Here is a 144,179-nt window from a genome sequence, read left to right as displayed (position 1 = left end):
ACAAGGGCTTGTCTTGGGTTTGGAAAAAGAGTTTAATTCCCTGCTGCCTGAGTGGAACCGTCCTGTACGATGCAGTGCAAATAATTTTTAGGGAGAGACTATAATATATTTTGACGTGCTGACCAGGAACTCTCCTAAATGATTATACATTTTATGTTAAGAAAACATTGGGCAAACATGGAATTTACCAGGTAATAATTCAGAAACAGGTCTTCTTATGGAGTTTGAAAAGCCAATTTTGTATAAACCTGATCAGAAGTTGTAGTTTTGTCTTTGTCAAATCTAAGCCCAACTGAAATTTCATGCAAATTTCCTTAAAGGAAACATTTTGTTATAGGCTATAATTCCTGGGAGTAGAGACACCTTTTCTGTATGTTGGTTTTATGCTAATGTAACTCCATTGCAACACCACTGAATCAAACCCCTAATGTTTACCCATGAACAGAATATCTCTGTTACAAAAAGTTATGAAAAAAGTCACATCTTTAAACCAAGAAAAAATTTAATCATTCAAGATGGTCAGATCACATGCAATTTTTATCATATAATCTGCAAGACTGTGTTTCCTCTGATAAAGGACACTCGAACCCTTTCTTAATGAAGGACATTCTTCACGTCAAAAGTTTGGAGAAGCCATTTAATAAACCTAATGATACTCCTAATAGAAGATGGGATGCCCTCAAAAAGATAGTTAGAGAGCATTTGGTTTCCTTGACTGCTAATAATTTTTTGAAAGTATCATACTCTAGTTAGTCATGCCATACTGATTGATGTATCTTCTTTAGATAAGATTCTTAAAAGCACTAGATCCTCAAGGATTTATAAGAAATTAAACTGTGCTACGGGCAAATTAAACACTTACTCTCTGGAAAATAAAATCTCTCAGATGGCATAGCTAAAATAATCCAATTATGAAAGTCAGGCAGAATTATTTTCTTTTTAAAATTAAAAACAGGAAAAAAGTTATAATTTTAGACCAAATTCCATGAAAGATAAACATGAAAATAAGAAATTGAAGAGATTCTGATGCTCAGATGAAGACTGCCTGTAATATCTTTCATGCTTTGCAAAGGTCTAAAGAAGTTTTAAGCTAATACATAAATAAGGCCCTGATTCCTGTTAGGTAATGTTGTATTTATGGAACAGCTTCTAAATGTACTGTACTACTGCCTGTGGACAAACTTATCTATTACCTTCGATAAGTATGGAAAATTCTTGCTTTAATGCTGCTCTGGATTTCAAGTTTGATCATATGTCCTAAGGTGACTGAAGACTTGGTTGAATGGAGAGCAAAAAGAGCTGAGATGTGTAGCTAGTGTGGTTTTCCTCTACTCTGTTCTTAGAGAAAAAAAGACAGATTTTTACTTTTAGTTGTCATATTAAATTTTGACCATTTCTGGGAGCTTCAGCAAAGAAATAATACTCAGCCATTACTAAAGGCTCATGGCGACTCCAAGAGTTTTTCATTTGGGTTGCAATAATGCCTTTGTATGTTCTATTAAAGGCTAGATAAATAGAAGGATATTAGATAGCAAAGCTTGTTGTTTCAGCCTGTCACCTTAAATCTCCTGTACAAATATTATCTAAGATTCCTGCTTTCAGGCTAAATGGTTTCTTTTTTGTACTGTAAGCATCATTTAAATAAACTAAACCAATCCAGTCAAAAAGCCACGCAGGTAACACTAGGAAAGCTCTTAATCTTCTCCACTGTATTAAACAATGAATGTCATAGCAAAAGTAAAATTGGGAAGGAGTATTAGGGTAGATTTATTTAGAGCTACTGAACAGCAGCAGCTGAAATATGTCCTTCCAGATGTGCTGGGTGTTATTCCTAGACCTGCTCCTGTTATACTGAAAGATGAGAGCAAAGTCACTGTGTCTTCTTTAACACAGTTCGCCTTGTTCGTTTAAAATCTAAGGTACCTGTGGCATGGTCAATCTCTCACTAGAAGCTTGTGCAATGTCCTGCAGAACGGGACTCCTCTGACAAAATTATGTGTGAATTCGAACCTTTATATTTACTTACAGATACTTATCCTAAAATAAAGTATCACAGCATTCTCCTGGAGAAGCTGGTGAATCATGGCATAGACAAGTGTACTCTTGGCTGGGTTAAAAACTGGCTGGATGGCCGTGCCCAGAGAGTTGTGATTAATGGGGTGAAATCCTCTTGGTGGCCGGTCACCAGTGGTGTCCCTCAGGGGTCAGTTTTGGGGCCAGTTTTGTTTAATATCTTTATCGATGATCTGGATGAGGGGATTGAGTGCACCCTCAGTAAGTTTGCAGACGACACCAAACTAGGTGGGAGTGTTGATCTGCTCGAGGGTAGGAAGGCTCTACAGAGGGACCTGGACAGGCTGGATTGATGGGCCAAGGCCAACTGTATGAGGTTTAATAAGGCCAAGTGCCAGGTCCTGCATTTTGGTCACAACAACCCCAAGCAACGCTACAGGCTTGGGGAAGAGTGTCTGGAAAGCTGCCCAGTAGAAAAGGCCCTGGGGGTGCTGGTGGACGGCCAGTTTAACATGAGCCAGCAGTGTGCCCAGGTGGCCAAGAAGGCCAACAGCATTCTGGCTTGTATCAGCAATAGCGTGGCCAGCAGGAGCAGGGAAGTGATGGTGCCTCTGTACTCGGCACTGGTGAGGCCTCACCTCGAGTACTGTGTTCAGTTCTTGGCCCCTCTGTACAAGAGGGACATTGAGGTGCTGGAGCGTGCCCAGAGGAGAGCCACCAGGCGTGTGAGGGGTCTGGAGAGCAGGTCATATGAGGAGAGGCTGAGGGAGCTGGGCATGTTTAGCTTGGAGAAGAGGAGGCTGAGGGGAGACTTCATTTCCCTCTACAACTCCCTGAAAGGAGGTTGGAGAGAGGTGGGTGTTGGCCTCTTCTCCCAAGTGAATAATGACAGGACCAGAGGAAATGATCTGAAGTTGCATCGGGGAGGTTTAGATTAGATATTCGGAAGAATTACTTTACTGAAAGAGTGGTCAGGCACTGGAACAGCCTGCCCAGGGAGGTGGTTGTGTCAGCAGCCATAGAGGGATTTAAGAAACGTCTAGATGTGGCACTTCAGGGCATGCTCTAGTGGCAGAGATTATAGCTTGTTTGGTTGGACTCTATGATCTCAAAGGTCCTTTCCAACCATGAAGATTCTATGATTCTATGATAAAATATTTTAATATGCATAAAATTCATACATTATATATATATATGGATAAAATAAAGTGCATTTTATTAGACCCGGTAAAGTAAAAAAGCTACGAGTTATAGTTACTTGCTTGCTGCTTAATATGGCCTCTTAAAATTACAATTTGCCTTGACTGGACAGCCTTCCTGTTCATTCCTTCTTTAGGGTTAGGGAAGATGACTAATCTCCATCAACTTTCATTGTGTATGGATTTCTTCCTAATCACATGCATGAGACTTAAAGCCTGTTGTTGACTGCTTTCCTCCTGCTCTGCCACGCTGGAAGCCCAGGTAAGGACATTATTTCCTTGACTTTACAGCTCACTTCATAAGAGCAGCTACAAATGTTCCCCAGAACTGGTTGTGAGCAAAAATGCATGTCCAATATGCTTGGGGAAAAAAACCAAAAAGATAGAAAATGTCACAATACTTTTTCCTCAAAGATGCTTTAAAAAGAGTGGGGTGGTGATGGGGTGATGTAGGGAGTGTTGTGGTTTGGGATAGGTTGGCCAATGACAAGATAACAGATGCTGTCCCCCACTTCTCGCTCCAAGGAGAGGAAGAAGAGAGATAAAGAGAAGTATAAGTTTAGAAAAAAAATACACTACTTTAATGAAATATTAATAATAAAATAAAAAGGAAATAATTAAATAAATATAATATATACAAAACTGTACCAAGCTCCCAGGGAGATGTCACCGGCAGGCACTGGGGAAGTTCCCGACTGCACTCAGTGACGAATGGGAACAAGATGCTGGATCTTGATTCAAGAACCCGTGGATTGGGATCAAAGGCAGATGAACTGACAGGATCCTCCTCAGACATCAGCCACTGAAGCAAGAGAGCCATTGAAGAAGACACGCCATTGAAGAAAAGCTGACCCTTTGATCCCTCGACTTTGATACTGAGTATGGCAGATGGGATGGAACACCCTATTGGTCAGTTTGGGTCACCTGACCTGTCTGCTCCTCCCCACAGGTGCAACCCCTCCATGGGGTAAACACCTGACTCAGCTCACCCTCGTTGCCATGGGAACAAGAGCAAGAGTCTCTCTCTCACTGAACAGAAAGTTGGCTCTGCTTTACCCCATACCAGGACACGGGAGACAAATAGATAAATAAGAAAATGTCTATATAGTAAGAAAGAACTGTCTACCAGATGTCTACCTGGACTAATCCTGGTGACTTGCAGCACGTGGTTTGCATTCTGGCTGTGACAAGTAGATTTAACAATCTGTGTTGCTGAACTAAAAAGCTGTAATAAATTTCCACCCATTTTATATGAAACAATGTTTATTTCCTGTTTGACTGAGTTTACTAAATCATACTAAGTCACATACCTGGAAGAGGGAGCAGCACTGAATTTGTAGTTGATATGTCAGCTATTGTGAGGAGATAACTGTTTTAAATAAAGGAATAAAATTTACTTTTAATTTCAATTTGCTTTAAGAGAAGTTCATATAAGACATCTAACAGTGTCCATTCTCTATACAGCAGTCAGAATAGAGGACCTTTCAATAAAGTTTTGAATGTCTTACTTTCCTGGTGCTAATAAAGGAATGAGGCTATAATGTGATAAATTAATCAAAAGTATGAACTGCCAAGTCATGAATGCATGGAAATATTTCCTTTAATATTGCATTCATTATTGCTGTGAATTGTCCCAGATTCCACTTCAACGGCATTCAGGCCCCACTTGAACTCTAAAAGTTGCTGAGATTTATTGTACGCTAAATTAGGTGTCTTCTATTGTACCTGTCTGGGAAGAAGGCTCCAGTGACTATAACGACTGTAAACTATTTTTCTGGTGGATTGCAAGCTATATAAGCAGTGACTGAAATAATAAAAGTTTGTATCTTGGTTTTCATTAAGCTTAGTCATTTTACACTCCTGGATAGACTTTTTTTCTCCAATTTAGAATTATATTTTATTTCAATATTTTCTTGCATTTTAAGCATAGCTTTGAGTGCCTATAGTGTTGGGGTTTTTTTTCCAAATTCCAAGATTTCATATGAAAAATGATACTTTGTATTAGCAGGAAGCTAGGGAAAGCAAGTTGCTTAATGAGTTCTTGCAGTTATTAGGTAATTCTGAATAAATATGAAGAATAAAACACACACTGCATTTTCTAGTTTATGTATACTGTCAAAGGAGTCTTTTCCAGTTCCCTCTTTATGCAGATCACTCTTAAAAAAGATCACTCTAGCCAGTTGTTCCACACTTTCTTGTAAATCGGTTATTCCTGGTTTTTTTAGATGATTGTTTTCGATCGTCCATTATTAACACTTGAGTATCAACACTCACTTCCCACTTTAGCTGAAAAATAATCATTACAAGCTTTTGAAACTACCTTAGATCCATTAAACGGATAAAATAAGTCTGCACATTTGAATTCAGGTTCTTAAAAGAATCTTAGAAGATTTTTGTCCTGGTTTGAGGTTATTCTCTTGGAAAGAGAGAGGAGCCACATTGGGAAGAAAATGTCATTCCCTTTTGCTTACTAAGAAATACTTAACTTCACAAGAACTCATGAACTTCATAAAACTTGGGCATGTTCTTCTGTGACTGTAGAATTAGCACAATTCAGTTGACCGAAAGCACCTCTAAAAATTGATGTTTCATGTTAGTTCTTTGAAATACATGAAGAGATTTTACTGTGAATGGATGTTGTTTTTTGGACATGAACCCTTCAGTGTGTACTCCCACCCAGAAGAACCTTTTAGCTCTCCCTCCTTCCTCAATCATCTCACATTATCATGTAGAAAAATACTGTGATGGGTTGCATCAAGTTCCTGAAGAAAGACTTGAAAAGCTCAGTGTGGAAAGAACAAGCTCTTGCAGATGAATTCAGCCTGATGAGTAAGGACAGCCAACATGGGAGACAGATGTGTTAGCTTGGAGCAGAATGCTCCCTGGTGTATAATGCAGTGATAAATATGGAACACTCATTATGATATTTGTTATAAAATATGAGCCTTTTTTTTTTTTTCCTAGGCAATGAAGGAGCTCCCTTGGCTGCCTAAGTGATAAGTTTTTTCCAACATCACTAGACAATAAAACACTGACAAGTGCACCATAAATATTCTCTCCAAGCACGTGTTCTACTGGAATTAACCCTTGCAATTTTTCAACAACCTTGTTGCTGCTGAAGAATAGCACACAAATTGCAAACTCTGCTTAGTAAGTTACTTCAGTAACTAACCTAAATGAAAGAAAATCTGTATGCTATGGAGCGATATATGTGTACAAATACATCTGTAATATTCTTGGAGAGCACCTATAGTTGTGACCATTTGTCAGAACTGAAAGAGGGACACTTTTCAAATTGTCTATAATTTTAAATCATGTCTCAATGACATTTTTTCTGTTTCAGTATTCTTCACTGTTTCAAAAGCAACATATTTTTCCTGGCTAAGATGCAGCAAATACATCTGTGCTTGACCAGCCCTCAAAAATGGTGCAAACATCATTCTTGGCCAGCAATGTATAGAGATTTCAATGTTTTCATCTTTCTCCTTTCTGATATTCCACCTAAAATTTTATTATAGCTGCCATGTTTCTCAGTATACTTATGCTTCATATTTTCATAGCTCGATGATGCTAGTATTTCTGGATAGATTAAGCATTTAGCTTTAACTAGCGTTAGTTGCCGAACTCAGGAGCAGGTTGGATGGGGCTTTGAGCAGCCTGGTCTAGTGGGAGGTGTCCCTGCCCATGGCAGAGGGGTTGGAACGAGGTGATCTTTAAGGTCCCTTTCAACTACAACCGTTCTATGATTCTATGATTCTATGTTTCTATGAACTTTAGAGCACTGTTGAAGACTCACGAATGAACTGGTGGGTTTTGTGTGTCAGCTCTATCCTTCTTATTATCACCCCAATTCACAAGCAAGTCTTGATGAGACATCTCTAAGAGAAGCCAGGTGCACTCATGTCCGTACACAGTGCCAATTTATTGTGCCCGTCAAGCTATGAAACCTTCAGGCTTACCCTTGGATTCCATGCATTGTCAGTGATGTATTGACAGTTGTGGTTTGTATTATATGGCCACAGAGGGCCCTCAGGAATAACCAGATTCTGTACTGGAGAGGTAACTGCAAAACTCCTTTGCAGTCCTGAGACAGATTCATCTGCCAATTGCATATCTAGGAATGAAAAACAAAAATAATCCCTTCAGTCACAGAAATCCCTTTAAAATAATCCTTTGAAGCTGATAAAAGTAGTGTTCATAAACATGGCCCAGCCACTTGCAATATATGTTGATTAAAATGCATGTGCCTTTCACAATATATCATCTAATATTTTCATAGATGTTTACAAATCTAATTTCACTACCAGAGCACCCTTTTTGAGGTGTGCATCATCAGAACCATCTTACATTTTATTATTATGACTTATGTTGCAATAGTATATGTTGTCAGAAGGTAGATCAGAGACTGATTGTATAATAAACTTTAGAAATATAATAACTGAGATAATGTCTTGACAGACAGATGGTTCAGTTATTCACTGTATAAATCCACTGTTCCTTTCTATCTTGTTTATAGTTTTGTTTCCCGTCTCAAAACAGATATGAGAGAGCTGGCGAAAGTTCAGAGAAGGACAATGTGGAGGACAATTGGATGGAGGTATGGAGTGGCTTCCACTGATGGAAGAGCTAAGCATATCAGGCCAGGAGAAGAGATGCCTTAACAAGTCTTTGACCTCCATAACATGGAGATTTTAATCCTTTACATGGGAGGTGGTTACGCACAGGAACTCTGCCCCATGTGACACTTGGCACGCTAAAAGTTGATTTGGGGTCAAGGACATACTGGACATATTCCTGGAAGAAAACCCCATTCAGGATACAAGTACAAAGACATCAGCCACCGAGCCAGAAAGGGTTGTAAAGTGAGAGAATATTCTAGGGAAATGTTGCTACAAGTTCCCTCTATTCATACTACTCTGCTGTAAGCACTGGTAAAGCTAAGATAAAAGGTAGATGGACTTTTGTTATGACCTGTTATGGGATCTCAGCTGTCTACTGATGACACAAGGATACTTGGTGACTGGTTTAAACAGGATGCCTAAGTTGTAAATAAATAAAATTAAGTGACATGTTTCTTACTTTTAGCAGCCTGTTCAGCACAACACTTAGCAAGACCTTAAACATATGGCTGGTGTTAAGTCTATGACAAGTCAGTTAAAAAGAGAGATATATTCACCAAAATAGCTTTATCAAAGTGTGTGATGAATGCGTTCGACCCCTTAACCAAACTAGCCGTAGTTTGGTACAGGGTCCAAGGAGTTAAAAGCCTGAGCTGTAGCGGGGCCAAGAACTCCCCTAGGCTCAACCTGTTTTCTGAAAACCCTCAAAGGACACAGTAAACACCAATACATATGTGTTTGCAGCACTGATCATGTGATTAGCCCATAAATAACGTGTGGCTTTTCAAAACTTATTTATCAAAGAACAAAGAAAGTTGTGAGTACAAGGAGTCCCATGCATAGGTTTTCCATCAAATGTAATTTGACTACAAAACAAATGACAGCCTCAGTGAGCCTTCTTTGAGGTCTCCCTGCTAAGGCACTGTGGCTGCATGGCAATGATCTCCCTGTGAGCTGGGACGCCTCTCAAGGTATAGAGACCTTGCCTCAAGGCAGAGAGACCATTTACCAACAGCAGATCTTTAGCAAGCAACCAATAGCGCACATAACTCAGTAGTATGGTAACATTGGTTGCATGTTGAATTGATGCTAACGAAACATATACAAACCTTTAGACATAAACCATTGACCAAGTCTGGGACTAAGTCTGGATCCAGCCATACCGAGACTCCTCTCTGAGATGCAGTTTTCAAAGCAGGGGGGTCCATTCTGAACCTCATGACTCAACGGGAAGGTCTCCCTTACCCTTTGTGTCCTTGGTCCCTCTGTGAATCATTTTAACTGAACTGTAACTCAATTTTCCGTTGTATGTGTTCCCATGCAGTAATTAATAGAGTGAACCTTGCCTTCAAACTTTGTGAAGTCACACTTTTGCAGCATACTAAAATCTCTTTGCTAACACTTTGTACAGTCTTTCTTTCAGCGATCTAAATCACTCATTTACGACAAATTGACATAGTCGGCAGGATCCTAAATCAGGATTCATGGTAAATTGGCATAGTTGGCAGGATGGCAAGGATATGGCCTGAAATAAAATTAGTAGAAAGAAGTAAAATAAAATCTATCCCTATTGTTTCTACAGGCATGTAGCAACCCCAAAAAATTGCCATGAAGAAAATGAAGGGATTTGCTTCATGAAATGACCCTGAGCAACTTTTCATTTTCTCCGAGGGACAAGCCCTGCTGACTTGTTGCAGGATAAAAGTGTGCTTCCAGGGAACTGCTGCTCGCAAAGCAGATGATGTACTTATAAATCCGCACCCTACTTCATCTCATGATAACATGTATAAAGTCCTAGCTGAGGGAGAGCTTCCCCATTAGTAATGAGGAAAATAATGCATTTGTGTGTTCATGTTATCCTGAAAACTTCTGAGGAAACTTTATGAATTTGCTACCTGACCTGCAGTCTGACATATTACTTATTCACTGCTCTACTGGAATCTTTTACATATATTTCCCAATTTGAAATGGAGAGGAAGCAATCTGAATTTATCTCCCAATCAAATGCACAGGTCGCGGGAAGCACCTTGAATAAATCATGAGAGTTTTCCAGATTACGTTTTATGCTGGCCCAGCTACTGTGTTTGCAATGTCTGATTGCTGTAATCACAATTCAGTTAGTATTCCTAATAATCTAAAAAAAAAGAGCCATAAAAGTCCTTGGACCAGTACAATCCTTTTACCACTCTGAGATAAAACTGTTAAAGCAATAACTGAACCAGTGAATAAACAAGCCTCTTGTAATGGGACAATCAGTGAAACTAACCTACAAATTGGAATTTCTTCTTTTAAAGTAAAACACGCTACATCTACTGCATGTCCTGTAAAGGATCTTAGCTGACAAATCTGAATTTGACTGTGGGCAAACTAATTGTCTATTATTTTAGCTTGGGGCTGTTTTGCTTTAAGAATCAAATAATGATTTGGAAGAAATACAGCAAGTCATTTTCTCTGAGAACACAGAGTTCCCACTGACAGTGGCTATTAAAAAGATTTAATGAAATCACCAGGACTTGTTTGAAGCTGGTCTAGGTACATTTTTATACTCAATCTGCACATCAATATTAATTTTTTAACACAGATGGAGGTTTTATTGGTACCCAAGGATGGAAGTAGAAAAACAGATTACTGGAATTTCAAATTACAAGCAGAGCACAAAGCTGATGGAGGCAAGTGTGAAATTAGACCTATGAAACACCAGGAAAATTAAAATGCAGTAAATAAATATGTAAATTGAAGGGGCTGCTGGAAACCAATTGTAACCAGCTTACCTTCCACCTAGGCAAAAATATGTTTCAGTGACATCCATCTTCTTTGCCATGTTAAAGGTCTACCATACAATCATTATAGACCTTCCTTTTGAAGGTTCTATAATGTCTTGATTAAAACTGATTTCATACGAAAATAAGCACTGTATAATTTCTGATATTTGTGAAAAAAAAAATAAAAATAAAATTAAACATAGAATCTGAGGTCTGATCCCTCTCCAGCTCAGGTCTTGTCTGTTTTTTTTTCCTTCCCCCACCAGTGAGTTTTCACTGTCTAGCTTTCTGTCATGATAAATTCTCCAAGAATCTCAAGTGTGAAAAAAAGGTCCTTTGAAAATTGTTCGTACTTGTTCTGTGTTCCAGGCAAAGGCCTTTTTATGTGTAAAAGTAGTAGCCTGAAAAGTGCAAGCATTGTGTACAAATGAGGTGGTAGATAACATGCACCTCTTGATAGCAAATTGTGGGTTAGTGCAGTAAACAAGTTCAGGGCTTTTGTAGGGTGACAAATCCAATTCATAGGAGACAAAAACTGATCACAGATTTAATCCCTACTAAAGTCAACTGAGGCTTACCTAAAGACTAAATGAGTTTCATTGCTATTTATTGAATCCCAATACATGTTACACTTGGCCACCTCATAAACTTTTTGCAAGTTAGCATACTATAATAATGTAATATTATGCCTATTTTATAGATGGATAAGTGAGAAACAGAGTTTAAACTCCAAGTTCTCAGAAGATTCTTAGGTACTTGCATCCTGTTTAGGCATCTCCATTTCTCTGAAAGAAACATTGAAGGTTTTAAAAGTTGGTGAAGCTAAAAATTCAAATTATCCTTAGTAGGAATAAGTCTAAATATCTTGGAAGATCTAGAACTAAATATCTAGCTATGTGTTTTCAGGAGGAGCAGGAGTATACAATTTTCTTTACATTATGGTATTGCTAATTCAAAAAGTATTTAAATGAATACCTTTCCAGAGATGTAAAGGAGGATCAAGAGTGTTTTCTTCCCGGTTAACTATGTTGAATTGTTACCATGTGTTGAATCAATGATGTGAAAAAAAAACTGACCTAAATCTAAATAAAGGGAAGTATGCCTGGGCACCAGAAGACTTTGTCCTGAGTTGAATCTGGGTGACCTCGTTTTAACAAATTTTCATTGGAGGCACCAAGCTAAAGGTGGACAGTGCTTTCTGCAATGGACTAACTCTCAATTTTACAGGAATTAAAAAGGATGATAATAAGTGTATTCACCACAAGAACAAGGAGTATATTGAGGGTGACACGAAAGCCTCCACTGATGGTAAGCATCAATAGTACTATGGTGCACTGTTTCCTGGAAAATTTAAGGAGAAAGAGGAGAAAGAGTACCAAATCATCTCCAAAACCAGTCTTAACCTTGCAGTATTAAAAACAAAAAACAACAACAAAAAAAAGGAAGTTATATGGAAGTGAACAACATCTGGACAAATAGGATTTCTTGATCCAAAATCTATTTCCAAAAACTTTTCTAGTAAGCACGTCCTCTCAGTAGTAGACAAACCAAAATACCCAGGAGGTTTGTAAACTACTCGTGAAGGACAGACATTGCACAATCTCGCACCTACATCACCTATGCAGCTCAAGACGTCTGATATAAAGGCTGCGTATAAGCAAATACGTAAAGCTCATGCTCACATGATTGTGTCTACTAATACAAGAAGACTAAGATATCACCACTGGGAGCCAAAAATGCCTGTGTAGGGAAAAAATATGAGGCAGCAGGTATTATTGCCCTTCGGTGGGAACGATCTTCTGTTTGAAAAAGGTACAGGTTACAACTGCTTACACAAGGTTGGATAAAACAGCAAAAGTGAAAAAGGAAAAGAGGAGAAGGAGCTGTAAATACAGGTCACCTAGACAGGAGCCTACGTCAGCTGAATAACGCTGCCGTAGTAGAGTCTTGGAAAGCTGGCTTGACGGGCATGGTGAAGTTATGTGGCACTTCCTTTCTCCACCTTTCCCATCTTCCCACTCCTCCAATCCTGTATATGTGATTTGAGAAGCTGTGTCCCTGTTTTTAATAAGACCTGTGGAGTAAGGCTCTTTTTAAGAATGTTTTGCCTTGGATTCATTGTGTCACTGAGATCTGAGAATCAGCCATACAATGAAAACCTCTATCATTTGAGGTACAACTCTCAGTGTCTTCTCTCACGAGGGTTCTCTAATAATATTGTCTTTAAAAACAAATTACTTTTAAGGATTTAATTAACACAGAGTACTGACACTTTTAGGTTTAAGCTGAACCTGTTTCATCAGTACATACTTTCATCATTCTTTGTTCTTTCTCTCTTCGCTCTTTCTACTTGACAGTAGAAATGGTTTGCTTTTTCAATTTAACAGATAGAAAATGTAGCTGGTGACACTTCAGATGCCCCTCTAAATATTTTTTTTTATGTAAGGAGAGTATATCAAATGCTGGGATCAGATATTTTATTTACTTTTAACTAACTTTTCAGTCTTCTGTACTAAAACAGAAGTACCTCCTCCTAGATTCTCCTGTTTTTTCAAACTTACTCTTCTATTTCTTTCCTAGTTTTTGAGAAAATTTTTTGGTCTAGCATTGTTAGTCTAAATTCAGCAACCCTTAATAGTCATTGAGATTTCAAAGTAGACCAGATGAGCCTCTTTGTGTCAAAAAAAAAAAGCTGAATAGTCATAATTCAATTGATGCCCTGCAGACACTGTGAACCAGCTTTCATTAGTTCATTATTCTTTAAAAGAAAAAGGAAAAAAAACAGCTAGCTTTACTAGCTTTTCTGTTCTTAAATTTACATGTTTTCTCAGAAAGCCTTTCAGTAGGTCATTAACAACTAGTCAGATTTCTCCTAACAAATATTGCTGCATTTCCGTTGGTGATGCTGCTCTCATTTCTAATGTCTTCTGTGAGTAAAACTCACCACCCATCTCATCACACAGCAGCAAGCACTCCATCGTACACTGACATTGTCCTTCTCTTCCCCAGGAAGCTTTTCATTATGAACTGCGACATATTCTGCTTCCTTTGTCCAGGCTGCCATGGAGCGTTCCCTCCCATGGTTGCCCTCTGTCTGGACACTTTCTTTCTGCCTTTGTATTACTTTCCATTAGACATGAACTGAATATCCGTCCTCCTGGTCATTCTACTTCTGCTTATTACTTTGTCTCTGACCTTTTATTTGACCGTATTTGTTCTAAACCGATGATTGGCATTGTTTGGAGCTTTTCCCCAGACAGTTTTGCTGTCCTTACTACTAAGATGCATTTCTCCAGCGTGAAATCTTCCTCTCAGCAGTCTCTCCAGTCATGTAGGGTCAGACATCCCACAGCCCATCCTGTCAATTAACGGAGAATCTCTAACGTTTCCAAATTTACATGTAGATGTTGGCGTTTCAATTTCCTTCATTTGCTTTTAGTTCTGGAATAAAAAAGACCCACAGTATATCTGTGAAATTTCATACTCACATCCGTAAGAGCCATCGGACACCACACACCATTGTTCCAGGAATTTTGCCATTTTTGCAGACCGTACCACCCCATTCACTCCCTTTGCCTTATGTCCATGATTATTGAAGATCCATTTTTAAAAATACAGGTTGGTTGCAATTTCTGGGTTCTGTCTATGCAATTAGACAGAACTGTGTCCAGTTCTGGGCCCCCCAGTTCAAGACGGACAGGGAACTGCTAGAGAGAATCCAGCGGAGGGCTACAAAGATGATCAAGGGACTGGAGCATCTCTCTTATGAGGAAAGGCTGAGAGACCTGGGTCTGTTTAGCCTGCAGAAGAGAAGACTGAGAGGGGATCTCACCAATGCTGATCAATATCTAAGGGGCGGGTGTCAAGAGGATGGGGACAGACTCTTTTCAGTGGTGCCCGGTGACAGGACAAGGGGCAACAGGCACAAACTGGAAATTTCGTCTCAACATAAGAAAAAACTTCTTTTGCTTTGAGGGTACCAGAGCACTGGAACAAGCTGCCCAGAGAGCTGGTGGAGTCTCCTTCTCCGGACATATTCAAAACCCACCTGGATGCATTTCTGTCCAGCCTGGCCTAGGTGACCCTGCTCTGGCAGGGAGTTGGACTAGACGATCTCTGAAGGTCTGTTCCAACCCCTACAATTCTGTGGTTCTGTGTAATTTCTGTTTGACGCTGCTTTTGTTTGTTTGTTCCCACTTACCTCCTGTGAGTCTCCCTAGACTGGCTCTTGCCACTGCATTTTATGAATTATATGTCTGGGTAATAAGAAGGCACCACATTTTTAAACACATGTTGGCTATTTATTAAAGCAATTATTTAAGACATTCTGTTGCTCTGCTGTGCATACCAGCCATGTGCACACCAGTAAACTCTCCTTTTGCAATCTCTGGTCCTGCCCCAACTTTCATTCAGGTGATTGCAATGAGATAGATGACTGAAAAAGTAAAGCATTTTGTATGGAGGGTTAGTTCTGCATTCCAATAGACTTGCTGTTATTAGGAAATCATTCAATTCAGAATTTCATTTTGGTCAGTGTCATCTCATTACAGTTAATCACATCCTACATTGCTACTAAATTATTCTGTCACTCTTAATTTCAAGCACATCTCAGTGTTGTTATTTGGGATATGTGTGCAGCACAGCAGCAGTGCTGGGCGGTTTGCTCAAGGTAGCTCAGGTTCCAGGGAGCAGACCAAATGTCTTATTAGCACACCCTGACCCAAGTATCATCCCTAATATATTCACGATGCTCCCATGCAGGATGAGTGTTGTGGAAATGGAACAATCAATATTTAGTCTGTAAGGCCTGCTTGTTTCACAGGCTTGAAACTCTGGGATTTATCTCCTTTCTGTGTGATTTTGGCAACATGATGATACTGATGTGTGCTGCGATATTTGGGATAATTCATAATGGGAGACTTATCTGGGGTGTTTAAGACCTTGATTTCAATCTGACTTTGGGATGAGGGGAAGCTGGGAAGTTGCTGTGGTATGTTGTTCTGAACAGTCCTAACGGCAGCAGGGAGAAGAGGGGGGTTACAGGCTCTGTCCTCCCATGGCCTTCTCCAAGTAGGTCTGCACCTGAGTTCTATTTCTGGCTAACCTTATGCATCACTCTGAACAACACATTTCACCTCTCTGTGATAGCTGTTCTCCTATCCTTGGTCTGTCCTGTCCATTCAGATTGTTACCTATCCAGGATATTATGAATTTATACCACAACTAATGAAATTCAGTCTTCAGTCTGACTCTCAGATGCAGTCTTTTCATTTAAAGCTTGCAGGAGTGAAGCGTGCTGTCCCCTTGCCATGTATTAATGCAATAACATTAAAACCAACAATCACAGGTGCACATAACACTAATTGTGAAAGCTGTAATTAGAAATTCTGTGGTCTGTCTATACTAAAAGTGAGGAATGTTGTGATAAGGTAAGTTACCTTATTGCAAATATTTTTGAACACAGATATATTATTTTCTAAATATCTGTCAAATCTATGCACACTTGTGAAGTGGATGTTGATAATTTTTAAGCCTAGCTCACCATGTCACATCTAAGTAGAGGGAGACACTGTCTCATGGGAGTAGGAGGTAGCAATCCACAAAACCATATGCGAACTAGTAAATAGTAGTGTAGGTGGAGTCACGGGATGTCTGTTCTGCACCAGGGAATGCACATACTTTCTGTCACCCTATGACAAACTTTAAGCTGATAATATGGCACTAAAAAACACAACCTAGAATGTGTCACAAGATAAGGGCAGGGATCGAGAACACCACCACTGTTTTCAATCCCTGCAATAGCAGATGTTGCTATGAAGGGACTCCTGTCTCTCAACTTTGCCCTGAAAATATCACTTTTCTACCTTTGCTGTTATGGAATTTGCGTCCTGAGAAAAACAAGGCACCAGAAACGGTGTATGATTAAAGAAGTGTGGTGCCTTTCAAATTATTTTTGTAATAACATCAGAGAGTACAGTCCATCACAGGGAAGATCACTACATAATGAAAAGATGTGATTGTTGACCAAACCATCTTCCATCTTCCATACTAGTGGAATAATTTCACCACATGTGCAGTGGTAAAGCTGAAAGAGGAGATAGGCTGAAGGAATCTGAGTTAATTGTGTTTCTGCATCTGGAAATGCTGCTGTCTCTGTCATAGTCACCTTGTCCCTATAACACTGCCCTTTTGCTTGCCCACAGTTTCATAAGTGATTCTGGTCTCTGACCATACACGGACTTCAAATGAATGATTATAGTGACTGTAAGTAATCGTCCTTCTGTTGATAATTTTGAATTTGGCATTGGATTGTGGTAGTGGACTGCACAACTAGCACTCTCAGCAGTTTTGCCCCTTGGCTGGTAAGTGGTGCATTCAGACCCTTTCTTGAGCAATCCTGAGGACCCAAAATTTGCTTTTGCCCCCATGTCTAAAAGCCTCAAATTGGCTTTAGAGGTGACTGGGACAAAGTTTAGTGGTAACTTGGCAGTTCTCGGTTAACGGTTGAACTTGATGATCCTAAATGTCTCTACCAACTGAAATGAACCTATGATTCTATAACCCTGTTTGCAAGGGCATGTAGCAATAGGATGAGGGGCAATGGCTTTAAACTAGAGCAGGGCAGGTTTAGATAAGACATTAGGAAGAAGTTCTTTACACTGAGGGTGGTGAGACACTGGCCCAGGTTGCCCAGAGAGGTGGTGGAGGCCCCATCCCTGGAGACATTCAAGGCCAGGCTTGGTGAGGCTCTGAGCAACCTGATCTAGTTAAAGATGTCCCTGCTTACTGCAGGGGGGTTGGACTAGATGACCTTTAGAGGTCCCTTCCAACCCAACACATTCTATGATTCTATGATTCTATGGGAGAAGAGAGACCAGCAACATGAAAGCCCTGTGTATGGCTGTGTCATTGTCCCACTGTTGAATGTTATGTGATTGAGGCCTCTTGGTTCCTGTTACTGGGTGGTGGATCTTTGCAGGCAGCCTGCTGCAGTGCCTCCTGCAATGGTGTGGAGGTGAAACACCTGTGGCTGTCTTAACTCCTGGGTGTACAAAAGAGCAAGCATTTCTGAGGTAAGTTGTTGACATCCATTTCATGGATACCAATTCCATTAAAAATTCCGTCCTAGCAAAATGCTCAAGAAGACATTTCATGATCTTTCTAGAGGGGATGGTACTGTCCTTCAGAGCATGATTCAGAGCATGTAGATAAGGAGCATAACCTTCCCCCATGACTCTAGGAACCTAAAGTTAGACAGCGGGAATACTCCCTGTTGTGTCTGTTTTCTGCTTAGCATTAAAGTTTTGAGTGAAATCTGCAGACTCAGGGGCATTTGTCTGAACTATTATTGGATTATGGCATAAATATGGTTTTCCTTACTGTCATGAAGTTTCTTACTATGTCCTGCCCACGGGATCCTCTGAGTTTGTGTCCTTTGTGACTGGTGACCTCTGTGGACAGAAGCTATTCCAGCTATTCCATCAGCTATTCTTTTGCTGGGCTGTCTAGTTTTCAATTTTGTGGCTTTGTTTCAATCTAGCCAGAAAATTCAGGTTATTACAAACATTGCAAGTCGGTCAGAGCGTGCAGCATGAAAAATACATGTGCGTGCCCCAGCACAGTAAAACCGTAAATGTATGATGTGCTCAGCAGTGTTGGAGCAAAATATTTGTTGCTTAAAACCAAATAGTGCTGAGCACTCCACTTCTCCTCCCAGATAAACCTTGCAATTTCTCTGATGCTAAATCTTTTGCTCTTACTCTGTCATTGACACTGGCTGGCCTAATCAGCTCAGGGCACATTTTAACTCTCTTCCAGACAATTCAATCAGCCCAATGGCAGCTCTTTTCAAGCCCACATTTCTTGCATAACAAAGACACTAAAAAATGCACTGCAGAGCTACCTTGTCTAGGAGGAAAAGCCTGGACTTGATTTCCATCAGAAAGACTCTGCCCAAGCGAATAAACAAACAAATGAAACATTGCAAAGTCATGAGATGTAGCTGGTGAGGGAAGATTTCTTCTTGTGCTCGTAGTTTCATTCTGATGAGGAAAACAGAAAACAATGGCAGAAGCAGTGAAGGGGAAGGGAGCTAGAAATGAAAACAGCTCTGCTAACAGTAATTTGCATGTTTCTGGCACTTTTTATCTAATGCTTTCTATCTGCGTTCAAGTTTTACCGTGCTCATCAGAAGAAAATGATTTAATGTCGTTTTTATGGATGAAACCTGAGGTGAAATTGAGGAGAAACTGGGGGAGGCTGAAATTGCTGAAGGTCACACAAGAAACTGGAAGCACAGTAGGAAATGCAGTGAAGAGTCTTTTCTTCTAGTTCTTTCTAGTAATGGATTTTTTTTTATTTTTTTAAATATTTTTCCTGTTAGAAATGTGCTAGATTGTACCTGAAGTCATATGTGGAAAGAAGCAGAACAATTTTTTTCATCTCCCTTATCACTGTTCTACCAAGAGGTGTTGGACATAATCCAGTCTTTTGCGTTCCGTGGAATAAGCGCTAAATCTCGCAGAAATCCATATGTGACAGCAGTATGGATATCTGATTAACATTATGCATCTTGTATCATACCAAATTAGTTTAAATAAGTCTCCTGGGTCTCCTGGGTTAAGTCAAATATTAAGACCTTGCTTTTGCTGTGGTTGAAGTGTTTATATAGGACATATGTAGCACAGCGTAGCTCACAGGAAAGGTTGAGCCAATTTCCTCGGAGCTGCAAGTCCATGCAAAGTTGGTGGAGATGGATTAGGAGTGAACAGGGTTATTGCTACCCTACATACTATGGGTCTGGGTAGAGCAGGCCTAAAAACAGAAATAGGAAGATAAGCTGGATTACATTCAGCTGGGAGAGAAGAGGTACATAGGTTAAGTGATATTAATCACTGAGCAATTGATTTAGGTTTGGATCCTTCCCAATCCTATGTCTCCACTGTATCTGAGCTGGTTGATTTGACACGTGGTCTAAAAATAATGTACTCTGAAGATCTGGTTTACGCTATCGAAGTCACTTGTGAGCAACTGGTGCTGTAGGTGTCTCCTTGATGGCTCGTTGGGGCTATCATATTTTATGATGGAGACAGGTTTCATACTTGGTGGGATGACATTATTTTTTCCACTGTGAATTCTTCTTAATGTTGAAGAATTTTACATTTTATGCAAACTCCATGTGACAAATACAAATCACAGACACTGTAACCTAAAACTAGAAACCAGACTTGACACGTCCCCTGTATTCCTGTATCTCTGAAGAGAATTTTCTTGCCAGTTCATTAGGGGGTTAATGTCTTCTCTCCCCCCCCACTTTTTTTTTATACGTACTATCATCTTGTCTTGTAGAAGATTTTGCTAAATAAATAAATAAATAGTAAAGGTTTTGGACCTAAACTTTATTACAAATGCTGTTCTCAAATTATCATAAATATTATTCTTCTTATGAAGTCTCATCAGGGTATGAAATCTTGGTGCTCAAGAGGCTAGGAGGCATATGAAGGAAATCTGGTTATTTTTATGATCTGCTAAATTGCTAAATCTCTCAAATTAGATTACCTTTCATAAGTGTGCACTAGTTAGAAGACATTTTTATTAGCAAGTTCCTGATAGTGTCACCGTTTCAGTTCAACTGGACAGGAAAATAAGCATTAATAACATATATGTATTGCATTAAAGAAAACTGGACCACAAAAGAAGTATGGAAAAGCAGTCATGCTCGTACTTGCTTTCATTGTTTGTTTTAGCACAGTAGATAATTTCTTATTCAGATTAATCCATGTGTCATGTCTCTTATCCCCTTCCTGGTAAGAAATCATCCTACAGTATGTCCCCAAGGAGCATTTGGCATCTCTTTTGCAGAAATTCTCAACTTCACAGAAAAAGGTTTTGCCTCTATTTTATGCCCATTGACATGTAATTATTTTTTTCCTTGCCTACAAAGCCAGTACACTGGAAGACTTATTTCCAGCCTATGTGACTGTGTCCCTCTTTGGAAGGAGGAGGGTTAGAAACAAGATTAATGAAATCCAACTTTGACTAACTTATTTTTTTTTACTTTTTATGGCAACTTCCAGAGCTTGCATACGGGACCTGAGTAACCCATAGAGCTGGTGAGATTGCCCCTCAGGGTTTCAGCTCAGCATTTACGAAATTGTTGCTCTGCTATGGTTTGCTGCAGAGTGTTAACCAGACTCCATACTTTTAGCACTCTTGCAGCCTCTGAGAATCCAAAATTAAATAAGGGACTGATGCTTTTTAAGTCATGCCAGCATATTCTGACAGAATCGTAGAATAACAGAATTATTTAAGTTGGAAAAGACCCTTGGGATCATCTAGTCCAACCATCAACCCCACTCTACCAAGTTCTCCCTTACACCATATCCCTTAACACCACATCTAAAAGACTCTTAAACACATTCGGGGATGGCGACTCCACCACCTCCCTGGGCAGCCTATTCCAGTGTCTCACCACTCTTTCTGTGAAGAAGTTTTTCCTCATGTCCAGCCTAAACCTACCCTGCTGCAGCTTGAACCCATTCCCTCTTGTTCTATCACTAATTACCTGTGAGAAGAGACCAGCACCAACCTCTCTACCATGGCCTTTCAAGTAGTTGTAGAGCGTGATGAGGTCTCCCCTCAGCCTCCTCTTCCTCAAACTAAACAGTCCCAGCTCATTCAATCGCTCCCCATAAGATTTATTCTCCAGGCCCTTCACCAGCTTCGTTGCCCTCCTCTGCACTCGCTCCAGCACCTTGATGTCTCTCTCATATTGAGGTGCCCAGAACTGGACACAACTGATGTAGGGGAATACTGGAATTATCAGTAGTAATCATCCCCTTCTGGAAAACATACTAAGCTATATAAAGCTGCTTCAGAGGACTCCTTAGAATACAGATTTGGGTGACCAGGAGTTCAGTTGACCCTCACACAAAAAGGGTTGATCCACATTATAATTTTGTCAGTGTTGAATTCCCACTGACATCCTGGTAAAGATTCTTGCCCTAGAACAGATTTTCTGCATTGCATTATCTGAGTTTACCCCTTTGTTTTCAGTTCTACATCAGTTTTCCCTGGTTTGATACACACTTTGGCAGTGCAGGCTCGACACTCTCATGTTAGAAGAGGGCTCCATGTCATTATTTAAAAGCTTGCCCTAGAATGCAGAAATAAACTTAAATCTAGATCTTAGTAATTGCCTTATGCAAAGATTATGCACAAAGGTCCCCATAGGTGATAAGAGTGCCACTCTGAAGCTTGAGGTCCTGTACGCAAGATGCGTGTCTCAGTAAATGAAGATCCCGTTGAATCCCATTGATGGATTGAGAGATTTCTTTTGTATAGAAGATAGAATTTCATCTAGCACGTTTTTCAGTAGTGGGAGGTATTCTTTTACTTGGAAATATAAACCTAAACAATCTCGGTGTCTTTCTGACTAGCTGAGTTTAAGTTGCAGTGTTCTTCTTGTGTTCAATATTAACTGCAGCCAGAAATGGGGAATATGACAGATAATATTACTGTGCAAAGCTTCTAAGTAAAGTGCATACAGAGGATAATATGAACACACAAATGGAGTTTATCACAACCAATGTTATTACTCTGAATGCCAAAGCAACAAATAGTGGCTGGCATCTTCTGTAGCTGTGCCAATATCTTTGACACAAGCTGAATGGAAATATGTACTGGCTTTCTAGTTCCTTGATGAATGACAAAGGTAAAAATAATGCCTTGCCTAGATGACTTGGGCATGTTATTTATTATATGTTTCTAGGGTGAAATAAAACCTCCATTTGTCCTGGAAAAGAAAGATTTCTAAACTATTTCCTTGCCAACAAATTAGAGCTTTTGCAAAGCAATGAAACTGTGAAGAAATGCTCATACCATGTGTGAAATATTCCCAAAACAGGAAAAGAAACTGACTCAGATAAAGCAAACAGCTCTGTCATATGATACTCAAAGCTACTAACCATGGTGTAAGCAGAATTTAGTCCTTTCATTTCGAAAATAAAGCACAGCTCTCTAATAGCTCCAGATGTTATTACTAGAAGGCATTACAATTAGTATGCTAGCGTGCCAGGGTCTTAGTCATTTATCAGGACCTCACTACACTAAGTCCAGTTAAGTCCTCTTCGTCACAACTGGCTCACAGGGTAGGGCAGGAGAAAACACTGGGGTGTACAGAGATGGGGCAGCATATGCAAAGCAGTGCGACTGTTTATTATACCACATGCAATTAAAGATTAATTATCTGGAAAGAGATTGAAGGGATCAGGATTAAGTTGTCAGAAAGATATGGATGAGTGTAAGAGGGGAAAAGGACAAAGACATGCAAAGCAAACGACAGAGGCTGGCATCATTGGCCAGTCTGTGAAGCGAGCTGCCACTGCAATACCACCTGAGGAATTTCTTTCAAGACTGGGTGGACTAAAAGATGAGAAACTTGGAATGGGATGAAAATAGCTCCTGTTTCCTGTGGTGGAAAATGGAAATCGATAGAGTTGTGTAAAGGGGCCACTTCTGGAAAGAAACAGGCTAAGGAAAAGAATCCTTTTTTCAGCTTTCTTAAAGGCTGAGAGCCTTCAAGGGCCAGAGAAAAGGAGCTTGCAATGATCAAAATGTGAGTTGGTGATAACTTGCTGGATTTTTGTGTGTGTGATTAGGAAGAGAAAGGTCAAGGCCTAAAGATGTTGCAGGAAAACACAATTACAGCTGGATAGAGAAGTTGCAGACATCTGACCTCCACCCAGCCATTCTACCTGATGTGTATCTGCTGAACTGGATATTGCTGGCTGATGGGGTGGGAGACAAAAGATGCTTTGCATACACTTTTGCAGTCCCAGGCCCCACACAATGCAGAAAGAATCTGCAAAACTTACATGTTATGTGGATATAAGGAATAAGATGTAAAAACTAGAATAAAATGCCCCAATTTGTAAGCCAGAGGGACATATGAGGCAGGAATAAATCCATTGTGGCATTATTTGTTGTTCATGATTGAGGTAATAGGCTTTTATCTTGAATAATATTTATTCAAATACTTACTCAAATGTATTTGAAGCCTGTTGCAAATTAATATTTTTTGCTGTAAATTCATTGTTTTTTTCTTTAAAACATTTGAGACCTGACTGAAGAATAGAAACAATAAGGTTTTGCTGCATGGTTATATGCAGTATGAACATAGGTGCTAAACATCTTAAGTGAAGGATTGATGGAGAAGCAAAGAGGATTATTTCTTGAAACTATTTACTCAGTACTGAAGACTGGTTAACATATATACAGAACATAGGACTTGTTCTTGAATTTCTTATAAACTTGAAAGAGGAATTTAGTCTCTGATCTTGCATTTACACATTGTACAATATTAGTCATAAGAGTAATCTCCATTTATTCCTATGAAAATGCTCTTTAGCATAGTAATGTGTATCCATAAAACTGTTTAAGGTCATACCCTAAAATAATACATTCTAGATGGGGTTCTGCCAGCATTATAATAGAAAGTTGTTTCCTCTGATGTGGGTATTCTTTACGCCAGTGGATTTGTTTACTGGAGTACTTTTTATGATACAGGTCAGAGAATTAAGTCCATTGCCTGTAGTGGAGCTTATGACTAGCTCTGCTAAGAATCTAGCTTGTGTTTTCCTACTTGTAGGCCAGGATTTACTCTTGTTGCTACCTCTAATCTACAGAGTTGCTGCCTTTGACTACTTAAACGTGACTTTTTTCTCTTTTTTTTTTTTATTGACACTCAAAAATGATTTTAATTGTAACTCAGGTTTGTTCTTTGTGATCAAATTCAAAAGGTTAAATCACATCTTTGATGTCAGGGCTAAGCCATGTCTTTGATCTGTAAATAGGGGCAGTAAAACTGAAAGAGCTTCACCTGTGTTTGTGAGTAATTACTGTACATTAATCTGAATTCACGTCTGAAATTTACATTGCTGTATTAGCATATCAAAGGCTTTCAGAGCAGGATATTATTTGACTAGGAGTTAACTATTTGAGATGAGCTTGCAGGATGCTGGCAAAGTCATATTGCAAATGTAAGCAAAAAGGAATCCTAACCAGCAAATCTCCCCAAAAAGTGCAATAAAACCAGAATGATTTGTGTTGGAAAGACAAATGCCAGAATTTTTCTGGATCTGTTATCTATGGCACTGGTATTCATAAAAGTAAATAGTTGGGATCTTGAAATACAGTCAATATAAAATCACATTTACAGGGCATATGATCAAATTCAGAATATATATATTTTCAAACTCTAAGTGTATGTATACAAGCTTTATGAATATAGAGATCCTTATTAGGCTATGTTGGTGTTTTTTGCAGCATAGGTCAAATGAAAATAAGAAATGATGGAGCTACATCTCAGTATCAGATGTTTTACTGGAAGTTAAGATGGTCAATGTTTTGCTACCTATTTCTAATTTGCATCCATCTTGTCAAATGTCTTACTTGCTTCAGATGACTATTACGGCTTTAGAATATCAAGAAGGACAGAAATTTCACTATCCCAATATGCTTTAACTGAGTGTGATTAAAAAACTTGTAGGAAGCGAGGATATGAGGTTCAAACCACCTCAGGCTGCAGAGGGAACTAGATCTATGTTGCCAGCTCCAGGTGTGGAATTCAAGAGGACTGAGGTGATGATGATGACATGAGTTAGCCATCTGTGCAAAAGGAAATGTCATGTGTTGTTGTGGATTAATGGAATGATGATTCTTGCCTGAGCCATCAAGTTGTGAGTGGTGGTGACTGCCAAAGCTTTCCTTTCGACGTCTGCTGTTGGGTGTTATGAGTTCAGCGTACAGGGGACTGTGAAACTAAGCACTGAACTCCACCCGACTCCTTGTCCTAGTTTGAAATAGAACAAAACCCATTTTCTTTTTCAGTAATTTTACTTTCCAGGTAAGTCTCTTCTAACTGACTGCAATCTCTGAAATTAACAGTAACAGTGTCTGCTTCTAGCAAAGATAAGGCCTGATGTTTATAGTTAATACCAAGGAGTGGTATGGCATCTTTCTTATACTTATTGCTATAACAACCGAGGTCAGACAACTTTGTTATGTGCCCCTTCGGGGGGTTGGAAGTGGAAGATCATAGAGGGGAGAAGTGGATAGGACAGGTGACCCAAAACTGACCAATGGCTATTCTATCCCATTTGCATCATCCTCAGTATAAAAGCTGAGGGATAAAAGGGGTCAAGGTTTAGATTGGATATTAGTGAAAAATTTTACACTGAAAGGGTTATTAAGCATTGGAACAGGCTGCCCAGGGAAGTGGTTGAGGCACCATCCCTGGACGTATTTAAAAGTCGGGTAGACATAGTGCTTAGAGATATGGTTTAGTGACGGTTTTTGTCAGTTAGGTTGATGGGTGGACTCGATGACGTGAAAGGTCCCTTCCAACCAAGGCAATTCTATGATTCTATGATTCTAAGTTGCTGCTTCTTCAATGACTGGCATCTGACGAGGACTCTGTCTGTTCTTCTGCCTTTGATCCTGATTTGTGTGTTCCTGAACCCAGTTCCCAAATCCAGTTCCCGTCTGCTGCTGAGTCTAGTCCCAGTGCAGGCTGGTGACGTGATTGTCACCCTGGGAGGTCGATATTGGTTTTGTACATATTTGTGTATATTTCATTATTTTCTTATTAATATTTTTATATTTTCTTTTTATTGTTAATATTTCATTAAAGTTGTTTGTTTTTTTTTTTTTTCCCAAACCTATAAGTGTCTCTCCCTTATTCTCTCTCCCTTCCCCTTCTGGAAAGGGAGAGGGGTTAATAAAGAGCATCTGTTACTTGTTTAGTGGCCAGCCCAACCTAAACCTTGACACTCCTGTGTATAAGGAACAGAGTTCTCCACTTGAGAGTATGAATTCCATTTCCAGAGCTCAGTGTCTGAGATCTAGCATGGCAATGCTTGTACATGGTGCCTGAGTGAGTCTCTTGGAAAATCTGGACCTAAGCTGACACTCTGAGCTATGAAAGTGCCTTGAACAGAAGAGAAGAAACCTAAAGATATCTTGAATAAGATCAGCGTGGTATGGAAGAAACTCTATTATTTTCTGCAACATGGCTTGTCATCTTTTGAAAATAAGTGACCCCCCCACTATTGAATGTTATGGAGAAGCAGTAAGGGATGTATATCATTCTGCTGGGGATCATGACAATATATTAGACTAAATCACAATTTCTAAAAAATAAAATAAAATGAAATAAAAAGACAAAATCAATTGTACAATGTTTCAAAACTCTGTAAACCTGCCGAACTTAAATAAAACTTCAAATAAAAAAAGAGAAGAGCCTGATTCATTACTTGAAATGTAGACTATTTTCTTTGTCCTCTGTGAGTTATGACTTCTTGTGCAGGTTATTTGCAGTTCTTTATAAGTCTATAGATTAGACACTTCAAGTTCTTTTTATCAGCTGTCCTGAGAGATTTTACTATGAAGACTCAGAGAAAAAAAAAAAAAAAAAGTGAAACCTTCTCTTGAAAGAATAATCAATTTTTCACTTTGACAAACTTTAACTCCTATATACATTTTCCACATGCCTGTTGAATACAATTATTTGCCTCAGTTAGATAAAGCTTTGAGTAGTAGTATATGGAAAATGTACGTGCAAATCCTATCCAAACATAATAGTCAGAACCTGCTTATCTACTGTGTATAATAAAGTGTCTTCCAGCGAAATGGACTGATTTTGCATTTTTGGCTCACACAAATTTCAGCCTACTAAAACATGTATAATTGGTCTTCGGTTGATCTTCAGTGGGTTTTAATTCTCTACGCTGCTACCCTAGTTTTATGCTCACATTTCTTTACTAATGTCAACATACGAAGGCAGCATTAAGAGGAAGGGAGGAATTAACTAGAAGAATTTAAAATTAGGGAAGCTGACTTTGCAAAAGGGACACCCAAATTACGTATGGAGCCAACAAAAGTTCAAGAATGGTCAACTGCACATTAAAGTAAATGGTTGTCACTTCAGATGTTCATTAGTTGAGGCGCTAGGGGTTATTATACAAGACCTCACACTGTAGTTCCTTCCCTAGAACTAGAAAAACAGGGATGTACGACAAATGGAATAACATGACTTTTATGTGTTTATTTTTGTTTTTATTGCAGGAATGCTCATTAAATAATATAGAAGTCTAAACTGAAACAGCTAAATTATCCTCCATTGGATGAATCATTTTAATTATCTTTATACTTAATGAAACTCAGTTGCAAGGTAAAATAGATAAGCTTAAGCCTTTTTACCTCAGCAGTGGAGCAGTCCATGAGAGCACATGCAGCGAGTAACAGAAGCTCAGATGTCACATGTGAACTTAAGAAACCACCATTTCTCAATGATTTTCTCCATATCTTTATGTCTTCAATTTAAAATATGCAAGAGATATTTCATTCTTTCCTTAGACAACACTTCCTATCTCACACCAGAAAAATAACCTAACCTCATTAAATACAGAGAAGCCAATGTTTCAGCGTTGGTTCATGGGACTGTCTCATAAAATATTTCCAAAGTCTTATAATTAAGACAATTTTCCTGCATTTTATATCTCTTAGTCACTGCCAATATTAATATTTAAAGTGGATAATGTAATTGGAACACGTATGAAAGATGTGAAGGAGTACCTTGAATCTTTTAAGGCATTTCACATCTATTCTCTTCTATAAGGGTTTACCAGAATGGATAACCGGCCTGGAAAGGGCGACTGATTGCATCCCTCTTGCTCGACCAGTCTATGCGAATGAATAATTCGGGTCAGGATTTTGACTGACTGAGCTCGGATACTCTGTTTCTTAGTTGCAAGGATGCTATTAGCTCACATGCAGCTTCACTTTGATCATATGTAAAAGTATTCTGGTTTTGAGACTGTTCTTTTGCGCTTTGAAGTACATTTCAGAGCCGTGTTTCTGAAACTTTGTGTTAGATTTCTTCATAGAGTCATCGGGTTTTGAAAATGGAATAAAATCTCTTTCTTTATGCCTGCTTTTCACCTTTTTCATTTAAACCTTTCTTATCCGACTGCTGTTGCTGGATGATCTACTTTTGTATGAATGTATCACCTACCTTAATTTGTCCCTTTCAACATTTCCTCCCTCAAGTTGTCAGTACAGGGTATGTTCTTGTTATCATCACCATACTCTACTTACTCTACTATGTCTTTTGTCTTTGCCTTTAAAGACTTTAATCATCTACATCAGTCCCACCTTTTACTTTTTTATGCCAGACCCAAATTTTGTATCTACACCCTTTTCCTCTTGTATAATCTAGTAGACTGTGTGTCATGGCAGTTAGTAGTTCTGCTTTTCTTTCTATTTAAAGGCTGTGGGAAGATCTCTTAGTTAAAAACAATGAAAAACATCTTGCTTTTCATCTAATCCTGTCTTCCTATTTATTTCTCTGTGGCCTCTATCAAATGCTACAGTTCCAAAAGCTATAGTAAGATTTCCAAAGTTTCTTCAGCTGAACACTATTGTGTAATTCTTTTTCTTCTGAAATGAGAATGGGATGAGGATCTAGATTTCTAGTTTGCCAAAAATCTATATTTGGTTTTGGTTCAGTTTCAGTCTAGATTAGAATATCTTTTAAATTTCTACTGAATGAGAAACTTCCTGGATCCTGCAGCTCTTCAGGAAAATTGTTTTTTTTTCATCACAAATTTCACAGCTTCAGCAATTGACAAGAATATCAATATTAAAGAGTTTCAAGGTTTTCAAGTGCTGGAACAGAGACACCAGGAAGGCAGAAAGAAGTTCCTCCATACCCTGTTTTGAACTCAGTGAAAGTCTGACAAAACCTAGACATGTCAAATGAAATCACATGTTTCAGGTTGAGGTTCAGCACGTGGACTTTTTTTTTTTTTTAAGATTGTTTAATTGAAAAATGACTGGAAAGCTTTACTACTTCATCTCAGTGACACTTTCTAGTATTTTTATTTCTTAGTATGCTTTGTCATCATTTGACATGTGTCTTGATCTGATATTCCAGAGTAAGTTAGGTAATGAGTATCTACTGTGAATACTGAGGAAATAAAAGATTTATTTACATTGTTAGTATTATAAGAGATCAATAAGGACATGGAACCGTTGTCAACTTATTAAAATGGCAGCTCATATGTGATTAACTAAATACTTTGAAACATTTATATACAAATTCAATAATAATTCAGGGTGGGAAAAAAACATTCTTCATGATTAACACAATTGCAGTGAGAGAAAATAGAAATGGATAACACTTATCAGATAAGAGATCTTGCTGGGGCTTGGCACTAAAGCTTGGAAAATAAATTATCTGTAAAATGCAGTTCTAGTGGAAACATCTTATTTGTCTAATTTTACTCGCAGCAAAATATTACATTAGGAAAACGGCACGAGGTGGGGTATTTTTAACTTATTTAAGGAAAGATTATTGTGTATTTTTTCATTTATAAGAGTTCTGATTCGCAGATGTACATATTACTTATCACATTACCTCCAAATTGGTTATGAAAAATGAGATGGTGCTGTTAGATTTAGCACCGTGTATCATCCAGCTTTATATACAGAGCACTTTTGAAATATGTATGCAGCCAGCGAAATGATGTAAACTCCTTCAGTTATATTTGTGACCGGTACATTTTCATTTCTACCAACATAATTAATATTGAAGCTCTAGCATCAATTTTAGTGCTTGTGCAGACTTTATACTAAAATTCTATTTAGTTACTTTTATTTACACTCATTTTGTCCTAACCTAGGGGAGGGATTTCAGTAGGTATTTGGGGATTAAGACTTGCAATTGTGTTAAACCTGGGAGTGAAATCTGTTAAATTTATAAAGATGTTTGTAATCTCAAACTTTTAATCATGCCTAAAAATATCAACAACTGATCTAAATTTTCTTATAAATCCTACAACATTATCTTTATAAAAAGATTACTGAACATCAGCTATCTCTTATAGCTGTGTATTTAAAAGGGCCATATATTTAAAAGGGATCTTAATTAGCACACAATCCCAGCAGACTGATACATTTACTGATCCACTGAAATATAGCTATTTTCCTGGAATTAGCTTTTGGACAGCATTCTGCTTTCTATCTACACAATTTTTTAATGTGTGGTGTCCATCCATGCTAATTTAATGTTAAAAGTTGTGGAGGAATCAGGAGAGACAGGACTCCAGAGAGTCCGAGAACACATTCTCCATGCCCAGAAACCTTCCAGAAGGCATCCACTTTCTCCAACTTTTGAGAAGATTCAGTATCAGAGGCTAGTTAGAAGATGTCTAAACACTTTAAACAAGGACATTTGCCTAAATCTCCTCACACCTGTTGTGTCCCTCACCTTTCCCTCCACCATCCTCTTCATCACCCTGGCAGTGACGACGTGCTCTAAGCAAGACTCGTTTGGGATGGCTTTTCCCCTGTCTTCCTACCCCAACTTTGCCCTTTCTTACTTCTGCTGACAAAGGTAGCTTTACCTCAGCCCTTTATTCTTAGGGCAGCAAAAGTGCCTTTACCCGCCTCTCTAAAAAGCCTTGAGCTAACGGTGGCCTTCGGAAACGGTTGTGCAAATGGCAATTATCCACATCGAAGCAGTTGGATTCATGACAGTGGTGAAGTTTTTTGCTTGTAAAAAGAATTTAACCTCTTCGAAGTGCCTTCAGTTTTTGCGGACTGCTGAAGCAGTTGACTGATGATTCACAACTCGGTGTCATTTGGGCTGATTTCCTCATAATAAGAATTCTTTTGTTTGCAGTTCTTTTAATAAGGCTACTGTGGTACTGACATAATACTGTTTCTAAACAGGAGAGGCAATATTTGAAGGAATTAACTAGAAAAGCCAGTTGATACTGTTTTGTGAAGGCAAAGACGTACTTATCAAAATACCTGCAGGCCCCTAACCCTGTATCTTTTGGTTTATCAGGCTTATCATGTACAAAAATATCTGCAGCACCTTTAATTTCAGCCTGTAATCTATTTACTTGGAAAAAATAATGCTAAAGCACAGTCAGCTTTGAAAATGTTACTCTGTAAAAATGGCAATGAGAAAGTCCATTGTCAATAATTTACATATCAAACACATTCAAGTTTCAAGTAAAAGACGCTTGTTCATTTTCCAAATGCCGGCTCTGCAGACACCAGCAGAGATCCTGAGAATCATCCCCAGCAGTAGAGGTCTGTGGGTAGGATTTTTAAACCATTTGAAGGGTAGGATTGTTAGACCCGACTTCAGCCATAGGTTTACTACCTAGATAGGTCCATAGGCTAGTCCTTAGTCAATGAAAGTACTTCCAGAGCTGCATACCTATTTTAGCAGGGGGCCTTGCTACTGAATTTTGGAAGAGCTTGGCTCATTGTCTTAGACTTAGTGCTGAACTCTTAAGTAGTTGAAGTTAGGTGAAATTTCAGTCTTGGATGATTTATGTGCTCTGAGCCCTTCATGTGAGTATAAAGAACGTCTCCCTGATGAATCAGAAGGTACCGTGTTTGGACAGGCAGCTTGCAGAGAAGAATCTCCTGACGGGAAAAAGGTTGATTCATTATCCAGGTTTATTCAAACTGAGGCCTCCTTGCAGAGATGACTTCTTGCTGTTGTCTCTTATGCAGTGTTTCACCCACGAAAGTAAGGCTATTTACTAATAAAAAAAAAACAACAAGCTTTCTCTAGATTGACAAATGTCGTTACATAAAAACTTGGTCAATATTGGACAAAATATTGGAAAAAATACTTTAGATTTGTGAGTGCCAGAGAGGAGGTTCTATAAAACATAGAGTGATTATATCAGTGGAACCCGGCCTTGAACACTTCCAGGGATGGGGCACTCACAACTTCTCTGGGCAACCTGTTCCAGTGTCTCACCACCCTCAGAGTAAAGAATTTCTTCCTGATATCCAATCTAAATCTACCCTCTTTCAGTTTGAAGCCATTACCCCTTATCCTATCACTACATATCCTTGTAAAGAGTCTCTCTCCAGCTTTCTTGGAATCACTGGACAAGTATTCTTGTACCAATTTAGTCCTATTTCTGCCAGTTGTGTTTTTGGGTTTAGGGTATTTTAAGGTTTTATTCTTAGGGTTATTTTCTTAGCGTTGAGGATTTCAGTTGGTTTTGTTTGTTTGTTTGTTTAAATAATTCCCGTCTAATTATGCTTTATCTAACAATAGTTACAACTGTAACATAACAATGTTCTGAAAGTCAAACTGATGGCCTCTGGCATCGGCCTAATTATTGGAGTGGTGCCAGCTCAGTAGGCCAAGACACCTTTCAAAACTTAATTAGCTCTTTTCACATAGACTAACCAATGGTACAGAAGTTTAGCCAGACATGAGAGAAACAGAGACGGACTTTAAGATTAAAGCATTTCCCAAGCTCAGGATCTAGATACAGGTCTCAGATTGAGGATTTGGCTCCCAGCTGTACCCTAGATTCCCTGTGTAAACTTGACCAAATCATGTTACCCTCCTCATGGCTTCGTCCCTGACTCTTAAATATGCTACTTTCTTTCTCCAAGGCTTTCTGTTATCTACCTGTCTTCAGATGAGTCCTTCATGACATTGTACACTGCCTGGCACCATCACTTTTTGGGAGCAGAATGACCCCACTGTAATTCATACAGCAAGAATACTGGTAGCACTTATTCTTTATAAATTCTACATGCATAGATACACATAGTTTAGGAGGAGTATGATAAGATTTTACTCTTTTCATAATCTATAGAATTGCAGAATCTCTTAAATAAAAAGTATAAGGGGAAAAAGAAAAACAGAAACAACAAAGGGCACAATATTATCCTACAGCTGTACGTATAAGCAAGTGTAGCTCCCTCTTAGAAAGATTTCTTTGCTTTGTTAATGAGGACAGTGAGACTATTTGGAATCCTCTATGGCAATGCACCCAGGAAGGCTGAATGGCAGAACAGCTTACTGGAAATGACCCCATCTCCATGTACTGCAAAGTTCATAAAACTCGCACTGCTTGAAAGGAAATACAAAACATAACATCTGATATCAGATTCTTGCTTCTTTTTCTCGTGACTTTTACTAATCACATCCTTTTTACACTGAAATATAGTTTTTGGGTTTTTTTTTTCTTTTTATTTCTGGAGACAGGCAGTGGATTAGTAGAGAAAAGGGAAAGGAGGACTAGATTTCTTAAACCTGTGTGTATAGCTGTGCTTATACCAGGATGAAGAAAAAGGGATAACCTAGCTGATATGCCCATAAGAATTAAGATATTCCCTAGCTTTGCTTGTTGTAATTATTTGGAAAGTTGTCTTTATGAGGACGGTTTTGCATTGCTCTAGATGTGAGCCATACACATCAGGTTATACTGTAGCGAGCACTGAAAGCAAATGCATGAGTTAAGCAAGTTATATTTAGAAGTCTGGGGCTTAATTTAGTTACCTAACCTGGTAATTTACACATAAAGGGTATTACTTCTACTCCTCTCTACTAGCCAGACAACTTTAGCCAGGTCCTTGGTACTTAAGGCCTTCTTCAATTCACTCCTGCCCAGTTTCCAAGCTTCTGAAAAAAATTTTCTTAGATTCATAACAATCTCGTCCAGCAACAATTTTTTAAATCTCTTCAAATATTTTCATGCACAACTCAGAAGATCCTATTAGCAATCAGGGAATTATAAAATAGCCTCATGACTACTCTTTCCAAGCCTTGTCAAACTTCACCTAGTTATGTTTTGCTAAACATAGGCTACAGCAATTCACCTTTTCTCCGATCCTTAAGTCTCCAGGATGTCAGCTAGGATTGCAGCTATTGTATTTATACTGGGTCAGACTATGTACATTCGCTGGATTGGCAGATCTGTGTCTCCTTATCAACTTTAAAATATCAGGTTGGGCACTGGTGACTCTTCCCAAGTCAAATGAAATAAGATCTCACCTGCAGAGGGAGAAACAGGTTTGCTTCTTCAGAATAGGATCTTTATCCTCACTAACAATAGCATTTTAGATGTGGAGCCTTGGTTCAAGATGAGCAAAAATAATGAGCTGAGTTCGTACTCTCCTGCATCAAGTTCTATAAAAAGTCATATCATAAAGCTTGCTATAAATAATGTACCCCTGTTATCAATCAGCTTTCAGCAGGACAGGTACGCTGCCAGTCTTTGCTCCACTGGTTCACTCAATGGCACGTTGTGAATACACTTCTTGTTTGTGGGATCCCAGCCTGCATTCCATCATTTCAGCACTTTGCATTGTCCTTGCTATGATGGGCTGATGATTTAATGATGTAGGGTGATAAGGAGAAAAGATGACTTTTACTTGATAAAAACCTACAGAGACCTATTTTCACCTGGGAAACCATGAAAACTGTTTGTAGATTTGCTTTCGTGATGAATCAAGGAGGATAAAATTTTGTAAGTAAAACCTTTATTGTTTTCCTTATTCTAAACTTGCTGTTAAGAAGGACAGGGAGCTGCTGGTTGAGAACAGTAATATTCATTGCTGCCAATGACAGTCAAGGCCCCAATTTCTTAAAAAACATTTACATGCCTGAGGTCCCTCCCTGCCTTATTCTTCACTTCCTCTCTCTCTCCCATCCTGATCTCAATTTTCTTCAGGTCCATATTTTTCCCATAAATCCCCACTTCACTTCCTTTGGCAAACCAACTTTGTAACTGCAAGGAAGACCTTAGACATTTTTGGAGGCTCAGTGGGGTCAATTGGAAAGGTGGTGACTGACAGTTTGCCCATCTGACACTGGACGATGCTTCCTGCTTCCATTCTCACAGTGGACATTTCACACGTACTCTGTCATGCCTGGGCCATTCTCTTATTTGCTTACTTTTAAGAATGTCCCTGAATTGAGAGAAATTATAATCTGATGAAGTAAAGGTGGTAGTTGCTACAGTGAATGATATATTCTTTTATATTGTTAGAATGCAGAGGTTTTCTTTACGTGGTATCTTCTACCATTACTGATGGGCCTTCTACACATCACAATTAATAAGAAATTGCAGATCTGCAACAATGAAGTGAAAAACAACCAGAAAGGCGTTACTTATCTCCTGATATGACTTCAGAATTTGTTGCATTGTTGCCTGTAATACAGTTTCCAGTAAAAGCGAGAAAGATGGACAGCTGTTTCCAACAGTTATCAGAAAGGAGCTGTAGGTATGAGATCTGCCTATCTGGGTTTTATCATGGTAAAAATAGATTTTATCTGGGTTATAAACTTTGTAATGGAAGATCTAACGTGATCTTGGCAATAGCCTTGCGATCTCCACCAACATGTGTTTTCTCTTTTATCAGGTCCCTGTAAAAGAAGACACATAGCTGCTTACCACCAACCCCTCACAACCACAGCCATTCTTAAGCCAAAAATCACCTTTTGTGTCCACACACACACACACACAAATGGCAAATAAGCTTCAGCATGAAAGATGACTGAATCCCCTCTGAGTGTGTATCTAAGGCAAAGCTTTATTAGTCTTTACCAGTCTCAAAACCGGTATCATCGCTGATGTATATAAGTAAAAAGCCTGTCTTTTCAAATTATGGAATTTTCTTTCTAAAGCCAAAGCCCACAGGGAAATTTTACATTTTCCTTTCTGTTCAATATATCTTAAACGTTTCCTTTTAGACCTTCTGCACAAACTTACTGAGACTTTCTAGAGCTGATAGCTGGGCTGCATCAGGCATCATACATGTCCAGCTGCGCATACTGCCATGTTCAAGCCAGAAAAATACCCCAGGTAAGATACCACTGGAGGTGACAGTGCAGATGTCCAGTATGAGTGGGCAGGGTCAAGTTACACCACTCCAATCACACCCATCTGGTCATATGATGGTGGAGTCTCCGTCTCTGGAGACATTCCAAATCCGCCTGGACGCGTTCCTGTGCAACCTGCTCTGGGTGACCCTGCTCTGGCAGGGGTTCGGACTAGATGATCTCCAGAGGTCCCTTCCAACCCCAGCCATTCTGTGATTGTGATATGCTGATTTACAGCCTCATCTGACTGTGTCTTTTTTTCTTCCCTCTCACTTGCCACAGGTTAGTCTGCAGATGTTGGAGAATACAGAAAAACTTTGGGTTGATAAGATTAATGGAAAGCAGGTAAACAAAGGGGAAAAAACCCCTTCTTTTTCTGAATTATTTTCAAAGTCATTATTCAACACCTTAAGCTAGTTTCACATTTGTTGTTATTATCCAAGTGGATTTTCAGAGGTTTATGATGACAGATTTGCATTTTAATATCCAGGTCAATTTATTGTGAAGATAGAGGCACCTTTCTTGAGTCTGTTTCTGTGATGAGGTGACTGATTGCCCTTGTCGACTAATGGGAGTGTAGGTGAAGGGAGTGGGTGGCAGTGCTGCGAACTCGTGATCGTACTTACAAAGCAGCTATTGATATGGAAACCTTTACAGCCAGCTTCTGTCTTTGCCTATCTCTACCTTATAAATTGTTGTAGCCAACAAAGCTGTGATTACATTCAATAGAAATATTAAACTTCAGACCTGAGAGAGGCTAAGGGAGAAGAAAATGAATGGGAAACAATTTTGTGAACAACAGGAGGGGTAGGATTTTCTGTCTCTTTCCACTCTTACCATATTTTTTTTTTTGTCTGCCTCCCACCCCTCCTCGCACTCCCTGTTGGTGATACGGTACTGAGTTACCTTTGTTTAATCAACAGTCTGATGTGGTAACTCTCACCAAGCTGATTCTTCACATCTCAGACTGTCTGGAGCCTACTTCCATCAAGCAGTGTCTTTGTACTTAACACCTTAATGGTCCTGAGGCGAGAGAGAAATAGCAGTTCTTTGAAAGGAGAATAATTACACCCAGACACACAAATGCATTTGGTGCCAGATTTTGTTACCTCAAATAAGCAAAATTAAAACAAATGTCTTCTCTTCTACAGTTACAGCGCTTGTCTCTCTCTAGGAGGTTTAGGACAAATGGATTAGGAGACACTAATGACCTAATCCTGTGCCCTTTAAATCCAAGATAATTTTGCCATTGATTTAAATGGGCAAAAAATCAGGCACGATGGAAAAAACGCTTGAAAGAAGTTATTTTATTTGTTTGGCATTGCTGACTTTTTACCAGTCAGCAGTTGCAGAATAAGGTATTCAGAAGGTGGTGGGTCACCAAATAGTTAAGTACAAGTATTTACTGTTAGTTAGCTCTACTTATTGTCTGACATTTTCCAAAGCGATTGGTGATTTCAGTGACCCAGCTCAGCCACTTCCCATGGGCACGATTCACTTTTCAGAAAGTGCTTAAGTGTTCATGTGTTTGTGGTGAGCAGCCTGAAACTAACCCAAATCACTAGTCATTACATTTTGCCATTTTGCGTGAGCTAAAATAGTATTTTGTAAGCGGTGGCAGAGACCAGAGATCGATCCACTGTAACTCTAGTTATACTTGTTTCCAAGCAGAGTTTTCTCAGACGTGCCTTTGGAGATGAAAAAATATAGAACATGTGTATACTTCACTTCTCAGAAAACAAAATTTGCACTAACTGAACTGTTCTGTTCAAGAATATATGTAATTACCTCCCTCTGGAGACACAGGGTTTAAACTTCCTCAGAGGAGAGCAGATGCACTCCTGCCTTTTCTCACTCCTGAAAGCAAAGAAGGATCTGGGAAACCAACTGCATTCACATTCAGCCTTTTGCTCTTTGGGGCAGGAATTGCTGTTGTTGCTACCCTAGCATGTCAGTCAGGTTCCTAACCCAAAATCTTTGATTAAATTCTGTACTAATTAATAAAACATGAGTGGGGTGTGAGCACTGGCGTGTGATTGTCCATACTGTTTAATTATTAGCATGCTCTCTGGCATGGTTTTTGCTGATGATGGCTAATAGTCTCTCACCACTTCTTCAAGCACAGTCCAGGGGCAACAACTTTTCCCAAAAGCAAGGAAAGAGGTCTCCCTGTTTTTAGATAAATCTGCATAAATTATACCACAACAAGTGGCCTCAGGTCAAAGGGCTGTCTGCACCTTGCTCTAATTACTAGTCTATGTATTTCCCCTGTTCTTCAGGCATGTACAATTCCAGGGGACATTTTCATATCAGGAATTGTAAATGAAAAAAGGAGCTGAAAATAAAATATTCATCAGTGTCTTCAGCCTTCATGACCTGTAAACAAACAAGTTTCATGCTTGCTGGATCTATGTCAATGAGCAGCAGCTACAATACAGCAAAAACTCTCTAGAGTTCCAGGGTCATTCTGGTTATTGTCTGTGTTGCAGGATGCTGGTGTGGAAGAAATAAAGCACGGAATTTAACAAGAGGTGGGATCTTCTCCCAATTTGAATGAGAATTGCTGCAGGGTATGTTCTTTGTAAACCTCCAGCAGATTTAAGCAGCAATAAACAACTTTATGTGCAATTTATCCAAACATATTTTTATATGCAATAAAAGAGAACACAACCAACAAAAGAAAAATGGAACCATCACACATGAAAACAAGTATATAAAAATAATATTAAAAAGATAAAGAAATGATGGTGCTTATGAAATATTTTTACATTTTACATACCGGTAATTTAAACGGAATAAATACCTCCAAATAACCCATGCATTGGTGTGAGATGAAACACACTCTTAAGAACATTCTTTCTTAAGAAAAGTCTCGTTACTTGGAATGACTAATTTGTGTCTCAGACACAGCTATTAATTATGGAGCCATATAAATTATGCATAAGAATGGAGGTTATGCCCAGGCCATTTTGTTAATTTATTTCCACAAAATAGCATGGTGGTATTGGGAAGGAAGATATGCAATACTACTTAAACACCATGATAATACAGAAGAGCAATGTATATACACCGTAAGCCTTAAAGTGTTGGTGAACTAAAAGTAATCTCAGCATTACATCATGTTTATTTTCATAATGTAATCAAGATAACGGATGAACAGCAAGTCGTAAATGACGTGAAGTCCTTTGGAAAACTTTTCTTTTCTTATTCTACAGTATAATGGCCTGGATAATGGCCTCACCAGGCAAGTGATGATGTCAGATTACTTACACTTCCTTGATTTTATACAAAAGAATACTCTTTTAACAGGTGCATTTCCTGGATTTACAGCATTAGCAAAAGAACGTTTCTTAACACAACAGCTTTAGAGTTTTCTCATTAAAGGATATATGAAGGCAGCAGGCGGGTTAATAACAACTTCAAGTTTTCACTCTCCTTTTTCCTCATTTTTCTATTTAAAAATGTTCCTTTCAATAAGGACTGTCTTAATCCAAAATTGCTGCCTCCACCTTCGAGAGTGATGCCAATCATCTTTTGCCCTAGTTGCCCATTTACAATTGTACACAAATGAGAGCTGTGCCTCAAGTGTCTCCCTTTCATTAAAATGCATTTGTTTTGAAGTTTATACCATTGAGTTTGTAGAGAAGACTGAGGTATTGTGCAGGTGTCTTTTAATTGGAATGGGGAATCTACAGACTGCTGGTAAATAATAAAGGAGTTCTAGGAAGAGATCTCTGCTGCTTCTACATCTTTTAAGTACTGACTTCTTGAAGAAACCTAATAGATAAGGGAAGCTATAGTATTGAGCTTCCAGAATTTGTTATCAATAGTAGCTGGCAAGTTCATAAAATAATATTTATGCAGCAGGTAGATAGGCTGTGAAATTCATGTCTGTGGGTATTAAGTTTATATGAATTCAAAAAGTCACTGGAAAAACTCATGGAAGAAAAATCTGTCACGTGGTATTGAGTAGAGAGATAATACCTCTGGCTCAGGACTTCCCTGAGCCACAGTTTGTTGGAGTTGCAAGAGTGTTCTTATACCTTTTTTTATTGCATCCGCTCCATAACAACAGTTGCTGCTTTTGGCCATTGTTGCAAAGATGGCTTTGGGCTAGAGGGGTCTTTGGTTCCTACCTGCTATGGCAGGCTTTCTAGTGTTAGACACTGTAACTCTGTGGGAGAGGTCGATATGGGGTTTATATCAAGATTGACTCTGGCATTACTCTCACTTTCTTTGTGATTACATTAACTTAATTCCAAAGAAGCGTGAATCTAGTATGATATGGAAATGACTCCTGAGAGCATTGCAACACATCTTTTGAGTCCCAGCTTTTGCATTGGTAAAATGTCAGTAAAACTAGGCTTTGTTTTCACAAACTAAAGTTTTTACAAACCTGGTAGTGTAGATCCTCAGCTGGTACAAAGTAACTCCGGATTATTTAGATACTGCTGTGGTTTGAAATGAAATGGAATGGCACAAAGTGTATAACACTAAACTCAAACTCCTATTTTTTGCAAAAGGTAAAACTCTGCTTAAGAGGTGAATTGACACAACTGTGTATGAATGAAAGCACGTGAATGAAAGCATGTTCTTTGTGATCTGTGCTTGACAATATTTTGCTTGCTAGAGGAATGAGGTTTGGAGTAGAGGATGCAATCTGGAATTCCTCAATTCTTTCTATAAAACTTTCAACTATGGCTTAAAATATTGTTTGTCATGTACTATCTGATTCATCTGTAGCTCCATACTTCAAAATGTTGGATGAAATCCCAGGTCAGCAAAACTTACACAGGACCAAGCTTTCCCATCTAGAAATGCTCACCTACTAACATCCATGAATTACAGCATACGCCTACACAACTAAAAGTCGGGTTGTTTAGCCTCAATGAGGTCTGTATTCAGAAAAGCAATTAAACACATGCCTATGTTATCTCCAGAATGTGTTTAAAACCCTTTTCTTAACCAAAATCTGAAGATTTTGAAAACTAGTAGAAACAATCAGCTTGTTACTTTTCTAAAAAAGCCAGGCACTACTTTTCATGACCATTCTGAATAATTTTTGGATTAAAATAGCCAATAATAGCCATTGGGTCCAGTAGCTTGCTTTCTTTAGGAGAAAATTGATGAAAAACTAATAAATATGCTAACTAATTAATCATGCCATATTTATAATGTAAAAATGGCAATATGGGAGCTAGGGCAATTAATACCAGTTGAGCACAGAGCCTGGTTTTTTTCGTGGGGCTAAAATGGGATTACTGCTTAACAGGATTGCGGATATAACTCTGCTCCTCTTCTGACCTCAGCTCTATTGAGTTCATATTCAGCCATGCAACCAATGAGTGCAATGCAAGTGGGCTGAAAAAATACTCAGAAAGTGACTCATGACCCAGTCCTCCATGGGTAAACAGAGATTTTGCTTGTCTTCAAAGAACCTTGAAGCAAGATTACACTGCATGTCATGGTGGCTGTGTTTGAATCTATACAGTCATTAAAAAGATCGGTTTGGCCAGTATTTGGACAGATGGTGCTCGCATACCCAATCCATGGTGTATTTGCAGGAGAGCTAAAGTTAAACTGCTTTTTTGCATTTGCAATCACATTCTGCACTTTACTGACAGCAGCTTTAATTGGAAAAGCTTCAGCTTTTATTCTAGCTGATATTACTTTCCCTGTAAGATGGATACATTTTGCAATTAATTTTTCTCTGTGGACTGTATTATAGTGTAAGTAATAATTAAACAAACCTTAACAGCTCCTGCCCAGATGCAAAGACAGAAATCACTAGTGGTAGACTCTGAACTGAGCAGTTTCGTCTGTACAGTTCTGTACAGGATATTTGCAATTCTTCTTTGAGCCCTTTAGCGAGGAAAATATTTGTTATTTATTTTGGCACTATAAATGGAATAGCTGTGAATGTGATTTTTTGCAACAGTTCTGCATAAGAAGAATTTTTCTGCACAGATTTTAGGAAAACAGAATGTGGCGTATATGGAAAAATAGATTTGAGTTTCTGTGTTTTAAATTCATCCTAAAATGAATTCTATTGAACACAATAGGTGAATATCATTCTTCCACTTTTATGCACCAGAGGGGAAAGAAGATTTCTCAATTCACAATATGTTTGAATTCTAAACTCATACGCAAAGAGACCTTAAATTATCTAAGGGCAGTAGTGAGATGGAGGAAATGGAATGAAACAATTGCCTATGGAACTTTAATTATAACCACCCCGCATTAAGAAATGGGCCCCTGCACAGTGAGGATATCTTTCTCTCCTATTATTCCAAATTTAACCCATTGAAGTGGTTTTTCTGTAAGGACTCACTCACGGGGTGAGATTTGTTTGAAGTGCATGAATATACCCAGGTGAAATGAAAGTTAGTTTGGACCACTACACACCTCAGGTTATTCTGTCCTCTGAGTGTGTATTAGATTCCTAGTGGAGAACTGAAGAATGTGGCACATATTCAGCAAAATATTTGTGCGTATATCCAACTTGAGTCAGCAAATAGTGGCATTGGTCCTGCATTTGAATTAAATTTGCTCTAAAAAGTGTTACTGGTAGGGATCCCAACAAGCAGCATTTTCACAAGAAGTCATTACATTTGAAGACCTGTACTTGGGCCATTTGAAGGTGAGCACGTAAAAATGGAAGCATGGGATGTCACCTTTTGTTTCAAAAAATATCACATATTACATATGTTACAAATATATATGTTATGCTTTGAGGAACACACAACAATTTATTGTTGTTTAGACAATTATTCTGTCACCCGATGACCTCTGCCCACACGGGAAGGGGAAGTGGGAAAAAACAAGGAAACCCAAGGGTTGAAATATAAACAGATTTAATAGAATAAGACTAAATAATTAACATTAATAATACTAAAGAACCAGTATTGATCCTGATACCAATATAAAATATATGAGGATTATACCCAGCCCATGCCATCAGCAGGAAGCCGTGCACTCCCAGCAGGGGACAGCAAATGTGGGACACTGTGAGCGCTGCGGCTTCGGGAGGAAGGGAAGGGCTCATGGGTCCAGCACCGGGGCAAGAAGTTCTCAGGACCGCAGCCATCAAGGAAGAGAGAGAACTCCTCTGCAAACTTTCTAATTTATATTGAACGTGATGTTCATGGTATGAAACAGTCCTGTTGGCCAGCTTGGGTCAAGTGCCTGGGTCTCGCTCCTCGTCCCTGCACCGGGAGATCTCAAAAACACTGAGACCTTGAAACCTGCATAGCATAGCTGGCTATAAAGTTAATATTTTCACCAATTCAGAGACTGGAGTCTTTTAAAATTGCAGTTTTCCCTAGCATTAGAAAAGACCATACTGAAAATTACTGAAAGAGAAATTAATCCTGTGTCGCTCAAATCAGGGCAATATATAAAACTTATATTGCATATGTAAAAATTACACATATTAAAAAAAATAATACTTATACTGTCACGTGCTTGTGGGGGCTTTTTAACATTTACTTATCAGTTGCAGAGACCTAGAATAAAATTTTTGCAAAATTAGCTTCATGGAACTCTAAATCACTTTTCTTAAAGACCCACATTGTGCAATTAATAAAGGCTAATCATGAAAAGCTTTTGAATAGTTCCTCTGCACTTTGCAATGTTAATGCTCTGTGCTGCAACAATGAACTGTGGTGTCACAGACACAACTACTATTTAATTGGGGAGGAAACAGAGACCTGTTTTGGCTCCGCTGTTTCTCTAGGCTCGTAAATACATCATCAGAATGAGACCTCTAATTTTAAGACTGACTTGAGACTCAAATTGGTGTAGAACTGCCTCATATTTTGTTTCTCTTTTTAATCACGTAGGCCAGAAGAATGAATCCCATTGTCTTTAAAGAGATTTCAGCCTGGGCTTTGCTGTAGGCAATTCTCCAATACCAAAGTACATCACCTGGATGTTGATGCTAGACCCTAAAATATCTTAGCTGTTCGTCTTCTGTTCTTTGGTTTATTTTCATTTTGGCATGCAGAGGCAACCACTATGAACTCCCTGCTTTTATGACGCATCCAGACAGTTGTGTGTATTTATTGATTTTGATCACTCTTAAGTGTACTACAATCCCCATCTTACTATTATTAAGTTGACACTTGCAATTTCATACTCCATAAAACATTTGACAGTGTAGCACTTTTGCACACTCTTATGATAAATCCTTCCTGTTATACTCGTTAATATACACAGAAACAGCAGTATACAAGAATTCTCAGGGTGGAAATACCCTTGGCATGGCTCCCCATTCTCAAACATCAAATGTGAAAAGAGTATTTGTAGAAAGGTTTTTTAAGCAAACTGGAGCTACCAATTGCATATGAAGAAATACATCTGCTTTTTCAGTTTGTGGTGGCTTTCACACACTTTGAAACAAATCTGAGTGAAAAATCAAATTGCCAACGTGGTACAAATAGAGTGAGGGACTGAAGAATTGCTTAAGATCTTACAAGGGCTCCCTGATGGCTAGGAGAGAAAGTCATGGGCAACATCCTCAGATGCAATTATCACTCAGCTTCTCAACCCTAAGTACCACATGCCTTGCTGACATTGCTTTGTTCACTTGTCCTGGTTTGATGAGAAAAACAAACTGAGACCAAACACCTTACTGGTAACCTTAATTTCCTCACTTTTTCATTAATCCTACACTTAAATTTTGACAAACCAGTTTGCAAAGGCATTTACTGTCTAGCACAACTATGATCACAACATCACAGAGAGCTAGAGAAGACATACTATCTAGGCAGACCATCATCTAAGATCATTAAACTACATTACTTGATGGGGATTTTTTTTTCCTCTTCCATAATTGAAGACTCAAATCTTTTCAGTTCTCTGCTGAATAAAAAAAACAAAACAAAACCCTTTTCCAATAACACAGCTCTGCAAATTTTGAGCAAACCAAATAATATGGTTTAAGCAAATACTTCCAAAGACAACAGCATTTTATTTTTCAGTGGAACCTTCAGAGCAATAATTGTCTATTTTACTATCCACGAGACTCAACAGCCAGCAGATTTATATTTTATTAACACCCCATTACCTTCGATTGTAAATTTCTTTTTTTTTTAGAAATTATGTGCTCTGACTACTAAGTGAATTCAAATAACTACCATAGAAAGAAATATAATTATGGAGCAGGATTTGCAGTAGTCAACAAATTGCACAGCTCATTCCCACTCCTTTCCAACTTGTCTTGCATTCACCCTTGATTAAAGTGGAGACAACCCAATTCCATTTTCAATAACTCCATCAGAATAGCAAGGTATAAAGGGTTGCCAGAGTCAGCACATCATTTAGTTAGACTTGCTCATATGTAGGCTGAGGATGCTGATGTCAACTCTAAAGTGGGCTGTGAGGTCCAACAGAGAATTTAAAATTTGGCATTAGGGTTCTGGTCCATCCTGTGACCTAAGTTAAAATTGAAGTTCAGGAAAACATTTCCGGTCTTCAGGGCATGTGTTTGGCTGAGATGAGTTTCTGAACTGAATTAAAGTGCACCCTGACATGCATAACTGAACAAAAATAAGATTATTATCATATATAAAGTTAATGATTGACCATTGTGTGAGCTTTATGATGAACTGAGGTTTTACACGCTTAGACAGATATTTTCAAAAAGAATCAGAGATTTTTTGATATATTCATACTATCTCCAAAACCCACTAAACGTTTTTATTCTTGCTTGTGTGGTTTCAGGCAAGGTACAAAGTGATTAGGAAAAAAAAGTCTCTTTTACTAAGTCTTTTTCTCAGGGCAAAATTGATTACTGGCCAAAGAGCGTGCAAACAGAATTAAAATCACTTCGTTTATACCAGCCATTATTCAAAGTTACGGATTACAAAACTCAGTACAGCAGCAGGAGCTCTGTGAATCTCACCCAGGCTACCCAGAGCACTTCTCCATGCAGAGAGGGAGATTGCTCAGAGAGCAGACACCTGGAAGTCTCCCAAAGAGTAAGAGGAGGGCAATAAAGGACAGGTCGAGGGAAAGACTGAATCTCCATCTTTCCTGGGTACCTACTATTCCTTTTCCATTTTTTTTATTAAACTTCATGACACTGAGTGGAGGTGAAAAAAAAAAAAAGAAAAAAGAAAAAAAAGAAAAAAAAGAAAAAAAGAAAAGACACTTGACACTCCCCTGCCCTTTTGGGTTTCCTATTATGACAGCTTCGTGTGGTGACTCTGAGCAACTTATTTGGACGATCCGTGAAAATCGAACAAGAAGCAAACACAGAAACCTGCATTTGCACATTATAATTTGTCATTAAAGCAACTTCAGGTCATTGTAGTTTGTTCCTTGTGCCGGCAGGTTACAAAGGCATAAGGTCACGTTAGTGCTGAATGACCTCCTTACGGGTCTAATTTCTTTTTCTTTCACATTTTGAACTAGTATTTTCTGATTTTGTGTAATGCCTGCAAGTTCTCAATGTCTTTCTTCCTCAGTTTCCCTTATTACAAAATGGCAACCAGAGTGATGCATGGTAGATATGGCATATGGATATTTTTTGCACAGGTTATGGTGCTCTAGAAGAACTTATAAATCTTTCAGTCAGGCAAGCTACCTTTAGCAAAAAGCTGTAGGAATTTGAAAATATGGATTAGTTTATTGGTTAAAAAAAAAAAAAAAAAGTAAGAGCTCCTAGAGATCTTAGGGAGTCCTGAAAGTAAGTAATTTCCATCTGACTTGTTGTCTTCTCCATAATGAGGTCCTTCACAGTCCCTTCCTGAGTCTGGCCTTTGAAAGCGCCTATAGCATGAGGCATTGTTTCCACTGTGGTTGTTCAGTATTGCATCCCCACCTCAGCAGGGAGCATAAATATGTTGACAAAATGTTTTATATTTAGGGTTCAGCTCCTAAATAGGCTTTTTATTGTGATGTGAACACGGTGGCTGAAATCTCTTGAAATTAGTTACCCAGGTGGGGTATCTGGTAATCTGAATGCAGGTGTATCTAGGTCCAACCTGGAGGTGAATGAGCTTTGCTTGCTTAGCGTGAATTTGCTTATCCAACAGAGAGCCACAAGAGTGACTCTTTGTGCCAGTTGATCCACTTTATTCCAAAGAGTTTTTCTTTACTCTTAACTTGGTGATATATGGGGAAGAGCATGAATGCGCGCATTTTACAAAAAGATTAAACTTTTCTTTACCAATAACCCCACATACTTTGCATGAAATATAGCTACTTTATCTAAGGAAAGGCTGTGTTTATGTAATATTGCCATCTCCAGATATTTCACCTATTATTCCAAAGCTTCATAACACACTTAATATACCAAATAGCTATACTGGTACACTCTCAGTATGCACTTAAGAATAATACACAATGCACACTTGAGTGCTTCCATTGGATTTTTATGTATTTTTTTTATATGGATTGCCAGCATAGCAAATTCAAGCCTGAAGCACATTTCTATTTTTTTATTGCAAGCATATTCTGTAAGTAGAAAAAATAATTCAAAATAAAATGTTGTAGCTTTCTCATTACTGATAACCAAAACTTCCTTGGGTCAAAGACAATCTTGGACATGTTTTCACCACTAACAATTGCTCTTTAGCACCAGAAGCAGTTGAATATATTGAATTTATAGCGCAACATTCACACTGTCTGTCTTCTCAACCCAGGCTCTTGTAATTTAAAGGAAAGTCATTTATTCTCCAGTGAGTCCTCTGTCAGAGCACTGTGAAAGCTTTCAAAGGCATCATTTAAACAGGGCATCCATCACATGCCATCAGACTCCTTAGCCTGGTGAGGATTTTCACACTGTTGTGCCTAGGATGTAAACAAAGATAATGCATTTGATTTTTTTCTATTGATCCTCTTTGCTGTGAGAGCATGGCTAGACAAAGAGGGCTTTCCAAATCTGAACAGCCTGCCAGAGCACTTACTTCTCCTTCTGTCAGGGAATGGAGCCACTTTCCTTCCAGACTTTTCTATCCGATTGCTAATATTTTTTTCTGCGGCTGGCTCTGCGGTGATTAATGATAGGTCAGGATTAGGCGGTAACCTGATATTGCTCAACTCAAATACAGGAGAAATGTTCTCTGGCTGGTGTGACTGTCACGGAGTCACAGGAGTCTCCTTGAAAGGTCATTTATACCATTCATCCAAGAGCGGATGGAGTGATCTGAAAACTGTTAGCTTCATGAGTTCTATTCTTTGACTTTGGTGCAGAATTCTAGCAACAAAGGTTGCTTATTATGATCAGTTATAAGCTTCACTGTCATACCAGACAGTTCATATAAGCACAGTTTAGTAAGCAGTAAAGATATTTCTGTTTCCTTCGGAAATAAGCTCTGTTGAATTTTCTCTCATTCCTTTTGCAGTGGTAGTAGAAGTAGAAAACCCGAGCTGAATCATCAGCAACTTGTGACTCAAACATACTGCATACAGTTTCAAATTCACGCTAGGCATCAAACTTTGGAGAAAAACAGAGCAGATATCTTAGGCAAACACATTAGGGGATTGTTTCTTCCTTCCACTTCAGGTAGTCTCATTCTAAAAATTAGATGGGTGTAAAAACAGGGAAACTTTGGGCAAATGGAAGAATTCAGTGGGGACAATGCAAAGCTCCTTAGAGTACCTCAGGTGTCACTCAGGACAGGGTTACCAGCCACAGGGAGAGGTTTTGTTTTCTAGCAGATTAGTCTATCTGAGAGGGTTATAAGTTTCTTCTTTCAGATATATAGAACATGGTGGCTTTTGAAACCTTTAACAAACAGAGCGTGGGATGCTGTAGGAAATGACTAGGAAAACCAATTCGGTGTTTCCTCACTCCAAGTTCCTTGGTTTTATGATTCTGTATCTAGTAAGAAAACAAAATGAGATGCAGATTTTGCTGTCTTTATTTCGCACTAGTGAACATTTAATGATATTAATTTTGATAGGTATTCTTGAATGTGTTATTGGTTCCAAGTAGCACAGCTGGGGCTTAAATAAGTAGCCTATTCACATGTTCTTACCCTGATAGATTTGGTCCTGAATTTCCTACAATTAACTTACATGCAACATCAAAACGTCACAAATACCAGAATTCTAGGTATGATTAAGGAAAAGAGCTAAGAATGAACTGCAGGAAACATACAGTTTCTCTCCCTCTGCCTCCCTTCCCTCGAATTTTCAGTCTTTCAATATATAGCATCCCACAATTTTCTTAGATTTTTAGCAGTATTGGAATGGGATTTTAATGTAAAAAGGGACATAGCAGAGGCCTTACATCTTTGCACATCACATTACTCTGCTCCCAGTGGAGGGTGAAACATAACAACATCAGTGTAGGACACAGCTTGTTGTTGAGAATTGATGAAAAATGCTAAGGATGTATTAGGATATCAATATAAAAGCAGTTTGTATCTGTTACCAAGCTAGAAGCACTGTACTGTATATGCATTTTTATAGGAAGAATGGCATTGCACGTACATAAGAATCCATTATCCTGATCTTGTTAATACTCTGAGTGGGAGTAAGGAACAACAGAAATGCTTCTTTTGCTACAGAAATCCTTTTGAGGAAATCGACAGCAAGGATTCTCTCAGCATAGACACACAGCTCATGGCAAGAATGAAAATAAAATGAAAAAGTGGCAGAGTATCTCACATTGAAGACAAATAGCACAATACAAGATATAAAAAATGAAAAAAAATAATCAATGTTAAATTGTCCTACTGAGCTTCCTATAAGTTGCAGCTGGCATGTCTTGCCCTACTCTTCTCTGCAGGCCTTATTCTCAGATCATACGTATGCTATGACTCTCTACCTTTTCTTCCACTATTGACAGTTCAGGATTCTGTGTGGCAGCCCCTGGTTGTGGATCTCCCTGGTGGGTTGTTTTGAGGATAGAAGATATTTAGCCTGAAACTTTTTTCTAGCATTCTGAAGGAATATCTCAAATGTTACTTGATTTTGTAGGGTTTTTTCAGTCCAACCCCTTGTTGCTGCTCCCTCAGAACAGAAGCAGCTTGAATCCTGACCAACGTCTGCTGATAACAAGTCTAAAATGCCAGCCAGGACTGTCCCACAAAAATTTGACCATCAGCTTGAAGAGCTGACATAAGAAGTGTCATCATTCTACTAACCTCACATAGTTAACGTAGACAGATTAATGTACACAGACCTTCAGTAGGCAACTAGTATCTTAACAGGTCTTCATTGCCCTCTACACAGACTTGGCTCTATCAGTTGGTTATATGTGGAACCAATTACAATTAGGCTCCTTAGATACATGCCTAAAGTTAAGTGGGTTGAATCTGAGCCAGCAAAAACTTTAAGAACTTTCAAGTATCAACTTTGCACCAAACGACATTAAGATACATCTGTCCCTCTTGGACTTGGGGCAAGCACGGCAGCCCTCAAAGTTAACTTTTACCTTCCCAACTGAAAGAGGTCAGTCAAAATCATTTAGATGTGTTTCTAAGCAGGAACTAAACAGAATTTGAACTGGTAGAGTGAATCATGCTCTTGTCTATGTCTGTATTTTCACAGAGTTAAATTCAGGATCCAAGGGAACTCAGGATAAGTAAAAGCAGTGAAATAGAGCTTTGATTAAGATGCCATCAAAACCAAGGAAGGCTGAATTTGTACTTCAAAGAGCTTTGGGTCAGGATCTTTTGGCTACACTGGCATCTTGTAATTGCCCTGAGATGGCATTTGCTTTGCTCCACCGCCTGATGACCAGGCCAGAAAATGAATTCTGATCACAGATGGCTACTCAGGCAGGTGCAAACAGATAAGAGCTCCTTTGCTCATGCTCTAATCCATCTACACTGCGAGAATTATATATTAGTACATTTCTGTGCCTGCATTAATAAGCTCTACTTCCCCAGACAACTCTCAGCAACTTTAAGGCCACATGCTTTTTGCAATATAAGAGCTAGGACTGGGTGTGAAGTCTATGGAACTGGCAGTTGTTCTTGGATCTTCATCCTGGGGCACTGAAACGAACCTGTAGCGAGGGTATGTTTAACCAGGGTAAGAGAGGAACTTGATTTATTTTAAATTTTACAGCTAGCACTCATATAAAATATTTTGTTTACAGTTCCACCCCGTGAGGAGCAGGGGGATGAGACATATGTTATCTCCAAACATTCATAAAAAAGTTATTACTATCCAGCAATAAAATGCTCAAACATGACTAGCATCAAAATGCAGCTATTTAACAGTCATATATTGTTCTTACTGCTTTGCTCCTCCTTTACCATAGGCATCAGCAAATAAATCTCAGAAATTAGAGGTGGAAAAGATCTATTATGTGGTCAGGGAAGGCTTAAGTTGATGTGGTGTGAAAGAGGCTGAAGAAATAGATTCTGTTCCTATAAAATGGTTTGATAGGGAAGGAGATATAAGAATAACTCTTTCCTCACCATAACAGTTAATCACATATACAACACAAGCAGATGCACAATCTACGTTGTTGCCATCTCTAACTTATAGGCCATATCACTGATTCAGCCTTAATGATCAACGAAGAAGACTTTTACCGTAAAACTTCAGCTAAAGATGAGTATGGGTAGAAAGCCAGAGGGACCAAGAATTTAGTTGCTTTTGCTGGAAGGAAGCAAGCAAACCTTAATGGTGCAGGGGTGATCCATGCCTTTTTGTGACACAGTATAGGGTACTTAGCATGCTGCAACCACCCAGAGCTAAGAAATAAGAATACTTCAGGAGGTACATGCTCCCATATGTGGCTTTGTACTGTACACAGCTAATCTTTAATGAGGCATTCTTCATATATATTCACATTCTTGTGCTTTGGAGGGATTGCTGGAACTCCTCTGACAAAGGCTTGGGAAAGCAAAACCAAGTGCAATGCAGGGCAACCGAGGCAGAGGTAGCTGAGGAGTTGGGTGGCACAGTATCTTTCCAGCAGCAGAAGAGCTGAGATGATGTGAACACTCTGGAAAAGGGACCAAAAAGACAAATGCACTGACCATGAGAGGTTATATATTTTGCAATAGCTTGTAGATAATTTAGGGGCAGAGCTCAGCTGTACAATTCCAGGAGGGAAATAGAGCTAAGATGGACAACCCCAATATGATAGTCCTGAGGAAAAGCAGCATAACTCTCTGATCATAGTAAAGTTAGAGGAAAGCCTAAAATCTAGCAGTAGCTGTATCCAAGTGACACAACTGGAAAAACTGTGGAATGTCCCTTGAAGAAAGAAATAACACTTCCACTGAATCTCTCTGTAGCCGTTTTAAAGCACGGAGTATATGAATATTGCCTCTGCAATGTTCAGCAAGACAAAGTTTCTTTTCAGCTAAGTATATTCTTGTCTTGAACAGTTGAACAAAAAAAAGGTGTAGCGGTCTACCCTGAGTAGGGTTTACACATGCAGGTATGAATGTCTGCACCTAAGCTGCTTGTCTAGAAAGTCTTTATGGTCATTAGAAGTAATTAGATACTTTGGAGATATGACTCAGCTCTTTCTAAGATAAAGGTAAAAAATAGGTCAAATGACCAATGTTACACAAACTCCCCCATCTTTCCACTGCCTATAAAAAGAATCTAGGCAAGTAGACCCATGATGACACACACAGACATCTGTAGCCATTTAAGTCTGTTACAGACTGATTCTTGCTAAAGGCTTTAGCAATCAAAGACACAGATGAGGTCAGCGTCCAGCTTTCCATCCACTGACTGATCCTTCCAACTGGCATAATCCTCTTTTTGCTTCTGTTATTCTAGGTTATCCCAGGTAAAACGTAGGGAGGCAAAACATAGTTTCTCTAATTAATTTTAGACTGATGGATATGTAAGGGAGGTTTCATTGAGAAATTTTCATTTATATTTTCATCAATCTGTGTAATTATTGGAATATTTTGCTCTCTTAAACTTGGAAAGTGGATTTTCTTTCTGACAAAAATGTAATCTTTCCTAGGTTTTGCTGCAGAATGCATTGACCTCTGAATAATGATGCTTGTTTTCATGTAACTCTCATCAATCTGGAAAGAGAAATGTAGAATAAAATTAATTTTTCTCCAAACACCAACAGAAAGCCTGTCCACCACTTCAACCCATTTCACTATCAATTTTATTTATACTAAATAAGGAGCTTGCTTACTGCTTACAGAAATTAGCAAAGGTTTTCTGGGCACTTCATTGTAATTTGGATCAACCCTGTGGGTCTAATCCATCTTCTGTTAAACTAATTGGAAAGACTCCTTTTGAGTGAGAATTGGATCAGGCACAGAAGAGTAAAAATTACCAGCTGTGCCGTTCTGTGCATTAGTCTTCTGCCATATCTTCTGCTGGTTCAATTAAATTCATATTAATCTTGTGAAACATACTGAACTGTGTTTCATAGTCAAGATGTTCAACTTCCCTGAAAGATTCTGATACATTTAACCCTCTGAATTTGGGAGCTTGCACTACAGTTCTTCAACCCCCCCAAAAAGAGAAGTATATGAACCTGAACAGATGAATCATAGAATCATAGAATCATTTAGGTTGGAAAAGACCCTTGGGATCATCGAGTCCAACCATCAACCCCACTCTACAAAGTTCTCCCCTACACCATATCCCTTAACACCACATCTAAACGAGTCTTAAATACATTCGGGGATGGTGACTCCACCACCTCCCTGGGCAGCCTATTCCAGTGTCTCACCACTCTTTCTGTGAAGAAATTTTTCCTAATGTCCAGCCTAAATCTACCCTGCTGCAGCTTGAACCCATTCCCTCTTGTTCTATCGCTAATTACCTGTGAGAAGAGACCAGCACCAACCTCTCTACCATGTCCTTTCAAGTAGTTGTAGAGAGCGATGAGGTGAAGTAACATTTTGATGACAATGGAGAGCAGAATGAGGTAAATTCCAAAAACATTTTGTATGCTCATTTCTCCTTTCTCCTAAATTTGTCACTGAATAACAAATTCATTGCCAGGAATCCAGCACAAGTTCCTGGAGGAACTTCAAGTTCCTGAATAGAAGCAGTAGCTCTACTCATACCAGTAGCTATCAATTATTTGCTGCCAATTCAGCTCTGAAATATCCACAAGGGAGGGAGCAAAAATGTGTTCTTTATGTTTGGTAACGCCTGTTGCAACAAGGAGGACGTGACTAATTAAGGGGTTTTTTGGTTTTTTTTTCCCCTCCTTTAAGTTGATACTGGCCGAATTGAAAAATAGAGAGAAAATTATCTAGTAGATCAGGCTCGGAAGGCTCTTGTGAGTGACAAGCACTTCTTTGCACTCCAAGGTGGAGATCTGAGGGATAATCTTTGGTAATATTTAACCAAAATAAATGAATTCTTTAACAGCACTGTTGCATTGCCTCAAAGAGGAGTACCTCAGATATTCCAATGCAGATGCATATGGCTGTGCCATGTGTATTTTTCAAACTCTCTGTGCTTTTTAGGGACAGATCTTGTCTCTACCCTTTGTCTCTCTACATGGGAAGTCTTCATTCAGTGATGGAAAGAGAGGTCCAAGGTCCTCTCGGTGCCTGGATTTATCTCCAGGTGAATACCAGCTATGAAGGTCTTATAGCTCTGGTGACTCTAGCCACAGTTGAAAAGCAAATGTGAGCCTTATTTGTCTGTGACATATTTACGTCTTAGAAAACATTTCCAATATCACTTATTCTTTAATGATGAATATATTCTTTGCTTGGAGTTCAGTCCCCTCAGTCCTAAACAAAGTGTCATAAATCCTCTGGCCTGAAGTGCACATCTAGCACATTGAGAAAGCCTTTATATTGTCCTGTGCTCAATCTCTGCTTATCTCTTCCCAGGGAATACTGAAATTATCCAGATACCTAGCCGGCTGTTTGCCCCTCACATATGACGATACCCCTGGGCTTTGGCCCAGGAAGAAGGTGGAGTAGGCCCTTCACAGTGAGGGGAATTAGAATCAAGGGCTCCATATCCCAAGAGCATTTCCTAATCATGGGGTTTTATTTGAGACACACTTTATAATATTTTATGTTAAAGAATTGCAGCTAGCAATGAGAGACTCTGGGATGCAGAAGCACAGGAGATAAAAGACTCTAGCTGATGTTCTGCTCCTGGCTTTGTTTTCTTCTAGTTTAATCTTATGAATAATAAAAATGTGTAAAGCTTTGCTAATGAAAAGTGTGCAAAGAGCTTTGAAAGTCTGTATTGCCCCACGTGCTCCCCTCTTAGGCCCTGTCATGGGATGTTGGAAGGATCAGGCCCAGAGCCCACGTCCTGTCTCAGGGACAGAGTGGCTGTGCTGCCACACAAACACCTAAGCGATGTGCTTAGGTGACCTACAGCGTCACTGGAGAGAGGAGCTCCTGATTTTGGCCTTTAGGCTGTTTCCTGGATACCTTCTTGTGTGCCATTAAATCTGCCAGGAGAGGGGCTAAGCTTAAAACATGCTCAGAAACAATTTGAGGGCAAAACTTGGGTGGTGTGAATTACCAAGCATTAACACAGAGCACCAGATCCCACTCTGTAAGCCAGGTTTCAAACTAATCTTTCTAATTCTTTAGGTCCTCTGTAGAAAAGTGGAGGACTGGACCTCGCAAGTGAGTTCTGCAAGCGCAATTAAAGCATCACAGCAGGAGAGATACTCAGCTGCGGTTACATGAGGGGCCAGCTAAGATCAAGGGAATGTTGGTGCTCCATCAGTAATAACAAGATGCAGCTGTTGAAGGGGCATTTTCAGGTTTGTAATTCAGACCCCAGCTGGAACTGCCTAACCTAGATTTATTGGCACTCTGAGCGTACTGCAAAGACAATCTTTTCTCCCCTCATCTTTTGTTGAGGAAGGAGGGAAGCAGAGATGAGTATATTTATGGCAAGCCCTTTGCTTATGTTATGATTTTGGTTTATGCAATAAGTATTTGAAGCCCAGTTGTCAGTAGCTGTATTTTGAGATTCAGAATATTCAAAGATACCAGAATATACTGAGGATATCAGGAAGTAGTAGGTCAGCTGAAAGTGAGCCATTTTGGTGACAGGTGTTATTCAGAAACATATTGGGAGATAATCTATGCTCTCAGGAGCGTGCTCTGAATAGGGAAAGGGGAAACTGAGGCAGAAAGGAATAATGTGCTGGTTCTGGTGTGGGTAGACTGATGAGTGGATCCCAGCGTGCCTACAACCAGCCTAAAGACACTATCTAATATAACACAACGCCTCCATGCCTTGACAAATATAATACTGTGCATAAAATGTGGGCAAGTGTGAATGTGATTTGTCAATAGAGTGCAGAGGGAACCTGATTTGTCAATTGGTTATCTAAAATTAGCTCAATTTAGGAATGAAGTGTTGCTTCAACACAAAAAATCAAAATGTTTCATTTAGGAAGTGGAAAAATGGCATCTTTCCAGCAGCTAACCGTTTCTGCCTATCATCAGTAGATATGAGTACACGAAGACAACAATTTACATGCAAATGTAAGCATATAACTGATGAGAGACATGATCCTCATTTATCTATATGTGTATATACATGTCTATATGTCTTCTTAAGCATTTTGCAATGGTCTAGGTTTGGGCTTCTTGATATTTGTCCTGTTAGGTTTCTTTCGCGGCCACGTAGGGAATCCTGCTTTGATGCTGGAGGACTAGCAAGGGATTAACTGGCTTTCTTGTCCCTTGCTTTTTCCCAGAATCTTCTGGTACTCCAGAAAAGCAGGTGAAAATGGAAAGAAAAAGCTTTAATACAAATGCTAAGTGAGTTTTTTGAGGGTAAGCAGTTAATTAGATTAAGTGTTTCAACTCTGAAATATATAATATATATAAAAAAAAGTCACAGAACTTTATCATCTCTAAAATGCAAAGGGCCGGAAGCTGAGCTTTACAGTATTATTACCACTGTCATCCTCGCTAGCTTTCATGTTTTCTCTTAATGGGAAGACCTGTCTCTTTCTGTCAATCAGGATCTGTCAGCACAATGTTATTATGTCTGCGGTATTATTCAGAAACATCTTTTCCAGTATTAACTGCTTTTCACCATCCTCAGTCACATAATGTAATTGTACTGCGGCATTAATGCCGTGCTTGGAGAGGGATGGGGTGGAGGGATTATTTCTTCTGGTATCTAGCCTAGATTGAGCTGGGAGTTCAAAAAATTGGAGTGAGGCATTGATTAGTTTCTATTTGCATAGAAAAAGCAGAAAGAGTATGTTTGGGGAGGCAGAAAAAGCAGCGAAAGGGACAAATCTGGAAGAAAAGCAGTAAAATGGAAGGAAATAAAAAAAGGGAGAGAAAAGAAGCTGAGGGCATAACCTATACAGTACAAAAATTAGTGAGCTCACTAGTTTTTTGTGTTTATAAGAGATAGAGACGGGAAACACCAAAATATTAAAATTTATTTATAGCTGACCCCAAACAATTTTTTTCCCATTTAACTCATCAAAACACAAATAATCCCTTTTTCCTTTTCTTTTAATGCTTTTTGTATCATATACACTGAAAGAACTCAGTTTTAAAATAAAATTATCTTTTAAAAAAGAAATTGAAGTGTGTAAATTGTAAAAATTTCACATCACATCATTAAAATTTGTGACTCGTGACAAGTTCTATTCAATCTTAACTTGCATTTTTGCAGGATAAAGAGAGAAGCCTTTTTTTTTTTTTTCTTTTTTCTCCATGCCTTATTCTAATCCCTGTTCAGGGATTTATAAAATGTTCCCTTTTCGGATATCAAAGATCAAGAGGGAATATGGTTTTCAAAAGGCCACTGCTTCCTCAGCAGTGAAATGTGCATCATGAAATGCCTGAAGCTTTGATGATACTCTCCAATGTGGCGACTGCTAAAGCTGAGTTGGAGCTTAGGCAGGAGGATGAAGTATTTTGTCACTACCATAGGTCATTAAACGTGCACTTATCCCTTTGTATATATTCATTATGATACATTCTTAAAACTCTCTTCCGTGCGCTGGCAGAACTTGCTGGCTGAGAAGGGGGTACTGAGGTCCCTTTCAAAGAATAGTCCAGTAAGTAGATTCTTTCTTCATTGCCTTGTGCTTCTCTTTTGAAGACATTAGCTAAATGCTACTGGCTGTGCTTGCGCTCTTCAGACTCACAGCCTTCTTAGACTGCCAGTTCTTTCATTTAACAACATGTTAGGAATGGGATTTTACATGTTGAACATGGTATAGGAGAAGAAATAAATAAACTGAAACCATCAATAACTAGATGAAAAAGCAAGCTCTGTAAGTAAACATTACTTCAGAACTTGCCTGGATGCTCTCGTGGTAGTTATCTCAAGGCACTGCAAATTCGTATAATAAATAAAAATTAGTTTTACAGACGAGTAACCAACTTTTAATAAACTCATGAAAACATAAAAAAGAAATAAAAATAAAAACTAAGGAGTTAAAAAGCAAAACCCATGACTGTGTCTGTGTTTTTCAAAAAGGCAGCTGCATAACAGTGTATCTACACTTAGTATGATACTGTTATGGAAATTATACATGCCAGCCACCATAACAGGGTTCAACTCTGGGTTTCCACTGAATCAATAAGCTGAAGAGAGAGTCTTCTACAAAGTCCTTTTTATTAATAATGCTACATCTCAAGCTGGGTGCCTCTGGAAAGAGACCTCGAACAAAGAAATCTTTGGGCAATTATACCCTTACAATCTAAATTCCCCACCCCTTATGAGACAGTTCAGACCAGTAGTAATATTAGGCTGCTTCTGGTAATGAATGTAGCTTCCTCACCTTCTGGTTTGAAGCGTCTCTGGGGCCTCCTTTTACTTGACTAGGTAAAAGTTCAACATATCTAGGTGTAAGTCCACAGCTTGTGGCCTAAGGCATGTTTAGCTTGGAGAAGAGGAGGCTGAGGGGAGACCTCATTGCCCTCTACAACTCCCTGAAAGGAGGCTGGAGAGAGGTGGCTGTTGGCCTCTTCTCCCAGGTGAATAATGACAGGACCAGAGGAAATGGTCTGAAGTTGCAGCAGGGGTGGTTTAGATTAGATATTCGGAAGAATTACTTGACTGCAAGAGTGGTCAGGCACTGGAACAGCCTGCCCAGGGAGGTGGTTGAGTCGCCATCCCTAGAGGTGTTTAAGAAACGTCTAGATGTGTCACTTCAGGGCATGCTTTGAAGGGCAGAGATTGTAGGTTGTTTGGTTGGACTCGATGATCTCAAAGGTCCTTCCCAACCATAAAGATTCTATGATTCTATGATTCTAAGGCTTCAGCAAATTTAGCTACTAATGCTAAGCAAGTTATGCTAAACAAGTTCTATGTAAGCAATATACCAAATCGTACAATAATACCTATTACTGTGTTCCTGCATCCTGGACAAATGCAGATAGCTGTTCTCTGGTACCTCAGCAGACGCTGTGAACTGGTAACACATCAGGCATTGCCCTTCAGGGTGTCTCCATGCAAAGTCTGCATTTGTTTTGTTTGGCTGCAGCTTTTCCCAAAACCTGTGGTTCCAGCTAGGTGAGCAATAACATCAGCGTGAGCTGTAGACAAGCCAGTGATGGCCACAGGCTTTTGAAGACCTGCTGTGAGTACAGTGTGGAAATGTGGAAACCAAACTGCTCAAGGATGCTCACGACTCTTCATTAGACTTGGAACATTACAGAATAACATGAAATAACAACCTAACGGAATAACAAGTGCTGTTCCATCTTGATGATTGAAATGGCTACTGTCTAGCCATGGAAAATGATACAAAAAGAGTGTATTTACATATAAATACGTTAAGCCTTTTGATTATGGTCCTGCTTATTTCCACTCTTACTTTATTTTAAAAGTTTGTATGGTTTTGCCAAGCTGACACTTAGAAGCAGTGTTAGGTTTAACGTAACATTAAAATAAGTTATACCTGAGAACACATTTTATTTTTGAAACAGCAAGAGCAGGAAGAGCAAATTGTGTACTCTGCCTCTGAACATTTCATTGAACTTTTGTGTTCAGTCTAACAGCATGATACTCTTAATATTTTTTTTTGTTGAAAGAAAAAAAAAAGGAAATCTTATAGTTAGGTTAGCTGCTGTGACAGAGATTGGAGATAACAGAGCCCTGTCTGTGAGACTGAGATTGCCACTTTCTTTAACTTTGGCAAAATGCATCCTTCATAGACTTTAGCCAAGGCAATGGTGGGAGTGGTCCACAGTAGGCTGCCATATTAAACAGCAATCACACCACCTCGGTGCTGGGCAAGGCAGCATCTACTGTGCATTGTGGAAAAAATGCCGTGGTTGCTGTGATGAGGAGACAGTGGGAGACTTCCTACCAGCCCCGGGGGAGGAAAACAGAAGACATGTAATCATGTCTCCAGTGTGAGTGCTGTGACATTAAGAAGCATTCAGACACAGGTATCTTTGTTTTAAGTGCCTTTCCTAGAGACGCAATGACATCCAAGATCCCTTAAAACTGAGTGCAAGGGTTTTGTTTGCTTGGACAAAGGGAAGCCTTCTCATAAGAAGGCAATAAACTATAAGGGAATTGATGCCAGCTATAAGGAATTCCCCATAAGTTCCTGCCATCCACCGCAATTATAGTGGATGTGATGTCATCAAATGCTAAAGAGGAACAAATAGGCTTGGCTCTGCCTATCCATCACTATGAAGGGGTAAGACCGTGCTCCTTGAGTGACCCAATAGTGCTTTTCTCTGTCTTTCACATTTTGTGGCTCATCTACTTATCCATTCCTTAGTTACAGTAAGGTTGAGAGTTTCACAATCTTGGTTTTAAGGAATAAATTGAAATTATACACACACACGTACATATATTTAACAATAACATTGTTTGCTGTAAGCTTGGAAATATCAAGACAGACCATTTCCCTTAACCATGTTATATATGCTATGATAAAAAGGGTGGTTAGGTTTCTAATTCAGGCTTAGGTTTTAAGGGATAACGTACTTGCTATACCACAGGTTTCCTGGGCAATGTTGGGAGAGCATTTAGCTTTTCAGTAGTGGTGTCTCCATAAAATGAAGTCAGTGCTGTTGCTCAAGAGTCCTGTAAAGAAAAATAAAAAGATATAAAATGGGTATAGTACTATGGCTGTTACTGTTATTTTCATGTAATTAGAGTGGATGAAGTCAATGACAGATTTTCTGACCAAAGAACAATGGGTGTGAAATTAACTGAAATTAGAATATTTTACTCTCACTGTGTAAGGAAATGAATCTTCTTTGTACAACCAATGCGTGGTCAAACACTATTTTCTGGAATTATCTGGAAGGCAGATGAAAAGAATAGAAGGATTAAGATTTAGGAACAATTATAAGACACAGCAGTACTTTCAAAAAATTGAAAAAAAGGCTCTGATTCATCCAAAGAGAGGTGTCACAATCTACATACAATTATTAGGGTAAAAGAGAAAGTTATATTAAACATGTAAAACCAGGATAAATTAATTGAATTTCTGCTCTAGAGGGAGATTAAACTGTTTCAAATCCTATGGATTGTGATGGCATTTTGAAGGGAAGTCATATGACTTTCTCAGTTATGATGGAATCAACAAATTATGGGAAAGTTGCACTGAAACTTGGATACTCCAGGCTTGTTTGTGACTCTGTCAAGGACAACAGAGGGAACAAGACTCTTTGTAAAAATCCTACACATATTTTGGGTCCTTTATGGCAAGTGTACCAGCATCCTTATTATTTATGTGAAATAAGAATGAGAAGAGAAAAAGTATGGCCAAATCCCTGGCTCCAGCTGTCTTGATTCAGTGGCATGAATGGTAGTAATAATAAAACTAGATCATATTTTCCTGCTAATGAAATTCAGCAGTAAGTTATTGACTTACTGGAACTCGGAAAAAAAAACCCAAACAAACCAAGAGATGTGTCATAATCATAGGTTGTTCTCTGATTCAAAAAATCCTGAGGTCTAGGTTGTGGTCTTTGCAGCACTGAACCAATGTCTGGCTTCGCTACAACATCTGTAAACACAAGCGTGAAGAGGAGACACTGGGTCATTCAGCCTTGCAACTGGTAAGCACCTGTAATTCCTGCTGGAACTGCAAAAAGTACAATCCGTTCACAGTTAGGACCCGTGGGTATTTCCACTGCAGCTGCCTCAATATTTTCAATTTGTGGCCTAGACCCTGAGGGTCAAGTCTTTCCCCAAATTTGCTCTGTAAGGTTATGATTCTAGGACATCAGTGTACTGTGAAAAAAATTTAATCGATCTCTATCAAATGAATGCAATTCCTGTCCCATTCAGTGATCAAACTCAGAGAAACGGAACAATGGCAACTTGAAGGCTGAAACAAGAAAATCCTCCTGCATTTATGAAGTTAAAACCTCTGAAAAGACAAAGCACAATGACTGCATGACATGAAGCTGGAAAGACAGGCAGTGTCAGCTTGAAAATAATGATCCAGAAGAAACATTCTCAGTTTATTATTTGGGTTCAAGTAGAGGTGAAGATAGTCAAAATTGTCAGATTCCCTACAAAATCTATTTATTAGTGGGGAAAAAAGAGCAATGACTATTACTCAGAGCACGTTCACATTCTCATTCACAGCTTCTGCCTCTCCTACTCCTACTGGAGACATTCAAGGCCAGGCTTGATGAGGCTCTGAGCAACCTGATCTAGTTGAAGATGTCCCTGCTCACTGCAGGTTGGTTGGACTAGATGGCCTTTAGAGGTCCCTTCCAACCCAACACATTCTATGGTTCTGTGATTCTACTCTCAGCCGGTACCAGCTTTAAGGTTATTAACAACTTATCTGAAAAAAACAAACCCAGAACTGAAGGTTTGGAGAAATCTTTGTGGTAAATACTTCAAGACAAATAGATGCCAACCTGCTATTTCCCCTTCACAGCTCAAGTTTTCTTTACCATCAAGCCTTCATATCCAACGATGTAAACGTTGCTATAAATGAATGTTCACTTACCCTCTCTGGGAAAGTTGTTTGAAGCAGAGAAAAAACTAAATCAAGAGTTGGTTGAGGCTTATCTGCCATGGTGATTCAGGAACTGAATGTGTCCTTCAGAAAGAGTTCCTTGTTCTTTACTAAATGTTGATACATTTTGATTGCATAAAATGAAAGCAAAAGTTCAAAGAAAAGATATTTCTTTTTTGTTGTTTTGTCACAGCACAGGAATTGCTGAATTTTCATGAAAGCATAATATTGCAAAGCCTTATCTTCTCTTTTTTTTAGAACAGAATATTCTTTCAGAAGTTATTCTTTTGGTCCTTACGTTAATATTTTCACTTCCACTAGAATTATAAGAGGGCAGAGCTGTTTTCAAAAGAGCCTAATATATTAAAATTGTATTCAGGATTCAATATTTTACTGTTCCTGCTTTCAAACTCCAACAACATCTATACCCAGCACCCTACTGGTAAATATATTTTCTTTGATCATTGCAACATTACTGATTTTAGTGATAAATATTACATAAACAGATACTTTTGCTTTTGTTTGCTCAGTATGAGGTTTTCAAAAAAGAGACAGTTCCTTTAAGGGCAAACCATTTTTTTTTTTGTACTCTGTATTTTGCTTTTTATTTCGGGCTATGTTTTCATCACTAAAATGGGTTTTACATCCACAGTAGCAGGAACAGATGGAATTGCAGTCCTTTACATTTTTTCTGAAAGGGAACACATCTGGAGCATAAACAATTTTGGCTTACCAAAACTGTAAGGAATAATACTTAGTGCCACGATTGTGTATTATAGTAATACAGCTTTTAATTACATTTGTTCTCCTTTTGTTCAAGTGGAAGCTGTTACTCGGGACTTTGTAGGGACATACAAGTGGTATAGAGTCAAGTTTTTCCCTATAGTAAAAAATTGACTTGCATTATCACAGAATCACACAGAATCACAGAATTGTAGGGTTGGAAGGGACCTCTGGAGATCATCCAGGCCAACCCCCTGCCAGAGCAGGGTCACCCAGAACAGGTTGCACAGGAACGCATCCCGGCGGGTTTGGAAGGTCTCCAGAGACGGAGACTCCACCACCTCTCTGGGCACTGTGCCAGGGCTCTGTATTGGTCCTCTTCTTTGAAGAAAGAATAAAAGCAAAAATGTATATTCCAAAGAACATTCCGGAGAATATTTGGGGCCCACACCTCTAGAGACCCACATGTCTGGCCCATTTTAAGTATATTTATATTATTACAGTAGGGCCTGCTAACCTCAGTCACGACCTGTACACTTACAAGGGAAGTATAAAATTAACAAATAATAATAAAATAATTAAAAAGAACAACAATCTCTGATAAAAGGGTTGACAATCTAAGGATAAGAGAGACAACAGATGGATATTGATCAACATTAAAAGGATGTGGACTTGGCATGTTGAAAAATGGGTTGCTTCTCTGCGGCAAAGATAGGATTAAATGGAAAAAGGGTGACTTCTGTGGGGCAACAGAGCTCTTGGGGACTCATTTCAATGTTTCAATGGGACTTTTGCATCTCTTTTTTATATGCAATGCTCACATAATAGTTTTGTTTCCAGCCTTGATATTTGAAGGGTAGGAACTCCTGTTCCACTCATCCTCTGATCCATGGGGTGTTGCATCCATCTGCTCTTGTCTTTGCCTGCTGCATATGTTTGTGTCCTCTTTCATTCCTTCCCTTTCCTAGTTAGCTTGCCGAGGTCTGTCATTGCCATTTCTCCCTGAGCTCTTGCAGGCAGATCATTAAAACCTTTTTTTTCCCCCATAAAAATAAAAAAAGTAAAATGTGAAAATGTATTTCAGGACAGCCAGGATTCCCCAAATAAACCACAAAGGCCAAAAAAATAATCACTGCAGTTGTGCTAAGCTTCAAAAAGAGTATCTATATAAAAATAAGAAAGTTTGTTAAAAAGAAGCTAAAAAGGTAGGTAAGACAATTATAATTTACTAGGTGACATGGAGACTTTTGAGGGACACTGTATGGAAAGCACAGTGCCAGTCTGTGCCACCTATTGTGATGGACTTGAGAAAAAGTAGGGATGTCTAAGAAACAAAGTTAAAAGAGATCTTTTCAGAATTAGCAGGTATTAATAAAAAAACCTGAGAGTTACATCCAAATGAAATGAGGAAAATGTAAAGGATCATCAGCTCAGGGAGACTAAACAGGGATAAGTAAGTGATCAGCCTTCTTTGTGGAGGAAGGTCAGCAGTGAAGTCGCACAGGGTGCAGATCCTGGACCTGCTATTTAAAATATTCATAAATGACCTGGAAAAGGGGATGTGTTGTGACAAAGTTTGCTGATGGTACAGAGTTCTTCAAGGTAAAAAGGATGAAATCCATTGAGACGAATTGCAGAACATCCCTACAAGATTCAGTGGTTGGGTAAGAAAAAGGCAGATAAAAGTAAATGTAGATAAATGTAAAACAATGTATGTTTGGTGAGAATAAACAATTCTCCACAAGCTTCACATACAAAATTATAGCCTCTGAACTCACTCCAGCCACTCAGGAATGAGACCTTGGAGCTGAGATAAATAATTCCTTGAATGCATCCATTCAACGTCAGTAAAAATAAACAGAAACGACTCACAGAGGAAGGAATACAGAACAAAACAGAAGCTAGTTGCATAAAATCGTGGTTTGACCCACTGTTATGTTGGATGTTATGGTTCCTTCACATCAAAAAATGATATATTAGAACTCGAAAAGGTTCAGAGAAGGGAAGCAAAGGTGATCAAAGGTTTCATGGTGATACAAGCAATGCCTTGGTGATCTGGCACTCTTCATCATCAAAAGGACACAATTCAGGGAGCTCCATTGAGCTCTACAATGCTATGAATGGTACAAAGATCATGTGTAAGGATCATCTGTTTGCTCTGTCCTCCGTCACGATAACTAGGACCCACGAAATTGAGCCAGTGGGGTACAGATTATTCACACAATTCACAAAATTCAAGAAAGGGAATTCCCCAAAGTGATTCCGAGATGATATTTCAGAGCAGTGTATGATCACTCATACTGCTTTCTGGAGCATCAGGAACACCAAAGAATTTCTTGAAACTAAGGCTCATCTTCCAGTTTACTCTAAATGTACGTGGTCCATTGGCAATATGAACTGAAACAAAATACTTGTAGCTGCCTGAGAGTTTGGACTAGCAGTCTCTTATGTTTTGCTGTCCCCAAAAACTTTTGCATTGTTCTGTGCCATTCTTCAGGGACAATAGGTTATTCCTAGTCATTCTGCATATCTGTCCTTATAACATATATCAAACCTGCTTTAAAAATATTCTTTTTTAAAAAACTCTTTCTTTTCCCTTCCATTTTTTTTGAGGTAAAGGCTGCCCATGCAGTTTTTACAGCATTGTACGGAGCTGCATTATCACATCTGTGCCCCATTAAAGAGTAGCCGTACATCAGAGAGCCAAAATTGTATTGACTTTTTGCTGTCATATCACATTGCAACTTCTGGTCTTACTGGCCAATTTCTGTCTCCAGTAAGTCACTTTTAGTGCTACGACTCTGGATTTTCTCTATTGACTGTGTGTTCTGTCATTACTTTCCTCCCTTTCTGCATTTATTAGCTTACATTTCCCCATGACATTTCATTTTGATGTTTTCTGATTATATGTCTGACCTTTCTAGGTCATTTGCCCTCAGTGCTGTTGGCAACAACTTCCCACTGCACAGAATTTATATGTATCGTATTTTTTTCTTTTTGCTTACTTCTGATGTGTAGGAAAAGTCAGAACAATTTTCTTCTTATTTTTCTACCTCAGAAATATTAAGAATGTCATCTATAATCTCCCAGGCTTTGCTCAGGGTTCCAAGTGACTTGCTGGCCACCTGACTGCCAGAGTCTGATTATTACAGGTGGTTGGGTGCTTGAAGATGCAAGTGAAAGCCTGGGAGTCTTTGCCAAAGTGCCTGAATATGAAATACTAAGCACCTAACTAATCTGACAGTAAAAAGCTTAAAAATAAGAAAAAAATAGTGAATTGGGGTTCACCAGTTCTTGCAGGGATTTCTGCAAGAAGAAAGCTCCAGGTGGTATGAGGGAATTAGGGCATTTGATACAAGTGGATCAGGGAAAGTCCTCCTGCCTCCCTTTACCATGTCCCGCCTTGTCCTGTCTTGTCTTTTTTTTTTTTTCCCCTGTTCCCTGAAAACTTCAGTCTTTCTCTTGTCTTAGTTCTTTATGTGATTTGGGGAAATATCAACTGCTATCTGTTAGCAATTAGTTGAGGGAATCAGAGGTAAATTTTTCTCATGACTATTGAAACCAAAAACTAGACCTCGAAGCCAAACAGGCAAAGGGCAGATTTTGCAAGGTCTCCTCTGGGTTTGCTTTGCGCCCGAGTCCTGCTGTGGGAGATGTGAGCTGAGCTACAGGCAAAGCAGCTGAATGCAGTGCTTTCAAATTTTGTACTGACTTGATTTTTTGCTTTGCAGTGGCATTTGTGATCCTTCTACCTTTAGAGACAGAGAAAGAATGCCTTTACCTTACCTCCAGAGAGAAATGGTTTTTATCAGCCAAACTACTTAAGTCTGCTTTGGGACTCGTATTAAACAGGATTGGATTTATTTATATTTGTATTTTATTTTATTTTATTTTATTTTATTTTATTTTATTTTATTTTATTTTATTTTATTTTATTTTATTTTTTATTTTCTATTTTATTTTACTTATTTATTTATTTTAAATGGCAGGGTAGATTTACCAAATGCAGCAGAGGAGGTACTAACAGTCTATTCTAACTGACATTTCATGATTGACAGACTGGCCTGGGCTGTCGAAAACCTCAAATCTGTTTCTACCTATTTATGTAGAGATCTGAGAAATCTCTATCCCCGGCATCCCAGAAGATGGGTCTGGAGAAGCAGGCTAGTGTTTGAATAGAGAGAAGGGTGAAAAATTTCAGCCTCTGGTTGATGCAGTTCTTTGCACAAATTATCACCAAGAAGGGATGAGAATCCAGGCATTTCTCTCCCCAGGCGAGAGCCTTGATCTCCGAGCTGGTGAATTGTCTTGATCTTTGGCTCCAGTAATTTAACGTTTTCCACGTAAACTGTAAATGATCCAAAAGGAGGGATTAAGGAAAACCAATTATTGAAAGATTTAGAGTGATGGGAAATTTGGGCTGCTGTGGAGGTGTGTGCACAAACACCTCACCCAGATGTGGGAACTGTGATTAAGCCTTTCACACTCTGAATAATGCTCAGACCATTGGTATTTTACATAGAAAGGGGCGCCTTCTGTTCTCTCTTCTCTCCCTTTCCTCCAAGTGCCACAAATACAAAGGTAATTTAAAAACATCTGTTGAAATCAATTCTTTTTCCTAAAATTCAGCTTGATTTGAAGGTGTTTTCCCATGGAATTTTTAATTTGACTGCTAAATTGGAAATTAAGGTTTCAGAAAGTGCTTAACTGACACTTAAATCAAAGAAAGTTAACTGCCTCAGCACTTACAAACTATCCTCCTGAATGAAAACTGTGCATGTTTAGAGGTCTAAATGCCTCTAAAAATGTGAACCTTATTACTTGTGTAGTATATTTCTTAGATATCAAAGCACTGTAGCTAATTTCTCTCATTATTTGCAATAATAAGGCATGTGCATCTTTAGCAAAGTATCCCCTTTTCTTTAAGGTTAATTGGTTGATAAAATTAAATAGCAGAGACATAAAATAAAAAATGGAAAGTGGTTTATTCAGCCTGTCATGAGGAATCTCTTTCTGCCTTAGCCATTCAGGCTTCACCCTCTTTAAGACCACAACTTACAAGTTTTAGCATAGAACTAAGATCCATCCCACATGGGAGTTAAAAATCAAGTAAAAAAACTGTGTAAGACAGCGAAACAGCTACAAAGAGAAAGAAAATGTAAAGAATGCAAAAGGTCATTGACAGGCAGAATTATGCAAAGGATTAATTTCTCTTCTTATCACTGGGGCCCCTTTCCTAGCACAAAAGGGAAAATGCTTAACAGGCAACACGCCAGGCTCTTACAACGGTGCCTCACGATTGAGTTTGTGGGTGACTAACATAACATGACATACCGTAAGCTGCCTATGAATGCACATTTATTTTGAATGCTGGTTTTTGGTCTGAGCTGGTGGCTTAATTCAGCTGGAGAAACTGGGAAATAAGTAAAATGGAAAGAAAAGATGGCTGCCCAGAGAAGTCGTGGGCAATACAGGAAGGCATAAGAGGACAAGCAGATACAAAGTGTGTACATAACAGAGGAAATTTGAGAGCTTCTACTTGGTTTTGCTTTTTCTTTGTTGTGTTTTAAAAAAAATGAAATGGAGAATGTGAGAAATCGGAGAAACAAGTATGTGTGAACAAAAAAAAGGAGGAGGTTGCAACATCCCTGAAAGGAAACTGTAGAGAGGCAGGGGTTGGCCTCTTCTCCCAAGGGAATAACGACAGGACCAGAGGAAATGGTATGAAGCTGCGGCAAGGGAGATTTAGACTAGATATTAGGAAGAATTACTTTACTGCAAGAGTGGTCAGGCACTGGAACAGCCTGCCCAGGGAGGTGGTGGAGTCACCATCCCTGGAGGTATTCAAGAAACGTGTAGACATGGCTCTTCAGGGCATGCTCTAGTGCCCAAGATTATTGTTTGTGGTGGGGTGTTATGTGTGGGGTTGTGGGTGTGGAGTTTAGTAGGTGGGTGTTGGGTTTTTTTTTGTTTGTTTGGTTTTTTTTATGTGGTTGGACTCGATGATCTCAGAGGACCCTTCCAACCACTAAGATTCTGTGATTCTGTGATTCTGTGATCTTATTTTCTATTACTTGTTCAGAGATAGAGTTTCTAACTCAAAAGGAGAGGAATCACGTTAATTCCTTTTAACCTTTTTGCTCAAGGAGATTGACTCACCTGAGTCTTAACAACATAAGCTTGCTTAACCCCGTGTTTATTAACAGTCTACTTCGTCCCTATAATTAATCCCCTGGCCTTGCTTCTTTATGGGACCCAGAGATCTAGCAATGATGTAAAATTTCATGTATCTGCACTGAGGTCAGTGAACCTACACAGTGGTATAAGAATCACCTCAGGTCTATATGGTTTCCACAGGAGATGCAAAATCAGCCCCAGTTCATTCCTAAATGTTATATTTGAGAATATGGGTATATGTTGGAATATTATTCCAATTGTAGGAAAGATGAATAGTATGAGATTTCTCAAACAAATATATGAAGTGGGTTAGAGATCAATTTCTGCCTTGTAAAATACTAACATCTGGGAAAAAAGCTAAGCTTGGCAGAGTGGATGAAGAACTAGATGCATTAAGTAGCAGATCACTGGGAAAAGAAAGAGAAAGAAAGGAATGGAGAGATGAATAGTCTGTGGCTTGATATACATCAGAAGGAGCTCTATTTATGTTAATGCTAGTAGATAATACAGAATGAATATATTCCTGGCAGGTAATAACTGAATGAATCTCTGATGGGATGATACACACATCTGGGGATTCGTACTGTTGAATGTTGGTGTGAGAGAGTTTCTGTTGTATCTGTTTTGGGTGGTGGAGGATGAGAGAATTGCTAGTATATGACATCAAATGTCTTTTTAATATCTTTATAAGTGGATTGGACCTTACTAAACTAGGATGAAGAATAAGCATTTTTTTATAAGCCATGATGACTCTATTTAAACAAAAAAACCTGTGTTTGTGCAGTCTAATCTGACATGCATTAATTAGGCAACATACTAGAATTAATAAGCTGTGGTCTACTAGGTTCAGCTTTCTTATTATGGTTTCTAGCAGATGTTATTACATCAATAAAAACCTTGATAATAGAACTTTATAATTTTTTAATTTATTTCAAAGCCATGCAAAACAACAAAATTCTTGATTTGACAAAAGGCAGAGAAACAACAGAAAGCTTGAACGATTTACATGATCTCTTTTGGGAAGATGAGAGTAGTCGAGACAGCAAAAATTGGCATTAATTTCAGGGATTTCCTTTCCCAAATTCCCATATCACTAACCACTCACATTTGTTCTCATAAAATGTGACTGTGATACCCTGTATGTAACAATACTGAAGCATTTCCTTTGTTATACTTTATCATCTATCTATCTCTATCTTAGGTGCTCTGCCATCTAAATTAGAACATTCATTTAAACTAATGAGCACTGTAGCTACCATGGTTATCCCTTTTGCTGTGATAACTCTGTGCCTCTCATGTTTTTCAGGTTCCGTTTTTTCCCCTCCAGTTTCTCTATAAATACTCATTATTCAAAGTTACAGTTGGAAAACTTATGACAAAGGGTTATTTGGTTATCTGTCCTTTGACACGATGGATAACTGTTGCTCATTTGCACAAATATATTCTAAGCTGACGATTGCAGTGACAGCGGCAATAAAACCTTCACTAATACACGTGTATAGTCATACTAGTTTTGTTAACTGTGACCCTACAATTTGTATTCTGGCAGTTATCAGTCCACATAAAACAAATAACTTTGCTTATAGAAGAAAAAGGGCTGGAAAAACAATCAGCAAAGTTATCCTGGACTTACATGGCTATGTTATACAATTTTATTGAGAATGTGGACTTTTATTACTCCTATAATTAATTAAAAATTTCCAATAAAAAATTATCTTCAATACCATTTTTGCAACAGCAGAAATTATTTCACTATATTATATTTGTAACTTTGCAGCTGAAGCTGAACTGGACTGTGGAACAATTTTCTAAATAGAAATTGTTGATTCATCAACACTAACAGATTATTTTTGCTAAAATTTTATTTTAAATAAATTAGTTACGACAAAAGTAAGTTAAAAGGTTTAATTCTTTGGTTTAAAAATGTTATTTTCTTGTGGTATGTTTTTTATACTGCTCATGATAAGGAACTAAATGGATACTAATATTAATGACAAATGGCCAGTTAGATCCCCAATTTATCCACTAGAATATGAATTTCAAAACTAATTAGCATTTAAAGCAACAATTACTAGCACAGTGGGTATGATATGTCATATTAGCCTGGAGAAGAGGAGGCTGAGGGGAGACCTTATCACCCTCTACAACTACCTGAAAGGAGGTTGTAGAGAGATGGGGGCTGACCTCTTCTCCCTGGTGACAAGTGATAGGACGAGGGGAAACGGGTTCAAGTTACGTCAGGGGAGGTTTAGATTAGATATTAGGAGACATTTTTTCACTGAAAGGGTTATTAAACATTGGAATAGGCTGCCCAGGGAGGTGGTGGATTCACCATCCCTGGAGGTGTTTAAAAAAAGGGTAGATGGGGCACTTAGGGACATGGTTTAGAAGTGGCTCTTGTCAGGGTAGGCTAAAGGTTGGACTCGATGATCTTAAAGGTCCCTTCCAACCTCAACAATTCTATGATTCTATGATTCTATGATTCTATATCCAATTATGCAAACCATGCAGTGATATAATAGTAAAAACATTAACATTTTTATGTCTTTCATACATTACAAAATAAGGTAAAATTTGCAATAAGAATCAAACCAAGTTACTCTGTTTCTTGATATTTTTCCATAAGATTTTTTTATAACTGGTTATAACTCAAAATATCAATAAAAAAGAGAAAGGTATGCAATTCCTCTGAAAGGAAAGTTTTGAGATTTGACTTATTGCACCAATTTTGGTACAATTTTCCAGTTGTACCAACTGGCCGAATAGAAAAATAATTTGTCTAATTATTTATAAGAAAGTAAACTTCTTCCCATTAGTAGTGGCCAGCATCCAGGGGAAGAAAGAAGGAAAGATGGAGTTCCACAGGAAGTAAATACGACATTAATTACATAGCAAGAGCTAAGATCTGGAGGGACTGCTTGAAGAATACTTGTGCATTCTTGTAGTGCGTGAGAATTCTTCCAAAACCTATTGAAAAATACAGCCGCCTTTGGGAGGTACTAAAGCCTTGTACTAAAGTACAGAACATTGCTGAGTACTAAACACTCAGCAATGTTCTGTAGAAACAATTTCTGCACTCTAGGATCATGGTGAATAGATATTTTCTAGATATTTTCTCACAGTATTATAATCAGGTATCCCCTTGTTATTGCATTGATCATAGAGAACAGAAACTTCTGTAAACCATTTTTCTAATTTTTTTTTGTGTCTTTCCTCGTTTCCTCTCAAAAAAGCTGAAATATAAACAAAATCCATAAACACACATTGCAAACTTATACGCGTATATGTTCTGATACAGTTTTAATTTCCCGATCACATATTGTATTCTTGTCCAGGACCTTTCTCTCTCTCTTTTTTTTTTTTTTTTTTTTAATGAGAATGTGGGAAAGATTCAGGATTCCTGGGCATAAATCCAAGTTTTTCTAGTAGCATGCACCAAGAGGATTGTAGACCTTCTGTTCGTCTCATACTGTCTTCTCCTACTAAAATTCCCCCCAGTTAAAATTCACCCTCTAAGTGTTCTTCTGCCCTGTTCCTTCCTCTTTAGATTCTGTCCTTTTCCTGTGAGGTTACCATCAAATCTCTGTTTATTGCCTACCTTTTCATATGAAATCTAATCACTTTTTGCTTAATATGGTGGACAAAGAATCCACTGAACTCCTAGACTCCAGAGCATTTAGGGCTAATCCATATTCATGAGCCTTCAAAAAAAGCCAATCATGCTCCATCAGTCTGGAATATATACACTTTATAAATCTGTATCAGCCAGGAATGATTTCATAATCCAGTTACAGTGTGCTGAAAACAGACGTGAATGACAAGTTACACCTCCAAAGTGATCACAAGAAAATTTGTTGCCATTTTAAACTGTACTGGGAGAATAACATATGTTCGCTTACCTCTAATTCATTTTAATTTCTAATTCATTTCTCTGAGGTTTGCATTCTTATCCAAACTTATCTGCACCACAGTTTGAACCATGGGTAATTCCTCTTTACAATGAAACAGAAAAAGAAACCCAAAGAATATATTTTACTCCTACATTTTGGAAGGAGAAAAAAAAAAACAAAACAACAACACCTAAAAAGAGATTTATGTTATTTATCTTAACTGTTTCTTTTGATGATGGGAGAATGTTGAAAGAGATGAGAAGAGTTGCCCTTGTTTTGTACATAACATTGAGCGTTCTCTTCTCTCATGAAGCTCTTTCTACTGTGAAAGAACAGAATACATGTTGATCATCTGGGTAAAACAGTGGCAAAGAAAAAGAGCTCACGGTAATGGTCAGCACAGAAGTGGATAAAATTGGGAAAGGAGAGAGACGGGGGTTGTCCAGTTCCAGTATTCTGAATCTAGCCCAGCAAATGCCTCACCTTTTTTCTGTTGCTGTAAAATCTATACACTTGAAAGGATGTTTGTATTGTGGGATCTGTCATTTTATGTTTATTGCATTTAAGTTTACTGATCGCTGTCTCATGTACATTCTGCATTTCTGAAACCGATGGAATTTTTAAGTGTAAGAATTGAAAAAAAATTTTTGATCAAAACGTTTATTCTAGGCTGTCAGAAGAATACAGATTGCAGAACCTTGGCTTTTACATAGTACTGAAGCATATGTATTTTGTTTTTTAGCAGTCCAAAAGGGAGTGGGGTAGATGCCTTATAGTGAAGAGAAGGACCTTAATAGCTAGGTGGATGTCCTGGTGGATGTCCTGAGGCCAGCACCTTCTTCTTTCCCGGCTGGCTGGGACCATATGGATCATATGCACATGATGACCCAAAGATCATATTCACAGACCAGGGTGGTGTGATGAGGACCCATCCTGGCAGAGGTGAGCTAGCCCTTTACTGCACGAGTTGTTGCTGGGGTGTAAAGAGATGAAGATCTCTTCAGCAGTATGTCGAAAACCTTGATTTTTCCCCTTTTTATCTCTGCTTTCTATTCCTGGGGCCAGCAACCTCCTATTTTACTGTTGAAGGCATACAGCTCTGCATATCCTACTGGGGCGTACCCACAGCAGAGACTGATTTCATATAAGGTGAGCTTTAGTCAAAATTTTATGCATACGGACTTTTATAAGTGCTGTATTTTACGAATACTGTAGCTTAAGAATGCTCTACAAAGTAAATGAAGACTTCCTTGTCAGTATCTGTGCAGGATCAGCACCTGTATTAGGAATTACTTCATTGAAATTATTGCTTTGTCTTCCTCAACATAAATATAATTTCAAGGCGCTAATAAACACCACGTATTCTTAGAGCACAGTGTGATATGAATGTTTATACTGCACATGTAGGGGCTGTGAGCTCAGCATCCCCTAGAATAGGAATCATTTGAAGTCCTACACATCTATTAAATCCTACTAATAGGCTTGACATGCACTAGTAGCTGTCTGCAGCTTAGATGGATTTCCAGATGACTTGTCAACAAGGTCCCTTGCCAGAGGGGTTCAGAGAAACCAGGGAGAGAGAGAAGGCCCTTGCATGAATAAAGAAATGGTTAACAGGACAAGGAAGATGGGCATGGAAAGGGACAAGCAGATGATTGCATGACCAAAAGAAACTGTGCAGGGACCCTGCTGTTTAACAAATTAGTGAGTGATTTGGAAAAGGGTGAAGAGTGAGGTCATAAAGGTTGCTGGCAATCCTAAATTATTCAGGGCCAACTGTTAGGTGTTGCAAGAATAGTGATGCGGTAGATAAATTTCAGTGTGGGTAGATGTAAAATAAATCAACCAGTGAAAATAATTCTAACTTTCTACTCATTATAATTGGCTACAAGCTGGTGATTATCATAAGGAGTGAGATCTTGGAGTTATAATAGACAAGTATTTCCATGCAAATATCAGCTGTTAACCATCAAATCAAACCCTAGGAAAGGAACAGGGAACAAGGCAAATGCAGAAATCCATGATGCATTTGTGTGTGAAAACACCACGTAAAATTATTTCCCCTTTCCCCCTCTTCATTTTCAAAAAGATAAATGAAAAATTATTTGCCAAGGATATGGTAAAGCTGAAAAAGATTTTAAGAAAGGGTTTCCTTCTCAGATAATCAAAGGATTTAAATGACTTCTGTATGAGGGGTGGCCAAGTACACTTGGGCTCTTGGAAAAGAGATCTTTGAGACGCAATATGACAGATGTCAACATGGTCAAGAAAAGGTAACAGGAAAATGATTGCTCATTGTCTCTTCCACTTTAAGAACTTAGGACATCATATAAGGTAGGAAGTGGCAGGTTTAAAATTAATAAAATCAAGTATCTCCTTGCATAGCTTGGAACCAAGCTGTGGAAATCCTTGCTACGGCATGTTGAAGCTTGCAAGGTTTAAAAACTAATGCATAAAATTTTGAAAAAAAAATCCACAGAGGTACAGGTAAAGAAAAGACACATACAGAGAAAATACTTGTGGTGAGGAGTCTAAGAAGAAAATAGATCCTACAATTATCCTCAGAATTGGGAGAATTTTGATTTTGAAGAAAACCATATTTATAACATGGCTACATAAACTGTTAAGGTTGACTCCCTCTGGTAACCATTAACTATTAACCAATAACTCCAAGCTCCACTTGGAAACTTGAATCAGCCCAAATGAAATATTAGACAGGGTGCAGGTTCCCCACATTCCTCATTTCTCATTAAACCTTTCCATTAAGCTACAAAGAGTGGGTTGAAATCCAGCAGTTGTAAGTCTTTTTTATTAATCCACTTATTTTGCTCATGTAGAGATGAGTAAAATCTCCTCGCTTTCTCTTCGATTCTCGTTAGTGAGTCTCTGCATGGAACTGTCATACTAAATATACACTGTTAACAGAAATCTTCGGGCATACCTCTCTGATAAACTACTACAGCAACAAATTACAGCTTAGAGAAGAGACTGTGTTCTTGGGGGGAAAAAAATCCTAATAAATGTGTTGCATGAAGGTGCCGATGAATTTATTGAATTAAATACCTTGGTGAGAAAAGACTTTATCAAATAAATGTCTGAGCCAATTCTCATATACTGGACCATGGTGACAATGAAATTCAGAGAAACCCACACTAAAAAGAAAAATGTGCACGATGTTTTCTATGTGTAACAAAGACAGCAGAAGCAATATGAAACCAGTCACACAATCACAGAATCACAGAATGGCAGGGGTTGGAAGGGACCTCTGGAGATCATCTAGTCCAACCCCCTGCCAGAGCAGGGTCACCCAGAGCAGGTGGCACAGGAACGCGTCCAGGCGGGTTTGGAATGTCTCCAGAGACGGAGACTCCCCCACCTCTCTGGGCAGCCTGTGCCAGGGCTCTGCCACCCTCACAGCAAAGAAGTTCCTCCTCATGTTTAGGTGGAACTTCCTATGCTCAAGTTTGTGCTTGTTACCTCTTGTCCTGTCCCCGGGCACCACTGAAGAGAGCCTGTCCCTATCCTCCTGACACCCACCCTTGAAGTATTTATAAGTGTTGGTAAGATCCCCCCTCAGTCTTCTTTTTCCAGACTGAAGAGACCCAAATCCTTCAGCCTTTAGTCCTAAATTTAACTGAGTGAAATGTTTCTGATCTGCCATGTAAAGAAGTATCAACAATGAAAATCAGTCTTATCAGAGGGTGTGAAAAATTTGGTGCAGTCTTCATTTGAGAAATAATACACAGTCATGTCCTACACATTAAGACCGTTGGAGTTGTCATAACAGGCAGTATCTGTCCCAGCATTTTCTCTCACACAATGGTCAACACCACAAGTTTTTGAGGAAATTGGAAGCTATTTCATAATGGAGTTACTGTCCCACAAGTGAAATACCTTGTACTCCCCACCGAAACAATGAGATGGTTGTTAATATTAATTTTTCACCCTAGGTAATGTAGTGTAGTTGTTTGGCATTTTCAATAGATATGTGTTCATTATAAAAAGTTTTCCTGGGCCTACACTGCATCCCAAATACTCCTTTCATGAGTACATATTATGAACACAAGGTCATATTGAGGTGCAACCTTGAGGTTAGCTGAACAGCACACCAGCAGAGAACATCTGGATCCATACAACCTCTGAATGAGGACCCTCGCATGCACCTACCAGCAATAAGGATGCGTCAGGCATGACATGACCAGCCCTGCAGTGATGGTGTAACCCATCTGTCCTTTTAGTGCTTTCATGTCACCAGTATTAGGCAGAGATACCAGCTGTGGAGCACTTCCTAGTTGTGTTGGCCTTGACCCAACCTACTGTAAGGGGAAACGAAATCTGTGGGCAGAAGGAGAGCCCTTCAGATGTGTGGACACTGGCAGCCAGATCTCCTAGATAAATCAGTGCATTGATGATAGCCTTGCTCAGATGGGATTGTGAATCATGTAGAAAAACATTTGCTCACTCCCACTCCATTCCCTTCTTGTTATCCAATTAACCATCTGTGTAATAGGACCTAAAGCTAAAGCAGCAATAATGACCTGGGTCTTGAATCATTACACGTATCGACTGTTTGTTCAGCCATAGGTTTGATTTTTCTTGACTTCTGAGTGGTGACTGTTACAGATTGACCGGTCTAAACTAGTTTATAATTGAGAAGCATGAGCAGTGAATTCCAGCTTGTCTGAAAAATGATCAGTGACTTATTTAATTAAATAGTAAATAATTTTTTTTTTTTGTAAATACAGATAAAATTTCTATCTAGGAGAATACAAAATGTTTCATATTATGTAATATTTTAGTAGAATTCCTTCAGTTCCATGGAATTTCCCCCTCTATTTACTGTCATCTGAAATGACTATCTTGAATATTAGGAATAAAGTGTTTGAGGTAATTCTAATATCACAGGGGATAGAGGCTGGCTGACCTATTTTCTTTGCGGTACCATAAAAAAACTTTATGTCTCATAGGCAGATATAAATATCAGGTTAGCAGGGTGGTTGGCTAGATTTATGGTAGAAGGCTTAGAAAAATTTCTTTAGATACATTGTAGATGCACTTAGGTTGGAAGTCATAGCTGTACAACAGGGTTAACTGTCTAGATTCCCAATGTAGTCCATGGAGGACCTCTAACACACTTTTTGATCTCATCCTAAAACTGACATTCAAGTGAGCAATTTCATTTGTGCATGTTTCTTTCCTCTGAATGCAAAGGGAGGTGAGACTGATTGAGTCACATCTGGTTGTCTACACTGCACGAATCTCGTATTTAGGTGATACGGACCCCCCTGCAAGTTCCGTCTTCTTCAAATGTTGAACAGAATATACCTATTAAGTAAAGACTACATCGCATTTTGTAACTGTCACCTTCATTTTATGTCATCATCTAGGACAACAGGATTTTTTTTTTATTTTAAGGTCAATAGACCACTACTCCTAAGTGTAATATGGACCAAAATGTACTGTTTGAGGTCTTCTACAGTCCAGCAGAGGTCCCAAATGGTGTGAAGAAAGCTACTACATTACAAAATTATTGCTATACTGATGACCCAGGAAACCAAGAAGGTCGTAAGCATGACTGTATAAACTATCAAGATCTTGCAGAAGTTCAACAGTCTGGAAATCAGTGCTTCAAAACATCAAATAATTTTTTATTAAAACCCAAAACCTGCTTTTCTCTTCAAAGTTCTTGTTTTCCTTTGTAGTCTGTATGACATTACCGTCTTGTTTAGTTTTCAATAGAATCTTTAGAGTGTGTTAATAGTTTCTTGGACTGTAAATTGTTTTAAAAGCTGCATTAATCCTGAAGCAACTGTACATTCATCTTACCTTCTCAGATGTAGCTCCAGTGTACTATAATTTAACCTTCTTTCTAGATAAAGGATGTTTAAGGAGCTCCTAGAATAGAAGTGTTTTATTGCTATAAGATTCTGGTAAGATCAAGTGCATACTCTGGTGAAGAATATTTACTCATTCTCCATGTAATCTGTCAACATGTAGTCCCAAACTTTCCTTTTTTAACTGTTTTTTTCCCCTTTATTCAGAATACCTAGTACTAGTTTAGATGTAAAATAAGCATGACGAATATAAGGTGACATTTATGCAGTATATATAAACATGAAGCAGCACTTCCATTTTAACTTCCACGTCTGAGATGACACTGACTTAGAGGAGTCACTGCTTATATAAACAAACAGGTCTCTCTGGACCCCTTTTCCTCCCTCCCCCTAAGATTTCACTTGCAAACAATTTGTATCTCTGGATGTTTTGTTTGATATTTGGCCGGATGTCATTTATGTCACTGCTCGCCCCCCCCAAAAAAAAAGAAAGCAGCGGAAACAAATACAAAGAGCACTGCTTTCTTTTTTATAACCCCACTCTCACAAGCCAAACATCCTGAGCCTCACATAGAAGGGCTGCTGTTCAGAGGGAGGTGATCAGTGCTGTAAATGTGTAAGACAGGAGCTGTGGTAGGGCAGACAGTTTTTAGTGGATTGACAGATTTCATTTTTATATCTGAAAAGGAAGATGATGTTCTGGTGGTTTTCTCTAGGAAAAAAAGAAAAAAACTTTGAAGAGTATATATTCTTCCAGAAAGATATGGGCCAGCGTTTTTAGTGAAGATTTATTTAGGCCAGTGCAGGACCTTGATATGTCAGACTTTTCTATTCTATTTCTGTTCTGTTCTGTTCTGTTCTGTTCTATTCTATTCTATTCTATTCTATTCTATTCTATTCTATTCTATTCTATTCTATTCTTCATTCCATTCCATTCCATTCCATTCCCTTCCATCCTATCCTATCCTATCCTATCCTATCCTATCCTATCCTATCCTATCCTATCCTGTCCTGTCCTGTCCTGTCCTGTCCTATCCTAGTCTAAACATCATTGTGTCTCCAGAGATTTGATTCCACTGATACTCTTTTTGGGAAGTGCAGCCCATGAGCAGTCCCTGGTGTGCAGACCTCTTCTCCCTGTAGCCCAGGCAAACTTGCTGTGCATTGCAGGCGTGTGGGATGGAGGCTGTTCCCTCCATCCTCCATTCACAGCCCTTTCATGGAATTTAGTGCCTGCCATTGTGCCAGCCAAGGTCAGGTCAACAAGACCTGCAGCTCTGCTGATATACACGATTGCAGCTATAGAAGCAAGTTATTTTTTCTTGATGGCTACACACCCTAGAAAGAGACCAGCAACATTTGGCCATGTGATTTATCCAACACTAAATCTACACATGGAGGTGCTGAATCTAACCTTCTTCTGCAGTCCTTCGTTTAGTGAAGTTCACAGGAGCTGACAGGCATGGTGAGTCTCTTAGACAATACTTAAAGGAACAACAACCCCATGCAGCGCTACAGGATTGGGGCAGAGTGGCTCGAAAGCAGCCCGGCAGAAAAGGACCTGGGGGTGTTGGTGGACAGCCGGCTGAATATGAGCCAGCAGTGTGCCCAGGTGGCCAAGAAGGCCAACAGCATCCTAGCCTGTATCAGGAACAGTGTGGTGAGCCGGACTAGGGAAGTGATCATCCCCCTGTACTCGGCACTGGTGAGGCCCCACCTCGAGTACTGCGTTCAGTTTTGGGCCCCTCGCTACAAGAGGGACATTGAGGTGTTGGAGCATGTCCAGAGAAGGGCTACAAAGCTGGTGAGGGGTCTGGAGGACAAACCTTATGAAGAACGACTGAGGGAGCTGGGGTTGTTTAGCTTGGAGAAGAAGATGCTGAGGGGAGACCTTATCACCCTCTACAACAACCTGAAAGGAGGTTGTAGAGAGATGGGGGCTGACCTCTTCTCCCTGGTGACAAGTGATAGGACGAGGGGAAACGGGTTCAAGTTACGTCAGGGGAGGTTTAGATTGGATATTAGGAAACATTTTTTCACTGACAGGGTTATTAAACATTGGAATAGGCTGCCCAGGGAGGTGGTGGATTCACCATCCCTGGAGGTGTTTAAAAAAAGGGTAGATGTGGCACTTAGGGACATGGTTTAGAAGTGGCTTTTGTCAGGGTAGGTTAGCGGTTGGACTTGATGATCTTAAAGGTCCCTTCCAACCTCAGCAATTCTATGATTCTATGATTCTAATTATAATGGGAGTCACACACATCAGTAGTTTGCTTCTTAGCTTCTGTACACAGACACACTATGACCTGCTTGAACACCCTAAAATTTATTTTCAGGTACTTGGTGCCAGGCAGGATCAGTCCCATGGAAGCATAGTTTATTACTACAGACACTTGCATTTAGTGCTCTCATCTCCCACACTAGTTTGTTTGCCTTTGGTAGTCTCCTTGAAGTGCTTGCTGAAATGTTAAAAATACTATATTCAGCCAGGCTGGGGAGCATGGAAGTCTCCTGCTGCTGCAAGTGATCTACAGGGGTAAAGATAGTGTTTAGCTAAACCCATGGTGATACAGTAACTAGAGCTCTTCAAAACAGAATGACCCAAGGTGAAGCATCCTGCAGAGTGTGTGGAGAGAATAAAGGCTCAGAACCGACCTGCTGAGACAAAAAGGCCTGGAGAAGGGTTAATTTCATGTGATGGCTCAGTCGGATTCATAATTTTGGTACAAATTCTGTAGTCTATTAAAAGTACTAGAATCTGCAGACATTTACTCATGGTGTTCTCTATTGAAATGATGCCCAAATTGTACTGACATGAGTGTACAGATAAGGCCATTGGGATATCACAGATAGACACAGTGCCAATACTAGTCCTGCAAAGGCTACATGGTTAAAATTAGGGCTGCAGACTTCGTCCCTATATTTATATTCAGATCTCACACTTAAGAGCTGGTTGAATATCAGAGAAAACTAATCCACAAATCTTACTGTTATTTATCAAGTAATTTGTCCATTCAGGCAAAATATAGTAAGACTAGCTATCTGTTGTGCATTTTGTCTAGAAAAGGAATTAATGTCATCAAAGTTCATCAAAAGTTTCAAGTTCATTAAAAACATTAGTACAAGTTCTTCATCAATAAAACAAGTACAAGTAGTCATTTTACACAAGGAAATCACTGTACTTCAGCTGATTCCTATGATAGAAATTCTGAATTAGAGCTGTGTGTGTAACTGAATGCATTCCACATTGGCAAGAAAGCATTAGATGTTTACACAATGCCACGATGTGCATTGATTACAGCTAATTTTAGAAGTGATGCTTCCTTTGAGATCCTCGGCTGGAACAGGATACGTAAAAAATATCTTGGTTGCATACATGGATACAGGATTTAGAAATATCGAATCACAATGTCAGGTCACAGCGGTTTTGAGGAGGGGGAAAGATGAGTAGATCTCAACCTGTGTAGCCCTCCTAGCTTTTCATGCTTTTATTGTAATACCTATTATATGTAAAATCTGCTCCAGCCCTGAACCTATAGGTCTACACCAAAATATCTGGGCTCATACTCTTAGCAAAAGGGGTTTAGCTCCTAAGAAAGAACATTAGAATTCACACTAAGCAGTAGATTTTAGGAAGGCTAAGTTGAAAGTGCAGAAATACAGGAGCCATATCCATTTTTCACTGTTTTATTGTACTTTGTTCAGTTCCTTAGGCAGCCCTTAACAGCATTGTTCCTGCTTCTGAGGGGACACTGAAAGAGATGACTAATTTTAGTTTGATTACATCAAGCTACAAGGGAAAGTACTGAATTCTTCATCCTTTAGTATCTTTGAATAAGGCTAGGTAACTTTCTGAAAAATGTGCTTTAGACACAAGTTGCTGGGGTCTTTACAAGACACGGTGTATGATAGAATCATAGAATATCTCAAGTTGGAAGAAAGCCATAACATCAAGCCCAACTCCCCACTCCTCGCAGGACTACCTAGAACTAAATCATATGATGTCATCCAGACGCTCCTTGAACTCTGACAGGCTTGGTTCCATGACCACATCCCTGGGGAGCCTGTTCAGCGACTGACCACCCTCTCGGTGAAGAACTTTCTCCTAGTGTCCAATCTGACCTTCCCCTGATGCAGCTTCATTCCATTTCCTCATGTCCTATCACTGGTCACCGGAGAGAGGATGTATTATATCTTGTATATATAATACATACAAGATCCCACTACATAGCCTGATTTAGTGAACTCTGTGGTCTTTTAATTAGAAAAAAAAAGAAAATGTTCAGAAAACGATGAAAGAAAGCTTATAGGCCTATCCTATTCTGGTCAGCATTCACATCTATCCAATAGGAATCCGATTATATAAAGCATTTAAAAGTTTACAAACTACTGCTGTTGTCTTGTTTTATATACAACAAGGGAAAGAGTTCCCAGCTCCACATCTTTGGACTACCTAGACAAACGTCTAATAAGTGAGGAGGGATTGAGGATCTCCATCCACTAAACTATGGATGTCAAACAAGTGCTGTGGATGGCTCTTTTTCGAGTCAAAGCTAAAAACGGATGGCCTCAAAAGGATTAATTTCTTAAGGGCTTCTGCTGCTGCCATTGAAAAATATCATGTTCAGAGCCTCAAAACACAGATTTGTCTAGGGAATGTAAGCTAGAAAAAAAATACGAATGAGGATAAACATTTTGGATGACACATTCAGCAGTGTATAGGGCTGCTTGAAATTTCCTTTGGAATACTCTGTATCTGCAAACTGATAGTTCCATATTCAAATCACACTGAAGGACGTCTTTTTTTTGGCACTGGGGAGTTTGAAACAATAAAGCTACTTGAAATACATTGCAAATGCACTGTTTCCTTTCACTGCCATATAATTCCTATTTCCTCCATCATGTGAACACACGGTGCTTTGATTGGACTGTTCAATCCAATCAAACCTGCTGGGTGTTTCAGAAGTACCTCTTGCTTCATAAATATTTATGTATTCGTGGGTGTTTCAGTTGTCGCGTTGGATGTTTTATGATTTTGTTTACCTCCATATTTTGATGTATTTATTGCTTCACTGGTTCCAGTGCCTCTAGCAGAGTCCAAAAAATATCTGATAAAAGGGGATACTTTTCAGTGTAGTTTGGTCTTTAAATGATGCTGCAGGAACCTGTTATTTATCACTTAGATGGTTACTTCTGCCTATTTAGCTAATGATGGAGCATTTAATTTTCAAAATTTTCATTGTACTCTTTGTACAATACAATGAAACACTTAGAAGAAAAGCAGGAAGTCATGTATCTGCATTGCCTTTTTATCTTCATTCACCTTGGGGCAATCTAAACAAATTTTTATTTCATTATAGTTCATTAACATTTAAATTATTTATTAGGAGGAAATAGGTTTGGTGATTAGAGTGCAGGACAAGAAATCAGTAATACTGCTTTGTATTTCCATTTGGGCATCAGTTAAGTGATACTCTGAGTGGTACAGTGAGTTCTGTACCTCAGTTTCCCATCTATAAAGACATTATAATTTCCAATGATTTAATTAATTACTGTTTATAAACATCTTGTGAGTTTCTTGAATGAAAAGTTTTATATAAGCTCTTCAAGGCAGTGATTGTCTTGTCCCATGCTGAAAACAATGTTGGATCTTTTAATAAGAATAATGAGTATGACAGGCAATGAATGCAAAGCAGTATTTATTAGCTTTCATCTCATATGACTAAACAGACTTTATTCCCAGTTGTGTGACAATGCATATGTATTTTCAAGACATTCTCCTTTAACACAGTGGGATGAATCTCTTGAGTAATTATTACTTTTACCAGCAAAGATTTGCAGAAGAGAAAACAAATATCCCAACTGACTGGACTTACGAGTCAGGGTCAATTTTCTGTTCTGCCGCAGAACTGAGACAAATCACTTCGACTCAAACAGCCAAAGTGTTCATGTGACTAACGCCCACTGAGTTTACAGGGATTCAGAGCTTCACACGTCTTTGAAGATCTGGGTCTTCCTCCCTCTCTGCCCCAGTTGTTCTCATCAGAGGGGTGATAGCAGCACCTCTGGACGTAGTGGAAACAAACCTTCACAAGGGCTAATTGTGCTCATCTGGGCAAGGACAACAGTTTTTGTTGCTAACCTCCCACAGGGGAGTGATGTGGCTAATATTCCATCCAGATGCCTTCGATTTCCTCAGCCCCAGTGCAGTGGTACTCATTTATAGCCGAGCTGACTGGGAGTGATGCTTGGAATGAGTCCAGGGAGAGCTATGAACTCACACCTCTGGATCCATACCAAGACGCCTTCACTGCTCTATCATCACCCTCCTCAGAGGGGTGTAATGAGGATACATTAATTAATGTTTATGAACTGCTTCAGTGCTGCCATATTTAGACTGTTAGGGTTGCATCTGTAGGAGCAAAACAGCAATCAGTAATTCCACCTGCAATAGAAAGCACAAATGGGAAGATGAAACAGAGGACCGCAGAGCGAGTTTCTCCTAGGAGCTTTTTTTCCCCACTGCAAAAACATCGCTGGAGGTGACAGCCCTTCAAAGACAATCTCTGCTCTAGAGAAATCCAGGCTAACAGAAACTTTGAAGTACATGATGGAAGGTCTGAAAAGGATTTACCTGACTTTAACCAAAGTGTTTAGTTGTGATTTTTCATGAAAAAGAAATAAGCTTAGGGTGGGAGAGAGATTTATCAAATATTCCAAAATATTTCAAGGTTACCGTGGTTGGTCGTGGGAGTTATTTAAATGATTGGATGCTTTCTGGAGCGTGTATTTGTGAAGCTTCATCTATCACACAGTGGATTTTCTCTGGAGAAAAATATATTGCCTCCTTACTTTGCTCATAAGGTAATGCAGAAACTCAGAATGTGATGAATGGATATCAGAGTGTGGCCAGATTATGGCCTTGCATTCACCCTGAGATGAGAACAGGGGGATCAGGGAAAGGCTCTGGGACACTTCAGCTTTATGGCACAGTTTCTAAGCAAGTGTAGCTGCGAGCTCCAGGGCAGGGACCATGCTGGCATGAATCATAAAGATGAAATTTCTCTATAGGTAGCCACTCATTGCCCGCTACAGTTGTTTCAGAGGCATTGTTACTATCCCTAGGCCATTATTTCAAGCATGGCCCTTAAACCTTTGGAGTACTTTGACTCACACAGAGTCAAAAACAGTGATTGCAGCAATACTATTCCGACTACTCTCTTTGTCTTTTGAAAAATCTCCACATAGAAATTGTTTTTAGGCAGGTTTCAGTGAAAAAATGTTATTAACTCAAAAAACCTTCTTCTCCCCACTTTAGAGTCTACTGCTGCGCTTGTTCTACTCTCTTCTGTGTCCTTCCCGTGCTCAGAAAGGGAGAGAGGGTAAAGCAAGTATTTTATCAAAATTAATGTCATTTGGCTGGGAGATTTCAGCATGCCAAGTGCAGCTGATCTAGTCTGCCCGTAGCTTTCAAAAAATCTTTTATTTTGTCAAAATTTCCATGAAAGCTGTTCATATTTTTAACTGCCTATTAAAAAAAACAAAACCAAACCAAACAAAACTGAATAGATGAATAGGACATTCTTCCTTCCAGGCATCATGGTGATTTGGTTGGGTCTGTAATTTGGTAAAGATTTTTAGGCTTTTACATTTTTTTTTCTAATTTTTAATATGATTTATGCTACTGCATTTGTTCTCTGAGTTACCATAGGGTGACTGTATACACATGATATAGTTCCTCAACCTGAGTATTTTCCTCTGAAGTAGACCTGGACAGATTCTTTCAATATTTGTAAAACTCATTTGTCAGGGTTGCAGTCACTGGTTAAAAAAAGACTATGACCAATTCGGAGAATAAGAAAATGATATAAATATTTTGTTTTCTTAATATGGGGAGGATATGAATCCAGATAGGAAAAGATTTAATATTATATGCTATTGAAAGGGTTTGCAAAACAGTAAATAAATTATAGCATAGGATATTTATACCAAATTACATTAGATAAGTTAAAATTTAATGTTTTGCCAAAGACTTCTGGAATATTCTAAGATCTCTAAGTAGAAGTTAAATTGATTTAATTTTTCTTATATCCATCTTTAAGTAGGGGATTTTGTTCACTGTTGAATAAAGGAAACTGGGAAAAAGACATTTTTAGTCAGTCAGGGACAACTATGCATAAAAAGCAGAATACAGCTTCATGTTAAATATGATAGCAGCATCTCAAGTATTCAGTGTTTCCTTTGCACAGTGGAGATGAGAAGGAAAAATAGATTTGAAAGTGGTGTCAACAAGGGAAGGGCTAGAGCTTTCTCAGGAACAGGTTGAATCTGTACTGATGTAGTAAGAAGGCCCTGTAAAATGTACTTTGATAGACTCAGATTTACAGAAAAGGAACAATCTCAAGACAAAAATTATGATAATAATATTCTTGGTGGTTTAATGGCTTTGGATGATATACCTATGTCTTTAAGCTCATCCTGCTTCTCTCTAGCTCAATGAGCATGTGTCAGTACCTCTAGTTCAGTGGAATTCAAAGGAGATATTAGTCCAAGTTGCAGCTGAAGTAGAGAGAAAATGATATTATTGCAAACTAATGCATTTGTTGGCAAGAAATGTAATGATTTTTGGCACCTTACAATGTTTTAGTGCCATCTGGTGACTCCCCAAAATGTTACAAGAACATTTGCCAAAATGCCTGGATAAAAGAAATATACTGGTAATGGGCAAATTTTGAATTAGTAGTTATGCACTGAAAATCTAAGTCTCAGACCTTCATTGCTTCAGTGACAGGATACGGTCTTGTAACTTATCATCAGAACATGAATTTTAAGTGCCAGATATCTGCATGATAAAGCTGGTAAACAAACAAAATATCTTCCCAAGAATTTTCCATGAAAATTGAGAAAATGAAGTTTCATATATAACTGCAAAGAGAAGAAGAAAATTTTGTACTATAAACGATCCATTATGAATATTTCATTTGCCTTCATTTAGGATAGTAATATCTATCCAAAGAACAGATGAGAGTTATAGAAAAAGGAAAGCTACTGGAGAAAGAGAGTGGTTTTTTAAAAAAACAAAACAAAACAAACAACTCCATACAGAATATATTCTTTTTGAAGTAAGATGTGTTAAATTATGCCTTTCTTCTTAGAATGGGGATTAGATTTCTCAACTAATAAATACATCAAGTAACATAAATTAGCCATTGGTTTGTATTTTTTTTAATGAGAAGATACTATGCTGAAAATAACACTTATATGCCTCTAACCTATGCCTAACCTACCTTATATGCCCTAGCTGAAGTCCTTTAACCTACGGTTCTACAGTGAAAAAAAGACTGCAAAAATAGCTCCTTCTTACTCAGCAGTCCTATTCCCTTTTCTGAGTTCAGAGTCAAATCAGCTGGCTTTGGACACATTTTCCCTTGCTTTTCATGTCTTATAACTGTGCAGCACTGACATATCTAAGAAAGATTGATGTGTCTTCTGTCTTTCGCATCCTGAGTTGTATAATTATTTACTAAGTTTCAATCAGTAAATGCAGTGCAAATGTCTTCCTTTTCCAGGTTTCCCAGCTGTCACTAGGGGCTTAATATGAATACAATGAGACTTATAGGAGTGATCACATGATGACAAGCATCTCGTTTTCAGTTTCACCGTAGGTTAAACATTTAACTTCAGGTTTTAAAGAAACCAATTGCATTATCTATTGTGCCTTTTCCTCTTCATCAGAGAAATATTGAGCTGTTGGACCTTTGTTCTGACATTCACAGATAGAGACTGATACAGTAATGAAAGCGACTATAGGATGAGATATCAGAAATAATGTGTGACTGGACCTGATGACCTAAGAGATCCCTTTCAGCTTTGTCTTCCCTACAGAGCTCCTAAAGCTTCAAATACCTCCATCAGAAATTATACATTGAGGGCTTTGTCCTCAGCGCTTTCAAGTCACTGCAGAGATTTGTATTGACTTCAAACCAGTTTGGATCTGGCTGGTAGTTTCTTAATTTTGTGAAATTTGCTTGGACTGTTGTGTTCTTTGAACACCTTTTACACTGAGCTGGGTTTACGCAGTCCTGGCTTAAAGATGCTTTATTGTTTCTGGTGGCTCTCCTGTGTTTAGGAAGGAGCTAAGGTAAGTTTTGTGTCTTCTCTGAGGTGGGCATCGGCTTTGGCATCATAACAGCATGTTGTAAGGAATGATTCCATGAGGGGCCTGTTTCCTTGTACAGTACCTGTTGTCCAATGGACAAGAATATCTGCAGTTTTGCACACATCAAAAGTCAGATCAAGTAGGTTTTTTGTTTTTACTTCCTATTTTTCAACACTCTTTATGGGTAAATGGTGTTGCTTCCACTCTATTTATTTTTTTAAAAAATGTGAAGATCTGATTAGAAAGCAAATATTTTATATCTAGAACACTCATTAAGATTCAGAGTTTCTCTTAATTTGGCATTTCTATGTGTTTTTTCTTGAGGGAGGTAGAAAAGAAAAGCCAAAAAGGACTTTTGAGGTAAAAGGAGATGAGGGGTAGAAAGGAAGGAGAAACAGGAGAGATTAAGAAATCCCAGCCTTTTTGTCACAGCACAACTATGCGTTTTCTGCTGAGATACTCACCAGGTAAGCAACTTTTCATTACTGTGGCACATTTGCACCACTTCAGTTTGTCTGTCACTTGGTACGGAGACTGCTCCACTCGAGTCGCATCCAAAGTCAGAGCATTGCTTCCCTGTCGTGGTTTAGCCTCAGATGGCAACAAAGAACCACGTGCCGCTCGCACGTGCCTTCCTAACACAGGAAGGATCGTAAGAAAAGGCAAGACTCTTGGGTTGGGACAAAAGCAGTTTAACAGAACAGCAAAGGGAACAGGCAAACAACAACAACACGGACAGGGGAATATACAAACGCGATTACGGGACCGCCGCTCCGCCGCTCCCCGCCGCTCGCCGACCGGCCGGACCCGGGACGCCCCAGCCCGCTTTTAAGCAGCAAGTTCCTGCCCCCTCCCCCGGCAGCTCAGGGTGGGCGTGGCTCACATGGCATGGAATACCAGGAAAAGTTAACCCTATCCCCACCGGAACCAGGACATTATCCACCCCTTATTCCATACCATCTATGCCATGCCCAGCAGGTTCCAATGAATTGCCGCCACTTTCCCCTGTTATATATATATATATATATATACACACATATAATGCCCTTAGTTTATGGGTCATCCCTCCAAAGTGTCCATTGAGTTCTTTTAATCCACGGCTTTGGGCTCCATTTGTTAAAACAGTCTCTCAGGGCAGGTGAGATGCTGGGTGGTGCTGGTCTGTTGCATGCTGTATTTTTCGGAGCTTGTGACTGGTGCACCCGGTGTGGCTCATGCACGCAGTCCGTGGGCTAAAGATGTAGATCTTGAGGAAACTGCTGGGCGCCAGCTGCTGAGATCAGTTCTTATCCCATCATCCCTGTGCCTTACTTGTAGTACAACTGATATCAATTATAGCAATGAGGACATACAGTGACAGTGTTACTTATCAATTAACAGCACACGATCTGATTCATTGGCTATTCTCGCCCAAAATCAGATCCCCATGAGGTACACATCGGACTTCCCCATCCTGCCGCATCACCCACCAAGTGCACCCAGGTCCTTGGGCAAAAGCAATCCCACGGATGGGTTTGCCTTTGCCTGAGGCAGGACTAACCCAGACTGTCTTCCCTAGCATATTCTTCATATGCACTACGGGGACTTTATCCCCTTCTACAGTACGTGGAAGTTTTGATTGGGCAGGGCCAGCCCGATTGTTAGATCCCCTGGTGTTAACTAGCCAGGTAGCTTTTGCTAAATGTGTATCCCAGTGTTTGAAAGTCCCACCACCCATTGCTCTCAGTGTAGTTTTTAACAGTCCATTGTATCGTTCTATCTTCCCAGAGGCTGGTGCGTGATAGGGGATGTGATACACCCACTCGATACCATGCTCTTTGGCCCAGGTGTCTATGAGGCTGTTTCGGAAATGAGTCCCGTTATCCGACTCAATTCTCTCTGGGGTACCATGTCGCCACAGGACTTGCTTCTCAAGGCCCAGGATAGTGTTCCGGGCAGTGGCATGGGGCACAGGGTATGTTTCCAGCCATCCAGTGGTTGCTTCCACCATTGTGAGCACATAGCGCTTGCCTTGACGGGTTTGTGGCAGTGTGATATAATCAATCTGCCAGGCCTCCCCATATTTGTATTTCAGCCATCGCCCTCCATACCAAAGAGGCTTCAAACGCTTGGCTTGTTTGATCGCAGCGCATGTCTCACATTCATGGATGACCTGTGCAATAGTGTCCATGGTCAAGTCCACCCCTCGGTCACGAGCCCATCTATATGTCGCATCTCTCCCTTGATGGCCTGAGGAGTCATGGGCCCACCGAGCTATGAATAGTTCACCCTTACGTTGCCAGTCCAGATCCACTTGAGCCACTTCAATCCTAGCGGCCCGATCCACCTGCTGGTTGTTCTGATGTTCCTCCGTGGCCCGATTCTTCGGTACATGGGCATCTACATGGCGTACTTTCACAACCAGATTCTCTATCTGGGCAGCAATATCTTTCCACAGTTCAGCAGCCCAGATGGGTTTGCCTCTGCGCTGCCAGCTGCCCTGCTTCCACTGCTGTAACCACCCCCACAGAGCATTTGCCACCATCCATGAGTCAGTGTAGAGATAAAGTACTGGCCATTTTTCTCGCTCAGCAATGTCCAAAGCCAGCTGAATAGCCTTCACCTCTGCAAACTGGCTCGATTCACCCTGTCCCTCACTGGCTTCTGCAACCCGTCGTGTAGGACTCCACACAGCAGCCTTCCACTTTCGATGCTTTCCCACAATACGGCAGGACCCATCAGTGAACAGGGCATATTTCTTCTCATTTTCTGGCAGTTTATTATATGGTGGGGCCTCTTCTGCACGCGTCACCTCCTCCTCTGGTGACATTCCGAAATCCTTGCCTTCTGGCCAGTCCATGATCACTTCCAGAATTCCTGGGCGACTGGGGTTTCCCATTCGAGTTCGCTGCGTGATCAGTGCAATCCACTTACTCCATGTAGCATCGGTTGCATGATGTGTGGTGGGGACCCTTTCTCTGAACATCCAACCCAGCACCGGCAGTCGAGGTGCTAAGAGGAGCTGTGCTTCTGTACCAACTACTTCCGAAGCAGCTCGAACCCCCTCATATGCTGCCAATATCTCTTTTTCTGTTGGAGTGTAGCGGGCTTCGGATCCTCTGTATCCACGACTCCAAAACCCTAGGGGTCGACCTCGGGTCTCCCCTGGTGCTTTCTGCCAGAGACTCCAGGTAGGGCCGTTCTCCCCGGCTGCGGTATAGAGCACATTTTTAACATCTTGTCCTGCCCGGACTGGCCCCAGGGCCACTGCATGGACTATTTCCTGTTTGATTTGTTCAAAAGCTTGTCGTTGCTCAGGACCCCATTTAAAATCATTCTTCTTCCGGGTTACTTGATACAGAGGGCTTACAATTTGACTGTAATCTGGGATATGCATTCTCCAAAAACCCACAATACCTAAGAAAGCCTGTGTTTCCTTTTTACTAGTTGGTGGAGACATAGCTGCTATTTTGTTGATCACATCCATTGGAATCTGACGGCGTCCATCTTGCCATTTTATTCCTAAAAACTGGATCTCCTGCGCAGGTCCCTTGACCTTACTTCGCTTTATAGCAAAACCAGCATTCAGAAGGATTTGGACTATTTTACTCCCTTTCTCAAAAACTTCTTCTGCTGTGTTTCCCCATACAATGATGTCATCAATGTACTGCAGATGTTCTGGAGCTTCACCCTGTTCCAGTGCAGTCTGGATCAGTCCATGGCAAATGGTGGGGCTGTGTTTCCACCCCTGGGGCAGTCGATTCCAGGTGTATTGGACGCCCCTCCAAGTGAAAGCAAACTGTGGCCTGCACTCTGCTGCCAAAGGGATTGAGAAGAATGCATTCGCTATATCAATCGTGGCATACCACTTGGCTGCCTTGGACTCCAGTTCGTACTGCAGTTCTAGCATGTCCGGCACGGCAGCACTCAGCGGTGGCGTGACTTCATTCAGACCACGATAGTCTACAGTTAGCCTCCACTCTCCATTAGATTTTCGCACCGGCCATATGGGACTGTTAAAGGGTGAGCGAGTCTTGCTGATCACTCCTTGAACCTCTAGTTGACGAATCAGCTCATGGATGGGAATCAGAGAGTCTCGGTTAGTGCGATACTGCCGCCGATGCACCGTTGTGGTAGCAATCGGCACCTGTTGTTCTTTGACCCTCAACAACCCCACAACAGAAGAATCCTCCGAGAGACCAGGCAAGGCAGACAACTGTTTAACTTCCTCTGTCTCCAAAGCAGCTATGCCAAAGGCCCAGCGGTACCCTTTTGGGTCCTTAAAATACCCTCTCCTGAGGTAATCTATACCAAGGATGCATGGAGCCTCTGGGCCAGTCACAATGGGATGCTTTTGCCACTCATTCCCAGTTAGGCTCACTTCTGCCTCCAGTACAGTCAACTCTTGGGATCCCCCTGTCACCCCAGAAATACAAATGGGTTCTGCCCCTCTATAGCTTGATGGTATTAAAGTACACTGCGCACCCGTGTCCACGAGAGCCTTATACTCCTGTGGGTCTGATGTGCCAGGCCATCGAATCCACACCGTCCAATAAACCCGGTTGTCCCTTTCCTCCACCTGGCCGGAGGCAGGGCCCCCCTAATACTCGTCATAGTATCCATTACTCACTTCTTGCATAAATGACTTGGAAGTTCCTTCAAGAGGATCAGAAGCAAGATCAGGCCTTCTGCTTTGTCTGGGGAACGGCCCACTGGAAACTGGGGCGGCACTTTTCCTGGAGGGATCCCCTTTTGTGGTTGTCCTTCCTTGCAACTCCTGTACCCGTGTCCGCAGGATCGAAGTAGGTCGTCCATCCCACTTCCTCATGTCCTCTCCGTGGTCCCGCAGGTAGAACCACAGGGTGCCTCGTGGTGTGTACCCTCTGTACTCTCTCTCTTGAGTGGGGAAATGCCTGCTTCTAATAGCTGAGATGCTGGCCCGTGCAGGTGGGGAGTAGAACATATTCTCTTCAAGTTGCTGGACCTTCCGCGACAGTTTCTCCACAGCTGAGACAAGGGGGGAAGAGAGACTTTCTTCATATCGCCGGAGCCGGCCAGCTACCTCATCCACCGTTGGTCCCTCTTCACCTTTCCATTCCATTACTGCCAGGGAGTTGGCATATGACGATGGTGCGCTCCGTACAAACTTCCGCCACATGGGCCTTGTGCATCGCACCTCATCAGGGTCTGTGGGTAAGTCGGCATTGTCCAAGTCATAGTAAATCATCTCCCGCACGGCTGATTCTCTCAGGTACTGGATACCTCTTTCCATGGTAGTCCACTTGCTTGGCTGACATACAACATCCTCACTGAAGGGGTACCTCTCCCTCACGCCTAACAGGAGTCGTTTCCAGAGGCTGAGGGCTTGGGTCTTTTTCCCAATCGCCTTGTCAATGCCGCCTTCCCTAGACAGGGATCCCAGCTGCCTGGCCTCCCTACCCTCTAATTCCAGGCTACTGGCCCCATTATCCCAGCACCGGAGCAGCCAGGTGACAATGTGCTCGCCTGAAAGTCGGCTGAAGTCTTTTCGCATATCCCGCAGCTCACTCAAGGATAGGGATCGAGTAATTATCTCTGGTTCTGCCTCTTCCTCCTGCTCTCGTGATGGCCCTGGTTCATCATCATCTCTTACTAAGCGAACTGATTTCTTTGTGTACTTCTTCTTCTGTATGGGGGCAACTGATACCGGCACGGGTTGGTTCTCTGGTTCAGTGGCAGTGGCTACCACGGGGGTTGCAGTAGCCGCAGTGTCCGCCGCAGGGGTTGCAGCAGCCGCAGTGTCCGCCGCAGGGGTTGCAGCAGCCGCAGGGGCCGCCGCAGGGGTTGCAGCAGCCGCAGGGGCCGCCGCAGGGGTTGCAGCAGCCGCAGGGGCCGCCGCAGGGGTTGCAGCAGCCGCAGGGGCCGCCGCAGGGGTTGCAGCAGCCGCAGGGGCCGCCGCAGGGGTTGCAGCAGCCGCAGGGGCCGCCGCAGCCGCAGGGGCCGCCGGTCTGGTTTCCATCTCTTCCCCTTGAGGGTGCTGCATAATTCTGAGCAGTGCCTGGTAGATACTGGCCAGGGCCCAGCACAGCGCGGTGAGTTGTGCCTCTCTAGAATAGCCACAACATTTTCCCTTCAAATATTCTACCACTTTATCAGGGTCCTGTAATTGTTCAGGGGTGAAGTCCCAGACCATTGGAGGCGAGTAGTTCTCTAGGTACCTGCCCATGCTCTCCCACATGCCATGCCACCCCTGACTATCCAGCCTCGGAGCAGATCTCCGGGTGGTAGTCTTAAATAGTCGCTTAACCCTAAACAAGACCTGGAACGTATTCAGGAGACATAGCACTAGGAACACACTAGTTTGAGTATCCCAAGGATATTCAAGATTCTCAAAAGCTGTCATACCTGACCCGAAGGAGAAAAGGGAGGCAAAAGGGCTGGGGAAACTATTAACAAATTCTGAGAGACTGTGTCCAATGTACGGACAGGACAACAAAACCACATAAACACCCCAAAATAACCGTCTGAACAGTGATGTTATCATATCATAAACAGATATCGCACAGGACAGCAGAATGATAATCCTCATCCCTCTTCCAGACATGGTAAACAGCATCGCAGGGAGTACATAAGCCATATAGGAATTTATGTAACACAGCCATGAGAACAAACCAAGCAACATGATGACCAGTGACTACTTACCTAATAAGATAAATGCATACAAGAAAAAAAAACCAAAACCGTTTTTTCCACGTTCTAGTTGGATTCTGTCGTTATCTCAACCCTTCAAGCCCCACGTTGGGCGCCAAAAAGGACTGTCGTGGTTTAGCCTCAGATGGCAACAAAGAACCACGTGCCGCTCGCACGTGCCTTCCTAACACAGGAAGGATCGTAAGAAAAGGCAAGACTCTTGGGTTGGGACAAAAGCAGTTTAACAGAACAGCAAAGGGAACAGGCAAACAACAACAACACGGACAGGGGAATATACAAACGCGATTACGGGACCGCCGCTCCGCCGCTCCCCGCCGCTCGCCGACCGGCCGGACCCGGGACGCCCCAGCCCGCTTTTAAGCAGCAAGTTCCTGCCCCCTCCCCCGGCAGCTCAGGGTGGGCGTGGCTCACATGGCATGGAATACCAGGAAAAGTTAACCCTATCCCCACCGGAACCAGGACATTCCCCCTTTACCAGGTGCTGTCAGCACCGTACACTAAAACTCCCAGTTATTCCCTGCTTCCTCTGCTCCTAAGAACAGTGAAGTACTCTGAGTTGTTGGGACAGGAATTTTATACCTCACTGCCAGTCTTTTTAGTTCTATGTGGCATTCATCTTGCAGACTAGTGTCCGCTGTAGCACTTTATCCTGCTGCGTGTGAGAATAAAACAATCTTAGAATCATAGGATCATAGAATATTTTCATTGGAAGAGACCTTTAAGATCATCGAGTCCAACTGTTAACCCAGCACTGCCAAGCTACCACTAACCCATGTCCCTCAGCACCACATCTACCCATCATTTAAATACCTCCGAGGATGGTGGCCCAACCACTTCCCTTTGCAGGCTGTTCTAATGTTTGATAACCCTTTTAGTGAAGAATTTTTTCCTCATATCCAATCTAAACGTCCCCTGGCACAACTTCAGGCAGTTACCTCTTGTCCTATTGCCTATTACTTGGGGAGACCGACCCCGCTCTGTGGTCTGAGGGAAGTCTGACTGATGCCAGTGAACTGCACTCTTGGACATGGCATCGAGGGACGCTTCGTCCCTGTTTATTGTGCACTTTCAGTCTTTTCTAGGGTTTAGAAGACTATATTCTGATTCCGTCTCATTGGCAGGAGTACCCTTTCACTGTTTTGATGTTCTTAGACACAATAACGGGGCTGTCAAAATAGAGAGGTCAGTCTTTTCTGACTGAAAGAAGAGCTATGCTTGAAAAAGTGTTATTAACAGTATCATAAGGCAGAAAAACAGTCACCTTAATGTCAGGAGAGAAACATATATCAAAACTTCTGCGTGGGAAGACGAGTTCAGTGAAAATCGAGCAGTTGACAAAATGAAGACTCATGGAGTTCTGTATGTGTTAAGAAGTACTAATAAAAAGAGCAGAAGACATACAAAGACACGAACCTGATCTTAGGTACACAACATTTGGTGCATCAACAACATCAGATAAAATGTCTGATGGAACATGACAGGCACAAATAATACATGAACACTTAGAGCGGGCTGCACAAGATTTCTGGCTGGCGGCTGCAGCTGTTGCAGTGCAGTTTTCAAGTCAAAAAATGGAAAACTTTGCTTTGTTAAGATGTTTTCCATACCCATGTTGCGCAAATCTGTGAGTCCCCTTGTTGTTCATGGTACCTAAGCATTGCCTGTCATAAGGAACATGAGAAGCTCATTTCAGTCTGTGATTTCATTATAAAATTGAAAGAAAATGCATCTTTCCTGGCTACTTTGAGACACAAATTCATCAGACATAAGATCAAAGCGACCCTTCTGAGAAAACTCACTTCTTGGAAAAACATGCCTGGGTTTCAACTCACAATTTGCTGTTATAAAAGCATGAATCGACTTCTATTTTACAATAAGAATAGCTTGGACTTAACAAAAGAGCAAGGAACTACTTGAAATTATACCCATTACAGCCAAATCTTACATCTCAATAAGGCAAGTGTAGAAAGCATCTGTGCTATAATTACCAAACACATTGGAGTAGTATAAAGAGGCTCATTTCCAAAATAATTTCATATTTGGACAAGCACATATAGGAAAATTTTCCAAAGACACCACACATTCTCCCGCAAATGGAAAGACTATCTTACAAGGAATTACAGGAATTACATTTATTCTTTATAGATGATGATAATAGTTTTTAAAATGGACGGTAAAAGCAAAGGTTTTGAGGGTTTCTGGGGCTTACACCAGTACTTTAGAGGAAGCCAAGTTATGGTAGTTTTGACAAGCAGATTTGTGTGAATTATCAGCTGGGAAGATACTGGCTAAGAGAAGAATATACTATTTGGAAGTTATCCTTTTATCTATAGTAGTGTTTGAGAAAAGTAGGTTTAACTACAGCTAATAATGCTAACAGAGCTTCTTTATTCTTTCAAATAAAATCTGTTCAAGTACTAGAAGAGCTGGCGTTTATAAACTGCATTTTGTAATGGAAGTAGCTGTTTTTCCCTGTTGGTATGGGAACTGGGTGAATACTAGATAAATGTATTCAAGCACAAGTTCACTGCATTCAGTTCCCAAACCTTGTTTGGTTTTCTTTCTTTTTTCTTACAGTATTTTATTTTTCTTTTTGTAGTGGGTTTTTTTTGTTTGTTTGTTTGTTTGTTTGTTCCCTCCCCTCCCCTCATGTAAGCAAATCATTTTAGCATACCATAAAGTTTGGGCAGAAGCTGCTTTTTAAGTCACAAGAATCAGGAACATGATCCTAATCAACAACAGCTTATAAAAAACTGTGGAAAACCAAAGTGTGTGAACAACCCTTTTTGATTCAAGCAGGACTGTTTGATCCTTAGAAGCCTGTGGGTCACTGTCAGTATTATGGGTAGTGGTACATGTTCCTGGCAGAAGTACTATCTCAATCATATGTCTACACATTTTCTTTATGTCTTTATGATTAGGATGGGATTAATTAAGAGGACTGGGGTACAAAGATAGTGACGGTACCTGTGACTTCAGTGCAGGTAAAGCAGTTACTGCTGATCCCAGGCTTAAACAAGCTGCAGAGAGGAAAATGGAGGGTGATGGAACAAGGTGAAGAGCGTGGAGGATGCTTAGAGAGGTCGTAGTGTACCCTGCTCCACCACAAATCCCATATCAGAGGGTGTGTATGTGTGTGTGTAGGGGCAGAGAAGTAGGAAGGTAAAAGGAAGGTGGTGCTGAGACACAACTGCCCTAAAGAGTCTTCTCTGAGCACGACACTGGAAAGAAGATTTTCCCAAAGACATACGGGCCTTGTGACTTCATGAGTAAGGACCATCTTGAGAAAAGGTGGCCAGCAATCAGCAGCTTTAATCACCAAGTGGGAATGTCAGGTGGCAAAAGCCACAGCAGCAGGACGTTGAACATTAATAGATGACAAAGTAGAGCGAGGAGCCTTTGCTGTAGTGGGAGATGACTCCACAGGGGTTTTGTTTTGCTGAGTTGATTCCTCTGACAGGGAAGTCACTGCAATAAGACAGTGGGAAGACCCTGCAAGGGAGATGGGGGTCTGACGGCTGGGACTGCTAAACTGATATGAATATAGTCAACAGACACATTTGGGCAGATGATTCCCATCGTATGATAATGCAGTCAGTAAATACTGACAACATGGAAGTAGAAGTTATGAGTGGGCTGTCAGCAGTGGGAGGGAAGGTATTTTTCATTTTTGCTTTTTTCATATAATCCCCTTAAAATCTTTGATTATGAAGTGTGGTGTTTTTTCATGTGTATTACACAAAACAATCTGCACAAATGTATAATGAATTTTTATATGCATATATACACACACATATATGTGCACATGTGTGTATGCGTTCTTGCCCCGGACCTGCCTTTATCCAAGTCCTCTGTTCTCAGCGCACTTTTAAAGATTTTCTTTCTCTGACACCTGTGGACCTTTTCATGAGTATTCTTCCTCCAATGCTGAGGCATGCTGAGTTTGTCAGATTAGTTTTGACCCTTCCTCAGGGGGTGAGAAAATGCCTGTCCTATCTGGATGCTCATTAGCACTCAGAACTGTCCCCGTTATACTTGCAGCATTTGAAGCCTTTCCTGATAATGATCTTGATGGTTTCAGTTGGCAGTTCGTGTTTTACTAGCAATTTTTTGTGCTCTCATACTCCCCGGCGTTCCCTGAAAAGACTTGGTTTAATGAGATATTCCTGGGTATAGACATTGGGGAAATAGGAGGAGGAGAACAATGACATCAATAAAGTCAACAGTATTCTTTGAGTATCCTGCCAATGATCTGTGGCTTTATGATGTGCAGTTCGGTGTTAATTCTGCCGCTGACATGGGCAATAAGCTGTGTTACCCACATTTCACATCTCCTCCTGTGCACAGACAGCATGAGGGCAGATTTTTTTCTGACATCTGTATAATTCCCACTGTTTTTGAACTTGCTTTCTTTTTTTTTCTTTTTTTCCATCTGTCCCCCATTAAATGTGCTGATACAAGGCTGCATCAATACAGATATTTTACTGTACCACCTACAATGTGGTGGCAATGTGATAATGAAATGAGCATTCCTTAAACACCTTCCTCCCCCCTGACTGCTCAGGGCACCACAGGAGGCAGCACTTAAAGTTCATGCTCCATATAACAAAGGTCCTGACCTCCAACTGCTAGTCCAGAGTTAATAATTGATAACCCTAAGGAATACACCAGAACAGAGGGAGATTGAGGTGGAGGTATCTTGGATGTAGTTGAAGTGCCAGGCTGCTGCATGGTACAAGTGTGTTCCCAAACACAGCAGCTAGGACCAGAGTTTGAATGAATTCTTTCACCTCCTGTTTTCTAGAGTAGTATTCAAGCACTTTGTAATTAGGAACACATTTAGTCCGTCAACTGCCTGGTACAGAGAAGGTACAGGATGAGTGCCTATGAGAAAAGACTGAAGGAATCATAGAATCATAGAATCTTCACGGTTGGAAAGGACTTCTGAGATGATCGAGTCCAACCATACACACAGCAAAAAACAAAAACAAAACCAAAAAAAAACCCCAAGAAACCACAAACCCCCACAAATAAATAACCTACAATCTCTGCCACTAGAGCATGCCCTGAAGTGACACATCTAGATGTTTCTTAAACACCTCTAGGGATGGTGACTCAACCACCTCCCTGGGCAGGCTGTTCCAGTGCCTGACCACTCTTGCAGTAAAGGAATTCTTCCTAATACCTAATCTAAACCTCCCCTGCCGCAACTTCAGACCATTTCCTCTGGTCCTGTCATTATTCACCTGGGAGAAGAGGCCAACCCCCACCTCTCTCCAACCTCCTTTCAGGGAGTTGTGGAGGGCAATGAGGTCTCCCCTCAGCCTCCTCTTCTCCAAGATAAACATGCCCAGCTCCCTCAGCCTCTCCTCATATGACCTGGCCTCCAGACCCCTCCCCAGCCTGGTAGCTCTCCTCTGGACACGCTCCAGCACTTCAAGTTAGGAGTTAGGTCTTTCAAGGAGTTAGGTCTTTTCTCCCTGGAGAAGGCTCAGGGGGACCTCATCACAGCATTTCAGTACTTAAAGGGTGGCTACAAAGGAGATGGAGTCTCTCTCTTCATGAAGAACCACGTGGAGAAGACAAGGGGCAATGAGAACAAGTTGCACCAGGAGAAGTTTCACCTCAACATCAGAAAGAACAGTAAGAACAATCACTGCGATAACTTTCCCAGGGACATGGTGGAGGCCCCATCATAGGAGGTTTTCAAGATGTGATTGGAAAGGGTGAAAGGCAATCTCATCTAGGCTCCCTTTAGAACAAAAGTTTCAACCGGATGACCTTTCAAGGTCCTTTCCAAGCTGGGCTATTCTATGATTTTATGATTCTGATCTATGATTACTTATTTAACCAGCATAGATACAAGCAGCCTGTCCCGACCCCTTCTCCATGAGTCTCACAGTCTCACAAATGAAGCTTTGGGCATGTCAAGACATTGAATCCAAGTCTGAAGTCCTATGAACGTTATCTCTCCCTTACCCTTGAGTCTGACTTGCTCAAATTTATTACTCAAAGATTTTATAGTACCGCTAGCAGACTTTAAAATGCAGGACCATTGGGACTGAAAGAGCGAAGCTGAAACACAGAAATAGATTGCTGGTATTTATTTTGCCTTTAATATCACATCATGTATAATGTAGAGGGAGTGAATTTCAGCATTTTCCCACTGGCAGATGGAATGAAAACAAGAATTAGCTGGAATATCAGTATCCCAGGCATGAATTAAAGGTCAGGAGAGGGAAATGCACTTCTCTAATGCCTGTCATCAGACAATCATTACAAAGTGGTGGGAAGGTTGAATAATGACTTTTCAGGGCAGTATCTCTGAAACTTTCATAAAGAGGACTGTAATGCACTCATATCACTCATGAAAACAAAGAATACTTCAAAAAATGGGATATGATTTGCTTATACACTGATCATGCAGTGCGCTGGAAAGAGATGGGAAACAACTTTAAATATACCAAGAGTTCTTACATGGACAAGCAAACCAGAAGAGTATAGATGGACAATATAATCAACTATAGAGTGTATTAGACATTCTTTGAATTTTATTTTTTTACAGTCCTTTAAAATGCAGTTCTATAAAGAAATGGAGACAGAAAATAATAATGAATTACCATACAGCAGTTACTAACAACTTAAATAATGAATTGTGTCTCATTATGATAAACCAAATGTGTAAACAAGCTAAAAGAAACTACTCACATTGAGGAGCTCACAGTCCACAATAGAAGACAAAGGCAGGGCAGAAAGAGGGAAAAGACTGGGAATGGATTGGAAATGATTTATTCATGATCACACAGTTGAGAAGACAACCCAAGTGTGCAGTGTTTTCTCTGGATACTGATACCTCTCAACCAAGAACATACCCAATGTACTATTCCTTTTATAATTTTCCCTTGTCTGTAACATTAAAGCAGCTACAGTAAGATTCCATCCTGATCAAATTGTCTGTCAAGGAGCCTTCTTAATACAATATAAAGTTACCCTCGCTTCAGTGGCTTAAACTCTAAGTCTTGTGAGTAAAAGGAGATAGCTGGGAAAAATGTCTTTTCAGGTGATAATGTGATAAAAAGAAAGTTTTTTAGAGAATCACAGAATCATAGAATAGTTTGGGTTGGAAGGGACCTTTAAAAGCCATCTAGTCCAATCCCCCTGCCATGAGCAGGGACATCTTCAACTAGATCAGGTTGCTCACAGCCCTGTCCAACCTGGCCTGGAATGTTTCCAGGGATGGGGCATCTCCCACTTCTCTGGGCAACCTGGGCCAGTGTCTCACCACCCCCATTGTAAAAAATTTCTTCCTTATATCTACTCTGAATGCACCCTCCTTTAGTGTAAAGCCATTACCCCTTGTCCTATCACAGCAGGCACTACTAGAAAGTCTGTCCCCATCTTTCCTGTAGGCCCCCTTTAAGTACTGTAAGGTCACATAAGGTCTTCTCGGAGCCTTCTCTTCTCCAGGCTGAACAACCCCAACTCTCTCAGCCTGTCTTCATAGAGGGGTGCTCCAGCCCTTTGATGATTTTTGTGACCCTCCTCTGGACTCGTTCCAACAGGTCCATGTCTCTCCTGTGCTGAGGGCTCCAGAGCTGGACACAGTACTCCAGGTGGGGTCTCACCAGAGCAGAGTAGAGGGGCAGAATCACCTCCCTTGACCTGCTGGCCACACTTCTTTTGATACAGCCCAGGATACAGTTGGCCGCCTGGGCTGCCAGTACACATTGCTGGCTCCTGTCTAGATTTTCATCCAACAGTACCCCCAGGTCCTTTTCCTCAGGGCTGCTCTCTATCACATCATCCCCCAGCCTGTATTGATAATGAGGAGTGTCCCAACACAAGTGCAGGACCTTGCACATGGCCTTGTTGAACTTCATGAGGTTTGTACCGGCCACTTCTCGAGCCTGTCCAGGTCCCTCTGGATGGCATCCCGTCCCTCAGGCATGTCAACTGCAACACTCAGCTGGGTGTCATCTGTAAACTTGCTGAGGGTGCAGTCAATCCCACTGTCTATGTCATTGATGAAGACATTGAACTGTCCTGTTCCCAATACAGACTCCTGAAGGACACCACTTGTCACTGATCTCCCTCTGGACATCGAGTTGTTGACCACTACCATGATGCAACCATCCAACCAATTCCTTATCCACCGAACAGTCCACCCATCAAATCAGTATCTCTCCAGTTTAGAGAGAAGGATGTTGTGGGGGACCATGTCAGCAGCATTAAAGAAGTCCAGATAGATGACATCCATAGCTCTGCCTTTGTCCACTGATGTAGTCACTCCATCATAGAAGGCTGCTGGGTTGGTCAGGCAGGACTTACAAACTGGCTGTCTCAAATCACCTCCCGGTCCTCCATGTGCTTGTGCAAAGCTTCTAGGAAGGCCTGTTCCATGGTCTTCCCAGGCACAGAGGACTACTACAGGTCAGTAGTTCCCAGGGTCCTCCTTTCTACCCATTTTAAAAATGGGTGCAATGTTTCCCTTTTTCCAGTCACTGGGAACTTCACATGAGTGCCGTGACTTTTCGAATAGCCTGGAGAGTGAGTGGCTTGGCAACTACATCAGCCAGTTCCCTCAGGACTCTGGGATGCATCTCATCAGGTCCCATAGAATTCTGTATGTTCAGGTTCCTGAGGTGGTCACGAACCTGATCTTCTCTTACAGTTGGAGGGACTTTGCTCCCCCTGTCTCCGTCTTGTAGTCCATATACTCGAGAGGTGTGGGGAGAGAGGTTGCCACTGAAGCCTAAGGCAAAAATGTAGTTGAGTCCCTCAGCCTTCGCCTTGTCCATTGTTACCAGTTTGCCAGTCTTTCTCATCGAGGGAGCAGCGGGTGGGGTATGCTTTCCTTGACCTTCCCTTTCTGGTTGACATACCTGTAGAAGCCCTTATTGTTCTTTGTGTCCCTTGCCAAGTTCAGCTCCAGCTGCACCATTTATTATTATTACAACATTTTTCAGTGTCACTTTTCTGCTTTTTGTTTTAAAGTTTCCGTTCTCCAAAAGACCAAGAGAAGTTTGCAGGGGGTTTCTGCTCAAATCTAGAACATCTTTGTCAAAAACTTCCTTATTAACACAAAAACTGGAACAAAGGGTTTTTTTCCTCCGCAATCTCTCTTGAAGAGAATTTTGTTTTGTTTTGTTTTTCTTGCTTCCTGCTTTTCTATATGGAAAGTGCATATGCAAAGGACACCACTATAATTCTGGATTCCAGATAAAATCTGCCCAAGTAGCAGCTAGAAAAATAATGACTGTTCTTATAAATGCAGCAAATGTGATCAGGAATCATTGAGAAGGAATAAATATGGAACCCTGCAACCTCATTTGTACAGTCAGTTTTCATTTGTACATCCATCCCTTAAGAAGTCACTGGGGAAATGAGTGCAGACACAAGCACCTTGTAGTCAGAAAATTAACGGTGATTAAGAATCTCTGATTAAAACCCAGTTTAATTACTGGACAGTGTGAAGTCACAGGCAGGCCAGTTCCAAGGTATTTCCTTGTGTGCAGATGGTGAAATGCCAAATGGAATCAAAAGAGATTTTAATTACAAGAATGCTGAGAAAAGTCAAGCAGCAAGGAAAAAAGCAGTTTTGTAAAGAAGACTACATAATAATACAAACAGCACTGACTGCTATGAGCTCCCAGAGGGCTAGACATAATTTTAATAAATGATAGGGCTGCACAATGTATACAGTTGCTTTTTCAGTTCAAAGGATTAAACAACTGCATGTGATACACAAGTCTGTGTATGATTTTCATGTGGCAATGAGCACAGCGCAAAGAGCCAACTGATACAAATTCCAGCTCTCAGACCTTAGGAAAAATTTCTTCACTGAAAGGGTTACCAAGCATTGGAACAGGTTGCCCAGGGAAGTGGTTGAGTCACCATCCCTGGATGTATTCAAAAGACGGTACATGTGGCACTTGACGACATGGTTTAGTGGTGGATTTGGCAGTGTTAGGTTTATGGTTGGGCTTGATAGCTTTTCCAACCTAAATGACCTGTAAATCTGGGTAAGAGAAATGCTACTCTGGTTCCCCAAAAGTACTCTTGTGCTTTCTCCTGTATGCCACATTATGGTCATGAAATAAATTTTATTATGCTCCTCCAATCTTTTCTTAGAATGACGTCTTCATCAAACTTAAGATCTGTTAAAGAGCAAATGAGCAGAGCCCACAGGCTGGCATACTGCTTGAATTTGCCTTACCATTTCCTTGCAATTGCCATACTTAGATATGTAGAAATATTTCCGTCTAAGCTCCTTGTTTTTTGTCTCTTTGTTTTTCTTAGTTCATATAGTCCTAAAACAGTGGACTTCTGAGATACTCTTGCATATAAATGCATAAAAAATATAAGTTTGTATTCTGAAGCTTAGCTTATCTCCTACGCACATGCACACAGTTCATTACCGAAGTTGAAATAAAGTTTAAGTGGCACAAATCTGCAATATATTACTTTTAACCTGGCACTCTGCAGGTGCACTGAATATTTTTGAGCTCTGGAACGAGGAAGATGCCTTCAGAGCTGGTTGAGCTGGGTGTTGTCTGGTGTTCTAAATCTGTGGGGTCAATACTGCGCTACAATACCTGTAGCCACAACGTTCTCTTCATTTATTCACTGTGAGTATTCTATAAAAAGTGTTTATTACAACAACTAGATCAACACGTCCAAAGAAGTCTCCTAGTAACAACTAATAAAGGAAAGACTACAAAAAAGCCCAAGACTTGACTAGACTAGCTTTGCACGTGGCTGTGAACGAATGATGGGAGGATACCAACAAACATCAACAGAATGAAAGCAAACCCTGTGGAGAGGGTCTCAAAGAGAAAGATCCTGTTCTTACAGGATCTTACATCCCTGTTATGATAAAATTAATAGCACAAGAGAAAGACACGGGTATTTGATAACAGCTATATTGCCTGATTGCAGGTTGGGAAAATAATTTTAATATATGAGAGGAATAAGAACAAGGGAAGGCAAATGATTTAAGACCAAGGTCTCAATACTGGTCTGAAACAAAAATAAATAGACATAGCCTGACATGAAACAGAGAAGTTAGAGCCTGAAAACCTTTCTGATACAGTCAAAACCTAGATAGTTTTATGAAATATCTTAATAATTTTGTGAAAAGTTAGTAGAGCACAGTTACTGCAATATCAGGCTGCTGAACTTAATGGCCCAGATGTCCCTTCCAGTTCTATGGCCTTCAATTCTAGGTAGTATGTCAGAGAGACTATGGTAAATACCAGTCTCATTACCAGTAATTTTAAGGACTTGTGCTCTTTCTAAGTTATAGAAGGATAGAGTTAATCTAGTGATTTGCATGCAAGAGGTCATCCAGAGCTGAAGGATAATTTTAATTGAGGTTGTAATTAAGGTATTTGCTTTATAACACTTTTCCTGTTCTTATTGAATGTCTTCCTCTATGCTTATTGACTTATATATTAATAAAGATAAGCCTACCGTCAGATTTATTTAGTGATTCCTTCAAGATTTGTTTACTGCTTTAACCCAAAATCAATGTTAGAATAGAATAGAATAGAATAGAATAGAATAGAATAGAATAGAATAGAATAGAATAGAATAGAATAGAATAGAATAAAAATCACTAGATTCATCCTCAAATTAGCCTTCAGGCAGCTAGGTCTCTTCAGGCATACACCACAATGAAAATAAATAGCTTATTTAAGATCACAGAACCCCTTAACAGCTTGTCAAGTATCTGCTGTCCCAGAAATTAGGGAAATATTGAGGATAACTGTGTGGTGGTGGTTATGTATGTAAAAGAAAAGAGGCTTTCCGATGGGCTAGGGATAAACAGACAAGTGAACTGCCAAACTGTTGGCATAGGCTAGATAATTCTGTCCTACAGTAAGTATATTTGACCCCTTATGCAATATTAATAAAGGTCATCTGGTAAAATTACAAAATAAATGGAGTGCCCTTTATTTCTAATAATAATAATGCACAATCTGGAAAGAACACAGCATGACTCTCATACCTGAGTGTGTGCTTGTAGACTTGGCAGTTAGAGAAAAAAACAAAACCAGACCCTCATGTTTTTACTTACAGATGTACAAATTAAGGAATAGAGTTGGCTGGAATTTTTCTGTTAAAACCCTTTCTGATGGAAAAGTTGGTCTATGACAAAATGCACTTCTTCCTCAAAAGAAAGTTATTTGCAGAGAAAATTTCTGCTTTTCCTTTACAAAATTACTCCCATACCTAATTATGTCCCTACAGTGTAGTAATCTAGTTGAAAGTTCCCTTACTTTTCCTTGCAATCAATGAACAGTGGCATCACCTGACCAGTCATAGATGTCTACAATGAAATGAATCCCACTCTAAAAGTGCTTTTTTTCTGTCCCATTGGCTATAAATAGAGTCTAGATGACTAGTTCACCATCTACACTGTAGATCTCTAAAATTAGGTTAAATGAATCCAGCCCTATCATTCATAGGAACTTTAGTTCCTGTGACTTTTGGTCTCTTTCTATTATACAGCCAGGAAGATCTCCAGGACTTCATCTCCCCTAATGCGTGACAGATGTTCAGCTCATATTTGATGCATTACCTCCTCCTACTAAGACTGAGAACTATGATGAATTATCTCAGGGATTTCATCCCAAAAATGAAATTAGGGATCTGAAGTGCCTGAACCATAGCTCCTGCAAGACACTGCAAATACATAATTTGGAACTAAATAGGTTTGCTTGGAGTCAAAACATTCAGGGGGTTGAGTAGAAATGGTTTGATTTGTCATTGAAATTCCATGCTTGTGGAAGGTGGTTTTTTTGGGTGGGGTTTTTTTTGTATTTTTTTTGTTGTCTTCTTTTACTTTTTTTTTTTTTTTTTAATCCAACCCTTTCCGCCAGGCAGTGGTGTTTTGAGCTGTTCCCCAACTCTTCTGACAGGACTCCAAATTTTTCAGAAAATTCTTTTCTCTCAGGGAAGAATTCAGAGCACTACAGCTGAGGTCCTGATGAATGTGTGATTTATTCACTCTGAATCAGCCTCTCAAGGAACCTATCTCTTTCTGTTGGCTATAGAGGGAAACTACAGAGCTTTGAGACCTCCTAGGCACCTTGGTTAAGTAAAATAAATTATATGAATACCACACTACAAAACCTGTACGTCATCGCCAAGATCTTTAGGAATTAGTGTAGTAGCAACTTAAAGCCAGGCTCCCTTGTAAAGCTCAAGCCCTGGCCAAACACAAACATAGAATCATAGAATCACAGAATGGTTCGGGTTAGAAGGGACTTTAAAGATCATCTAGTTCCAACCCCCCTGCCCTGGGCAGGGACACCTGCCACCAGACCAGGCTGCTCAAAGCCCCATGCAGACTTGAACACTTGAAGGTCTTGAACACTTCCAGTGATGGAGCATCCACAACTTCTCTGGGCAACCTGTTCCAGTATCTCACCACCCTCACAGGAAAGAATTTCTTACTAATATCTCATCTAAATCTACCCTCTTTCGGTTTAAAACCATTACCCCTCGTCCTATCATTACGCTCCCTGATAAAGAGTCCCTCCCCATCCTTCCTGTAGGCCCCCTTTAGGGACTGGAAGGCTGCTCTAAGGTCTCCCCAGAGCCTTCTCTTCTCCAGGCTGAACAACCCCAACTCTCTCCGCCTGTCCTCATAGCAGAGGTGCTCCAGCCCTCAGATCATCTTCGTGGCCCTCCGCTGGACCCCTTCCAACAGGTCTATCTCCTTGTGCCGAGGACTCCAGAGCATATAGCGTATAACATCTAACAGAAGGAAATGGTGCTACAATGCACAATAGATGTATATGAACATCTTTTATGCCTAGTAAAATCCTTTCAATAAGCCATACTTGCAAGGTCTTCTATAGTGAATATCCCACCTGCATAGGCACGCAAGTGTGGGCTTGCAAGAAGTCTCAGCCCTAAGCACATGGTGCAGCCATGCAGGACACAGCGTTATAAAGCACATACAGTGCATCTATCTGGGCATAAAGCAGCCAAAAACTTCTTTTTTGGTAACCTGGATGGAACATATCTCCAATTTTGTTATTATTATATCACTCCCACGTCCTAGGAGGGCTTCTGTCTGTGGAGATGCTTACATTGCTCCACACTCCCTCCCACACCTGTAGCCCACAAGGCAAACACCACCCTCTGTCTGGGAAAATGCCTGTTTTCCCCTTTCCTCCAGTGTTTTAGGCACAGAGAGAAGCAGCAACTAGCTGTGACCCAGCATCCAAGCCTAGGAGTGGATGGCTGTATAGTTTTTCCAGCTTTGACTATTCTCTGGGTGATAAGAGCCCACTGGCTGAAGTATAACATGGGGTTTTTGCCAATTGGAGGCTCTAGTCCATTTTTCTCTTCAGGAAGAAAAATGGAAAAAAAATACCCTTAAACTTTTCAGACATACACTTTGTTATAAGACAAATTTGTACTCTAGGAGTCTGAGTCTCCTGTTTGCACCATATGTAATGTGATATTTCTGTGTCTGATTGAAATATTTTCATATATTTTCAACATTATTGACTGCTACTGTGCATATATGAGTCAGGACCGTGTTGCCTTGTTTGGTAGAAACTGTTCTTAAGAGCTGCTGTGTTTTCTGTCATTCCCACCAGTATTTCTGAAATTAGTATCTTATAAGCCCTGTGTAGCCTGATGGATCCTCAGCCTCTCATATGATGAGTCTCAGACCTGGACATCCTCACTTGCATGGGTAAGTGGGGACATGCAGTCTTTGTCACCTCCTCCTCCTTCTCTAATGCTCCCTTAAGATTTTCTTCTTCTGCACATAGTGTATTTGTGTATATATATGTGTCGTGGGTTGTAAATTCATTGGCTTATTTTTAGCCAGATTTGATATTGGTTTAGAAGGAATCGTAGAATGGTTTGGGTTGGAAGGGACCTTAAAGATTATCTAGTTCCAACCCCCTTGCCCTGGGCAGGGACAAATCAAAGATAATGAAGTCATTGCAAGCTTTGTAAAGATGGATATATGAATAGGGAAAAGAAATTTTACAAATGGTCCCTGTACCTACCTGACTGGGGGAAAAAAGACTTCAGCATCAGCTCGTATGTTACTGAACACCAGATAACAAAATGAGCAAGAGCCCCTGTAAATGACCAGCTGTGGAAAATACCCTCCACTCAGGTCTAGCAATTGACCACCTGATACAAGTTGTGGAAAACCAGACTTCATTAGTTGCTATTCTTATGGGAAAAAATTATTTCTCCTTCTTTTTCTCTTTGCCAGATTTTGGGATGCAAATGCTGCTGTTTGTGATCATTGACCTAACGGCTTTTCTGGGAGCTTCAGATGGGATTGGCAATATTTGCAAATTTATGGGATTATTTTATTTCTTCTGCAAACTACCTTGTTTTTGTACCTCTTTCTGTTTTCCTTTTCTCAGACAAATAGAGTGAGTTCTTGCCAATGCTTTTCATTGTTAGGAAAAGACCTTTAAAAACCTCTTAGAGGGCAGTTTCATGGAGAACCATGCAGAGAAGAAATCCTGGTAACACAGAGGTGAATTTGGAATGAGTCACACGAGTATTTACTTGTTGGGGAATATTTAGGTTTCTTTTTAGCATTTCCCAGAAAAAGAAAGCCATAAAATAGAAACTGTAAGGATACTGTTTTGGCAATACCTCCAGAAACTCTGACAAATCACTGTACATTTTTCATGTAGCTATTGAGTGAAAGTCTTAAAACTTTTACCTTGAAGACGCAGTCTTGGTCTGAGATGCAATGGTAAGGACCTGAAATACGAGAGTTCGATGATAGCTTCTGTTGGGCAAAGTCAGCATTTATCCTCTGCTCCCTGTGGAAATGGGATGGGACCCTGCCTGCCTCTTCTGCTCTCTTGACAGAAAGAAATTTTCGACACTACACTGCCTATGCTCCTACTCCACAGTGCGTTGAACGAGGGACCTCTTCCTATTTATGAAATAGCTTTCAACAATCTCCTTTTACAATTCACAGGGAAAAAAAAAGTCTGAGGGCCAGATACTGTGACATCCTGAAGAATAAGAACCCTCCCCTGTCACCACTTCTCTAACTTGTTTTTTCCTTCTCCTCAGCTGAGCTCTGTTTGCCAAGTAGAAACAAATAGGAACAAGTGTCTGATTTCATGGATATGCTTGTAACTTTGAGTGCTGTAAAGTTATACCTAGGGCAGCCCGGAAAGCTAATTGATCTCTGGAGTTCCTTGATGGCAAACAAGGCATCGCTCTGGTCCTTCCTGAGACAAGGGTGAACCAGGAATGCACAGATCTGCTGCTTAGCAACAGGGCATGAATCTTCGTGAACAGGGATATTTTCAAATAAACTTACAGGAACTGGAGATTAGCACTACCTACCCATTTACTCAGTCCTCCTCCTGGGGTTGAAGAAACACGCCTGGTCACGCCTTTCCAGCTCTGTTTGAAGAGTCTCAGACCAGTGAAGCCTCCGTGTTTCTTCCCTGGAGACAATCCACACTCTTACCAAACTTTCAGGGGAAAAAAAAAAAACCAAAACAAAACCAAACCCCGAAGCATTTACGTAATATTTTCCTTTATTTTTTGAAAGTCTTTTGCCTGAGATCTGCATTTGTATTCCAAAGTTAAAAGGAAGGAAAAAATGTTTGCGTGACAGGGAGTATAAGTCCCACCATGAGCCACTTCTGAAAATTTTACCCCAAGCCTGCCTCCCATCTGCTGGGCTGTGCGCCATGGGCACGCTGGGAATGGCTTTGTGCTCTGCATGGTAGCACTCTGACCGCCCAGTGTCCTGATAGAGGGGGGTCTGAAGCCCAGCCAGGGAGGCTAAGCATCATGTTTAAGCTGAACTGGCTCTGGGATCTTTATAATAGCAACTATCGATATCAATGACACAACAAAAGGGCATTATTCAGTAAGAAGCATCAAACAGTTCATACGAGAGTCTCACATTTAGGCCATGAAAAAACTAGGCTTGGTTTTCTTGGCTTTCTTTTCATAAGGGGCATGTAGTTGTTTTTCTCTGGGCTTTAACAAAAGAGTCGTCAGCCGAGTCCAGCCTGTGACTTTCTGCGCTATTCTGCAGCACTCAGTCTTTTCCATTTCCTTTGACTCTTCCAGTGTAACGATTTACTACATCAAACAAACTTTGAGTCCGTTTTTTCCCTCTTAGATGTGTTCCTCGAGCTCAGCACTCACATTTGTTCTAGTTATCTAAGCCTCCTGCCCTTCCTCTGTACTTAGCTCTGTTTCTCACCACGTTATCCAATTAGCACATCACTAACTATGCTGTGGCTGCCTCTTTCCTCTGACCCAGCAGTATTTACACCAGCTCGGTTATGCTTCCTATTGATACTCCCCTCATCCACTGAAGGCGATGGGAATACTTTCTTACTTAAAAGAAAACAAGTGCATTAAAAGATTTTGTTGAATTCAGATCTAAACTGCCCAGCAATAAAATAGCACACCCTACGGTTATCCATTGGTGCTGGGCATATTTGTGCTGTCTGAGTACATAAATGATGGTGAATATGAAATGCTTTTTGTTCTTTACATTGCAGTGAAATAGCCCGGTTTACAATAGCATGCCATGCTGTCCCGTCTCGATATGTGAAATTCTCAATGTATGAAATATTCTACTGCTGCTTTTCAGACTGTGGCAAGAGGACTGATAGGCTTCATACCATGAGTTTAAATGCCAGGATTTCCATATTTCTGTTCCAGCAGCAGTTTCCGTGAGTGTGGTTATTGCTTTTTAAGAGCAGGCTTTGGTTAATGCTGTTTTTTTTTTTCTTTTTCTTTTGGGATGAAAATGCCGATTAGATTAAGGAGTCATGGCACACTACTGAGAAACAAAGTTAGAGAATAAGTATGGTCAACCTTTTATTTATAGTTCAAGGCAGACACAGATCAAGTGGTTTTAGCTTGTAGCGTATTGAATTACGTAAAGCCTGGGGTTGTGATCTCATCCAACTTTTCCAAGTTAAATTGGGTCAGGAGAACCTCCCCCCTCCAAACACACACATACACCTCCAGTGAGAAGTTAAAATTGGCAGTAAAGGCTGTTGCTTGCTAAAATCTGCTTGCTTTTGTCTGAACTAGTGTGCCTGGAGACAATAGTGTTTTCTGACTACTGTGGGTAAGGAGCTAAACTTTTACTTACATTTTCCTCCTCACAAAGGTATTTTAGAGAAAGGCTTTAAAATTTGTTGTTTGAATGATTCACGTGGAAGAAAATATTTTTGAAAGATCATTTACTTTGGCTGGGGTCCAAATTTAATCTCCGTTTAGTAATCAGTTTAAGCATGATTCTATGTTTCTATGATGCTATGATTCTAAGCATGGGCAATTAGGCTGTGCCCACATGACTTAGGAACACATCTCCTTATTCTTACACACCAGTGGGATCTCTGCTCCCAAACCAATGAAGCTTTTTGAAAGTTTGCACATACATCAGAACTCCTCGCATCCTTCCCATCTATACATTTTTCATTAAACATAGAGACACATGGGATTTCACAGCCCAATACAGTAATGCTTCAGTAGTAATGCAGCCCAGCTTCCTTCTCAAAAGCACAGTAACAGGTTCACAGGGAGATTTAAGGGACAGATGGATGTGCACATTGCTGTTGAGGAGAATTTATGACCTAGTATCTTCTTCATGTCTAACATTTATGCTTCTAATGGCTGCCTTACTAAGGAAAACATATGTTGATGCACATGTTATCTAGGGCAAAGGGGAAATCAAAATCCCTTGCAGTTGGTATTTCAGACATATGACTTTAAGTCAGGAATAAGAACATGTAGAAGACATTTGTAAATGGTAGAAGACATTTGTAAATGGGCAACTATGAAATGGACAACTATGACTAACAATTTATGACTATGGCCCATCTTCATTAGTAATCAATGGGACCTGGTCTTTCACTACTTCTTGTTGAAGACAGTTTCATATAGGAAAGCTGAAGAATTATACCTCTGTGAAGCTGGCTGTGAATGAAATCAGAATTGGTCCTCTAAATTACAGCCTCTTTATCCTTGCGACTTCAGTCTGAATTGACTTTCATCTTGACTTTAAGATGGAAACTGCAAAATAGATCATAAGCATAGAGAAAAAAATGGCAAAGTAATCAAGCAGTCACATCACATTCTCTCCACATCATTCTCTCCACATCTTTTTTTTTTTTAATGTTTGACTTTTGGTGTGAATTCCAATTCACAGGTCTTTGTCAGGCACTAATTTTCATAAATACAAATGTTACTGAAAACTCAAATATAGTATTAAAATCACTTATTATTCATAACTTAAGAAAGCACAGTTTCTTATGTATAGTCCACATTCAAAGAACTTTGCTCACAAAAAGAACCTGGAAGACTAGCTGTCACATACAAATCTTGTAAAAATATGAGTGGAATTTGATGCTATTCTAATATCTTAGAGGGTAAATTATTAATGTTCAGTGTTAAAGAAAAATGTGTCTTCTAGGTTAAATACACAGCCTCGCTCGAATGACATTCATATACCCTCGCTCTGAAAGTATGAGGAGAAAAAAGTCAATATCTTTAGAATGTGAAATGTGGAATGCTAACAGCAATATAGCATCAAGATATGGGTTTTAAGTTCCTAAATACCATTTGTTCTCAGGCAATAGTATTTCCATATCGCTGTCAGGCAAGCTAACAAATATCAAAACGTTGGTACAGGAGTTTATTTGAATACATACACTCATGTGTTACATACATGCACCTGCATATATGAGATATAATATGTGTGTGTATATATATAAAACACACACACATATATGAGATGTTTATATATGACTTAAATAAATATTTTACATATATACACATAGAATCATAGAATGTATGTATCAGGGACTGTAATGATAGGACAGGGGGTAACGGCCTCAAACTGAAGGAGGGTAGATATAGATTGGACATCAGGAAGAAATTCTTTATTGTGAGGGTGGTGAGGCACTGGAACAGGTTGCCCAGGGAAGTTGTCATTGCTCCATCCCTGGAGGTGTTCAAGGCCAGGCTGGACGGGGCTTTGAGCAGCCTGGTCTGGTGGGAGGTGTCCCTGCCCATGGCAGGGGGGTTGGAACTAGATGATCTTTAAGGTCCCTTCCAACCTGAACCATTCTATGATGCTGTGATATATAGTTATACATACTCATCCCTGATCTTCCAAAATGTCTGTAACAGACCATTAATATTATGCATACACGTATCTATACACACAAACATACAAAGTGTATGTACTATGTAGAACAGTTTTCCTCTCACCCATAAAGGAGATGTGATTTCCAGGTGCTTTACCACCTAAAGTGACTGCTGTTGCTCTGGGTTCCGTCCTGAGCTTGTTTGCTCTGGGGATCATTGCATCTTTGCAGAAAATGACCGTGTATGACCTAGGGAAGGTGTCAGGGCACTCCTTTATGCATTATATATTTAACAAATATTGTAAAATTTGTGTGTATAGACATGTGTATATTTTTTGTTGAAGGAGGAGAAATTCGTAGCTGGGGGGCTTTAATATTTTCCTTTTTTTTTTTTTTTTTTGTTGAACACGTGTGGTTCCACTGATAGGAACTAACTAAACATTATGTCTCGGATTTTCAAGGGAGTTGAGAAGATGGAAGCGTCCAGTTTGAATGGAAGGGAGAAAGACCTACAATGCAGACAAAAAGAGACTGGATACTATGGAATCATAAAAGTAAAGATCATTAAAAAAATGAAATATTTTAAACTGGAGATTACCTACTTGCCACATTGTTTTTAGAAACAATAGTCCTTTTGATTTATACGAGGATGGTATTAGCACAGCCCATGGAATAATCAATTAGGGAATAACTGTAAAAAAAAAAAAGGCAACTCCTAATTTCTTCTTCAAACATTTTTTTTGAAATTTCTTCCCTGAATGCCATTTTCTAGAGAGCCTGTTCCCTGGGAATATACTGGGACCCTGATAGCTGCAAGGCTATCCATTTGGGCAGTGCTCTGTTGACTTCTGTGAATCTGTATGTGGCCTCGGGGCTCCGTGCATATGAAAGGCATGAAAGTTATGTGCAGACATAATGAATGCATTAGGAATAGAAATGTTCTCTGCTGTCTTTCTGAATTTTGGGGAACAATAGACTCTGGATTTTATGAGTCTTATAATATATAATATATAAAAAAATATATATAATAATATATGTCTCTATATATAATATATATGAGTCTTATAATAATTTTATGTGAGTGCTACCTGTGGCTTCAAAGATTTGTCTTATTCCTTCTTCAGTCTTTTGAAAATGGTTTGTTGCTATACGATCTTTCAAGTCTACCTCAGCCTTGAATCTTCCAAATGAAATGAGTGTTAAACAACAATTTTTTGTCTTTTCTTGGGTTCCCACTGTAGACTAACCAACATATAGGTTGGCATTAAACAGTATCCTTAATCCACCCTTTGAAAATTATTAATTTATTTTAGGCTTAGGTATATTTTCTAACACTCTCATTTGAAGATTGATTTAGCCTAATGTTAGTGAACAATCAGTAGTGGACATACCTTGTTATTCTGTTTCCTATGATAAATTCCAGACCTTATTTATTAAGGATGTTTAAGAACAAACAGTTGATTTAGGACAGAATGGTGTTTATCTTCTTAAAGACTTTTTAAATTGTCAAACATAGAAAGTATAAAAGTAAGATTTTCAACACCACTATTTTGAAAGAGTTTGATTTCCAAGGCAGGTGCTGTTTCCATAAAACCATGTTTCAAAACATGATTTAAAATTAAGCACTCAAAAGAAGTAAGTTTTAAAAAGAAAACTTGGACCAAATGATTTTGCCTTCTGATGTGTTTATTTTTTTGCACTTAAAAACAACAAGAACAAATAGTTTTTCTTTTACTCATCTCAGATAATGTATTTGCAGGGAAAAAGGCAATGTCCTTTGAAGGACGATTGTAGGGAATTGCTGTTGTCACTGGTTTGCTAAGTATTCTATGGAGAGCTTTACATATCACAGCGCAATATGCATGATACTTGGTTTTTGTCAAGAGTAGCAGGATATTTCTTCCTTTTCATAAAAAGTGCCTATCTTGCAGGAAAAAAAAAATAATTTTTTATACGATTTGCTTATTCTATAAAGATATTGATTCAGTGAATGTTTAGATTTGTTCAGTGCTTCCCCCCCACCCCCCACCCCCCACCCCAAATCACTGTAGTTTATTTACTATTTACTATGACTTGTAAGTATTGTCAGATTCTTAAAGATTTGGCAAAAATCCCAGAACTCCTAGAATCCTTTCTGAACCCAAGTTAACAAGCAATAAAACCCATTCTCAGATTTTGTTTCTCCTTTATTCCTTTATTTATTTATTTATTTAGGCTATAACAATAAAAGATGTAACAATAACCAGAACAACAATGATCCGTGACGTGATTAGCCTGGCACCGAGCCTGGGTGAGTCTACACTACTGAGAGGCAGCATTAACTGCCCTGAGCATGGTGCCATGCTGACGATATCCACATAAATCTAAGTCAGCTCTTGAGTTCAGGCAGGACTAGCAGCACTAATTGGGAATGGATTTTCCTGGAAATGCCAATCAGTTCACATGGAGGACAGGACTTCCAACCTTCACGTGACTTCTAGGCAGGCTGCAAGAGAAAGAGCTCCACGTCTTATTGCTGTACTCCGTGTAGATGTACTGCTATTCAAGTAGCACATGCCATGGCAGTTGTAAGGATCTCTTGTTCCACACACAATATTCTCATTTTTTATGATACTAGGTCCTTGCATCATTCCCAGGTGTCCAAAATGTTTCCGCACAGGTCTTTCCTCACCTATGGAATTGTCCATTTCCCTCTTTCCAACACTTATTTGCATCTCTAGAGTGTTTGGTAAATGCCAGTCTTGAAATAAGGACAACTCCATGTAAGGTCAGCATTTCAGAAATCCATAAAAGCTCACACCTTAAAAGCAGTGATTTTGCTCCCAGGATTAGTCCTGTTGGGCTGCCTGTTTTTGTGTATTGCCTGTCTAATTCAATATTTGTGGGTTTGGAGGTATCTTAGGTGCTTCCTTTTCTAGAGTTAAAAAAAAAAAAAAAAAAAAAAAAAGATCTTCCCAGAATGTCCAGGTGTAGCACAGGGTAAGAGCTGAAGTGTTTGCTTGCAGCTAAGTGTGATAAAGAATCAAATTAAATGAGACATATTTAGTATCCTCGAAAACACTCCACAGAACTGGTCTGTTTGATTTCCGAGACTGTTTTCCAGGGACCAAATTTTTTTCCCTTATGGAAAATCCTAATTAATGTTAATGTAGACATGATCTAAGATAATACTGAGTGATTTTACTGAGATAATATAATAGTATTTAAGAACAATACATGCATAAAAAAGAGATGTAGGGATTTTAAATGTATTTTTAAGTGTTTTTTTTAATATTACTGCATTTTGCAAGTTCTGCTGCAGTGTGTCTGTCTCATATTGTTTGTTCTTTAAGGCTGCAAACACAATGGACTTGAGGCAGTTTGTTCTGTTCAGCAGTCTGTAAATAACAATAGCCAAAAAGAAACTCTTCCCTTTACTCAGAAAATATTCCCTGCAGACATGCTGCTACTCTGGAGGAGCCTCTGAAGATTTTTCACATCCTAGTGTTTATCTTTATGGCCTGAAGCCGCACCACCTTGAGCTGTGATCTTATCACACCTCACAAATAAAGCAGGATACAGTCAGTCCTGGGATGAGTGATCTCCAGAACCACTCCAGGGATGCTAGACCCTGGTGCTGATCACTCATTACATGTTTTCTTCCCCATCGACCCATTCTGAAGCCAACGCCCCAATATGGGATCTAGAAGAGGATCTTTATCTATAGAGAAAGTAGAGCTTGACCAGAAAAAGTAATTTTAAACCTACAGCTTTGTTTACAGAGGTATGAAATGTAACATGACAACTTAGTTTTCCAGGAGAAGGTTGGAGCTTATTCCAGCAGGTAGAATCAGCATCTGGGTTCAAATTCCATGTGTGACCTTGGGTATACCTCTTCCCTCTGTGAAGCTCATTTTCTCCCATGAAAAGTAAAGTTACTGATATTTCTGGCTTTTGTCATATCCAATCTGACTGTAAGTTCTGTTTTTTAGAGTCAGTCAGTACAACACGTTCCTCTGTGGGGCCAGTCTTCACAGCTGGGATCTGTTGCTACTTCTATAACCCCTGGAATAATAATAGTTCTCATTAAGGACTCCTGTTAAAAATGTGCTTTATCATGGCTAAAGAAATCCTCTTTCAGATTATTAATTAAAATGAAATCCAATTGCCTTCACCTATGGACCATGACATTTGCAGTGGGAACGTTAAGGGCAGAGAAATGTAAAACAGCTATCTTGAAAGTTTGGTGTTTGAAGGCTCGAAGACGTGTTTGTCCCCGCCTCTCCCCTCCCCTTATGCACTATTTCAGATCCATTGCTTATTGACTGACAGACCTATTGGTGAATTATACAGCAGTGATGCAGCCCAGGGAGGTCAGTAGGGTGCAATTACTAGCGGAACAGGCTTGGGTGTGCTTCTGAACTACTCCTCCCTGCACAGCTCTTTCAATATGCATATCACATCTCCCTGCTTGTAGCAGGCTGATGAGTGTGTGCAGTTAGTGCAGGCACACACATACTTCTGCGCTTTCCCTGAAAGTGGAGCATTAGCAACTGCAGTCAAAAAGCACCCGTGCTTCTTCAGCTCTGATCCTAGCAGCGACTGTCTAATTCTGTCTGGAGGAACTCGGAGACAGCACTGGAAGCAAGTTTAAAAAGGACCTAGTGACACCCTGCTGTCACATCTGGTTTCATGAATCTACTTATTAGTAGTCCATTTACAATTACTTTCCTAGTCCCATCAGTAGTGTACATTCTTGAGAAGTGGCTGGCTGGGAAGGAAGGAGCACACGGCTGAAGGTATGTTGCAGTCTTCTTTACCTTACATCTTGTGCTGAATGTTTTAATCTGTGCATCTCACTTGCAGACATTCCTGGTCTATGCAGTTTTCCAGAGAGCTGCTGGAGCAGGGCTTTAGAAAATCACAGCAGTAGAAATAAATGGACGGGTACCTTTTTCTTCCCCCCATCTACCTCAGTTAACCATGCAGACTGTTTGTTAAGGGGCAAAATTATATGACTAGGTTAAACTTTCAGGGAAGATGACAACTCTGACTGCATTTCGTATCACAAGCAAATAGACTGCCGTTATTTCTATCAGGGCAAAATTTCTGTTCATCAGCTGTTTAACTGTGGACATGGAACATTGCTTTCAAATCGATGTGTTTATTAAATACGGTCTGTGCATGCACAGCCAGCTGACATTTGCATACATGTTTTGAAATTTGAAAAAAAGACTCTTTGATTAACTTTCAAAATGCTCTGGACTGCAGCACACTTCTTTAGAAAAGAGGAGTGAGCCAGGCTTTTCACTGCACTTAAGTTCTTTTACTGGCATGTATTCATCTGGTGAAAAGTCTTTGCCAAATCCAAGAAGTTTGCTGTTATTGCATTTCCATAAAAGTAACAGCTGTGAAGAGAATGAATATTCATAGTGTTTGGATTTTTGCTCCAAAGATTTTTATGATAATTCTGACTTTTCAAGGGGATGGGATCTTAGATCAAAGAATTCTGCAGGTTGAGGTATTGTGATAAGCAATGTATAAGTGTTTGCTCAAACAAACATAATACAGATAAGCATGTACTGCAGTAAACACCTGGTTATACCTCTTATTTACTCGCAGCCAACTTGATCGGTTGCTTATACTTGTGGATTCTTTTGCTAACAGGTCATCAGCAATGAAAATGAAGTACAGTTCAGATACTGCTCTCTCATGGGATGTTATTTCCCTAACGCTATACAGTTTCTTCTGAGCATACCCCAGAGATTGCTAATATTATGACAATTAAATTTTAACTTGGTACATCCTTTTTAGATTTGCACTGACTGAGAACTTATTTTGGGATGTTGCTAAGGACAGAGGAGCCCACTGCAAGCTCAGGGTACTTTAAGGATGGAAAGTTATTTGACTAATCTCCCCCTAGGAAAATTCCCATATTTGTAATTTATCAAAATTGTATGAACAGTGGAGACAGTCCTCTCCAGCAGGTAGAAGTAGGATGGTCTTGCAAATACAGAGGTAGCACGTGTGCGTGTGCGTGTGCATGTGCGTCTAGAGATAATTCATCTAAGAAACTTAAATAATCCTAGCTGCCTGTAGATCTCAATGACTTCTGTATTACTACAAAATACCTTAGTAATGGGTCATACTGCAGAACTACACAGCAGAACAAAACATCCAGAGAGGAATTCCGTTGTATAAAAACACCTCAGAAACCCTCTTGGGGCAGGTTGTGATTATTTCTTCAAAAATCCTCCTGGTACCTGGGAAGCGCCGGGCGCCGCGGAGCACCTGCCTCTCAAAAGTGTGACGAGAGGAGCGATCCGTGCGTGCTCAAAGTGAATTTCAGCTTCCTAATGTCCCGGGCCACCTCTCTGGCAGCCTGTCCTCACCCGGGCTGGACCGTGCCCCTCACCGGTGACGAGGGCAGCCTGGCCGCCGAGCTGTGCCTCCCGGCTCCTCCAGCCCCCAGCCGGCCCTGGGCTGTCACTCCGTGTCTCTTCCTCAGGGGACAGGGAAAAAAACCTATTTGTCCCTTTCATCTGTCTTCATTTTTAATGACAGCTGAATCAGCCTGGTGCTTAAGTGCAAACTTTCTGTTGGGTTTTCCCCCCTCCCCCGTAGTCATAGCATGCTGTGGCTCGTGACATGCAGGGACTGCAGGCATGAAATGTGTTTAAATACATACAAGAAAAACAATTCCAGGGAGAGGAAATCAGACCAGCCTCCTGAAATCAGTAGGAAGTTGTTTACATGAACAGAAGTTGTTTATACGGGTGCAAACTGGTGTAGAATCTCACTTTCCCTTGGTGCTGTTTGAATTTCTGTGACCCGAGGACCTGGCTCCGTTCCTTTAAAGCTTGGTTTTACTCCAGGAAAAGTAGCCAAAATGGAGAATTTGTCTTTTCACTCGCTAGGAATTAAAACCTGCCTGTGTGCGGTGACAACAGCAGGTACCTGAGAGAAAACACCTTTTATCATTCCCCTCACCAAAGCCTAGGAAAAAAAATAACCAACCAAACCCCCCCCCACCCTCCCAAACCTCTCTGTTTAATTCCCTTTAAGACATATAAGGTCTTCTCTTCTGCTTTAATGTGTGCCATGGATCCTTCCCGACCTCCACCTCCGCGTTGGCGGAGGCGAGAGGTAATTCATTTTGCTCTCTCAGCCACCTCGCCCGGGCGCCTCTTCAAAGCAGATTTGTCGATCATATAAAACGCAATTGCTGATGCGTTTCTCTTCTGCTTTGCTAGTCAAAGCCGGCATCCAGAGCCTCAGACACGTTTTGTTAAGTTACAGTCTCTCAGCGCTACGTTTTACCGAGCCAACCGGCCCTCTAGTGTCTTGAGGTATTTTATGCAAAGAAATCCCCTTAGCTGTTGCTTGTCTTTACCGGAGGTAAAGAGGGGGATTTGAAACAGCTCACGAAAGCTTAGTAGAGTTATTCGAATCTGGAGTGATTGGCAAAGGCGGCACAGCGTCCGTCCTTCTGCCTGGAAAAAGTGAGAGCCTTGGTTTTGTGTACTTTTGGCGCGCCAACACTTGTACGATTAGCACTGCTCCATGGCTGTGAGTCTGTCAGGGGCTGCTGACATACAAACAGCTGTAAAGCTGTTGTAGAAGACAGTTACGTGCCTACACACTTTAACAGGGATTTCTGAAAGCGTCTTATATCACACCGCAACACCGGAGTACTGCACAGGGTTTTCAGCTCTCGCATGAATGATAGCTGCAAGGGAAGATGAAGGGAAGAAAATGCCACGAAGCTTCAATACTGTAGCAAACTAGGATCCAGATGGCAAGCACTTTACAGCAATACGCTGGATTAACTTTAAGACTCCCCTGGCTACTACTCTCCTGTTTAATTTGTCTTTCCTTAATGCTATTTCGGTGTGATGCTTTTTTACAAGGTAATGCCATAAGAATGTGTAGTTTTAGGCATAGTCTTCTGTCAGGAGAACTTCCCTCCATCTCCGTTAACCCCTTCAGAGCTAATTAACTGATTGCATGATCAGCAGCATCAATGTTAACTCTAAGTGGAACAGGGAATATTTGACGTGCATTCACAGTGCCTTGCAAAGCATGAAACCAAGGTGATTTACATGCAAAGGAAGAGAATTAACCTGTTGGAGGGAGAACAGGTTTTCACTGTTCTGGGCTAAATCTCTAGTAGAAATAGTTTTTGGTACTGCAGCTGGCTGAAATTCTCTGCAGAGAAGTTTCGAACCCTGGGTTGGTGTTGTCCACTTGACGGCCTTTTCTGAGGCCGGACATCAGGTTGTTCTGTTTCCCCCTGTAACTTGCAGATCCAGTCCTATCTGCTTGTAAGATGCCATTGGTGCTTGAATTTGTTTTTCCATCCTTGTGCAGCCACAGCAAGGATCATCACTGTCCTCACCTTCTCCAAAAAGCTGGTTGGTGAGACACCCAGTGGTGACAGTGAGCACCTGTGAGCCGGCCAGTGGGACCCCCTGGCTACCTTCCTGCAAACTTGGGGGATAAATAAGGGTGCCATCCCATTAAGCTTCATAATTTATCAGGTACCTTCACCTCCTGCCTACCCTAGATAGCAAAAGCACTACCATACACCTGCAATGAGTACCCCTCCCAATCGGTACTCATCCTTGCTGTGCCTCTGTGAGATGGAGACATGGAGACATGTACCGCGTAGTCTAAGGAAACACTCCAGCAGCTGCTAGAAGTATTAAGTTCATATCACATCCAGAGGCTAGCCATGATACTGTCCTTTAGCATGTAAAGGTCTGCTTCTTTCTCAGCAGAAGTCTTGTCAGAAAGTCAACCTCAGACAACACAACACTTACGACTCCCTCCTTTTACTCTCCAATTCTGTCACTACTTGACGCAGATTGGATGTAAATTATGGAAATGAAATATTATTTAAGTAAAGTGCCTCCAAAACATCTCTTAATCATTTTGGCCTGTATTATACCACTTTACAAGTGGGCTTATAACCTGTACACATATGGGAATGAACAGCAAGTTCCACTCCTTTATCTCATGTGATGGGCATATCCAAAACCTGGTGAAATGGGAATTAACTAAATAGTTTTTTAGTCTCTTCTGACTGTGTTGACCAGATCATTATTGGCTAGAATGGGAGATTAGTCTTGCAGTGCAAGGTAGACATGGGGACGATGCAGTGCAGCACCCATAGTAGACGTGTGTCCTTGTGCAGGGGAAACTTGAGGGCCAAGAGAGCACTCTGTAGCATCTTGGATAACACCGGATTCTACATTAAGCAACAGAAATGAGCCCTAATGGTTGATCACATAAAAATAGAGAGAAGAGTTGCTGCCACCAGCTGCTTCTTGTGAAGATCCAGCCCTTCTCTATTAGGCATGAAGGCCAGTTTAGACTGAATACATCTTCCCTTGGATCATGTTAGAAATATTGTCTCTCTCCATTGACTTATAAGTAATCATAAGGCTCACTTAAGATGGGATAGCTGCCCAACATTCAGGTTGAGCATCTATATTAGATGATTAGAAATCTTATGTATAATTAAATTTCCAAGTTAGGAGTACCACAGGAAATGTTACAAAAGCCACCTGGCTTTTCAGTTTGCTCTTCCACCCTTGTGCCACCTGGCTTTTGAACCCAAATATTTATGAATGAATGCCTGAAGTGAGGGTGAGGGTAAAGAGCCTCTGCTTGGATACACTCCAAGGGCTTGCACAGGTGACAAAGGGTTTAGGGAATAACAAGTTGCTGCAATAAAGGTCTTTTTTAAACTATATCCTGACAGAAAAGAAGAAACACAGAACTGTGCTCCAGGGATCCCCTGAGGAGCAGTAGCTCTTAACCGATCAAAAGATTTTTTTTTCTGTCCTATTGGAACTACTCCTGTATTTACCAATTCTCGTTCCCAGGAACGATGGCTGCACATCACCAGTTATTAAATATTTGCCCCAGCGTAAATATACTGTTTGTAAAACAATAAGCAACCCCATATGTCATAATAATGTGAAATTCTGTCTCCCATCAGCTGATAATCTGACACTGAAATGGTGAGTACTTTCCTTTTTGTCTCGTGTGCTCTGGAATATCAGTCCGTGCAAACCAATAATTAACTGTAGTGGATGTTGCTGGGGGTGAGGAGGAGTAATTCCTTGCAGTGAAATAACTGCTTTTTGCTGTAGAGTTTTTAAGCAGAGCTATGGCAGTGTGAATAATGCATGGGATGATTTTCTTTCCGGAAGGCTAGTAGCAAGCATTTCCACTAGTTGGGAGATTTGGACTTGGCAAGAGAGTAGTTTTTGCATTGTTTTGGTGATACACAAAGCAGGTAGGGAACAATTATGTGATTCTCTCATATTCTAAGACTCTGGAGAAATGTCAGTATCCAGTTAAATAAAAGGAATTAAATAAATAATGGGAAAATGTAAAATTAATCTAGTTTCAGATGCATGGGTAAGTTATTGCATAAATTTAAAAGACCTAATATAAAATGTCATTCAATTTTATTTTGCAGGATGAATGTTGCTATGGTTTCTCTAAATCCAGGTGATAAAAAATAATTTCTAAATGCTTTTGATTAAATATTTTAACCTACTCTTTATAAATGAGACTATAGTGCTATTTTTCTCTTTAATAAAACCCAAATCCTGGTGTCTGTAAAAGGTGATGGAAGACATAGCTGGGCCTATCAAAGATGAATAAAGCAAGCTCTGTAATGATTTTTTCATTGTACCGGATTTTTCTAAACAAAATCCCTTATCTCAGAAAGCCATCAAGTTCTCACAAAGTTGAGGAACATAAATCATAGCAGAATAGGCAGCCTCCTGTTTCATTGACTGAGCTCCATATGCTTATCTACCTCGTGCTCCCGCATCCCAGGCTCCTAAAACGCTTCAGTCAACATTCCTTCTGAATTGCGATACGTCATGTTAATCAGCCTCTACAGTGTCCCAAAAATGTATGTAAATTAGACTTTTGATGAACCAGAATATTTTGACAGGATTTTTGCATAAATCACACATGCAAGCACTCACACACACACAACCTGTTTAGAGAGGAGGATATTTTTGGACCTCATTTGTTTTTGAAGTAGATTGTGGCCAGCATGCTGATGCTGCTTGTGAGCAGGAACACGTATGTGGCTGTATGCCAGGTCCCGTAGCAAGAAACAACTCGAGCTTAAGTCCATTCTTGGCAAGAAAAACTGTACCAAGGAGAAAGAAATGTAGCAGTTTCCTCTTTCTTTGTCTGCCTTTCCCCCAATTCCCTTTTCTGGCACCCTGTTGGTTCTGTGGGTTGTTCAGTGTGAGCAGTAATGTGGACATTTTTAGGGTTATCGTAGGAGAACACAGTCGTGTTATGGTAAATTAATGTTTTTTGCTTAATCTGTTCTTCTGCCAGAAATGAAACTCAAAAATCAAAAGAATTTATTTGAATTTAAATCAATTCAAGTCAAATTTAATTCACTTTACTGACTTTCACATTGCTTATCAACCAACCAGTTCCACTGAATACATCGAAAGCTGTTGTTGAGGTTTGTTAGGATGAGTCTTGTAACTACTAGCACTGCCTGGCTCCAAATCTTTACATTTTTGTTTTCTTCTCACCTGTTTTTCTATGTTTTTGTGTTCCACGTTGTCCTTCAGGGTTGTATTCAGACTGCTTACAAGTGTGAATATATCTGCCTCATCTCTTCCTCTTGCTGAAGAGTGTGAGGCTGAGAGAGCAAAACAAGAATGGTGTAGGTAGAGCTTTCTGTCTCCTTCAGGCACAAAAACTTAGCGTAGCCCTTAGTCTGTAGCTGTGGAGATAAGGACCACCAACTGCTATGTATTTGTACAACTGGGCCCTGGTTGACGTGCTCTGAGGTGCATCCATGAACTCACTCCACCTTCTACCTCTTAGGCCACCTAGGAGGAAAAACTGTTTCTGTGACTCTGTTTTTGCATACTTAAAGTCCGTTCTGACATATCTCACCACAAAGCTACACACCCCTGAAAGTACATCAGACCTCACCAAGAAAGGGTCGTACCGTGCCTACTTACCTTTTCCAGTGATGTTGCAGCCAAAACAATTTATTGCTTTAACTTCGTAGATCACCACATTTCCCTTCTGTAAAAGTTACTGGGCTTACATGAGGTTGATGTGGGCTATCTATACGGCACCCTTTGCACAGCTTGGGGTTAAAAAACTCCTCTGATGTTATACAGGATATGTTTTATGCATACTCTATCTGTAAAGTTAACCCACTGTTTATGCTATTTATCAACCAAAAAAAAAAAGATACTATAACTCCATTGTCTCTGTATAGATATTGCAAAAGAGTATTTGTGTAATACATTGTTCACGAGGGAATACACACACACAAACATATATGCGGTCATATATACAATTCATGATTCACAAAACACACATAACCCACAGTGAAAAGTCAGAAAAAATCAGTGATTTGTCACCTGAGGCAAATCCCACAAAGTTTTTGGAGTATCAGGTTAAAACACTCCATGACTACAGAGACAGACAGGTTGCCTGCTGCCTTTTTAAAGAGGTATCAGAGCTTTAAGTACGTGTAATTTTATGGCTAAATATAAACAGAAGAATCCTCCAATAATCATAAAAACAGCTGTAGAGCTAAATTCTCCTGATGATGCAATAACAATATATATAGATACACATATATATTCTAATTCACAGTTTGAAGTTCTTAATTCTCAACACCCAAGTCTTAGTTTCCTGCCAATTTTATAATTTTTTCCTGTTGTCAATTGCTTTCTAAAATAGGTTTGAATGAGGTGGAATTAAGTTTTAACTTTTAAAAATTAGAAACAGGTGCTGTGTCTATATCCAGTGCCATATCCCTTTCTTTGTGCCTTGTACCACTACTTTCTGGAACAAGCTGTTGGATCCCGTTGTTTATCGTTAATTTTGCACTGTCTGCCAGTGGAAGCTGGGGGAGGTGGGAAAGTTACTAAATATCAGGACCATGAGAGAGCTGAAGATGTTCAAAAATAGGGAAGCTCTGGAAACTGAGTAGAAAGAGAATAGTATTACTGGTGAGACCTTTGATAGGAGCCATGCCGTCACTGGCTTAAATGTGTGCTGGTTTTGGGTGCTTTTAATGGCAATAATTAGGTAATCAATACTGTTTCAGAAAGGAAAAATATCCTTCTTAACAACAGAATAACATTGATTAGCTAAGCTAGTACCATTTTAAGGAACATTAAGTAATCAAGACTGTTTCCATGATGACATCCCAAAGAGAAAGAAAATCAGGCAAATCTAGTATTGGATGAAGCTGGGGCTGCTTTTAAGCTGTTGATGAGGAAATAACGGCTGCTGCGTTTGCCTGTGCAGTCACTGTAGTACAAATGTCTGAGGGAGGCACTGGGCCCCTATCTGTTCATTTCAATGAACTTGGATCTTATCCCAGGTACAAACTAGACGTTTTTCTGAAGATACAGATTCCACGCCACTATTTTCCTTACCTTTACTTTATATGCTTTTCAATTTGAACTGATATGTTTACTTTTGGGTATCTACAATGATCAATGAATACCTAGAACTTCCACTTTGATATTTACTGAGAGGTCTCTCAGCACTTCAGAGGAGATGCCACTCTTAATAGCTCTACTTTGCATGGTAAAGTAGAATGGTAGGGTGCGATATTTTGCAAAGAAACTCGGTCTGCTTGTGGCACAAGGAGGAGCAGGGTCCACAAGTGCACATGTGCAGTGTCCTCAGGCACTTTGTCCTTTTTTAATTAAGTACCCAAATTGATCCAGCGGTACCTGAAGTTTCATATGTCTGAACAACTACGGTTACAGCTGCAGCTTTTCCAACAGTGGAAAGCAAGTATAGGTAGATGATGAGATTTAATCATTCTGGTCAGGATTCTCAGCAAGAGCAACATTTCGCGGCGGTATGATGCTCAGTCCTTATCTGTGGGTTATTGCGGGAAATGACACTGCAGCACTGCTTTTGCTAAACCTGGGAGTAGTACGAGGAGCAAAGCTTCATTTGACCTGTACATGTATTTGCACGAGTGGAAGAAAGTGAGCTTTTGGTAAAGCGTATGAATCTGTGAAGACTGATCCTGGGCACTAAGAAAATCCCAAAATTTTCAGAAATAGATAAAATATGTGAGTGAAAAACTGGTGGTTGTTGAGAAACCAAGTGAGGATGCCCTTAAGCTCATTTTTAGGCATAAGAACAGTCAACACACCATTCTCCCAAGAGTTAACTGATCAGACACTCCATGTTTCATGATATATGAACATATATTTAAAACGTTTACTCCTGGAGGCAAGTCATTACATATGAATCACAAGTTTCATTGGGGAAAAATGCTTGCAGCCTTCAGAGCATTGAGGCAAAGCTTGAAAATATGATTATCCTATATGATGAAACCCCCAAATTGGAAACTAAAATATCAGTTCCAAAATCTTCTTTCTCAAAAGTGAAAACCAAGCAAATAAAAAAATAGTTCCATTCAGAATTGTGATAACCAGAGCAAAATAGTGTATACACTTTTAAATATTCAGGTTTAACCTTACTGCAATTAGAGCAGAATTGTTGGGCAAGTGAGATTTTCTATTAGTTTTGAGGGTATCAGAAAAGTGGCTGCCCCAAAGCTGAGTTTGAAAATCATTTAATATAGAGAGGAACAGACTGTACTTTCATAGCAGTCAAATTTCGTCAAGAGGTGCTACACAGCTTTTATCCGTTAGGGCTTTGTATTTGTTTTTAGCTGTATGAGGCCATGAAATGAAATATAACATTATTCCATTATAATCTGGTACAGGAACAAAAGGGAGAAGCTCTGTTTGCATCTGCAGAAAGATGGTCTCTGTCTCAATTTTCAAACTCTGATGCAGATGGTTTTGTTTTCATATCTCATATGTCCTACATGCTCTAATAATTAAGTGAGAAGCCATCTTTCTACCTGGTATCTTCTCAGCCAGCTGGTGTTTTTTTGTAGGCTGATGGTATGTGTAGCTTCAGATTCACAAAGGTGGTAAGAGATGCAGTTGATGATTTCAGAATAGTGCTGGTTCAAGTGAATGAATCTGACTGGTAGGATAACATGTAAGATGTTTTGGCATGTACCTGTTCTTACACTTTTTCTTCATAATATTTTATCCAAAAAAATATTCCTGGATTCAGTACTCTAAAGAATTCGACTTGATGTTGCCCATCAGAGTCCTCCTTCTGACAGGTGCTATATTCATCTTCCTTCTTTTGTAGATCAGGAAACTGGAATTAACTGCAAATTACTTTCTAATCTGCACTTCTGCAGCGCTGGATCCATTTGTCAGAAGAACGAAAGCAAAATGATGGCCAGAATAGACTTTGCCTTTTACACAACTGGAATACCCTACAAATTTAGTTTATCATCTTGAGCAATCATCGGAAAACTGGCCTTATTATCCAAATAAAAATGATCAGTACGCACTTTCTGATAGTTTATCTGGTAGACTTGATAGTGTTAAACATTCTGGTAAGTTACAAGAAGTTGTATGAATTCAAATAGAATATTTCTATTTTTCTAAAATACATGTAATTTTTTGCATGGCTGAGTATGCCAAATTGTCTCACTCTATATGTTATAGCACATTGTAAAATCCTTGGAGTAAGTGAGTTGTGTGAGTGACAATTTTCCACAGAATTAAGTTATTTTTATCATACTGATAAGTTCTGCAACAATCATAAGGGCAAGAGATAGGAAAAGGTGTCCTTGTTCAGGACAGGCAAGCGTGGCTGGATAACCTTGTGTTTTCATGACAAGACAAACTGTTTAGACATGGAAAAGCATAAAAAAGGATAAAATAGGGATCCATGTTAAAAATTCCTTTGGTAAAGAAAGGGAAGGGACGGTTCCAGGGGCCTATGTAGGCCCTGAAGTCTACAAATTGCTGTCATGCGGTGCATAAATTAATACCCCTGCGAGTTATGTTGTTACGAGACTTTCATTTTCCAGGTACAGACCGCTGTTAACAGTAACAGTCACCGTTTTTCTAGATGCAATGACAACAGTGTTTGGTAGTAAAAAGTCACTAAATAAGCACCACAATTGTAATTGGTTTTAATGACAATGAACAACACATCGGCCTTGTTAAAAAGTTTTACTTTATTTCTATTCTTAATTTACCTGTTTTCCAAGTGACCTTTTAAATATATTTACCTTCTAGACTGAATATCTATCCGTTGTCAAAGTTCTGTTTCTCCTATAGATGCTTATGGCATGTGATCAAGTCTCTCCCTTGTGGTCTGCATGAAAACATAACTGGATTGATCGCATTCATTTTTTCACTGTTATGTGTGTTTTCCAGCCCATCAGTCATTCAGTGGTATTTTTCTGAATCCTTTCCAAGGGTGTTAGTATCCTTCTTAACATATGGAGGCAAGAACTGTGGCCAGAATTACAGCAGGACTTATAACTTTGACAAATGTAGGCTTTGTTGTTTTATTTTTTATTTTTTTATTTTTTTTTTATCCTGTGAAATATTTCCATGTTTGTAATCCTAAAATCATATTAAACCTTTTGGTTACGAATTTATAATGGGAAGCTACTCTCAGTTTGTTACCCTTTGTCATCCTAAGACTGTTCCAGAATCACAGCTTTCAAGATAGAATCTGCCATTGCATTTCCATGGCCTACATTTCTGCATCTGATGTGTGGTTTTAGATTTGAACCACACAGTTTGCTTACAGGCTATAGGGATATCCATCTTCCTCCTTTATTTACTACTCCCTAGGCATTTGGCCATCAACAAAATCGGTGCCTTTTGTACCTGTGTTTTTACTGTGTATTTATCCATTCCTAAGCCATTGATGAGAACATTAAGATACGCAAGAGCCAAAAAGAATCTCAGTGAATTTCTACTTGAAGTGCAGCTGTGTGGCAATTATTCTGATGTAGGATTGTGTTCTCAATCTTATTATTTTATAAGTTTTTAATCTGTTTAATATGTGAATGTTAAATTGTTCAATCTTTATCACTCAAGATGTCATGTGGTCTCAACTCAAGTGCATTACTGAAATCTATTGCAACAACATCATTATTTTCATCACACAAAACTGTAAACATAGCAAAATGTTGCCAATATACTTTAATTTTCTACAAACGTAGAATAGTATTAACAGTACTGCATTCTTTTAATTCTTATTGGTTCAGTTTTATATTATCCATTCGCGTATCTGCAGATCTATAGCTTTCCATATGAAAAAATAACAGTTTCTTATACACTTTCAAAGCATGACTTTATTATGGAACATCTTTGGATTTCCAGAATATATTTGAAAGTTGGAATTTGTGATCCAGAGATTTTTTTGGCCATATGCTTTAAGTTCTTAGATGAGTATTATCTGGACTAGCTTTTCTTAAAATCCTTGCTTTTGGTAACTATTGCTAAATATCGCTATTAGGTATGGTTGGAGTCAATAACGTTTCACTCGCTTTACATTTTATGGCTACATTATTAACTCTCCTTTCCAGTATAGAAATATTTACTGAAAAATGTCTGTCCTTTATATTGTTATAATTATTCTATTTTATCCACCAGGTAATTTATGAATACAGTTGGTTATATAGCACAATCTGGAAGGAACTTGTGTTTCAAACTGTGGAAGTATGTCTGTTTCTTGACAGCCAACACTGTAGCTCTTGTGGTAGCACTAACTACAACAGAAGAAAAGATTGTGTCTCTGACAGCATCAGTTTTAACTTTCAAGCAACATGATTTTTCTTCTTCAGCAAACTATCGTGTTGATTCCCCAATACTCTAACCATAAATTGCAGAATGATGGGGAACTGGCACTATTCTGTCACTAACTGGATTGCAAAAGCAGTAAGGGATTTTTTCTTAATAAGCAAATATTTTTAGTTATTAAGTTGTTATTACTATTATTGTTTAAGAAAAAAAAGGAAGTGTTTTCTGCCTAGAGGCAGAACTGGAAGTTGGAGGCTACATTTTCTTACTGATTCTGCCAGTTTTTTCGATGTTGACATCAGATTCTTTTTTATACAGGACCGAACAGAATTGTTATAATGTTTAATTGTCAGAAAATGCTTTAAAATTCAGCATGAATATTTGGAGGTAGGGAAGTGTTAAAGAAATCAATGTTTTCTCACATGCTAATAAGCATGAGAAAGCAGAAAACAGAATGAAATAAGGAGCGGGAATCCATGAACCCTCTTCTAAATTAGCTGAATCTCAGAATGTGTAGGCTAGACTGCTACAGACTCTATAGCCATTTATGTTCTCATATTTGAAATGTCAATTGAATGAATTTCAGAAAGAGTTCTATCTCAATGAATGCTGTTAAAAAAACATTGTTTGCCTTTTTACTTTTCCTTCATCTCCTGCTGGACATCCAGTGTCCCTCTGACTTGATTTTTTCCTACTATGACTTACTTGTGGAGCAGGGACTGATGTAACATGGCCCTGCTTTATTTCTTTCTGTTTCCAGCTAAAAACTATTTTCATAAAGTTATAAAATCACAGTCTATTTCTCAAGTGGTTTTATGAGTAGGTGGATGCCCATCTGACTTTTTAAAATTAAATGGTCAGTACATGTGCAAGAGATAGTAGATGCCTAACGACAGGTGCTGAATTTAGGGCACTAATCTTGTAGTGTACAATGTTACTGAACAAGGTATATAAAACTATAGGTATCTATTTCAAGAGCAGTTACTGTATGTATCTTGTATTTCATTTGATTCATGGTTTCCCTGGTCTTGTGCACTGCTAAGGAACATCGTATTGACAGGAAACAAGGATTTGTTACAAAACAAAACAGAGGTCACAAATTTTGTTGGAGAACAACCTGTAATTTCCATCATGCACAGTTTATCTATTTTTTCTTTTTATTAATTTCATTTAATTTTAACAGTAGGTTAAAAGGAATAAAATATTTTTTATTAATGCCCTTTGGCAATGTTCAATACTTGTCCAAAGATTGAATTATACAGGTAAGTAGCAACTAGTCAGTTGAAACTTTTAATTTCCCTTCCTCTGTTAGACTAGAGCAATTCTTTTGTAATCACAAAGTGAATTTGAAGTTAGCAACAGTTTAATTCTTAAAGATGAGAAAAGGCACAACCGCCTTTCCGCACCTGATCTCTCCTCCATCCAGATCTATAAGCACTGAAATAAGATGAAATTTCTTACAAGACTTGCCATCAGCCTTTGTATGTAAGATCTCATGCTCTTATCAAAAGGTCTTGTGGTCTTACCAAGTTACTCAAATAATTCGACCACTGCCTCATTACTGTTGCTCCATTATATGGAGAACTGTCCCATCCATTTCTCATTTATCCATCTTCTTTTAGCATGAAGCCCTGTAGTATTGAGATGTTTCCATAACTTCCAGTGTTTCTATAACTAGAAGATATGACTTCAACTGAGGTAGCAGCAGCCACAGGTGAGAGGTTTCAGAGCACCAAAAACTCATTTTCATATAAAAAGTTAGTATTTAAAGCGTGCATTGTACATCATTACTGCAAAGCATTTTGAGACAGCTACAATAACTGGAAGGTATATTAATTTATTTCATCCCGCTCCTATTTGGAAAATGGTCTCAGTGCAGTATTTTGCTTTTGTAGGTATTTCTTGCCTCTGTCATTGCACTTACAGGAGAACTTACAGATTCTCCCTGAATTGCTGTATTTTATTCTACTCATTTAAAGCCACACACACAAAAAGGCATGCCTGTTTCACTGGCTGTTTGTTCAGAAACACTTCCTTTTTCTGGATCCCTGTTGCAGTTGGGTGTGGTGCGGCGTTCTTGGTTCCTTCGCATCTCCTGCACATGCAAGGACACACATGCGTATGCTTTACTCTAGCCTGTAACTCTGACCAGAACTACAACTCTGTCTTTCAATTTTCCTTAGGATGTCTTCTTAGGAATCAGGAGACAAATTCCTGGCTTTCCATTAGAAAAAGAGAATATAAAAATTAACCTAGTTTATCAGATCAATAGTCCATTCAGCCTAGCAGTCTTTCTTTGATAGCTGCGGTAGGAGAGACAGGTTAGGGAAAGCATATGAAACTCATTATCTTCATTCCCCATCCATCATTGAAACAGTCATATTGGAAAGGAATTCCCCGCCCGTCCCCTTTAATAACTGTTCATAGACGTGCTGTTCATTAATGTCTCTATTGTATTTTTTAACCTGCTGATACTGCCTACCTCACAGACTTTGTTAGAAACATATTCCAGAAGTTTGCTAAGTACTGTGTAAAAGTGTGTTACATTTATCCGTTTTAAGCCAGTTTCACAAAGTGCCCCTTGAGCGTATGCAGTGCTGTGTGGGTGGCAATTAACATTCCTGCGCTCGTTTTATATACCACCTTCAGGACGCAAAGCTTGAACACGTCTCCCTCACCTTTCTTCTTCTTCTTAAACTGAAGAGTCCAGACCTCTTTGGCCTCTCCTCATAGAGCCATGGTTCTGTCCCCTTTGATGTTTTGGTAGCTCTGCTCCTTTACTTTCTTTAGGATGCTACTCCTGCTCTACAGGGATGAACTATGCAGAGTAGCGAAGGTTTTATGCAGTTGCAATTGGTACTTTTCTGTTCTCAGTGCCCTTCCTGTTGATGCTGAAATGTGTTGCCATTTTTAGCTGTTGCTTCACAGGGAGCCGTGCCATTTCCAAAGCAGCTGCATTTTCCTTAGGAATACTCCTTTCACACCTTGAACAAGGTTATGGTGTGAAAGCAGAGGTTGCCAGCTTTCACTCTTGTAGCAATAAGCAGCAGAAAGAAGACTTATGAACTTTATGGAAACTCATCAAATGTAATTAAGAATGAAGTCTTTTCCATGCTTTATTTTCTTTATTGGACAGAAAAAAAAAAAAAGAAAAAAAAAACAAGAAAAAAAAACCTTAAAGCCTTTTTATAATTTTAAAGTACAGAAAAAAATTGCTCCTGTTTTTCCGAGAGTTTTGATGCACTACAACTTTTTCTTCTTACAAGTTTTAAAAGACAATTTACATAACTCTTTCACCTCATAAACCCTTTTTTTTTGAAAGATAATTTTCTCTTGTAGCTTAGACACTCTGTAATCCAAACACACCGCTGTGCTCTCAAATTTCTTTCAACTGCTGTAACTCCCAGAACACACTGCCAGGGGCTAAAGCCATATATTAGATAGCACTGAAGCTGATCTTTGTCTCGCTGAGAAGGCTTTATTTTATTTTATTCGACACAATAATATTTATTAACTTCAAAGTTACTCATGGCATATATAATACTTGAAAAATTGCACCTACAGCATGGGGGAAGGGACTTCGTTTTGAAAGAAGTTGAACCGATTCCTAGCCTGATCTTTAGAAATCCAGACTCGGTTCTTTGATATCTCCAGCAAATCCATCTACAGTCTGGATGTCAATCCGGACACACAAGAAAAATGGGTGTTGAGTCATGCAGAGGGATAAAACTGATTGCAACAGGTACTTACGGGCTATGTAACTGCTAGTTGCTTTGCGCACACTGGAATCAGTTCTCATGTGGCTACACGAGTTAGTGATCTTCAGAAACATTTCTAGATTTTTGAAACCAGCATTTCCCTTAGTTACAGCCTGAATTTTAGTTCAGTTTTGAGATCTAACAAAGGGAATGGCACTGTGGATGTCAATTATCAGAGAGCGGATATTGATAATCTTTCGTGGGCAGGTGCCTAACAGTAGACATGGTGTAAAAGGACACCTTCCTCCTCTGTTGCTGAATCATCAGGTAAAACCTGTTGTGTTAGAAAAAACTGAACCCAAGCAGAATCTTGACTTCAGGTGGAAGTAACTAGGAAATTCCCTGAAGTGGAAGAGAAAGTGTGCTTACTCTCACACTCTCTTACTCTCATACTCTCATACTGTTGTGTGGGGTTTTTTTGTTGTTTTTTTTTTTTTTTTAAATTGGTTGTTTTTTCCCTCTGTTCATTTTCTGCTCCAAGAGTTCCTGCAGTAACTATTCCAGGAACGGGTGTGTAGTGTGGGGATGTGTTTGTGTGTCATTTTGCTATGGTTGATTACCGAATTAAAAAACTAGTAATCTAGGGATAATTTGAAAGTCCCCAATCTGACCACCAAGTAACAATCAGAGCATACACTTGAAAAGCCCAGAATTACTTTGCTGGGGCTGAGAAGTGTGCAGACATCCAGGTTTCCTGTGTCTTTCTCAAGTGGTCTTTGGGACTGACCTGAATTATATGTGGTTTGTAAGAAGCCCATATGTGTCTGTAAAGATAGGGGAATTGTGCTAGGAGGAAGGTGTTGGTTAGTCCAGATCTGCCGCCAAAGAATGAAACGGGCCAGCAAAGGATAAGGAGGCTGGAGCATCCAGCACATCTTGAGACCATCCTGCATCTATCTAGCAATGGTGAACCAGAACCTTGTGGAGATGTGCTGAATCACTTGTAAGGCTACCTTCCATCTTCTTATGTTCATAGTGTGGGTCCTGAAGTTACTATTCAGCTCATAAGGTCAAGCATATTCATACTAACTTTTCAAAAAGTGCACCACACCACCTCTACTGCAAATGGCAACTAGATCTAGAGGACACCTCAAGCTGACAAAGTAAATCACGTATACTCAGAACACATGTAACAAGGGCTTAGGTGGAGTTTTGCTGTCTCCTTGCTCATTTCAAAATTGCAATGGTGCTCATGTGCCTAAATTCTGCCCACTTCTTCAGGTCTGGCTGCTCCTTGTACCAAAGAAGTTATGTATGCATAGGCACCTATGGAACATTGTAGCCTGAAATAGAGAGAGGCAACTGATCAATTTTTGGGCTTCTCTAGAGATTAAGTGATGCATTGAAATAGATACATTCAAAATCACTTTCTGAAATTTAGGCCCCCAAACTGGTTAACTGATCAAGTGGCCAACTGGTGACAGTCTGAATGTCATGCTTTGGTTATTAGTGCCAGATAATATTCAGTTCTTAACAAACAATAGGATAGGATTATTTTTTATTGTTCTTATGATATTATACTCAGACAAACCTTGATTTTTATTTTTTTCAGTTTTATTTTTTAAAGAGGTTAGTTTCTTCATGAAGAATTCCTAGCCATTACTTTCCTGGAATGAAGAAAAATGAATGATTGAGAACCTGAGGTAATTGCTTTCAAATTTGAGGGTCCTGGATTATATACTTTATTGGCCAGAGTCTTCCTACATGACCTTTGCTTCACTGGAAGTCTGTCTGGATTTCCGTCTATCTATAAAATAGAGATGACTGCTTTCACCTGCTTTACAGAGTTACTCTAAAACATTGTGGTGAATGGGGTAAGGTAATTTAAATAAGCAGAACACAGAAGAATTTGGGCTGGAAAGGACAGGTGCTTTAAGGTACTGTGTAAATGAGATTTTGTAAAATGTTTCTGCACATTCTATGCTTTCCCAGCAACATGTTTGTGATGAATATTTCTAAAGTGGAATGGACTCTTAGAAGCTACAGTACTCTGCCAGAGTCATCACACATTTTTTTTGCCTAAATTTTGCTGGAGCACATCCCATGACACATTCTGTTTTAAAATGCACCATTACCATCTCAAAGTACAATGTAAAACAGCTTCATTGTGTTTGGTGTTTTTGCAAGCACAAAAAAAAAAAAAAAAGGAGAAAATAGAATAAAAAAAATACAAACCTTTACATTTTTCCCATTATGCTCTTTGTTAAACATTTTCTAGATGTCTTTTCATGTCTCATAATTAATATTTGTTGAAGTGAATGGGCTAAAAAAGCATTTAATAAGACTTTAGCTAATTAAATTCCCATGTGATTTCCAGCTAAGAAACCATTTTCCTTAGAGAGAAAAAGAAAACTAAAACTTTTAAATCAAATCTACATTGATTTTTTTTCTTCATTTTACAAATATCTACTGCCATGTCTGGAAGCTTGTCATTGCTATTCAAATACCAGGTACAAACATTTCTGTTTCAAACTGTTCTTGTTAAAACCCCACCACTTTCCTCAAGAAAAATTATGACAAACCTTTCCTTTTGTGTAAGGAGAATACTCCAAGAAATCTAGGAAACAATTTCAGTAAGAAGTTAGAACCCTTAGGTGAGTGAAGAGAAGTAGAGTTGCTTAAAACAAAACAATTTCCTTCTAGGTAATTTTTTTAGTAGCTGCTATTTAAAGCACAGGACATTCTGAAGTGAAGGGTGGAATTTCAAAATCACAGCCTGTAGCTTGGTGTTTCTCAGCAAATATAGCTCTATCAAAGGTAAGTGATACCTTTTTTCCTCTGACCTGTACCCAAAATTGAGTTGGAGAAAAAAAAGTCTGAAGCTCTCCAAAAAATCTTTCTAAAGGCTAAGTATGAGCTATTTGTTTGAGCTTAGAGGACAGAGTGATGTACAAATTGCCTGTTCACCCTAGAGCCCACATGAGTTATAATGAGTGGTGGCAGTGGTATTAATTGTCTTGGTCAGAGTTTCAACACTGTTTTCACTGGGAGCAGGATTAAGTGGTACAGTCCACACTCAACTCCTTTTAATAGGATCAGCACACAAGCTTTCCTTTTTTATTGTAAACTTATTGAGAAGGACATCTAATTCTCAAGGGAGCTCACTGTGTCCAGTAATAATTAGTTTTCTTAAGAGTGCAAGACTAACATTTCAAGTCCACGTATTCTGAGATTTTCTTCTTTTGTTGTTCACATATTTCACTGGTTTCCAGCAACTCCATGAGTGTGGAGAAGTCCATAATGCTAGTCATTGTCCCATACAAGTAAGAAAGTCTACCCTAAAAAATTTACAGTGCTGATCCTGAAAATACTAGGAAATTTATTTAATTGTGTGTGTACGTATGTGCAAACGTTTATATCCAGTGCGTACAGGATAAGATGAAATTGTGGAAATAATAGACAAATAGAGGTGATGGTGGCAGCAAGAGGAGAATAAAAGTCACAGGAGAGGTAGTGTACCAGATAGCCGTAAGTATAATTTACAAATTTTATGCCAAGGGCTGCTCAGTTGTAGGTTTGGAGAGCCAATAAAGTGTTTGAGTTTTAATTGGGGAACGTAATGTTTATGTGCCAAGAATAAAACATTGCTCAGAAAAATTTATCTAATTTATATATGATAAATATATATACACACACGACATAGGAATGCATACTTTACATATAAAACAAACTGTCTCATGAAACCCCGACGCACAAAGCAAAATACAGTAACAGCATTTCTCCCTGTGTAACTGATGAAGAGTGGCAATGTCTGATTTTTTTTAACAATGAAATTGGTGTGAGCCCAAATGCCAGTTGGTGCTCAGCACTCTGCAAGTTGTGGGTCACTGACGCCTTTCAGGACTTGTCCCAAGAACAAAACTAAATTTATATTTGATTTATATTACAGCGAATAATATGTACCTGCTAAATGGAAGCACTACATTTAGGAATGAGCTGTGGTTTATAAAAAGTGCTAGATGATGCTCTAAACATTTGATATTTACCTGGATAATATTTTGTAGAACTCTTGCACTGTTTAAGAGCCCATTTTAAAATCAAAGTTAAACTTCGACCTGTTCAGCAGAAAAGTTAATTTAATACAATCCTTGATTCTACTGAATCAGAAATACCTATATGGAGCTATTCTCCTTCTCTTTATTTAATTCCATACACATGTTTATGTGACAGAACAAGGCAGGCTAAAATTTAGCTGAACCCCATGCAGCAGAAGACACTTTCAGGACTCATTCCTTGGTACTACTATGAGTACCACTAGATCTCACCTCCTGGTGCTTTTGAAAATGGAGGTGGAGAAATTCAGTAGTGTGTTATTTTGTCTTACATTACGTTTTTGCCTATTTTGGGTCCAAGTACAGTTTTGCGAGCCTGTTCTCAGTTTACTCCTATGAGCAGAAAGTGGCAAGCCAAACAACTATGAATGTGGGAGAAGGCTTGCGTGAGGTTGCTTCCCAGATACTTGGGGAGATACTCCATTCCTATCAAGGAAAGTAGTCATTCCCAGTGCCAGGAAGATCAGGCACAGGTTTTAACTTCACAAGGCATTTCTTGGAGCTACAGCGCCTTTCATGACTACTCCTAGGTTGGAGTAACTCTTACAGGTTCTATTCCTCCATCCACACTAGGTCTTAGTCAGACAAGACTACAGTGTGCCATACACACCTACACCGTCTTTGATTTAGCTTAACCTTTTCTTAAATGCCAGATCACTCCTGTAAATACCCTAACATAGCAAACATAACAAATCCTCCTACTATTCATGCAGCTTGACTATTCTCTGAGTAGTGCTTTTAACAGTTTAGTGAGTCAAAACGCGCACTATGTGTTCAATCTGACTACTGTTACCTACATCTTTACTCCTCCCTGCCATTTGTTCTTGCCTGCATGCTGTCTCAGTCTCAGCTGCAAAGTCCTTGGGGCAGGACGTACTCTCTATACAACGGTGCTTAGATCCTAGGTCCTATTGCAGGTTAGACCAGTATTTTGGTGACCAGTTTTGGTCATTTGGTTAACCAAATCTGTTCTTTGGTTAATTACAGTATTTCTGTAAAATCAAATGGAAGTTACTGATGAAGACTGGAAATGTTCTTCATTCTGATTAGCTGTGTTTTTTAAATCTCTGGAGAAAACAGCACAATTAACTGGAAGCTGCTTACAAAAATTTGCCTGGGTACAACAGCAGATTTATCCCATGTGGCTTGCCAGGGAAGTGAAAAATCTGTCTCTGCAAAGTGAGAAGTGCACCACAGCGGTTGGTCCAGAGTGATCCTGAAACAGGAACAGCAGCATAAAACAGATCTCTAGTGACTCTGAATGACATGTCACATTGCATCCTTACTGTCAAATGGTAGAGACATTTTTGATACTGCTCAATATGCATTGATCAGGCTTTGCCAAATGTACAGTCTGTGATTGTGGCATCGGTTGCAAGTGATATTAAAGAACTGGAAACATATGAAATGATTAAATTAATCACTCTAGAAACATGGTTTTTTTCAGAGCAGGAATACTGTAGATGTGTGTGGATAGCAGCTGCCATAAAGGAAAGGAATATTAAGTTTCTCTCATATAAAAATCTTAAGTAACCCTTCCAAAGCTATTAGATCTTAATTTGATGGGAAATATCACTCAGAAATGCAGACTGAGATAGTATTTGAACTCTTTGCAGGCCACGAGGTTGAGAGCTCCTTCTTGAAATCTAAAGGCAAGATTTGTCTTTATTCATAGAATCACAGAATCATTTAGGTTGGAAAAGACCCTTGGGATCATCGAGTCCAACCATCAACCCCACTCTACAAAGTTCTCCCCTACACCATATCCCCTAACACCACATCTAAAAGACTCTTAAACACATTTGGGGATGGTGACTCCACCACCTCCCTGGGCAGCCTATTCCAGTGTCTGACCACTCTTTCTGTGAAGACATTTTTCCTAATGTCCAGCCTAAACCTACCCTGCTGCAGCTTGAACCCATTCCCTCTTGTTCTATCACTATTATCTGTGAGAAGAGACCAGCACCAACCTCTCTACA

Source organism: Larus michahellis, chromosome 1 (genome assembly GCF_964199755.1).
Source record: "Larus michahellis chromosome 1, bLarMic1.1, whole genome shotgun sequence".
NCBI classification, from domain to species: domain Eukaryota; kingdom Metazoa; phylum Chordata; class Aves; order Charadriiformes; family Laridae; genus Larus; species Larus michahellis.
This window is presented reverse-complemented; position numbering follows the sequence as displayed.